The sequence below is a fragment of the Phacochoerus africanus genome, chromosome 9 (assembly GCF_016906955.1).
Source record: "Phacochoerus africanus isolate WHEZ1 chromosome 9, ROS_Pafr_v1, whole genome shotgun sequence".
NCBI classification, from domain to species: domain Eukaryota; kingdom Metazoa; phylum Chordata; class Mammalia; order Artiodactyla; family Suidae; genus Phacochoerus; species Phacochoerus africanus.
The window spans coordinates 31,648,217-31,777,850 of record NC_062552.1 but is presented as its reverse complement, the minus strand read 5'-3'; the positions used below and the strand labels follow the sequence as shown (position 1 = coordinate 31,777,850).

At 53.1% G+C, this 129,634-nt stretch overlaps 3 protein-coding genes across 7 annotated transcripts; 2 read left to right on the top strand and 1 right to left on the bottom strand.

Annotated features, from left to right (window-relative positions):
- The first annotated feature begins 17,526 nt into the window (after window positions 1–17,526).
- On the top strand, window positions 17,527–36,060 carry SPDEF (SAM pointed domain containing ETS transcription factor). 2 transcript variants are annotated; one of them, XM_047794953.1, is made up of 6 exons: window positions 17,527–17,948; window positions 28,495–28,959; window positions 30,978–31,175; window positions 33,153–33,200; window positions 33,322–33,468; window positions 35,428–36,060. In XM_047794953.1, the coding sequence occupies exons 2-6, from the start codon at window positions 28,524–28,526 to the stop codon at window positions 35,604–35,606; spliced, it is 1,008 nt and encodes a 335-aa protein (XP_047650909.1). In that variant the 5' UTR covers window positions 17,527–17,948; window positions 28,495–28,523; the 3' UTR covers window positions 35,607–36,060. The 2 variants fall into 2 exon arrangements, with proteins under 2 accessions (XP_047650909.1, XP_047650908.1); XM_047794952.1 differs by lacking the exon at window positions 17,527–17,948 and having other exon boundaries at window positions 26,388–28,959.
- Window positions 36,061–39,487: 3,427 nt separating this feature from the next.
- Window positions 39,488–92,504, bottom strand: PACSIN1 (protein kinase C and casein kinase substrate in neurons 1). 3 transcript variants are annotated; one of them, XM_047794951.1, is made up of 10 exons: window positions 92,331–92,504; window positions 47,611–47,734; window positions 46,465–46,621; window positions 45,310–45,545; window positions 44,753–44,908; window positions 44,476–44,651; window positions 43,968–44,088; window positions 43,739–43,866; window positions 42,612–42,799; window positions 39,488–42,149 (listed from the first exon to the last, which is right to left on the bottom strand). In XM_047794951.1, the coding sequence occupies exons 2-10, from the start codon at window positions 47,671–47,673 to the stop codon at window positions 42,040–42,042; spliced, it is 1,335 nt and encodes a 444-aa protein (XP_047650907.1). In that variant the 5' UTR covers window positions 47,674–47,734; window positions 92,331–92,504; the 3' UTR covers window positions 39,488–42,039. The 3 variants fall into 3 exon arrangements, with proteins under 3 accessions (XP_047650907.1, XP_047650905.1, XP_047650906.1); XM_047794949.1 differs by having other exon boundaries at window positions 43,968–44,651; window positions 92,331–92,497; XM_047794950.1 differs by lacking the exon at window positions 92,331–92,504 and adding an exon at window positions 59,329–59,520 and having other exon boundaries at window positions 43,968–44,651.
- A 16,984-nt stretch (window positions 92,505–109,488) lies between these two features.
- On the top strand, window positions 109,489–116,858 carry RPS10 (ribosomal protein S10). Of its 2 annotated transcripts, none has more exons than XM_047797016.1 (6): window positions 109,489–109,571; window positions 110,623–110,772; window positions 110,988–111,159; window positions 113,885–113,962; window positions 115,878–115,933; window positions 116,763–116,858. In XM_047797016.1, the coding sequence occupies exons 2-6, from the start codon at window positions 110,623–110,625 to the stop codon at window positions 116,802–116,804; spliced, it is 498 nt and encodes a 165-aa protein (XP_047652972.1). In that variant the 5' UTR covers window positions 109,489–109,571; the 3' UTR covers window positions 116,805–116,858. The 2 variants fall into 2 exon arrangements, with proteins under 2 accessions (XP_047652972.1, XP_047652973.1); XM_047797017.1 differs by having other exon boundaries at window positions 109,514–109,898.
- Window positions 116,859–129,634: the final 12,776 nt, after the last annotated feature.

Below are 129,634 nucleotides of genomic sequence, written 5' to 3'. Positions count from 1 at the left end.
CCCTCCACCTGTGAAGCCCTCTACCCTCCCCCCAGTCATGTCTTCTCTTAAGGAGCCCACAGCACACTTTCCGAAGCTATTGGGGTTATCATAACAGAAACCCCGCAGGGTGACTCAAGTGAAAGGGGAGGGTGGAGTTAAATCGTAAGAACACAGAACACCAGCCTATGGTGTCCATCACAGGGAGGGCAAGGCCTCCCTACCCCTCTGCTCGGTGGGGATCAGAGCTGGAAACACAGTCGTGGACAAGCCAGGCCAGCCCCTGCCTCCAAGGGGCTGACATTCTGGTGAGAAGAGACAGTCATCGTACAGACCAAAGCCAGAAGATCGTTTCAGTCTGTACTAAGTACCAAGGAGATAAATCAGGGAAAGGCCACAGATGGAGATGAACCCAGCGGTCAGGGAGTACCGGGCACACAGTCGGCTCTCCGCAGTGTGCGTGGAGCGTAGCCTCGTGTAGACCCTGGAGGTGGAGGGGTCGGAGCCCTGCTCCAGGCGGAACACCCAGAGCAGGTTCAGGTGCTAGGGCGGGGCGTGAGCCCAGGGGCTGGCCAAGCCTGCCCCCCAATCTCAGGGGAGTCGGGGGTGGGGATCTGTGTCAGTGCTGAAGCTGTTGAGGAAAGCTGCTGGATCCAGGCCCTAGTGAAGGCGAAGGGTCCAGGACTGGGTCCCCATGGGCACCAGAGAGTGGGCCTCTCTAGCCCACCCAGAAGTGTGGTCGAACGGACTCTGAGAAGCCACACGAAGGAGGCAGGGCCTCCTCTTGCCCCAGACCCTCACGGCCCAGACAGACCTTCCTGGCAACACCTGGGCCTGGAGGGGCGCCAGCCCTATCCCCAGGCAGCCATGTGAGAAAAGGGACTTTCAGCACTGGGGGCACAGACTCTGTGCCCTGAGCACCCTTCTCCTGGGGAGTGGCCTTGGGTCCTGGCAAGGAAGGAGAATCGGGGGGCTCCCCAAGCCGTCCCTTCCTGCAAGTCCTGCTTCCCCAAACCAAGTCTTTCACTGTGACATCTCCTAGGCCCTTGGGAAGAGCAAGTAAAACTCTCACCAAGGAGCTAAGGCCTGATGCTGTGTCAGGGGGCTGTTACGGAGTAGCAATACCTTCCATGCAGACATGATGCCCTTTCTCACATAGGGGCTCCCTGGAGCCTCCACAGACCCTCTGCAGTGTGTGGTCTGCCCTTGTACCTGACCCATGACGAGCTGAGGCTCAGAGAGGTGAACTTGCTCAGATTCCCCCGAGGGAAAGGGACAATGCCAAGGGGAGGGGGCCAGAACTGGATCCTGTGGCCGCTGTGAGCACTGTGGGATCATCAGCTGTAAACGGGAGTTCCTGTGGGGCTCAGTGGATTAAGAACCTGATGAGTATCCATGAGGATGCAGGTTCAATCCCTGGCCTTGCTCAGTGGGTTAAGGATCCAGCACAGGTGCAGTCCAGATCCTGCACTGCTGTGGCTGTGGCGTAGGTCAGCAGCTACAGCTCCGGTTCAACCCCTAGCCTGGGAACCTCCATATGCTGCAGGTGCGGCCCTAAAAAGACAAAAAAGACACATACACACACACACACAACCAAAAAAAAAAAAAAAACGTGGTTTGGAATTAGCGTATGTGCACAGGTATATGGGATGACTGGCCAACTGGGACCTGCTGTACAGCACAGAAAATTCAACCCAGTATTCAGTGATCGTCTATGTGAGAGAGAATAGATGGGTGTATATGTATGACTGGGTCCCTTTGTTGTACAGCAGAAATTACCACAGCCTTGTACATTAACTATCCTTCAATAAAACAAAAAAAAGCACACCTCACACCCGTCCTGGGACTGCTGTCCTCATGTCCCTCCCGTCCTCATTGTTCACTACCCCAGCTCTTTCTCCCACGCATTGGCCCGGGTGTATGTCATCCCCATCTTACAGGCACCTGACACTAGAGGTGGAGCCCCTTGCCCTGAGCTAGGCCCTCTGGTTCCAGGCCTGCCCTTGGTGCCCAGCACTGAGAGGCAGGGAGATGGGTCACTCATACCTGGCCTGCTGTCACTCTGATCTCTGGGCCTCAGTGTACCCTCCCATGAAATGAGGCTAGTTCATGCCTCACAGGGTCTTGGTCAGACTGTGCTTGGCTCATGCCCACCTGAGGCCCCCGCCCTTCTCTCGTGGCCAGGCGACAGCTGGGGGGCAGCTCCACACCGTGCCCCCTTCCCCGCCCTGACCCTGTGCCAGCTAGGCCCGCCCACGCCTCATCTTCCAGATGGCACCATAAAGCCATCCCTGACTGGGCCGCCCGGGAACAAACAACCCCTCCCGAGCCCTCCCAGGAGGCTACACCCCACTGGAGCCCTCATGCCTGGCTTTGTGCCTGGTGCCAGGGGTGCAGGGCCAGTGCTGTGATCTGTCCTTTCTGAGCCTGGGGAGGGAGCTGAGGCCAGGGTAACAGAGAATAGGCTTGGGTCACCTGGGACGCCCCCCTTTCTCTCCTCGCCGCCCCCTTCTCTGCTCTTCCTCCCCCCTCTCAGTCTGCTGTGGGAACTTGGACAAGTCACTGAAGCTCCCTAAGCTCTAGTTTTTCCATCTGTGAAGTGGCCACCTTGCTGGGCTGGCTGTGGAGGCTGAAGGATGCTTTAGGAGGCCTTAGGGGAAGGGTAGCCTCCTGGTCTCTCACCCACTACCCCTCCTGTGGAGGAGGGATAGGCCTTCCCCGGGTGGCAGGGACACAGAGCCTGGAGAGCTGAGGTCCCAGGCCAGGCAAGCAGGCCCACGGCCCCTCCTTCTGGCCCCCCAGGAACGCCTCCCTTCAGCTCGCCCCCCCCCTTCTCAGAAGGCCCTGCTGGACAGAGCTCAGGCCTCAGATTTCCCAACTGTGTGATGGGAGGGGCAGGGTTGGCGTGGGGGTAAGGAGGTGGGCTGGGTAAAGACTGGTACCTACAGGGTGGCTTGATCAAACACCTCTACCAGGAGACCGGCCTCGACCCTGATCCACCCCTTCCAACACCTTTGTCACCAAGACTTTGCTCTGCTCTGTCTGGCACAGAAAGCTTCTGTCCTGGAGTTCCCATTGTGGTGCATTGGTTAATGAATCCGACTAGGAACCATGAAGTTGCGGGTTCGATCCCTGCCCTTGCTCAGTGGGTTAAGGATCTGGCGTTGCCGTGAGCTGTGGTGTAGGTCGCAAATGCAGCTCGGATCCAGCATTGCTGTGGCTCTGGCGTAGGCTGGCAGCTGTGGCTCCTATTGGACCCATAGCCTGGGAACCTCCATATGCCGCGGGAGCGGCCCAAGAAATGGCAAAAAGACAAAAAAGAAAAAAAGCTTCTGTCCTGCGCAGCTCAGTTCCTAACTACAGACTGCCTGTCTGCTGTTGTTCTCCTTTGTTTCCTGTGTGTTGGGCTCTCAGGCCAAGGAGCCAGGGTTCAAGCCTCATCCTGTACTTGCTGTGTTACCTGGGAGGTGATGAAGCCTCTCCTTGGCCTCAGTTTCCTTATCTGTAAGATGGAATTGACAGTAGAGTGCCCACCTCAGAGGGCCACTGTGCAACTGAAACATTAAGACATGTAACATGCCAGGAGCCACGAAGGTCTGTGCCTGGTCTCATGGTCTCTCTCCTTGTCCACCTTGTCCCAGGGGGCTCACGGCGACAGGCGCCAGCCCCTGTGTGCAGAAAGGCTGAGCCATGGGTAGGTAGCCCCAGGTGGTGTTGGAGCACCTGTCTTGGCACCTCCCTCCAGGTGTGGTAGCTGGAAGTCAGCCCAGTGGTGGACTCCACTGGGCCAGGTGGCTGCCCACCCTGGGAGGGGAGGCAGGGGCCTGAGATTTGGGCTTCTCCTTCTGCCCGCCCACCTACTCTCTATGGCACCTTTGTTGCCCGCTTACCTTCCCTGGGTGTTAGCTTCTTCATCTGTAAATGGGAAATGAGGAGTTCTGTCATGGTGCAGCGGAAACAAATCTGACTAGGAACCATGAGGTTGAGGGTTCAATCCCTGGCCTCGCTCAGTGGGTTAAGGATCTGGCACTGCCATAAGCTGCGGTGTAGGTCACAGACATGGCTTGGATCTGGCCTGGCTGTGGCTGTGGTGTCGGCCAGCGGCTACAGCTCTGATTCGACCCCTAGCCTGGGAACCTCTATATGCCGTGGGAGCGGCCCTGAGACAAAAGACAGAAAAAAGAAAAAGGAAATGAGAGCTTCCTCACAAGGGTGTGTGGAGATGAAACAAGACAAGGTGTGCAAAGGAAAGCAGCCCAGTGAGGGCCAGGTGGGGGTCCTGCCCCACAGAGGCGGGGCTTGTGAGCATGTGCTAGGAGGGCCCACAGGGACCTAGTGACAGGCATGATCCAACCTCAGCTTTCAGAAGACCAGGCTGAGGCCAGAGAAGGAAAGGAACTGTGGAGGTTGCATAGCAAGTCAGAGGCAGAGCTGGGGTTGGAGCAAGTCCTGAGCCCCCTGGCCCAGGCCCTCAGCCTCCCCACCTTTAGGGGTACAGAAAGGGTCTCCAACCTCAGCTCCCACTGGCCCCCAAACTTCCTGCCCACTCCTGCTCAGATGCGCTAGGATAGGAATTCCTGTTGTGGCTCAGCATGTTAAGAACCCCACTAGTATCCATGAGGTTGTGGGTTCGATCCCTGGCCTTGCTCAGTGGGTTAAGGATCCGGCATTGCCATGAGCTGTGGCGTAGGTTACAGATGTGGCTCAGACCTGGCGTTACTGTGGCTGTGGTGAAGGCCAGCAGCTACAGCTCCAATGCGACTCCTAGCCTGGGAAACTCCGCAGCCCTAAAAAGAAAAAAAGAAAAAAAATATATATATATATAGAACCCTGCAGAGGAAAGCCTTGAAGACCCAGCAGGTGATCACCCCCATACACAGTACTTGCCACCCTGCATGTGTCTGTGAGGCTGATCCTTGCCTCAACCCAAGATACTGGCATTGAGGCCCAGGGAGGTCACGTGAGTTGTCTATCCCCCACCCACTCAGGTATGTGCTTCACATGTGAGAGACCAGGCACAGGGCTGCCTCAGAATGTGTTCCCTCCCTTCCACACGCCTCCCCAAGTCCTAGGGGGTCCCTCAAGGCCGGACTCCCAGCCACCTCTGCATCAATGCCATCCCAGCCTCCTAACCCCCTCCTGCCCCAGAGTCCCTCCTGCCACACCAGGCAGCTGGCCCCGTCTCCCGGGGCACACAGCTGTTGCTGAAGAAGAGGCGGTGAGTGTGTGAGGTGGGGGGAGAGCCAGGGCAGAGGGTGAGGGTTTGAGTGACACCCGAGATACAGGGCAGGTCTGCTTCCTGTAGCAGCTGCCAACTGCGTCCCAGACTGGGCGCGGGGATCCTGGCTTCCCTGACGTGACGCAGAAGCAGCGTCAGGTGGCAGAAGGGGACAAGGGTCATCAATTGGGGGTAGGGCAGCTCCTGGGGGCCACCAAGCTGCTGAGCCCAGCAGCAAGATGTCCACTAAGGTGGAGGGAGGGGCTGGACTGAACATCCTTCCTGGGACTGGCAGGCTTTGCATCCTGGTTGTTGCCTGCTAGATGTATGTCCCTGGACAAGTTAAATACCCTCTCTGGGCCTCAGTTTTCTCATCTGCAAATAGAAGTATGATACCTTCTCCTTAGGGTTATCACAAGAATTTAATAACATGTAGAAATGGCATCTGTTCACAGTGCCTGTACCATGGAAAGGGTTCAACAATATTATTGAATGTATTAGTAAAGGCACAGAGACCATAAGAGACTGAATTGCCCCACAGCAGACAGAGCCCAATAGGGACCAAGACTCTCACTTAGTAACTAGAGCAAGAGGCCATAAAGCATGAGGTTGTGCATGAGGCCCTGGAGCCAGGCTGACTGCACTACCAGATCTGCTCTGCAGCTCACAGGCTGTGTGACCCTGGACAACTTCCTTAACCTGTCTGTCCCTCAATTTCTCCATCTATAAAATAAAGATTATAATAGTGCACCTGTCTCATAGGGTTGTTGGAAGGATTTAAGGAGTTCATTTGTGTAAAATGCATGGCAGAGTGCCTTGTACCAGAAAACACTGCATAAGCTCAGCAGTGATAGCGCTGTGTGACCTTGAGCAAGCCCCTTCCCTCTCTGGGCCTCTGCTTCATCCCTGGAAAACGAATCCTTAGACTAGTTGAGCTGGAGGCTCCTTCCTTCCGGCCCAGAGATCCATAGTTCCAGGGAGCGGAGGCGCGCTTCCCAGAAACTTCCTCCTGTTTTTACAGTCCTCACACACCTCTCACCCCTCCTCAGCCTGTTCTCCCCCCCGCCCTTCCCCCCCTCCAGGATGGCAGCCAAGGAAGAGGGGCCGCCTTGGTGGTGAGAGGGAAGGCGGTCACAAGGTGGGGATGGTGGGGTGGATGGGGGGTGATGCATCATCTCTGGTGCTCCTGCTGCCCACTGGTGCCCCAGGGATGGGCAGCTGACCATCAGGAGGGAGGACCCCCCCACACCCCCGAGAGAAGCCCCTTCCTGGGCTTGGCAGAGCAGGCAGGCCTCATCCAAGAATGAAGACAGCAGAGTCTTCGGGAATCCAGCCCTAACGGCTGTGTAACCTCAGGCAGACCCCTTTTTCTCTCTGAGCCTGTCTGAGCATGGGATAGACAATATCTTGGCCCCTCTTGGACCTGGTGACACAAAGGTCACAACCCAGGGATTAGAGCTCAAGGCACCCCTAGGGGCCTGACGTGGGTGGTCCGCCTTGCCCGCCTCTCCCGCAGCCCTCCGCACCTGGCAAGACTTGAGTCACCTCAGGGAGGGTGCCTCTGACTAGAGCCCCAGGGTGGAGTGGGAGCAGCTGGGAACCCCAGACCAGGAAGCAAATCCTATTCTCTGTCACCCTCCCCTGACCCTCCTTCTTCCCACACCTGCAGCCATTGTTGTCCAAGAAAATCAGGCCTTGCACGGGAACCAGGAGGAAGGAACCTGGCCCTGCACACCCCCCACGCCCTCTGCCCTCCCCAGGGACATTCCAAGGCGTACCTCAGCCCCAGTCCCCATTTCCTTCTGATGCCCCCAGCCCCAACAAATTCCATCCATCCATCCCTTTATACCATGCATAGCTATTTGCCAGGCACATACTGGATGCCAAGCAAATGAGACAAAGCTTCTGTCGCTATGGCCTCCCGGCCCAGGGCAGGAGACAGACAAGAAGGACTGTTCGATAAGGTGGGATACATGCTGATCCCAGGGTCCTGACACGGGCAGGATCGGGAAAGGCATCGTGGGGGAGATGAGGCCCAGGCTGGATTAGGTTCAAGGGCATGTAGAGAAGTCTGGAAGCAAGGGCTACTGTCAGCCCCACGAGGGCCACACCTGTTTTGTTCACTGTCATGTCCCTAGTGTCTAGAACAGCGTGACATGCAACAGATGCGCAGGAGATACTGGAATGAGCCAATGTTTGGAGACAGCTTCCAGCAGCTCCAAGACCTAAAGCAGCACCTGTGGTTGTAAGCCGAAGTGGGCAAACGGGGACGGAACCGCACGGAGCCTCCTGGGCCCCACAGACCCTGTGCGCTGGGTCCGAGGGCAGTGGGGAGCCAAGGGGGCCTGTAAGCAACCGAGTGACGGCTGCCTCCCTCTTCGTTCCCTTCCCCTGGCTCTGATTCTGTGCCACACATGGCCCAGGGCAGCTGCCTTTTCCCTCTTCCACCAAGTCTATATCTCTTGGTTTGTGGAAATAAGCACATATTAAGCACCCACTGCATGCCAGATGTTTTGCTGGGCGCTGGAGTTGAGTTGGATGATCCTGCCCACACATTCCCTATAATCCTAGACAGGGACTCTTGCTCTGAGATCGTGGCGGGGGGTGGTTACAGGGATGGGGCGTGGTCTGTGAGCCCCTGGAACTGCATGTGCACTCTGAGGGGAGAAGCCCATGGTTTTCAACAGGTTCTCAAAAGTGACCAGCTCCCTCCCCTATGCATAAGGAAGGAAGTTGCTTCCCCAGCATTGGATCTCAGAAAATTCAGGCCCCAGGACCTTCCACTGTTAGTCTAAGCCTGACTCTGCCCTGGACCCCAAACCCACCCAAACCTATGTCGGGAGCTGGCCATTCCTGGCAGCCAGCACTTCCTGCCTGGTACTGTGGCTGCCCGGCAGAGCTGTCCCGCCCACAGTCCCAGCCCCTGGACAGCTTCAGCTCTATCAGCTTAGGGTGGTTCTGGGAACTCTGTGGCTGCCACTGTATCTGGGAAGTCACAGTGGGGGAGGGGACAGGACTCAGGGTCAGGGCTCTGGACAATAGGGTCTGAGGGTCAGAGCCATACAACCAAAGGCCACAGAGGTTCCCTGAGGGTGGCAGCTGGCCAGGGGCATCTTTCAACACTAGTCCACCTGCCAGTCCGCCCCTCTGCCTCCAGCTCCCAGAAATGTTCTGTATTTTTTTTTGCTTTTCATATCCTTTTTAGCATCTTCATTCATTCATTCACTTATTTGCTTCTTTCACTTATCCTTGGGCACCACCTAGAAGGAGGATCGGAGAGTGGACAGCAGCACCAGGCTCTTGTGTCACTGGGAACAGCACTGGTGAGGGGTGGACTGAGGTGGGCAGGGAGCACAGGGCCAGGCAGACTGCTCCCTATGGTCCCCAGACACCAGGGAGTTGGGGGCTGAGCCCTTGGCTGTAATCCCCTCAGCTGAGCTACAGAACATAGCGGGGGAGGGGTCATGCGGGGACACCATCTTCCAGGACCCTGGAGCCCAAAACAGGAAGTCAGCTGGTAGAATGTCCCCAGTGAGTCTCCAGCATCATTCAGTGCAGAGGATGCCCTGAACCCTCATTTGTGCCTCAATCTCCTCATCTGTAAAATGGGGACAAGTTGGAGCTAAAGTTTAGGAGGATTAATGTGAGAAATAAGTGAGTTAATACATGTAATACATTGCTGGTAATAATGTTGACCCTGGGTTGGCAGCGAGTTCACTGTGTTCATTATATGATTAAAAATTGAAGAAAAAAAAAAGGAGGGGGAGTTCCCAATGTGGCTCAGCCATTTAAGAACTGATTGGTACCCATCAATGAGGATGTAGGTTCAATCCCTGGCCTCGCTCAGTGGGTTTAGGATCTGGCATTGCCATGAGCTGTGGTATAGGTCGAAGACAAGGCTCAGATCCCGCGTTGCTCTGGTGTAGACCGGCAGATGTAGCTCCAATTAGACCCCTAGCCTGGAAACTTTCATGCACCTTTTTTAGCGGCCCTAAAAAAATAAAAATAAAAATGAGAGGGCCATGTATGAACCCAGGGTGAGTGTGAATGAATCATGGTTAATCCAATTAACAAGGGTCCCTAAGAAAGCCTCTAACCTGCTCCACAGAGGTGGAGTGCTCCCTAAACTCTGGCCACAACCTAGATGAGAGAGACAGAGGTCCCCCTACAGGGAAGAAGCATCCACTGTCATCAGGGCCTGGCTGTGTGCCTGGCACTTGCACTTTCTCTCATTTGCTCCTTACAACATGTCTTTGAAGAAGGAATCCGTTTTCTTCTTTTCCAGAGAAGAGAAACAGAGCCTGAGAGAGGCAGGGACTTGCCCAGGGTTACACAGCGAGAATGCAACAGACCTGGGATGTGAACTAGGTTCCCACACTCACTGTTCTTTCCCAGCAGGCCTCAGGTGCTCCAGCTCAACAGAAGCAGTGTTACTCATGCTGTGTAACCTTGGGAGATTCACTGCCCACTCAGCCTCTCTGAGTACAAAGGGATCTTGGCAGACTTGATCTCCCTCCTCCTCCGGGCTGGCTCTGCCCTGGGTCTTTGCCTCCCTTAGAGGGAGAGAGTTAGAATCAGCTCACCCTGGGTGGGCTTGCCTGACCCCTCACCCCCCCTCACACACACTGAAAATTGTGCAACACTTCCTGTCCTCTCCCTGCTGCATTGCTGCCCCATTGAGCAGTCATCATTTTCTGACACAGTTGGGTTTTTGTTTTGTTTCATTTTGTTTTGCTTTTTTTAGGGCCACACCCATGACATATGGATCCAGGCTTGAGGTTGAACCAGAGCTACAGCTGCCAGCGTACGCCACAGCCACAGCAACACCAGATCCGAGCCACGTCTGCAACCTACACCACAGCTCACGGTTCCTGGCAACCCCAGATCCTTAACCCACTGAACAAGGCCAGGGATGGAAACTGTGTCCCCATGGATGCTAGTCAGATTCGTTAACCGCTGAGCCACGACGGGAACTCCACCTTCTGACACACTTTTATCCGACTTATTTGTGTTTATTTACTGTCTCCTCAGCTGCAGAGTGTCAGCTCCCCGGGGAGTGAGGTTGGCCCATCCCTTCACTGCCAGGCCCAGAGCCTGGCCTGGCGGGTAGCAGGTGCTCAATAAACATTTGCTGAGGGTGTGACGGGGGAGCCTGCGTGTGTAGCAGGCTGAGGAGCGGAGGGGGACTGGGCCCACCTCCAGCACCCAGTGGGAGAGGGGCTGAGAAGGGTCAGCACCAGGGTGTGGGGCGTGGGCTGTAGGCTGGGGGCAGGGGATGGTGTCCCAGGCTGAGAAGCAGAGCACCTGGGCCTGGGGGGTGCCCACCGGGCAGGGACGGGGCGGCCTGAGGCTGTGTATGCCAAGGCCCCCTGCCCACGCACGTGTCCCCCTCAGGTCCCCTCGTGGCGGGGCCAGCTGGGCGGGCGGAAGGAAGGCAGCCTCCCGCGGTGACAGTGGCGGCGGGGACCGAGGGCGAGTCGCCCTCCCTCTGAAAGCGCGCTCACCTGATAAGGTGGGTAAATTTCAAAGGGGCGAGTGGGGAAGGGGTGGGCAGGACGCTGATAGCGGATCGGGGCGCCGCCAGCCTCCCCCACGCCCCCCGGCCCGCGGCCCAGCCCCCGGGCAGCCTGCGAGCAAAACAGGTCCGATTGTGCTCTTATCTGGGCCTGCGGTTTGGAAAGCGCCGCTGCCCCGCGCTAATGGGGGAAAGGGACGCGGCCCCTCCGCCTCCGCCCCCGCCACGCGGCCGGGAAGGGTGACTGACGCACCGGCCAGGGGGCTGCAGGGCCGGGCCGGCCTGGCTGGGGCTCCTGGCCCCGCGCCTCGCCGCGCGGCCGGGCCAGCTGCCACCTTCTTCATGCCTCAGTTTCCTCCGTGAGGTTCAAACAGTGCAGGCGCTGCCTCAAAGGGCTGTTGGCGCAACAGAATGAGTCAAGGCCGGGGAGGCAGCTGGCCTGGCACCTGGCTCACAGCAAGGCCTGGGAGATGCGAACCAAGGCTTCCAGTCCCGCTGTTTGGCCTCATCTCTCCATTCCCCTCCTTACTGTCTGCTCCAGCCGCCGGGGGCACCCGCCCACCTCAGGGCCTTTGCTCAAGCTTTGCTTCTATTTGGAATGCTTACAGTAACTCTGGACTCATCCTTCATGTTTTCGCTCAGATCCTACCTTCTCAAGGAGGTCAGCCCTGCCACCTGTTTAATGCTGCTCCCCACGCCCCACCCAGCCCTCCTGATGTCATGTTTTTTCCTGGCCCTCCGTCATCTTCCAGTGTACTGTATAATTTACTCATTTATTACTCTGTCTGTTGTCTTTCTCCTCTAGAAGAAACCAACCAAAGTTCACTGCTGTATCCCAGGGAACCATGCCTGGCCCCCAGTAGGCCTTCAGCACATGCCTGTGGAGTGAATGGATTCAGAGGGCAGAGATCAGGCCAGGGTCAAAGTTGTATCTTGGAACAGCAGCCTGCTTTACCATCGTGGAGGCCTGGAGGGGTAGAGAGGATGCTGTGGGGGCGGGGGTACACTGTCAGACCCCCGCATCCACATAGGCCTGCAGGGTTCCCCAGGCTTCGAGCCCATCTCTGGCAGGAGCCCTGGGTGGTTCAGTCCACAGGGAAACTCTGGGCAGCCTGAAATGCTGGGTCCGGGGGTAGAATGCGGCCTCCTCATGGCACCCAAGTGTGAATCAGCGAAGGGGGTAGATGGGTGAGGGTGAGGCTGTAGGCAAGGTTGTGTGTATGTGGGGGCAGGGGTGTTACAGCCAGGCCTGGGACACAGGAAAGACTGGCCCATCTGCTCAGCCACCATTGGGGGGAGTGTCTGGGGAGAAGGAGGAGCCATTGGTGAGGAAGCCCAGGGCACCGGTCAGTTCTTCCCAGAATTCCGAGGGTTATGCCTACGGGGAGGGTTCATGACACCAATAAACCCCAGACAGCTAGCCTTGGGGAAGATGCTGGAGGTCATCTGTGCCCTCTGAGGCCACCATGCCATGAACTCGTCCAGGACAGATTGTGCCTGGCCACCCTGCCCCCAGTGCCCATACAAGGACTGGCACAGAGTAGGTGCTCAATGAATGCCTGCTGGCCTGAGCACAGCATCATGTCTCAGCCCAGGGAGCCCTACGTGTTCCGGGTGATGGAAATGCCTGGGTACAAGGGCCTGAGGACACAGCCCCACCCCCGGGCTATTCCTGCTCTCCTTGTCCACCATCCAGCTGCAGCACAGTGTCCCAGTGAGAGGACTGCAGATCCAGCCCGACTCCTGCCTCTGCCACTTTCTAGCCTTGACCTCGCAGCCTCTGTTCTGCATAAGAAGGTCAACAAACGTGTCAGATGCTGGACTTCCTGGGCTTAGATGAGGTAGTGCACCCCCGACACACACCCCAGAAGTATGATTGGGATCTGGACTCATATTCCTGCCCCACTGTGTGCCTGTGTGTCCTTAAGTCAGTTCCCTAAACTCTCTGGTCTCAAGAGCTTCCTCTGGACCATGAGTGTTGAGCAGTCTCTGGATCTCACAAAGCAGACTTCCTGCCCATCCTGCCCCATGGGCCCACCAGCCCCAGACTCTTCAGCAAGGGACCGACCCCTTTCCCAAGCTGTTCCCACCTTCTCTTAGCTGGAGCCTGGGGTGGGCCAGGGCCTGATGTCACCCCTGCAGGGGGAGAATGAGAACCAACTGGCAGCCCTGTCTCTCTGTGGCTGACATGGGTCCCAGCCTTGTCCCGCCATCACCTCCAGGCTACAGCTCCTAGGAGGGTGAGACCCAAGTGAGAGGAAGGGATGCTGGGAGATGGGGGCAGTGGTTAACGAACCCGACTAGGATCCATGAGGATGTGGGTTCGATCCCTGGCCTCACTCAGTGTTGATTAAGGATCTGGCATTGCCCTGAGCTGTGGTGTAGGTCTCGGACACAGCTTGGATCCCTTGTTGCTGTGGCTGTGGCTGTGGCATAGGCCGGCAGCGACAGCTCCGATTCAACCCCTAGCCCGAGGTCTTCCATATGACTTGGGTGCTGCCCTGAAAAGCAAAAAAAAGTGAAAGAAAGCTGGAAAGCAGCAGTCCGACTGACTGACTGACCAACAGACGAAGACAGACCACCTTTCCAAAGTTCATCTATTTGGAGATCTCTTGTGACACAGTGGGTTAGGGATCCAGCAGCGTCACTGCAGTGGCTCAGGTTGCTGCCATGGCATGGGTTCAGTCCCTGGCGTGGGAACATCTGCCTGCTGCCAGTGGGAGAAAAAGAAAAAGAAAAAAAAAACACTGGGGAATGATTGGTGCACAAAGAATTGGGATGGCCTGGAGAGGACCTGGGAAAGATTTCTGGAGGAGAAGCCTCTCGAGATGGGGTTCAAAGGATAAGGATCCTTTCCACTGAAGTAGAAGATCCTTGACTCCATTTAAACAACAGAAAAAGACTTTTCTGCTTCGCAGGTGTTCCCGGAACGATGGCTCTGCCGGCTGCCTCCTCTGGCTGTGGCAGCACACATTCCCCGCAGGGGAGGGGGGGCAGGTCCCAGTGTGTGCTCTCAAGTCTCAGAAACCCCAGTGGCCAGAGAGAATGTGTTATCTCAGTAGGTCGGAGAAAATGCCGGGGTGCAGTGGGCGGTGAGTTGGATCCCCAGTCTGGAGCGGGTAGATATGGAGAAGGCTTTGTCTGTAACAGACGGGTGGGGTCTGGATGAGGGAGAACAGGAGCCAGAGGAGGCTTGAAGAGGAGGCCAGCCTTGGGGAGCAGTGGGCAGGAGGCAGGGGGTCTATTAGACCGAGTGACCTGTGCCAGGGACCCGGGCCTTGACCCCAAAGAGACACGGTGGGTAGTAAGAGGGTCCTGTCAGGCACGAGGTGATCAAGGAAACTACAGATTGGAGTTTTTGTCTCCTTGCAGCTGTGACTTTGGGCAAAATATTTTAAACTTTTGGGTCTCAGGTTCTTTGCCTGAAAAATGGGCACAGTAATATCTACCTGGGGAGTTCCCATAGTAGCTCAGCAGAAGTGAATCTGACTAGTATCCATGAGGATGCAGGTTCGATCCCTGGCCTAACTCAGTTGGTTAAGAATCCAGCGTTGCTGTGAGCTGTGGTGTAGGCTGGCAGCTACAGCTCAGATTTGACCCCTAGCCTGGGAACCTCCATATGCTGTGGGTACAGCCCTAAAAAGCAAAAAAAAAAAAAAAATCTACCTGGCAGGGTTATGTGGGGAGTAAGATGACGTGGCATGGGGTTGGCGGTCTGCGAGGCCCTGGAACAGGGTGTCTAGGTTCGCAGAGCACTTTCACCACATTATCTCACCCCTCACACAGCTCTGGCAGGCAGGGAGGGGGTCCCACAGGTTCCCAGCCAAAGTCACAAAGCCGGAGGGCGGAGAACACATCCGTGTATTTGGATCAAATCCTGAGCTGGTGAAATCACACCATATGCTCGATGGATCAAGGTGCTGCGGTGGGGGTGGGGGGAGTGTCACCCAGTCTCCAAACCAGCCCTCTCTTCCCCTGGGGCCCACCGGAGTTGCCCCAAGTGGGCACCAAAACTGCCTTGAGCTCACCACTGACATCCACCCCAAGCAGCCTCTTAGCATCTTAGCCCATGTGAGCCACAGCTGAGCAGATGGGGAGTCCTCTCCTTGCTACCTCTTGGAGATTTATTTCCTTACTCCAGGCCTGGGTGGGTAGAATCACTGTCCACACTCAGCACAGTTTAGCCTGTTCCACAGATTCAGGCTCACCTATTCTTGGGGACACCTATGAAGTGCTCTTTTGGGCCCAAAACAAAGTTGTACCAGCATTCAAGGGGCAGCCTTCCCAAGGTCAAGATTTTCTGTGTAATGAGCAGGCCCTTTCCCAATGCCACCCAGCCTTGAAATATCCTCTCTGGCTGCAACAGTATTCTACTTCATCTATCTACCCATCTTCTGGTCTATTTCAGATAGAATTAGGCTTGGCTTTGAATAATAAAGACCCCACTTAACAAAAGCCAAAGGTCTGTTTCTCTCATAAAATCCTGAGGCAGAGAGTCCAAAGCCACTATGGAGGTTTTATGCAGTCCTCAGAGACCTATGCACTTTCCAGCTCACTGCTCCACCGTCTTGTCCTCATAATCCAAAATTGCAGCCAAAAATCCAGCTATCACAGCTGCATCCCAGGCAGTAAGACTGAGGAAGGATAAAGAAGAAGGAGGCAAATGATATATGCTAGTTTACTTTTTTTTGGCCATACCCGCAGCATATAGAAGTTCCCAGGCCAGGAGTTCCCGTCGTGGCGCAGTGGTTAACGAATCCGACTAGGAACCATGAGGTTGCGGGTTCGGTCCCTGCCCTTGCTCAGTGGGTTAAGGATCCGGCGTTGCCGTGAGCTGTGGTGTAGGTTGCAGACGCGGCTCGGATCCCGTGTTGCTGTGGCTCTGGCGTAGGCCGGTGGCTACAGCTCCGATTCAACCCCTAGCCTGGGAACCTCCATATGCCGCGGAAGCGGCCCAAAGAAATAGCAAAAAAAAAAAAAAAAAAAAAAGAAGTTCTCAGGCCAGGGATAGAACCCACACAACAGCAGCGACCCAAGCTACTCCAGTGACAATGTCAGATCCTTAACCCCTGCTGTGCCACAAGAGAACTCCACCGGTAGTTTACTTTTGAAAAAGATTCCCAGAAAATGGCACATCTATTTGGTCACATAGCCACATCTAACCTCAAGGGAGCCTGGAATAGTCTTAATTCCAGGTAGCCAGTTCCCAGGTAGAAATCAGGAGCTTGTTTGCTGAGGAAAAAAAGAGAACAGACAGTGGAAGTAACTATCTGACACCCCATCCATTCAATAAGCATTTATTGGATACTCCTTGCACTTACCTACAATACTTCTGTATTTTTTTAAAAGAATTTATTCTAGTTGATTTACAATGTTCTGCCAATTTCTGCTGTACAGCAAGGTGACCCAGTTATACATATACATACATTCTTCTTGTTATATTATCTTCCATCGTGGTCTATCTATCACAAGTGACTGGATATAGCTCCCTGTGCTGTACAGCAGGACCTCATAGCTTATCCAGTCTAAATGCAATCTTCTGCACCTACTAACCCCAAACTCCCCGTCCATCCCACTCTTTATGTACTTTTAATATGACTAATACTTTTCCATCTCATGAGCAATGAGCAGTGCCTGGCATATAGTGAGTGCTTAGTGGCCATTATTATTACTGCATCGAAGTGCTGATGAAACACAAGCTTCTGTGAGAGCAGAGAGGCGTCTCCCCTGGGAGGGCAGGAGCCTTTCTTTTTATTGATCCCGAAGGCCTTGGATGGTCGGCTGCAGCATGTTACAACCATGCATTACCTCCCGCCTCTATCCCATCCTACCTCGACCTTCTCTGGGGAACTGCTCACAGCTCATCCTTACCAAGGTGCCAGTGACAACAGTTGAGCACAAGGCTCCCCAGGGTGAAAAATGCAACTGTGTGTTGGAGAATTTGGGCATCAAATTTGGGCATCTTCCTGAAGCCCTAGAATACTCGTGCTGTAGACAGTCTGGAAATTACTTCTAAAATGAGAAAATAACCATTAACAGTACCTAAAACACCTCCGTGTGAAAGAATGGAGGTAGCAGGTGCTCAGTGCCCATCCATGGGGATCCAGAGGAGGGAGGAGCCAGTCCCTGCCCTCTGGGGCCATCCCTCAGGCCACCAGGCTAGATGAGGAAGAAGCTGAGGGCTCAGCTAGGTGGCCTCCGGTGGACTCATGAAGGTGGAAGAGCCTCAGCGTGGGTGCCTCCTGCCTCCACCCTTCAGAGAGAGCAAGCTGCTGCTGGCTGACCACCACTCTAGGCCTGGAAATCACGTGACCAGTCCTTCCTGAGCACCCCTGGATGACAGGTCTGTGCCTGGCCCTGTGGGGTGCAGAGAGCATGGGGTGGGGGGCCTGTGAGCCTCAGGTCCCTTTTCCCAGGGTTCTGAGAAAACTTCATCCCTGACCTGGGGAACCAGGCAGAACCTCCTCCAGGAAGCCCTCTCTGACTTCCCTTGCTGGTGCCCCCACCTCAGTGGTCTCCCACAGCCCTCTGTTGGGCTTTTTCCAATGCTGCCCACTCATCTGCCACACCCTTGGCTGATCCCTCTGGATCCCTGTGTCTTTGCACCTAAGATGAGCTCAGCAGCTATGCACCAACTAATGAATGAGCGGATGAGTGAATGAGTGAGTGAGTGAGTTCCCTGTCTGCAGGGTGTGGATCCCCAGCAAGAGAAGGGGAGGCCTGCAAGGGTTAACCAGGAGCCCGCCTGTGGTCTGAGGTAAGCAGGGAGGGTATTTGTTCAGGTAAATAAGGAAGGATTACTTATAATGGGAAATCAGGCCCCGGCCAACTCTTCATCTTGCACTGCCGCCTTCCTCCCAGCACATTCCTGCACTCTGCCTGCGTTCACACTGCGCCACAGACCCAGCCCCCTGAGCCCGCCTTGGCCTCCCTCGTAAGCCCCTCTGGCTGGGTCTTGCCGCCGTGCCAGCAGGTGGCCCTGGGCCGGGGACAGGGGGGCTCCCTATACGGGGCACGCAGCCCTGAGACCTCAGAGAGCTACCCCTAGAGGGTGGCCAGGCTCCCGGCGGCCCCCCCAAGTGCCACCTCTGCCCCCCACCCTGCTGGCTCCTGGTACCATTGGCCCCCCAGATGCCTGGCTGAGACCCAGCAGTGGCCCAAGTTGCCCACGCCTCCTCCTGGCCCCCAAGGTTGGCACCGCAGCAGACAACTCCTTGGGCACCAGGCAGCTAACAGGTAAGTCTGGCTGCCATGGGGGCTTTCCCCTGCCAGTTCCGGGGAAGTGGCTGGTTGAGGGTGCTTTTGAGGCCGGAACTGGTCCCTCGGGCATCAGTGTCCCCGATCCGGATCCTTCACCCTCAGAAGCTCCTGAGCCCTCTGCATGCTGCCTAGTCTCCTGCCTGGGCTGACCCCGGAACCTGGGCGAGCTCCCTGGCCTGGAGAGCCCTGGGGTGCCCCCAGATCTGTGATACCCCAGCCTCTCCAGCCTGAGGGAGGCAGCTGTGCAGGTGTGGAGTCTCGGCCCCTGAGGCCCGGCCAGTTCTGCTTGGCTAACGAAACACAAGCAGCCTTTCGGCTACTGCCAGCTGCAGCTGCTCTGCCCGGGGAAGTGTCTCCCAAGTTAGCAGGAGTTTGGGGGAGCCTGGAGACTCAGGGCCAGGGCCACAGTCCAGGAAAGCCCAGGGCTGGGCAGGGCAGTGGTGCGCGCAAGAACTGGGGGATCTGGGAAGCTTCAGAGTAAGCCACCTGGGTGCCTGGGGACCAGGAAGCGCAGGGCCTGTGGGCCGCGTCTGGACCCAGGAGAAAAGCCATGGGGGGCAGGGGTATAGGTGGGCTTGAAGGTGCTTGTTTCTGGGATTTGCAAGAGGTCTCCTGTGGGGGGAGATGGAAGTGGGTGGTGGGGAGACAGGGTGGAAAGCTGAAGGGCCTGGATGGCTGGGGCCCCCTTGAAGCCAGACAAGGTGTGTGTATGCGCGCCTGTACAGGTCGGAGAGGGCTCAGCACACTGAGCTATAGCCCTGGGTCCCCCTCACTGCCCCTTGCCAGCTGGGCGCCCCCAGCAGCCACACCTCCAGTGACTTGTCCCCTGGGTGATGATCATGGCCCTTCTGCTCCTCCTTGATGAGGACTTGGCCTCATTTCCTGCCCCCACCTCCCCCGTGAACAGCTTCAAGGCAACCCCCAGTAAAGCAGCATCCTCCTGGCTCCAGCTGCTCTGCTGAGTAACAAGGCAAACAGGCGTCCCGGCCACCCCAGGCCCAAGGTGGTTGGCAGGAGACTCCCCACCAGACAGGTGGGCCCCATGGCTCACTCCCTGCCCTCCTGCGAGTGGGGCCGGAGCCAGGCGCTCTCAGCTCAGGGCCTCCCCACCCTAAACTCACAGACTCCTCTGAGTGCCAGAGCTCCGGGAGGGTTAGGCATGTGGAGGGGGTGGTCTCTCGCAGGGTGGGGACCACCCCCCCACCCCCCCGTGAAAGCCTGACAGCGAATGGACAAAGATTTCCTCCGTGCCGGGCACCATCGGGGGCCTAGAGCTGCAAACGCAATCCCTGCCAGGCTAGGGTAGTGCGTGTTGCTGACTATGAGGCGCTTAAGCAGATGTGATGGCATTGGGTGGTCACAAGGACCCTCTGAATTAGACAGAACTTCAGGTCAATCAAGCCTGAGGGGACAGGGTGCCCAGTCAATGTTCAGAAAGTGTGATGCAGGCAGTAAGTACAGGAACCAGAAGGCCCTTTTTGCCAGAGTTCGCTGAAGTTATAAAGTTAAAAACCCTGAAACCTTTCAAGCACACCTCTGTGCTGAACGGCTTGGTGCTGCTCGAGTGTAACCTGGGGATGAGGCCCTCTGGTGGAGGGCAGAGAAGGGTGGGTTAGAACCCACACTGTGTGACCTTAAACGAGTCGTTTTTCCTCCCAGCACTTGCAGCTCCTTGTCTGTGAAATGAGAAGGTTAGACGAGGTGGCCTCCCCTGTGAAAGGAGGCTTCGTGGAAGAGGCAACCTGAAGCGGGGTTTTGAAGGCTGCGTAGGAGCTGGTTGGAGACAAGCTGGCCGGCTGGATGTGTGGGCTTTGCAAGACTTGTATGCTTTCCTGACCTTGTCTCCTAGGCTGAGGTCAAGGGGAGGTGGAGGGGTTCTGGTCTGCTCCTCCTAGAGGCCAGGGAGGGGTACGTGAAGCCAGCAGAGAGCAGGATGACCTCAGGGCAAGGTCCAGGCCTCTCCCACCACCATTTTAACTCTCCCCCAGATGCCACCCTTTGTCTGCGCCCCTCCCTCCACCGTCACCACCTGCTTCTTCCTTTGTTCCCCTCACTCCTCACCCTGTTACCTTTCCCTCCTCTCTTCTCCAGCCCCCTCCCCTCTCCTGCTCCCAGGTGACACCTTCACGCATGCGCATGCTCTGCCCTTGATAATTCACAGAGAGTTTCTGTCCACCCTCCCCCTCCACAACGCCTTGGAGAAGTGCTCTTTTTTTTTTTTTTTGCTTTTATTTTTTAATGAATTTTATTACATTTGTAGTTGTACAGTGATCATCACAACCCAATTTTATAGCATTTCCATCCCAAACCTGAGCGTATCCCCCATCCCCCAACCAGTCTCATTTGGAAACCCGAAAGTGTTTCGAAGTAAGACGCACTCTTGATGGCCCATTTGATCGATGGGACAGCTGAGTCTCTTGCCCAAGTGCTCAAGCTGGAGAGCAGGGAGTTGGGCTCCAAATGGCATGGGACCCTCCCCTGACCCCACCCCCACCCGCCTCCATTCCACGCCCCACCCTGCGCCCCCAGCCAAGAGAGTAACCTGTCAGGTGGAACGACTCTTCCCAAAGCAAACTTTGCACAAGCCGAGTTGCCCTGGGCTCTTCCTGACATTTAATGCCAGACTCCTTCCCCTGCCTCGTTTGCATGTTCCCAGCCAGGAGGTGCCCCCTGCCAGATTCTCATCTCCCACCTCTCAGGGACCTCCAGACTAGGGGCCCCCCTCCCTCCAGGTCACTCCTCCTGGGCCAAGAACCTGAGTGTGACTCTGCCGAGGCCTGAGGACCAGAGCCCACCTAGGGCCAAAGAAAGGGGTGATGAGGTCTCTCTGGGCACTGCCAGCATCGAAGGGACCCTTCTGTTCCCCTCCAGCTCTGGGGGCCAGGAGGGGGGTCTGGGGTGACTGCCTGGGTTAGGGTCCCAGCACCCAGGACTGGTGACAGGGGCGGGGCCCGGGCCTCTGCTCTTGGGCAGCAAGTTGGCAGCGCGAGGGCTGTGGCATCCTCTCTTCCTGCCTCTGACTTCCATGCTCTGCCCGCCTGGGCTCGCGGGCTGAAGGGCGTCTCTGCTGTCACTCCACGGTCCCCATAACCATCTCCAGTCTTCAGACATTTTTGGAAGCAATTTCTGTTCTTAGCCTCTTAGGCCAGTTCATTCTGGACTTGCATCATTTTCTGTCATGTGGGAGTGCCTTCACTCTGTCCCAACATCCTCTCGCCAAGCTCTGAAGTGGGCTCCCTGGCCCTAGGATTGGGGCTTATGGCGCATTTTCGCCCTTGGCCCCATCAAATTTTACAGATTCCCCAGGTGGTATTTACAGAGCACCTCTGCTTCTGTCGCGCCGAGCTGGGCCTGGAGGGGCCACAGGGACACGTCGGAATGGAAGCGAGGGTGACCCGTGTGTGCACACCCCTCTTGCAAGGTGGTAGTCCTCTCATAGTGCTGTCACGCCTTATCACCCCAGACCCCAGCTACATGGTGACTTGATGCATCCCCGCTTCACAGATGAGGAGACTGAGGCCAAGAGGAGACCAACGTGCTGCAGGCAGAAGCCGGGTGAAGTCCCTGTGTTCTCACACCATTGGGGACCCAGCTGCCCAAGGGGCAGGGCTGTGGGGGACAAACTGCCCGCGAAACCTTGCAGCCCCAACATGTGGCGAGTGCTGGAGGGGTGTGGGGAAGAGAGAAGGGGCTGCGGCCCTGCCCTTCCAGGAGGGCGTCGGGGGGGTTGGAGGAGACTGAGCTAGAGGGAGGAGGTGTGGACCCCCATGTGACGTGGTCAAAGGTGGAACATGCAGGTGGCCAGAGCATGGAGGTCCCGGTAGAGCCAAGGGGCTTAATTGGGGTGTTGAGAAACGAAATATATTTACACACTGTGCGTGCTCAATAATGAAAAAGTGATCTGCAGTTTCTGGAAAACCCTGAAATCCAGGCAGGATTTGCACTTGATATGGCAGGAAATTGGGGTTCTAGCCCAACCCCCTCATCGCTCAGCAGGGTTCTCCTGGGCTGGGTGCTGGGCTGACTGGGGGACATGGAGAGGATGCTGCTGGGGTGGGAGTTGGGCCTGACAAGCAGTTGTAAGGTGAGGGGCGGCCTGACCCTGCTCACTCAGTCAGGATTGTGGACCCACGAGGGGCAAGGAGACCCAGCCACACCCCCTTCTGCTGCCAAAAATGTCAGCCCTGAATTATGTCTGCTTAGAAGGGGAGCCCTGGAGTTCCTGCTGTAGCTCAGCGGTAATGAACCTGACTAGTATCTATGAGGACATGGGTTCGATCCCTGGCCTCACTCAGTGGGTTAAGGATCCTGCGTTGCTGTGGCTGTGGTGTAGGCCGGCAGCTGTACCTCTGATTTGACCCCTAGGTGCAGCTCTAAAAAAAAAGGAAAAGAAAAAAGAAAAAAATAGGTGGGGGGAGGCCCTGGTGTCCACCTCTGTCTCTCCACCATCCTCCTTCCGAGTCAGGCTAAAGGCAAGATGGAGGTCATGAGGTCATTAAATCCAGACAGTGTCTGGGACTGACCTGCTGCGGGGACAGTGGGGGACTGAGGCCCAGAGGGGACCAGGGCCTTACACATGCTGGGAACAGGGCCAGACATGAAACCACATCTCCAGATGCCGAGGCCAATCACCCCTTTGGAGCAAATTCAAATACAGGGGTGAGTGTGGGGCTGAGGTGAGCCCCTGTACCTCCCAGCTGCAGGCATCCATGCCACCCTCAACGCAACCCTGATGCCACCTCTGTGGGGCTGGAGTTTTCTGGGGCTGGGCCAGCAGGTGGACTGAGCGAGTCATCAGGGTTGACCCTAGAGGTCAGAAGGTGCCAAGGCACCATCTGGAAAGGGGCAGAGCTCAGCCTGGCATTGCAATCCCTGCCTGGCACCCTGGACGTGTGCCCCGAGGTAGCCACTCCCCAAACCGGTCATGTGGGAGTCATTCCGGCTGCCCCCAGAGAGAGTGGGCAAACCCAAGCAGTTTACTAGGCTGGCCTTCACCTTGTCCCTGGAAGGACTGGGAGCGATGTCCGTGAGGGGGCATGTGGATGCCCGGGGTCCCCACACTGCGGGAGCGAATGGGAGACGGCGCTGGGACAAACGTGCCTTCGGGGTCCTGGCTGCCCATGGAAACTGGGGGCAGAGCAGACAGGACCATGATTCCATGCTGTTCCCTGACTCCAGTGATTCCTGGCCCCCTGGCCCTGCCCCCAACTCCCTACTCCAAGTCTCCGCATGCACCATAGCTTCTGGGCCCGTGGGCTGGCTCCCAAGGTGAACTTTTTCTCCTGCAAAAGCGAGGTCAGTGGCCTGGACGGGTCTGGGATCTGAGGAGGTGGGAAACCCAAGGTCAAGGGGAAAGCTGCTGCCCCTACTCTCATGCGGAGCCCAGGGTAGGACAGGCCTCCATTCTCTCTGCCCGTGGAGACCCAGGGACCATGGGTGCTTGAAGACGCCACAGTGGGAGCTTGAGAGGGGGCCAGAGCCCCCCAGGGGCGGCCAGCCTGGGGCCCCTTCCTGGACAGGAGGGCTGTCTATCCAGTGGGAGAGGCCAGCACTCCGGGCAGTCAGGAGGAGCCCTGCTATTTCTCTTGGATCCAGCTAGTTTGAAGAGTGGGTGCAAAGGACAAGGGACTGGGGTTTTCCTGGGAGGGCAGGGGCTGTCTGAGGAGAAGGAGGAGATGGGGGAGGAGCACAAGCTGAAAGGGGAGTGTCTAGGGGGACAGGGAGTGTGGGGCCAGAGGCAGGGGGGCGTCAGGGAATCCAGACAGCCCCCCTGGGCAGGTCCTGGGCCCTGGCCTGGGCAGGCCCGGCTTCTCTCCAAGGTGCTGACTGGCTGACTGGAGGTTGGGGGAACAGGCCTGTGTGGCCCCTGCCTGTTCTGCACGGCTCCTGGCCAGGCCCTGGTCACACCCCTGAAGCTCCCCTGTTTCAGATCCGTTGATGGGGGCCTAGAGGTTTGGAGGGAGGGAGGGAGGGGCAGACGGCCGTGGGGAAGCTGGAGGAGGACCAGGGGAAGTGGGGCCGACTATGGGCTGAACAGGAGGCTCCATCACATCCTCGGCCCCCACTCCCCCAGCGCCCCTCTCCTCCCAGGGCCTGCAGGGGGGCCTGGCTCTGGGCGGACTAAGGCTGTCTCTCAGAACTGAGGTACATGGACACAAGTACCCCATCCACAACCCTCCTGGGGGTAAGATCTGCGCCCGGATCAGGCAGGTTGTGGGAGACAGCCTCCAACCCCATCACCGCCTGGGGCCTCCCTGAAGACCTACTGGCCACCCCATTTCCCTGAGGCTGTGGTTTCAGGAGCTCTTGGTGCGTCTTTTGCATATGGGGGTGAGAGGGAAAACCCAGAAGTGGGGAGCTGCAGGAGCACATTCCTGGCCCCGAGGGGCAGGGAAGCGCCGCTGTAAATCTCTAACTTTGGGTCCTTCTTCTCTCTCTCTCTCTGCCTTCCTGGGAGCATGCGAGGTGCTTAGAGCAGCAGCCCCAAGCGGCTAATCCCTCTGGCAGCTCTCCTGTGAATCCAGCCCCGTCTCTGGGCCTTGGCCTCCACCAGCTGTTACCAAATTTCTTTGTCTGTAGTCTGAACCAGTGCCTCTGGGGCAGGAGGTAGCCAGGACGCACTGAGCCTTAATCCAGACACGTGGCTTAATCCAGAAAAGATCAGCTCGAGGTTTGGGAGCTGGAGGCATCGCTCTGGAGACGGGCAGCCCCTCGGGCGCGCCACAGAGGCTGATGGGACAGGCCTGGACCTGGCTTGTCCCAGGACCCTAGGCCTATGGTGCAGTGGTCCTGGCTCTCCTGTGTAAATATGGGGACATCCCTGCTACTCTCTGAGCCTCATTTTCCCAGGCACACATGTCCCCAATGGGTGGACAACCCCCCATGGATTGTAATCATGGCACGGATGGGGAGCCCTGGAAAGTCAGGGGAGGAAGGTGGTGGGGAGGGCTCCCTGGAGGAGGAAGGCTTTGGGCTGAACTGCCATGAGAAGGAAAGGGCATCTGGGGCAGGGGGACAACAAAAGAGAAAACATGGAAAGAATGTTGTTCTCATTAGAGCCTGGCTATGTGGTCACACACTGATCTCAGGTTCTGGTTCAAACTCGGCCCCTAACCAGTGAGTAGGTCTGTTTCGTGCCCTGGGCTTCATTGTTCCCATATACGGAACAGTCACACAGTAGGCGGTTCTCTCCAGACCTGATTATCCAGCTCAGAGGTGGGCACCAGCCTTTGGGATCAGGCAGGGCAGCCACTGGGGAGCCATGGGAGGTTCTGGAACACAGGGGTGCCTTAATGAAAGGATTTTGGAGAGAAATGAGCCTGATGGAGAGATGGAGTGAGCCGCCAGGGAAAAACAACTTGGAGGATCAAGCTGCCCAATCAGGAGGCGGGCAGGACCCTGGGGAGATGGGACTGGCAGAGCAGGAGCCCCAGAGGGAATGCGGCACCGTGAGCAGAGCCCACACGCGGCCAGCTGGGGACCCCAGCCACTCTGAACCTGAGTGTCCATATCTATAAAACGAGACTCTCCAGTGCCCATCACACGGGCTGTGGGTAGTGCAGGGCTAAGGGCACGAATGCTCCGGGCACAGCAGGGGCTCACCGTGTGTTCTCTTCCTCTAGCCCTAGAGCCTTGTGCAGGTGCCAGAGCTGCAGGCTGGGACACCAGCCCCCTGGCTCCCTTGGCCAGTGAATCAAGAGCCCCCAGATGGGGCTGCCGGGTCCGAGCCTTCCGCACCACCTCCCACCTGCGGGCAGTCGGCTCCTTCCTCCTGCCGTGTGGTTAATCATTAACTTCCTTTTCACCAGGGTGTTGGAGTTGGGACCAAGCCTTGGTTGAGAGCGGGTTCCTTGGCATTTAGGTGCAAGGTGACGGGGAGCTGGAATGTGGGGTGTGTGGGGGGGGTGGGAATTCTCTGCCAGGGGAGGATCCCGGGGCTGAGAGGCAAAAGCCCTGGATCCCAGTCATTTCATGCTCCGCACCATAACTTCCCCACCACGGTATAGGGATAAGGCCCCAGCTGCCTCTCAGGGAGGGATGGAGGCAAGGGCTCCAAAGCTCACTTGACAAACAGGGCTGTGTCGTGGCATTTGCCCGGCCTGGCAAATGCGGCTACAGTCCCGCCACTTCATCCTCAGTGACCCCTCAGTACACTGTGCCCCGAAACACGGCAGCTGCTTCCCATCCTACCTGGAGCTGGGGCCAAGCAGACAGGAGGGCCACAAGGGAAGCAAGAGCTCCTGCTTCTTGGAAAAGCTTCCATCTCCCTGGCACACGGCCCGAGGTGTTGGCAGAGACTGTCCTAACGTGGCAGGCCGAGCAGCCCTGGGGACGTGGGTGGGGCGGGAGGCAGGCAGGGGGTGATGAGGGAGGGGTGGGGCCACCTAGGGGGTAGGGTGTGGGCACAGGCTGGAGTCGGGACCCGGGGGCAGAGTGGGCTGCTGGCTCTGCCTGGGTAAATAACGTGGGCCCACAGCACACACGTGTGTTTGCACAGAAGGACTTGAAAAGATTCCAGGCCTGCCCTCTGTCCCCCGCAACCCTGGCCCCCCCACCCCTGCCCACCCCACCCTGACCTTTCCTTCCTTGTTACTTAAAGGAGCCCTTGAAAGGGAGGCTTGAGATGAAAGGGAACACCCTCCTCTCACTGGCATTCTCTCTGCCACGAGAAACTGCAGGGTGGCTGTGTCAAGTTGGGAAGATTGGGCACTGCACAAGAGAGGGGACAAGGCAGAGCTGAAATTCCTCTTGGGCTCCATTCACCAAGCCATGCTATCCAGAGGGAAAGGGGCATCGTTTTCCGAGTTGTACGAAGTTGCACTAGTTGCAACCCTAGAGAAGCCAGAACCTTCCAAACGGGGTTCTCCCTCTGCCCGGCCTGCAGGAGCAAAGGACACTGCATGTTGAGGCTGAGCAGGTCAGTCTCACAGGATGACTCGAGAAGGGCCGGGGAGCCCCGCCCCCAGCGTCCCGGCCCAGTAAATTCTACCATCAGAGGCTACCCGTCCTTCCATTAAAGCTGGCCCCTCTTCCCGCAGAGGTCTTCCAAGGAGTGATTCTCAAACTTGAACATACATCAAAATCATCCAAAAGGCCTGTGGAAACGCATTGCTGGGCCTCCCTCCCCTCACTGCCCCCCGGCTTCTGATTCAGTAGATCTGAGGTGGGCCTGAGAACTCAAGCTCCTCACGAGCTTAGGTGCTGATGCTGCTGGTCTGGGCGCCATGTTTTGAGAACACTTTAAATTATAAACACCCCGGAGAAAGGACACACGTTAACTTGCCCTTCACGGGTTTATCTGCTCTTTCCTCCTTTCTGAATGGTCCCTATATTTTGAGGAGCGTATGTTTGTTGTTAATCTTCCACCTCTGTCCTGATTTCCTCTTGAGCCTTGAGCCCACAAATCATGGAAATCTCTGTGACCCCCGTGCTTGGTCCCTGCCTCACCTGAACCCCATACCCCTGCCATGAGGCTCGGGGGAAAGGGTTGGGGGGGCAGAGCAGGGGACCAATGGGGAGAAAGTCCTCTGCTTCCTCGTGTTGAGCCAAGTGGTGCCCCTTGGGAGGGCTTTGGGGGGGCGGGAAGGCGTGGAGTCTGTCTTGCTGGAGGCCTCATTTGTCCCCCAGGGCCTGGGCCTTCTCACCACCCCCTGCAGCTGTGGGGAAAGCTGGCCTGTAGGTCTGCAGGTGGGCACCTGGCACCTCCAGGGCCTCAAGAATTCCTCCAGGGCAGAGGGGAGAGGAGAGGGCCCCCGGAGCTGGGAGGGGCCGGGGGCTGCAGCTTTCACGGGAGGAGGGAGCAGGCTGGTACTGGGAACCCAGGCCTGAGTGGGGACGGAGCTGAGCGCACAGTGACCACCTCAGCAGCCTTAGGTGGGGATTTATTCACTCCCCGCAGTGGCCCTTCGGGAGAGAGGGGAGGGGGTTGACCCTGCACAGCCCTTAATTGCTCCTCTCCGTCTTCACCAGGCTGGTGAGGTGATGCTGCCCCTCCTCCCTTCCCTGCCCCTTCAAGGGCAGAACAAAGAGATTTAGGTGAGCTTGAGAGCTCACCTTCCTTCTGAGGAAGGAGTGGTCTCGGCAGGACTGTGGACTGAGACCTGGATGTGGACCTGCCCAGGGACAGAGGCCCGGACATTCAAGACTTCTTGTCCAGGCCTCAGTTTGCTCATCTGCTGAATGGCACGAATCACGCCTTCCGCTCTGAGGACTGGCTGAGGTCGAGAACCTCAGAAGATTGTCTCACACCCTCCGCCCGAGGACAGATTTCCTGCTCGCGGCCAGCCCGGCTTCCCCGGGGCCTGGGAGCTGTCCATTTGCCCCCACTCCCCCCTCGCTGTCTTTCCCGGCCGGGCTGCCCAGCCCTGGCCCGTCTGGCTGCCCAGTGACCCGGAAGCCCCAGGTCTCTCCCCGGCCCAGCCACTGCCCACTGGTCTCCTCATCTCTGTAACCAGCTTAGCGGCCCCCATGGGGATGGGGAAGAAGTCAGAACCTGAGCCTCCTTCCCTCTTTATTTCTGTAGACGCAGCCGCCAGCCCGCACAGCAGCAGCATGGGCAGCGCCAGCCCGGGCCTGAGCAGCGGGCCCCCCAGCCGCCTCCTGCTGCCCCCTGACGCCGTATTGCGGACTGGCCCGGAGAAGGGGGCAGCGGGGCCGGCGGGGCCGGAGAGACGGGACTGGAGCCCCAGCCCCCCTGCCACCCCCGAGCAGGGCCTGTCCGCCTTCTACCTCTCCTACTTCGACATGCTGTACCCCGAGGACGGCAGCTGGGCGGCCAAGGGCCCTGGGGCCAGCACTCGGGAGGAGCCACCTGATGAGCCTGAGCAGTGCCCTGTCATCGACAGCCAGGCCCCAGGGGGCAGCCTGGACTTGGCGCCCAGCGGGCTGACCCTGGAGGAGCACTCACTGGAGCAGGTGCAGTCCATGGTGGTGGGTGAGGTGCTCAAGGACATCGAGACGGCCTGCAAGCTGCTCAACATCACGGCGGGTAAGTGCCCCGGGGCCACCTCGCTGGGCGGGGGCACCAGCCTGCTGAGGTCCCTGGGGGGCGGGGGCACCGCCTGGAGCACTGGGGTCACCCCGGCGGTGCTGGTGCCTGTCCCTTATGGTCAGCCCCGAATGCAAGGCATTCCATGCTCCCCTGCTTGGGAGGTGAAGTGAATTCAAGCGCTTTACCGCCTACACTCGCCCCTCGCTCACTCAGCCTCAGCCCCTCCCGCCTCCCTGTCATCCCCACAACACTACCTCAGGGCCTTTGCACTTGCCGGTCCCTCAGCCCAGAACACCCTCCCCACAAAAGTCCACTTGGCTCGCCCCTCACCTCCTTCAGGTCTGGTCTCAAATGGCACCACCTCGGAGTTCCCTGGTGGCCTAGGGCTCCGGTTAAAGATCCAGTGTTTTCATGGCTGTAGCTCAGGCTGGATCCCTGCCCTGGGAACTTCCACATGCTGCAGGCGAGGCCAAAAAAAAAAAAAAATGGCCCATCTCAATGAGGCCTTTCCCATCCCCTCTAAATTGCTGGACAAACCCTCACCTCCTATTCCTCCAACCTGCTTTATTTCTCTCATAATTTGTGCTGTCTGATATGCCGCATATTTATCTTGACTAGCTGGCTCCCCCACCAGAATGGACATGTCCTGAGGGCAGGGGTTTCCAGTTGTTTTGTTCACCCCTGCACCCCCAGTTCCTAAAATGGTACCGTGTTCGTAGTAGATGTTCAGTGAACCCGAACATCTCCTGCCAGTCTCTGCTCTAGCGCTGGGGAACTGACCGTGAACACAGCACAATGGCCCTTCATTCATGAAGCTGACATTATGGTGACCAAACAGCTCATAAATACCTAGGTTAATGTGGCACTGGTCCAGTGGGGATGAGGGGGAGGAGGGGACATCAGGAGGCCAGGCACAGATGTGTCTGCCAGGGCCTGAAGGCTATGGAGCCAGTGCTGCTGGTTGGCGGGCTGCTGGGTCTCTCCAACCTGACCCATCTCCTCGGCCTCTGGATGCTGGCATTTGCGCGCCCCCCACAGGAAGGGTCTCCGGGCATTGCTCAGGCCCAGCTCCTCCTCCTCAGAGTCATCCGGCCCCCCTAGCCCCCGCAGCTCCCAGCTGGTGTCCCTCCCAGGCAGCTCCTGCCACGGCCCCTCCTCCAGTTGCCCCGTGCCCATGGCTTTCCCACGGTGCCTCCATCCCGCACCAGGCCTGGGAGGGCACAGCCCTCAGAACAATAGGGACAGAAACAAATTGCTTTGACCGAGGGGAAGAAAATGGGTTTATTAAGGCGAGCAGCCCAGGCTGCAGGTCACCCAGCTGGGGCCCCAGTTTAGGCCATGGTGCTCGGGTGAAGGCCCCATTGTATCTGTGCTGCCAGCCGGGCCCCCACCCACCCGCATGCAGAGCAGCTCCCCAGGGAGGCTCTAGGATCTAGCCCATGACGCCCCTCCGGGCCTCTGCTCTGCAACTTCCCTGGGCCCTGGCCCTCATCCATTCATGCACGTGCGCGGGGCAGCTACCAGGACCAAGCCCCTGTTAGGAATGACACAAGGGATGGGACTCTATGTGTCTCGTTTCCTCAGCTGTAATACACAGTGGCGGGGGTGGGCAGTTGAGGTACTTCCTGGTCGGGTTTTTCTCTGGTTCTCTGAGGGGTTTTGGGAAGGAGAAAATCTGGGTGTTTCTGGTTTAATGTTACTGTCCCTTCCAGGGCTGGGGCTCCCCAAAACACTTTGGAGGGATTGGAGGGGTCTGGGAGGACCTGAAATCCAGGTGAGATGAGGTGCAGAGGCCCTGGGCTCCCCTGCCCTGAACCATGCTTGCTTTTAGGGCCGTGGCTTCTTCCTCTCTTCTTGTCCACCCTCCAGAGCCCCAAGGCCCAGCCTGGCCCCATCCCAGGAGCGATGTTCCTGGGGCCACTGGTTCCCATGGGTGCCCCAGCTCAGCAGAGTGGGCCATGTCGGGGCAGTGCCCTCAAGCAGCCTCCAGGGCTGAAGGAGTGTCTCTTGACCAGACCCTGTGGACTGGAGCCCCAGCAACGTGCAGAAGTGGCTCCTGTGGACGGAGCACCAGTACCGGCTGCCCCCCGTGGGCAAGGCCTTCCAGGAGCTGGGGGGCAAGGAGCTGTGTGCCATGTCGGAGGAGCAGTTCCGCCAGCGCTCGCCCCTGGGCGGAGATGTGCTGCACGCCCACCTGGACATCTGGAAATCAGGTGGGACACAGCATGGGGGGGTGCAGCCTCTCCCAGCTGCAAGCCAGGGACACCCAGAGGAACAGTTAGGCCTGGACGCCTGCCCTGAGGCTACTCTCCCTGGGGAAGCAGCCCCTTGTCGCCATCTGGGTTCTGTTCTGAATCCCAGCCCTGGTTCCCACCCCCAGATCCGGGGTGAACTCACCAGTCAGGCCCATCCCTACCCTGGTCAAGGCCATGGATCTTGGACAGAGCACATGGGAGGCTAAAAGCTAGAAGTTAGGCCGTGAGGACACAGGACATCAGAGCTGATGGAACTGTGGATACTCTAAAGTCCTTCTTCTTTGTCTTTTTTACAATTTTGCATTTGTTTCATGTTGTTTCTCATTAAAGAATTAATGAGGTGTGTTGGAGTTCCCGTCGTGGTGCAGTGGTTAACGAATCCGACTAGGAACCATGAGGTTGCGGGTTCGATCCCTGGCTTTGCTCAGTGGGTTAAGGATCCGGCATTGCCGTGAGCTGTGATGTAGGTTGCAGACGCTGCTCGGATCCCACGTTGCTGTGGCTCTGGCATGGGCCGGTGGCTACAGCTCCGATTGGACCCCTAGCCTGGGAACCTCCATATGCCGCCAGAAGCGGCCCTAGAAATGGCAAAGAGACAAAAAAAAAAAAAAAGAATTAATGAGGTGTGGAATTCCCGTTGTGGTGCATTGGAAACAAATCCAACTAGGATGTGAGTTTGATCCCTGGCCTCGCTCAGTGGGTCAGGGGTCCTGCATTGCTGTGGCTGTGGCATAGGCTGGCAGCTGCAGCTCCGATTTGACCCCTAGCCTGGGAACCTCCATTTGCTGCAGGTGCAGCCCTGAGAAGCAAAAAAAAAAAAAAAAAGTATTAATGAGATAATAAATATGCAGGATTTTTTAGAAGAGCAAGGGGGCGTTCCCTGGTGGCTCTGCAGGCTAAGGATCTGGCGTTGTCACTGCTGGCCCTCGGATCACGGCACAGGTTTGATCTCTGGCTCGGGAACTTCTGCATGTCACGGGCACAGCCAAAAAAAAAAGCCCACAGTGAAAACCAGTAGAGTTTACCCTGAGGAGTCAGTTCCCTCCCACTGGCCCTGCCCTCCAGTCCCCCTCCCTAGGGGCAACCACTGATGCCAGTTTCTTGGGTAACTTTTGCCAAGGGAAGCCTGTGCACATACATACAGGCAAGTGTGTGACTTCTGCCCTCTTTCCCACGAATAGTACCAGAGCATCACACTGTCCTGTACTTAACGGTATATCTTGGATCTTGTCACCTATGTGTCTGTACACCTGCCCCGGCTTTGATGGCTGTATGCCAGCCCCTCACCTTTCCGTCCTCTCCATCTCATCTGGGGCCCGGCAAGCCTTGCACACAGCCACGCGCTCTGGGGCCGTCAGTCCTTGCTCCTTGATTCAAGGCCCCTGTGTCCCAGGGCCCTTGTGGGGACAGGTCCTGCTCTCATGGCCCAGGCAGAGACCAGGGTCCTGTCCCAGCCCAGGCCTCTGGGGACTGGCAAGAGCAGGGGACAGGGCCAGGCTGAGAGCTGGGTGGTCACGTGGGCAGAAGCTGACTGCCTCTGACTGCCCGTGTGTGTGACGGGGAGGGGCCACGTGGCAAGCGGCAAGGGGTGGAGGGGTTCAGGGAGTGTTGGGATTATGCTGGGCACTGTGCATCCTTGCAAACCTGTGAGGGGGTGTCCTGGCCTCATTTTACAGGCGGCAAAGGGAGCAAAGCAAGGCTCGACTTCCACTCTCCTCTCTGAACATGCGGGGCTGCATGCGGGGCTCTGAGGCCCTCCCAGCTCTAAAATCCTCAATTTCCTTCTGGGTAGCAGCTCTGTAAATAGCTTGTCTTCCTAGACTGGAGGGAGAGGGACCCACAGGGCAGCTTATGTGGTCCTGCCACCCCAGCCAGATGCCTCCTCCTTCCTTGGGGGTCTCTCTGGGTCCCCAGCTTCCTCTCCTTGTCCCACAGCGGCCTGGATGAAAGAGAGGGCGTCCCCAGGAGCCATTCACTACTGCGGTGAGCAGGGCAGGCAGGGAGGCGGCCGGGGCTCGGGGCTCCAGGGTCTGGGGGTGAGGAGGGGTGGCCGCCATGGAAGAGGGGGGGCCCCCACTCACCGCCACCCTCCCTGGCTGCCCAGCCTCAACCAGCGAGGAGAGCTGGGCCGACAGCGAGGTGGATTCATCCTGCTCCGGGCAGCCCATTCACCTGTGGCAGTTCCTGAAGGAGCTACTGCTGAAGCCCCACAGCTACGGCCGCTTCATCAGGTGGCTCAACAAGGAGAAAGGTGAGCGGGGCCAGGGGCAGTGGGGGAAGGAGGCTGGGGGGCCGAGGGCCTGCCAGGTGCTGGGCACAGGAGGGTTGGGGGCTGGCTGGGGAAGGGGGGCAGCCCCCGCCTTTGCCCTGAATGCCACATACATACCTTCATGGACCAGCCCAGGGTCTGTGTGCCACCTGCCTCCACTTCCATCCCCTGGCCAGGCTCTGCCTGTTGAGGGTCCCCAGCAGCACCCAGTGCTTGGGGGGACATAGCAGGGGCTTAAAACTCTGAGAACCAGACACAGTCTCTACCCTCAAAACTTTAGAGCTTCGCTGCCGAGACCAGTGGTGTCCAGTGAGAAACACAGCGCAAGACCCATAGGCCATATTAGCTTTTCGACAGCCACAATTTAAAAAAAATTAGCAAGTGAATTTAATTTTAATAATACTTCTATTTAATATTATAAATTCTTATGAGTTGAACAAATAATCAACATAAAAATTGTTAATGAGATATTTTACTAAATCTTCAAAAGCTGGTATAGAGTCTACACTTATAGTGCGTCTCAATTAGGACGGGCCAGGAGTTCCCTGGTGGCACACTGGGTTAAGGACCTGGCATTGTCACTACTGTGGCTCCGGTCACTGCTACAGCTAGAGTTTAATCCCTGGCCCTGGGGAACTTCTGCATGCCACCATCGCAGCCAAAAGCAAAAATTAGGACTGGCCCCATTTCAAGGGCTCAAGAGCCACCTGTGTCCAGCTGTTAGCCCCATGGAAGGCACAGGCTGAATGGAGTGTGGGTGTATGCTTTGGAAAAGGCTCAGAGCCAAGAAACCTGGGTTCTAGGCCCCATCCTGCCAATAGCAGCTGTGGGTGCCTGGGGCCCAGGCTTCCTAGTTGTGAAATGGACTAGATTTATTCATCTAACAAACCTTTGCCGAGCACCTCCTCTGGTCCCCACGCTTGCTCAGTGGACCCTTACGGGGAGTTAGAGCATCCGCAGGGGGCGGGGAGGACTGAGCACACACAGTCTTGTAGGAGAACCAGCAGTGAAATGAGCTGGTGTGCAAAGCGCATCAGGGCTATGTTCTGGGCCCAGGAGGAGTGACTCTGGGCTGATCGCGGAGCAGGAGAAGGGGGTGGCAGGGGTGAAGAAATTCCTGCGCAAGGTTCGATGAGCCTGGGTGTACGTTTGAGACCGAGAGCAAGCTGATTTGCTAGGGAAACGGAGGGAAGGGAGATGGGGAGGGCTGGGTGGTCTGGGAGACCTGCCTGGAGTGGGAGAGTTGACCGGGCTTTGCCAGGTAGTTTAGAATGAGAACTAGGGGTATTAATGAAGAATCGTTTATCCTAAAGGGTACATACACCCTTCGGGCTCTGCTCTAAGCACTTTCTGTAACCACTCAACCACGTGGTAGTCCCTGCAACCTCCCGACAGGAAAAAGGGGTCTCAGACAGCTTCTAAAGGTAGAAAATGGCAGAGCCAGGCAGGATTCCAACCCAGGCGGGCCTGGCTCCAAATCCACTCTCTTTCCACCGTCTCCTACAAACTAATCCTGCCAGAAAGCTCTGTGAGGGCTGATGGGTCTGAGACTAGCAGAGAACTCTTTCAGGAAGTGCCAGGGTGAAGGTGGGGGCGGGGATGGCCTTGCCACAGGAGCTGTGTCTGCAGCCCGGAGCCCCTCAGGGCTTCTGTGTAGTATGTGCAAACCCCATGCTTAGGAGTAGAGGCTGGCGAGGGCCCCAAGTAAATGCACCAATGTAGGCAGGCTCCCCATGCACCCAGGGGTTTGTGGGTCCATAGCAGGATTTGCCCACGTTTCTGGGAACCCTCACAAGTGGGGAGAAGGTCTGGTGGCCGCCAGGTGACGCTGGCCCCCTGGCTCTCCAAGAGACGGAGCTGTTGGTCTTGGTCTTCCTCCCACCTGCTGCCCGCCTTGCACCGCTGGCTCTCACTGGCCCCCTGCCTACCCCCCACCCCCAGGCATCTTCAAAATTGAGGACTCGGCGCAGGTGGCCCGGCTGTGGGGCATCCGCAAGAACCGTCCTGCCATGAACTACGACAAGCTGAGCCGCTCCATCCGCCAGTATTATAGGAAAGGCATCATCCGGAAGCCGGACATCTCCCAGCGCCTGGTCTACCAGTTCGTGCAGCCCATCTGAGGCTGCCGTCTGGCTCGGGCCCACACTCGCCCTCGCCAGGGCCCCCTCCTGCCTGCCCTGCCTTGGCCAGACCCTGAGCTGGGGGACAGGGTGGTCCACTGGCATCTGGAGTTCAGAGTCAGAGCGGGATGGTCCCCTGCACCCAGGGGGGCAAGTGAGCTTTCTGGGGCCTGAGGGACCCCAGGTGTGGGTGCTCCTGTGCAGTCCCCTGGAAGACAGAGGGGGCCAGGGCTGTCCTCGGTGTTCATGGTTCCCCAAGGAAGACCCTCCCTCCACCCCAGTCTCTGACCCAGAATTTCCAGAGCAGAGCCAACAGAATGGCGGTGACTTAGCCCAGTGCTCTTGGCCACCCATTCTGCCCCGTGCCTGGCATGGTGCTGGCGGACGTCTGCACCCCTGAGTTGGAAAGCCAGGGGCACTCTGGGAACGGATAATAAAGATACTAGAAAACTGACGTGGCCCTGGTGTCCTGCAGTGAGCAAGTGGCACAGCCTGGAGGCCGTCACTGCTCAAAGTCATTGTGGTCACAGGGGCCTGGGGTGGTCCAGGGAGGCTTCCTGGGGGAGGTGGTGTTGCACTGAGCCTAAAAGGAAAGGGCTGGGTGGATGGTAGAAGCTATGGGAGAGAGGTGGCGAGGCCTCAAGGCCAACGAGGGGCTGGAATAGCCCTCACCCCCCCCGACCCGTGTGGACTGAAAGGGTGGGGGAGGGGCTGGGGCTGCAGAAGGTCGGTGGTAGGACTGAGCGATGGTGGCCTCTTTCCCACCTCATGCCCTGCTGTAGGGGGGGCTGACCCTCCCGAGAGGGGGCCCAGAGCCCTTGTCCCGCTTGGCCGACCAAGGGGGCCCTGGGAGGGGGCAGCAGAGGGTTTCAGCCCTCCTTGTGGGGCACTGGCTCTTGCAGCAAACAGAGTGGAAACTTGGCTTCCTTGGCTTCCAGCTTGGCTTTGCTGGCACTTTCTCTTGCAAGAAGCCACAGGCCTCATCAGCGCCCCCTGCTGGTAGGCTCGGTCCTACCGCTGAGCCCCGAGAGTGAGGGGCTAGGGCAAGCCTGTGTGGGCTGGGGGGATGGAACCCACCACCCACTCTCCTGGGCAAAGCAACTCTGCTTCCTCACACACATTTGTTCATCTGGCTCGTGTGTCCTGAGGCCGACTAGGGGCCAGGTGCTGCCACTGCTTTGTGGTGAACCTTCCCGAGGTAGGGGTTACCTTCCACTTTCCTGTCTTGCAAATGATGAAACAGACTCAGAGCAGCTAAATGATCTTCTCGCAGTCACACAGCCAATCAGTGGCAGAACCAGGAGCTGAACTCACAGGGACAGGACTCTCAGCTCCTCCATGCCTCCTGCTCCGTCAGCATCCTTAGCCTCCCTCACATTTCACTTCTGGTGACGGGCTTCCGGGAGACAGGACAGGGAGCCAGCCAGTGCCACCTGACCACTAAGGGTTAAATGCTGCCCTGTACTGCACCTTCTGCCCTCAGCAATTTTATTGTCTCAAGAAGAAAGTTTACTCCTGGCAGTGAGCAAACAGCACGTTGGCATCTGTCAGCTGGGATTGCAAGGGGAGGAGGAGGGGGCCCTGCCCCAGGCCGGTGCCTTGCCGGGCCCCTGCTGTCTGCCCACCCCCAGGGAGGGGGCAGACTGGGACCCTAGCCAGAACCCAGCTCGGCTCTGCTGAACTGGTTTGGTCTGCAGCCTGCCCACCCTGCCCCCAGCCAAGTCCCTGGAGCCACCTGTTTGCAGGTCCCCAGCTGGGCCTGGGGCTGGAGGGAGGAGGGTGGGATTAGGGGCTAAGAGTGGGGAGCTGGAGCCACTCCAGAAAGGGGAGCTGTGGGGGTTGGGTGGGGTGGCTCCCTGCTGTGTGGCTCTGCCACGAGGCCCAGAAGCCCACACCCATCCAGTGACACCTCGTGTGCTGGCAGCAAACTCCGGATTGCTCTTCCTCATCCACACACCTGCCATCAGAACCCCCTCTGCCCTAGGTTCTCCCTGACCTTTTTCAGGGGACCCGCCTCCAGGGCTCCTCATGACTGCAGAGAACAGCCTGTTCATGTCAGACAAGGCGACTCTGTCTTCATTTAGAGCTGTTTGGCTCTGACCAGGGGACTGTCCCCAAAGGTGGATCTGGGGGATGGAGGACACAGAGGAGAGAAGAGAGTCAATCCCCAGATGACCTCATCTCCCTGCCCGAGCTCCCCCTGAGCATGGGGAAGCAGTGGGGGTGAGGGACTGGAGTGGCCTGGCCTTGAACAGTGTGTTTGGGTCAGGACCCTGCCAGGCTGTCAGGGCCTGAGAGAGACAGCTCTCTAGACTGGGGGAGGATGAGGCAGGACTGGGGCTGGGGACGCGGTGAACTGACGGCAGGACTAGATCTGGACCTTAGACTTCGGCCCTGCCCTGAGGAGATCTAGCCAGCGTCTAAGGGGAGGCTGGAGCTGGGCTGAGTCCCGAGCAAGGCCTGGGTCTAGCAGAACAGAGTGGGGAGCCCAGAGCCCCATCCTGCCCCCTGAGGGGTCTCACAGGGAAAGGCTGTCAGAGCTCAGGCAGGACGTAGGAGAGGGTGGCATGGCCCGATGTCACACCACAGGGAGCCTGGGGCTCTGAACAACCAGGAGCCACAGGCCTCAGCAGTCACTTTGAGCACGTCACTTTAGGGAGTTCCCTGGTGGCCTAGTGGTTAAGGGCTCAGTGTTGTCACTACTGTGGCTCAGGCTGCTGCTGTGGCGTGGGTTTGGTCCCTAGCCTGGAAACTTCCACATACCACAGGTACAGCCAAAGAGGAAAGAAAGAACTTTGCTTTAAAAATTGAAACCGGAGTTCCCATCATGGCTCAGTGGTTAACGAATCCGACTAGGAACCGTGAGTTTCCAGGTTTGATCCCTGGCCTCGCTTAGTGGATTAGGGATCCAGCGTTGCTGCGAGCTGTGGTGTAGGTTGCAGACGCGGCTCAGATCCCAAGTTGCTGTGGCTGTGGCATAGGCTGGGGGCTACAGCTGCAATTTGACCCCTGGCCTGGGAACCTCCATATGCTGCGCGTGTGGCCCTAGAAAAGACAAAAAAAAAATGAAACCTAGGAGTGCCCATCATGGCTCAGTGGTCAACGAATCTGACTAGGAACCATGAGGTTGCGGGTTCAATCCCTGGCCTCGCTCAGTGGGTTAAGGATCCAGAGTTGCCCTGAGCTGTGGTGTAGGTTGCAGATGCAGCTCAGATCCTGAGTTGCTGTGGCTCTGGCATAGGCTGGCAGCTACAGCTCTGATTAGACCCTTAGCCTGGGAACCTCCATGTGCTGCGGGAGCAGTCCCAGAAAAGGCAAAAAGACAAAAAATTAAAAAAAAAAAAATTGAAACCTATTTGGCGTCACATTCACCCTTGAACCACGAGTGTGGGACCCCTGAACACCCCAGCTCTCCTGGTCAGAGCTCATCACCAGGCACCCAGGACCCTAAAGGCCACAGCCTTGGAGCCTCGGAGAGCATCCTGTGTGAACTTCTCTGTGCAGAGAGGACCTGGGGCCTTGGACCAGCCCATGGTAGTCATACCTCCCCAGCAGATATTCAGCCAAGAAGAACCCTCAGAGGGCTCAAAAGACACACAAGACTGGGAGTTCCCGTCGTGGCTCCGCAGGTTAAGAACCTGGCCAGTATCCATGACGACTCGGGTTTGATCCCTGGCCTCGCCTGGTGGGTTAAGGATCCAGCATTGCTACAAGCTGTGCTGTAGACACAGCTCGGGTCTGGTGTTGCTGCGGTGGTGGCATAGGTTGGCAGCTATGGCTCTGATTCACCCCTAGCCTGGGAACTTCGATATGCGGCAGGCGCGGCCCTAAAAAGAAAGAAACAAAGAAACAAAAAAGACACACAAGATGACAACATCCAGCCAGGTTGACACAGTTCTGGTTTTTATCCACAGTCATACAATCACAACTTATATATATATATATTTGTATTTATATACCTTTAAATTACACAATCATATACAAAACAGGTGCATTGCTGAGACCACAGCACTTCTCGGAGTTTCACAAGTGTTGGACTAATGGAGTCAGGAAGCCTAGGGCGACAACGGCGGGCGGCAGGGCAGCCCTGGCTCGTTGCAGAGCTGGGCTGCAGAACGGTGCTTAACTGGGGACAAAACACAGTACTCGCCGAGCCCCGCAGGGCGGGCCGCGCAGCATCGAGGGGTCAGGCGGGCTACAGGAGGCAGTGGGCAGGCCCCGGGCACTGACAGGTGGGGCTGGGCCCCAGGGGCGGGAGGGAGCGCAGGGGAACTTCCGGCTGGGAGACCTCCCACCCACAGGTCCCGAGAGGGAGTGCTCCCAAGGTGGGGTATGGAGGTGGTTGCTCAGAAGGAATAGAATTTCGAGTCCCTGCCCCAGAGTGGGCAGCTGGAATGCTGAGGGGGACAGGCCTGGGGTCCAGCCAGGGCCATGGCCCCTCCCCAGGTGCTGAGAAGCCGCTGGTACAGAGAAAGGAGCCCAGGCCCCAAGGTGCAGCTGCTTCCTGCCTCCACAGGTACGTGGTAAGGGGAAGAAGCCTCCAGCCCGACTCTGGCCTGGAGGAGAGACGGAAGAGCCTTTCGTTCTGGAACTGGGAGGGCTGAGGGCTTCCGAAATCTTGCTGACAGCACATCTCAGGTTGCAGCAGAGGCCCGGAGAGCAGAAGGTGACAAGAAAAGGGGAGCTGGGAGGGGGCTTACCTGACGGGGGTGCCATCATCCCCATACCCCAAACTCCCTGGCCCCGAAGGAGGCCGGCCCCAGCTCAGGCCCCTGAACCCTGCCAGGAGCTTCTGCCCCCAGGTGAACAGGGTGAGGGCCTTGAGGCTGAGGTCTGCGACCTCAAAGCAGGGAGCAAATGAGGACTGAGACTGACAGAGGGGCTGGGACAAACCACTGTCTCTACCTAGAGCCCCAGGGGGCCTTGCGGGAGCAGGTGCGGTGCCTGCAGCCCTGAAGCTGAGAAGCAGCAGCAGCAGCCCTGAGCAAGCCTCACCCCTGCTGCTGCAGGAAGGCTGGTGCCTCACCCCAGAGGTCCCGAGAGACTCCCCTTCCCGCCATGCCCCTCCGCATGGGGTTTATGCCCTGCCCCCAGGTTGGCTTCCCAGGTACCCACTCCTGTGGGTGGGGCTGGTTGGCACCTGGTCCGAATACCTGGGTACCCAGCACCACTTCCTTTCACCAACCACAGGAAATCCTCCTGCTCTCGGGAGGCCCTCTGCCTCCTCCCACCCACAAAAGTCCTTTAATGGAGACTCAGGCTTGGAGGGGGTGCCAGCAGGAAGGGCTGTCAGAGGCTAGGGCTGGGGGTGGGGGGAGGGGACAAGGAAAAAAGACCTGGAGACTGTCCTGCTCCCAAGGGCCAGGGCTTCTCCCTCCTGCAAACCCTCACCTCTCCCATTGGCTGCAAGCTTTCCCTTGCCCTGTCCCAGGCTGGAGGCTCCCAGGGGCCCACAGTATCTCCCAGGCAGGTGGGAGAAGGGGACAGAGGGAGGGGAGGCCACCTTAGACTAGTGATTCTATGGTTCTAGATGGACATGGAGGGACAGGGCGGGTGGTGTGGGCAAGATGCCCTCCTTCCCAGGAAATGGGAGGCAGCGGCTACTGTTGCTGGCTTTGCCTTGGGCTGTGGGGCCCCTCCCCCTGCCTGATGGGGGCGGGGGGTCTCTGCAAGTGAGGCCAGGGGCTGGCTCAGAGGAAGAGCCTGTGCTGACGGATGGAAAGGGTCCCGGCAGGGTGTCGGACCCTCTGCCAAGAGCCTGGCTGGGCCTTGGGAGGGCCAAGGGTCTGCTCGCCATTCACTCGCCCTCTTATGCCCCAGTGACACCGTCACCAACTCCAGCTGACCCCTCTTCATGTCTTAGGGAGTCTAGGGACCCCAGGGAGAAGAAGGCAACCATGCCTCCTCCAGTCCCAGCAGGCTAGGAGAAGGGCTCTCCCCAGGGCAAAGTGGAAGACTAAAGGGGAGGCCCTCTTCTCCAGGCTCTGCAGGGCAGGCCTCTGAGTAGGAGGCAGGGAAGAGGGGGGGGCAGGAGGAAGAGGTCAGAAAACCAGGCCAGAGAAGTGGGGCAGGTGCTGGCAGCCTGGGGTGAGAGGGGCGGGCTGGGGCACAGAAGCAGGATAGAAGGGTCTGGAAGACACCCCTCGAGGCTCAGGAGACTCTTTGGTGGGATCTGAAGGTGTAGTGATGTGCGATGTCACTGTTGGGCTAAGTCCTAAGACCCTCACCTACCCTGGGGCCATCCCCCCCCGAGTCCCACCACCCTGGCCTCCAGGCGGCCCTGCAAATGCTCTGTCTCTTTGTATTTTTTGTTTTGTTCTGTTTTGACTTTTAAAAAAATAAAAGCTTGATCGGAAAATATGTCTGGAACTCTATGGTGAGGGCAGGAGGACGAGAGTGGGCAGGGAGGGGAGCCGGTGGGCGGGCAGGGCAGCTAGATGGCCTCCACGTAGTTGGCGGGATAGAGGCCCAGCTGCCCGCTGTCCAGCCGCCCGCGGCACCAACCCTGTTCATCCTCTTCGCCCAGCTTGGTGAGTTCATCTCCTAGGAAAGGGACACAGAGGAGCTGGTTGACAGGAGCTCAGAGAGGACTGACCCCCACCCCCACCTGCTGGATAAGACACTATTACGCTGGGCCGACCCTAATGCCCCCCATTATGGCCCGACCCGGCCCCAGCTGCACGGGGACCCGAGTGTGTCCCAGCCACGCACCTAATCTGGGTCTTGGCTGCGCCCCACGAAACCCAGACCCCGCCTCCAGCTTTACTTCCCGGGTCCTGCCCCTCCTCCTGGCAACCCCGGCCCTCAGGCTCCGCCCCCAGTCCAAGTTCTGCCCCTACCTTCACCCTATTCTAAGGTCCGGATTCCGCCCCTGGCACACTCCGCCCCTGGCACACTCCGCCCCTGGCGCACTCCGCCCCTGCCACACTCAGCCCCTGCGCTTGCTGTCTAATTCAAGTCTTGTCCCCCGGGGGCACGGTCACCCTCCAGGTCTCGCCCCCTTACCAGCCTTGAAGCTGAGCTCATCCTGCTCCTGGCCATCGTAGTCGTAGAGTGCCCGCACACGCACTCCCTTGGCGTCGTCATCAAAGGGGTTGGAGCCCCCGTTGGCCTCATTGCCCCCGAATGGGTTTCCGCTCTCGTCGTCTGACCACTCGGTGGCGTAGGGCTGGCCCCTGTCGTAGCTGCTAACACTGAGCCGCAGGGACGACTCAGCGTGAATGGCCTCTCACCTTCACCTCAGGGCCTCCCCTCCGCCCAGCCAGAGCCCGGACCCCCAACTCCACCAGGACTGGAGCGGGGCTGAGCCTTGTAAGACAGGGTCTGGAGCCCCAAGACCCTCACTGACAGCTCTTCTAACAGATGGAGGCGGGACTCTTAGCATCGCCCAACCCCTGATGGAGGAGGAGACCCAGGGGACCCAGGGAACATCTGAGCCCGCATCTGAGAGGGGCCATAGCGGCAAAGAGTGAGAATTCTAGCACCAGGGATGTGACACATAACATGGTAAATAGAACAAACACGGCTGAGTGTCCTCTGTGGAGGTTGAGGCCGTAAATCCTGAGCGTTCTTACCAGCAGGGGAAAAAATTATTGTCTAACTCTTTAACTTGGGATCTATCTGCGATGATGGCTGCTCAGTAACCGTATTGTGGTCATCATTTCATGATGTAGATAAGTCAAATCATTGCGCTGCACACCTTAAACTGATACAGAGCTGTGTGTCCACTATACCTCAAGGGAAAAATGAGAAAAGAAAGAAAGGAGGCCAAGGCAAATATATATTTAATGAGTGAGGATTCTGGAGCCAGACCTCTTGGCTTACTAACTAGCTGTGTGACCTTAGGCAAGTCCCTTAAGCTCTCTGGGTTTCAGTTTCTCCATCTGTGAAACGGGAATATATATTTGCACCCTCTTTAGAGTGTTGGGACCCCTCAGTGAGTTAATCCAGGGACAATGCTTACGGCAGCACCTGGCACACAGCAGGTGCTCTCACAGGATTAGCTACTGCTGTCTTTGAGAGGAGCATGGGTTGCTGTGATATAGACCGTTTCTTGTCTCCCTGGATAAAACTCAGCTGCCCCAGGGTGGGGACCCCTCCAGCCCCCAGGAGGCTCCAGAGAAGGCACCCACCTGCCGCGGTCTCCAGCCTGGGACGTGGACTCCACCACCCCGGAGGCGTTGGTCAGTGCTCCGCCCTCTGCCTTCTTGGGCTGTTTCTCCTTCTTGGTGGTGCTGTGGGGGAGGTCTGGGTTCCACTCCTGGTGGGGGGGGTGCCAGGGGAGCAGTCAGGCTAGGGGGAGGCCCCGAGGCCCCTTCCAGCCTTTTCAGATTCCCCCTCCCCATGTCCAAGGATCCTCACCTCAAACTGGGGCCAGTTCATGGGCATGCCAGGGCCGCTGGTGCTGCGGAACCATCTGAGGTCTTCCTGGGCGTCCGCCCCCCGGATGGCCTGCTCCAGCTCCCGGTACACATGGACATAGCTGTGCGCAGAGAGGGGGGAGGGAGAGGGAGAGGAGGGCAAGAGGCCCCACGGTCCCTTCTCAGCTTCGGCGGGGGCCAGAGCCCATTCAGGGGACCAGAGTGCTGGTATGCCCGCCCCCACTAGGAAGCAGAGGCTTCCCAAGCAGCAGACTCTTGGGGGGGGGCACCCTTCTCCATCCCCCCACTCTAGCCACTCACCCATCCTTCCAAGCATGGTTCTTGAGTAGCCAGTAGGCGTCAGCTCACACCCAGGCAGCCACTGCATTTGGCCCCCGCAGCTCAGCCCTCCCCTCCTGTCACTATGACACACGGCCTGGGATGCCTGCGTGCCGGTTTCAGCCTTGGCTGCCCCTGCCTGTGCCCACCGCGCTGCCACGCCCAGCCACCTGCTATTCTCAGCGAGGCTGAGGTGACGTTTGATGTCCAGCAGCACCTCCTTGAGGAAGACCAGCCGCTTCTCCTCAAACTGCTGGCACTGTTCAAACACCTGCTCCATGCCCTCCATATACTGGGGTGTGGTCTTGCCCACGTCGTCCAGCACCTTCTCATACTTCTCCTGTGTCTGCAGGCACCGGGGCAGAGGGAGGGTGAGACCCAGGCCTGCAGCTCCCAGCCACCACCTGCTCCCCTGGGCCCGCAGCTCCCAGCCTGGCCGGCTGGCACCTTCTGCACATCCTGCTTGCACTTGTCCACTTTGTCCTGCAGCTTCTTCTGCTGGTCGGGTGTGACCGACTGCTCCGTCTTGCTGTTCATCTCCCGGGTCACGGCCAGCTTCTCCTCTTTGCAGGCCAGATGGTAGGCCTTCTTGGCAGCCTCGAGCTGTGGGAGGCGGGCAGGGGACAGGGCTCCGGCTTGTAAGCAGGAGCAAACGTGGTCCCTCGCAAGCCCTCCCACTTGCTCACTCCACCGGGAGCTGTGAGCACACATTCGGAAAAGGCCCAAAGGATGAGCAGGCCTGGGTCCCAGGTACTCAGGAGCAGGGCCCACCGGTCTGAGGACGCTTCCCTGTGCTGCCCGCCCCAGGGACACCCTCCTGTCGGGCACCACAGGGCCCGCCTTGGGATATTTCTTCCCAGCAGGCAGGGCTGCTCCCCTGGAGGCACAATCCCAGCAGGTGGTGCCCTGCCCTCTGCCTGTGAGACACCCTCCCTCTGATCGGTCTGCCCCTCTGCCCCCAGCCCCCCAGCCTCGCCCCTTCCGTGGCAGCTGCCCCCAGGCACCTCCTTCATCTTCTTGGCCCAGGGCTTCTGGGCCTTGCGGAAGCCGTCTTCAGCCTCCTTGGTCTCCTTGAAGCCGCCCATGATCTGCTTGTGATAGGCATCCTTCTGCCAGTTCTTGACCTTCTCCAGGTCCTCGTTCAGCAGGTTGTTCTTCACCTCCTGGTGCAGTTCGCTCACCTTGTCTGCCTCTGTCATTATGGCGCCCCAGGCCCGCTCCAGGCTGCCATACTGTGGACCTGAGGAAACAGCCATAGGGTCACCAGGTCCTCGTCACCCCTTGCCCAGAGGCCTGCCGCACACCTCCTTTCTTTGAGACATCCCTCGTATGTCCCATGGCAGCAGAAGTGCCCTTCTCTGCTCTCCCTATAGATGTATTCATTCTCGAAGACCCAAGTACAGCCACCTCCTCCAGGAAGCCTTCCCTGAATACACTCTATCCTTACAGACCTCGGCCTGCAGCCCTCATGAATTCATAAGAGCATCTGCCTCTGGGCCCAGTCCCTGTCCCCTCCATCAGCTGATGAGCACTCCCCCCCAGGGGGCGGGGGGGCAGGCAACCTGGACCCTGTGAGCTCCCCCAAGCCAGCAGAGCACCAAGCACAAATTGTTGGTGCTCCAGGAAAGTTGACTGGATATAAAACTGACGAGCCAACTGGTGACAGATGATGCCAGGAAGCCACTGGGACCAGACATTCCACAGGATCTGGATCAGCACAAACAACTGCTGTAACACAATTTCCACGGGCCATATGAAACATCCCGAATTTGATAACTGAACTATGGTTATGTAAACAAATGTTCTTATTCTTTGGCAACACGAAGAATTTAGGGGGACAGGGCATGTCTCCAATTTAAATGGTTCAAGAAAGACATGCATATATATGGGGGCGAGAGAGAGAAAACAAACATGGGAAAATATGAGCGGGTCAATCTAGGTGAAAGGTTATGCCAGTCTCAACTTGAAGCTTAAATTATTTCGAAATAGAAAAAAATTGTTTAATCCAACCTAAAATTGCACAAAGTAGAGCTGAACAGGGAGGAGGAGGCCTGCCGGGTTTGGGAGGGGAAGAGTGCAGGCGAGGAGCCAGGTGACTGCAGGGAGCAGGTGCATCCAGGTGGCGGGGATGTGCGCGGGAGTGGGCAAGGGGGGGGCACCTTTCTCGATGAGCTGGCGCCAGCGCTTGGCCCAGTCCGTGAGCTGCTGCGCATACGCCTTCTCGATCTTGGCGCGCTCCTGCACGCAGTTCATCAGGTCGTTGCACAGGCGGTGCCCATCATCGATGCGCTTCACCGTCCGCTTGTAGTTCCCCACCTGGCGGCCGAGTACAGAGCAAGGCTCCCGCGGGCTCCCCGGCCGCCCGCCCGGCCGCCCGCCCAGGCCGCCGCGTCCTGCAGGGAGCGCCCGCCTCCGCCGCCTCCGCCGGCCCGCGGTAACACAAGGGGGGCTCCGGACCCTCTCCTCACACCCCACTGTCTACACACTCCTTCATCCCACTTTAAGCACAACTTCCTCGCTGCCACAAAGTGCAAAATTTGGGGGTTTGTGGGGTTTTTGCCACACGCGAGGCATGCGGAAATTCCCGCCAGGGATCAAATCCGGGGGCGACACAGCAGTGACCACCGGATCCTTAACCCACTAGGCCATCAGGAAACTCCCAGAAGGATTTTTATTATTTGGACTTGGACGCGAATGAATTATTCATTTTGTTCCTATGAGCTAAATCTATTATATTTACATAGAGCTATGCAAGCACTGAGTTGAGCTGCAGCTTCTTGACATAATATTATGTTTTGTAGACAGCTCATTAAACACTTATTAATTTGGGCTTGGCAGTTTTCGCTTTGGTTTTCAGAAGCCGATGGAAAATTTTTTTCTGGGTCTCAAATAATCTGGGAGGCTCCCGCGAGGCTGGCTGGTCTCTACCGCTTGGCCGCTGTGGGGCTCCCTGAACTTACGACCCTTCTCTGTGACCAGCACTCCACCCCCTGCCCGCTTCACAGCTGCCAAAGCTCACGGGAGCTGTAAAGTGTTACACCTGCCGGAGTGGAGTGTGAGGACCCCAGAGCAGAGGTAGGGCCTGGTCATGGCCTAAATCCACAGGATCTCTCCCCGGAGAGCAGCTGTGGGGCAGAGGGGCTCCGGGCTCCACTTCATGGCAACAGTTGACCTAGACGTGGGGGGCTCTGGAGGGGCCCGAGGGGCTGGGGAGCAAGGCCTGCGGTCTTGGGTGAGTGAGAGCCTGGGCCTCCATGCAGCCAGGCTGTCTGGTCCCCAGGATCCGGGAAGCCTCCAAGCCTCACCTCCCAGAAGCTGTCGGTGGTCTCCTCCGGAGCTAGCGAGGCCTCGTCGTAGGAGCTGGACATGGTGTGGCCGCGAGGGATGGGCGGGTGTAGAGCGGCAGTCAGCAGGGCGGCTGCTCATGCGCTGGGAGGGTGGAAGAGGGATCCCTAGAGGTGAGGGCAGTGTCCCCGGGGCCCCATTCCAGGCCTGGCCCCCAACCGGCTGTGGCTCACCATCCCGAGGGGAACCCCAAGAGCCGTCCTGTAGCACCGTCGTGCCCACCTCCCCAGAGCCCTGGTCGCAGCCCCCAGGACCTCTCTGAATCCCCCACCTGAAGCCTGGACCCAAGCCCCTTGGGAAGCCGTCCACACCGCATCCCCCCACACCACATCCATCCTCCAGCTCCCGCGTGGAACCTTCTCCTCAGAGGCCTGCCCCACCCACCAGAACCATGTGCCTGCAACTGCTTTCCAGCTCCTGGACTCTTAGCGGTAAAAGCTAGGGACACGTAATTGCATATTTGCTTTATAGAAACCTGCAGTTTGCTCCACAGACACACACAGAGCTCCTCAAAGCCAGCAATCAGGCTTGCCTTGTGTGAGTCCTGTACCCCCTCCCCAGGACCTGGTACCCCATAAACCCCCAATGAACCCCAGAAGTCTTCTCAATAGGCGCCCCCTCGGCACTGCCTGTCCTGACACAGCTGAATCCTTGCACCAGGCCCCAAAGAACCAACTCAGCTTCTCCACCCCACCCCCAGGGGATGCAAAGCCCTGGGCTCAGCCCCCAGGACCTCTCTGAACCCCCCCACCTGAAGCCTGGACCCAAGCCCCTTGGGAAGCTAGTAGCAGGCCCCCTCCTCCCTCCCTCCCAGGCCCAGCGCCTCCTCAGTTCTCTGAGCTAATGGGCTCCTATAAACGCTCTTTCGGCTGCTCCGGTGCCCAGCCTCAAAGCCTCCATTAGCTGCTTACATCTCTCCTAGGAGTCGCAGACATGTTGCTTCCTGGCTGACAGGTCAGACCCCTGCAATCTGGGTGAGCATGGCAGAAGCTGCGCGTGCCCTGGATCTGTCAGCAGCATCACGCCTGTCCAATCTAGGCCACGTGCTGCCCCAGGCCAGGGCAGGCGCTGCCCTGCTCCCATCCCCCACCCAGTCCTCACTGCTACCCTGGACAGGAAAGGCTCAGTAGTCAGGAGACAGGACACAGAGAGCCAGGGGCCTGGGCTTCACAGGGGCAGTGAGTCCAGGCCAGGCCTGACCCTACTAGGAGCTGTGAGCCTCGGCCAGGGGACACCTCCCTGCTTCTGCACTGCAGCCTCGGGCTCTGCGAACCTTGCCCAGCGAGGACGCTGGGGGAGCCCAGTCTCTGCAAGATTCCACCCAACCAGGGGGCCCAGGGACCCTCCACCCCTCACCAACAGCAGGCCCTCAGGCTTGGGGAGAGAAGGCACCTGCACCAAAGGATCCTTGGTCAAGGGTGTCCCTCCCGGTCCTGGCCTCGACTCCCCGTCGGCCCAGAGGCTCACACTCTTTCCCCAGGCAAAGCCCATTATCGCCTCCTTGTTCCTCTCAGGCACTAAATATATTTTGTTTCTCTCGCCTTAGCAAAACCTCAGACACTTTCTCCCACACCCGCATGCACAGCGGCGGTGGGTGGGAGGCAAAGCAGCTGAATTCATCAAGGGACAAAGAAGGGAGTCTGAATTTCTTTTCTTAATTTGGGACTTTCCACTTATAAAGCGGTCCTTGCTTCCTAAAGAACATTCTGATTTTCGGTTTGGAGAAGGAAAGGGCAGGGATCGTTAATGAAGGCCGATCAGCCAGGAAAGGCTAAGTACCCCTGGGGCCAGAGCCCGGGTCTAGAACCCTGGAGGCACAGATGTCCTCTCCTCGGGATCCCCAGCAGTGCAGCCAGACGGCTGGCGGGGATGCATCCTTCCCCCAGCGGCACTGCTCCTGGGAATTTACCTTCCAGTTGGGCCAGTGGATGCCGCCCAATTTTATTTACTGCAGCCCTGCTTGGAAAAGCCAAAGGCTGGAAACCACCCAGATGTCCGCCACAGGGGACTGGTTAAGTCAATTAGGGTGCAGGCTTGTATCAGGATGCTCTGGTCTTGAATGGAAGGAACCCTCCAACCTTCCCTGCTTTAGTCATTTGTCACTAAAGCAAAACGAGCCAGGTTCAGCACAGCCTGGCTGGCTGCTTCCATTTTTATGGGGGGAAATAGAGGAGCAGAGGATATTTTTGGAAAGCTGAGTAATGGTGGCTGCCTTCGGGGAACTGGGTGGCTGGGGAGGGAGGGATTTTTATTTATTTATTTATTTACTTATTTATTTATTACCATGGGTCCTTTTGTGCCTTTTAGATTTAGCCTTGCATAAACTGCATTTTTTGTTTGTTTTTTAAAGCCTCCAGCCTGTGCTGGGAGCCAGGACCGAGGGAACAAGGAAGGAGGGGATGGGAGCAGCACAGACCTGGCAAGTCAGGCTAGAAGGGGATGCCGGATGGCAGAGTGACCACTCTCCACCTTGCCCAGATCCAGGGAGGGCGGGGCTTGCTGTGGTCCCACCCTGTGTGTAGGCAGGGTCTCCCGCGCTCCCAGCTTGTAGTGGAAGGAACTCTAGCCCAGGGTCCCTGCTCTGTCACCAAATTGGTGTGTGATGCTGGGCAATTCACATGGCCTTGCTGCGCCTTGCTGTGAAGCGGGGGTGACGCGACTGGACTTAAGGATTAGATGAGACGGTGAGGGTGCAGCTTGCTCTAACAGGGGGGCAGACCCACACTGAAGTGGCTCAAGGAGGGGGATGCAAGAGTAGGCATGTGAGCCCCCAGCCCCACATGGCCAGACACACCATCCCACCCTGCCCCTGCATCTTCCAAATAAGCCTCATCCCCCAACACGCAGGGGGCAGAGGGGAGGCTTAACTCTGGCAAATTTCAGGTCCTTCCTGAATGGTGGTCACCAAAAGCCCTGCATCTCTCAGAGTCAGGAAGCTGCTGTGGCTGGAATCGCTGCTCCCAATGGACAAGCCAGATCCGCTCTTAGCTCTCAGCCTGTCCAACGGGCACAAAGCCCACCTGACTCTTCTCACCATGGCTGTAAAGCTATCATGGCCCTGAAAGCCCTCGATCGTTAATAACAACAGCTGGCATTTACTGGTGCCCCAACTCATCTAACCCCCACCGCAGCCCCTGAAGGCAGGAGCTCTTCCCAGCCGCACCGCTCAGGTGCGAGCCCAGACCGTAAGAGCCACTCAGCTCTCCCTGCTGATTGTCACCTCTGCGGCTGTAACGGGGGGTGGGGGGGGTCTCACTTCGGGGCAGCTCCCTCTGTGAAGGCGCCGGGCCTTTCTCACCCCAAGGATGGTGGAGCCCTTGGCAGGCAGCACCACCACCCACCAGTTAGATCTCAGCTCAGTTCCATCACCCAGGCTCTTGGTTTTCTAACTTGTATGAGGAGAAAACAATACTTGAGCCTTCGAAGATCAAATGACAAGAGTAGTAAGCTCTTTTTGAAAAACACAGACCACGATGGTAATGTGAAGGTTTTGTCTTGTTTTGTTTTCTTGGCTGTGCCCACAACATGTGGAAGTTCCCAGGCCGGGGAGTGAACCTGTGCCACAGCAGCAACCTGAACCGAAGCAGATCCTTAACCCACTGAGCCACCAGGGAACTCCATGGAAATCTGAAGTTTTACTGCTGGCCTTGACCTTTCCTTTAGGGAGAAAGGAGATTGCCAGCTGCCTCTATAAGACCTTGGAGGGCAGGGGCCTTGGTCATGTTCCGACCATGACCCCTGGCTTAGGGGATGGACAGAGGAATTAAAAGCATGAGCCCAGGGAGGGCAAGCCTGGTGTGGACCGCCCCGTGTGGATTCCTATGGCATTAGTCACTAACAACTACTCTTTCTCCTCCCACCTCGCACCCAACCCATCAGCAGATCCTGAGCACTGCTTTGAAACAACCCCCGCCCCATAGTAGCGTCTACACTGGTCTTCCTGCCTCTGACCTTGTTTGTCTCTTCCCCGCTCTAGTCTGTTCCCCAGGCAGCAACCAGAAGGAAACTGATAAAAGCCAAGCTGATCCCACCAGTGTGCTACTCAGATCCCTCCCAGGCTCCCCATTTCTCTGGGAAGGGTCCAGCTCCTGCCAGGAGGCCCTGCACGACCTGCTGCCCACCCTTCACCCCCTGGCCCTCCCCTCCCACCATGCTCACTTTCCTTGCCCTCCACTGACTTTCCTGCTCTTCTTACCCCAGGGCCTTTGCACCTGCTAGGAATGGTTCCCTACTCCCACCCCCAGATAACCAGTTCCACTCAAACGTCCTGACCTCTCTTCGTTTCAACTTGCCACTCTTTTTCACGCCCAGCCCTCCCTGCCTCTCAATTTTCCTCCCTTTCTCATTCTCCAGGGCACGTGTCACCGTATGACAGGCTCTCAACAGCACATCATTCATCATGCTTCCCCTCCCGCTGGAATGTCAGCTCTGAAAGGTCAGTGATTTTTGTCTGTCTGATTCTCTGCTGTATTTTCAGCATCCAGAGCAGTGGCTGGCACATAGTAAGTGCATCCTGAGTGAATGAATAAATGCCAAGGACCTTCTGGAACATTCATTCATAAACAGCAGAGACACTGAATTCTGTACCTTAGAGCCAGTCACCTGCACACAGTCGGTGTTCGATAAATGTTGACAATCATGGTGACACAACCAAGAGCCGGAAAACCACTTGTTCTGTTTCCCCTTCCTCTCCTCTTGGTCAGTCCCAGGCTCCAGTTCCAGGGTCTCTTCCTTCTTGACCCCCATGACGATTCTGCCCTGGAAATCTCTCCCTGCTGAGGGAGCTCGCAGCACAGACAGCACAGCCTGGGGCTGTCACGTCACCCATCTCTCCACGCTCCCTTCATATCAACTACAACCATTTTTTAATACCTACTATGTGCCAGCCTCTTCATACACTTTACTTCTAATCCTCGTAATGACCCATGGAGATGGACAGTGAGTTCCCTGCCTTTTCTGAGACTCAGAGAGGTTAAATAACATGTCCAAGGTCACACAGCAGTGAGGAGGTGAAGTCAGGCCCAGAGCCAGAGGTGAGTCCTTCCCTGGTCCCTCCCCACCTCCCGGGCACCCAGTTCAGAGCCAGCACTCCTTGGGTGTTGCCCCAGCCCTCCCAGCCTAAGGGACCAGCTTGGCTCAAACCTGGGCAGGGCCGTGAAAAGCCAGAGCTGCCGCCCCATCACTCTGGGCTTCAGATCCCACAGACATTCCCAGCAGCTCCCCGCACCCCCTCCCCCAGGCATGTTGGGTCTTCCCCCCACGGATGATGAGCTCACCCTCCCAGGGATGATGGGGCTCACCCCCACCCCACCCAGGGATGATGGACCGCATCGCTGGGGCTTCAGATGCAGCAAGCAGCATCCGGCTGAGCTGTGACAGGCTGTCCTTCCCCCGCTCCCTGCAACACAGACCCCAAGCTCACTCAGGCTCCGCTCCTTCACTCACAGCTTCCCTCCTGCCTGGGGGCGTGCTGTCCTCTCCTTTCAAGGGCCAGCTCAGCCCCCCTCCCTCCCGAAGCCTTCCTTGAGTTTCCCAGCCCTGCCTACCTCACCCCCGTGCCCTGGTGCCCTGTGGCAGCTCCTAGTCACACCCTGCCTTCAACCACCTCCCGCTGCTTCAGGATGCAGCCTGCTCTCCTGGCAGGCACAGCAGCTCCCACCAGATTAGCACTAAGAGCTGATGAGTGAAGAGCCCTATGTGGAGCTGGGCAGAGCAACTGGGTTCAAATCCCGACTGTGCCACACTACTGGCTGTGCGCCTCTGGTAAATGCCTAAACTCTCTGTTTTCTCATCTGCAAAACGGAGGTGAAATAAGTAGCCCAGGAAGCCCTGTGACTGTTACTGCTACCATAGGTGTCATCAGCCAACTCCCCACAGCTGCAGAACTTTCAAAACAGGAGATCGTTCTGGATCATCTTGAAGGATGACCTCACCGCTCCCTCTCCCCACTTTAGAGTAACAGCCTCGCAGACCTGCGCCAGGGACTGAACTGTGTCCCCCACAAATTTATAAATTTGTTTTATAATTTCTAAGTTGTAAAATAAAGTCCCCCAATGTGACTGCATTTGGAGACAGGGCTTTTAGGAAGCAATTGTGGTTAAATGAGTTCATAAGGGCGAGGCCCGAATCCAGTTGGATCGGTGTCCTTTTAAGGAGAGGAAAGATGGGAGTTCCCACTGTGGAGCAGCGGAAACGAACCCAATACTATCCCTGAGGACATGGGTTCCACCCCTGGCCTCGCTCAGTGGGTTAAGGATCTGGTGTTGCCATGAGCCGTGGTGTAGGTTGAAGATGCAGCTTGGATCTGGCGTGGCTGTGGCTGTGGTGTAGGCCGGGTGGCTACAGCTCCGATTCAACCCCTAGTGTGGAATCGTCCATGTGCCACAGGTGCGGCCCTAAAAAGACAAAAAAAACAAACAAAAAAAAAAAGGAAAGACAATTCTCTCCTTCTCCCCAGGCTCAAGCCCTGAGGGAACGCTGTGTGAAGACACAGCAGGAAGGCGGCTGTCTACAAGCCAGGAAAGAGGCCTCACGGGGACCCCAGAGGCTGACACCTTGATCTTGCAGCCTCAGACTGTGATGTCTGGCCTTTAAGCCGCCCAGGCTATGAGCTAAGACCATCTCCCTCCGTGACATGATGGCTGGGCCTCAGCTGGGACACCAGGTCTCCAGGCTCCCTGTGAAAAGAAGATTCCAGGCCTGGCTTTCTCTTACCTTCTCTTTGGGTCTAAAAACCAGGCACCCCAACTCCATCTCCTGTGAGGTAAGGCTCCCCAGCCAGTCCCCAAAGGCCCTGCCTTCAGAAATGCTAAATCCCCAGGTGTGGAGGTGGGAGAAGGACCCAAACACCAGGGGAGGCAGAGTCGGGTCTCGCTTGAAGTGGGAGGCGCAGAGCTGAGGGGACGGACGGCAGGCTGCTCCTGGCTGAGAAGTGGGGAGGGCCCCGCACCCCAGCTGCCCCCAGCCTCTCCTCCTCCCTGGCCACTCCCCAGACTCTGACCTTCTCCCCGCTTCCTCCAGCACCCCCAGGCCCTCCCCCCATGCTCCCCTGCTCCCAGGCTGAGCCGATGGGTGACACTGCTTTAGGCCCAACCTCCCTAGGCAGACCTCTCTGGGTACTGCAGGCTCAGCTGGGAAGGGAACCGGAGCTTCCCCCCCAGAGCCTACATCCCACCTCAGACAGAAAGCCCAGCGGTGAAGAAACATCACCTCCACCAGGTGATGGACATTTGACAACAGTTAAAAGAAAGTCAGGGAGGGAGTTCCTGCTGTGGCTTGGCAGTGACAAAACCAACTAGCATCATGAGGACACAGGTTTGATCCCTGGCCTCGCCCACTGGGTTGGGGATCCAGCGTTGCTGTGAGCTGTGGCATAGGTCGAAGACGTGGCTCGGACCCTGCACTGCTGTGGCTGTGGTAGAGGCCGGCAGCTGTAGCTCTGATTCGACCCCTAGCCTGGGAACCTCAGGTGCAGCCCTAAAAAGGAAAAAAAAGTCAGGGAGGGGAGGGAAGGGGATGGCAGGAGCAGCCTCAAGCAGTGACAGTGGCCTGATGGATACCCAGCCCGGATCCCCACCTTCCCGCAGCTAAGCTGGGCTGTGTCCTACACTGGCTCTCAGGGGCCCCCATGGGACTGAGCCCTAGATGCCCACCGTGGGAACTGCTCACTCAATCACTCTTCTCCCCCCCCACCGCCGTGTTTCCAGGGACCATCTCCCAGTGAACCAGTCTAATCTCACCCTTGTCACAGGCTCAGCTGCTGGTTCTGGGGGAGCCCACACCGAGACCCTACAGACCAGGAGCCCCGAGTGGGAGCGGGTGGAAGACAGATCCCCATCCTCTCTGCTCTGGGTGTCTTTCTCTCCTCGAGACCAGTCATCCCACACTTGGTCCCTCGGTCCTGACAGGGTGTGTCCTGTCCTGAGGCCTCCGCATCTGTGTTTCCCGGGAGGGCGGGAACTAGGCAATGCTCCTGTCTTTCTCGAAGGCACAGAACTCTGACCAGGACGAGGGGACCTCCATCTTCAGCAGCACTGTCGGGGAGGGATGCATGCGGCTCCCTCTCCCCGCCTTCCTCGCCAGGAAGAGCTGCCCTGGCCACGGCTGGAGCAGAAGAAGGCGGGAAGCATGCACCCGGGCCCTACAGAACATCCTGTCCCGCTCAGCGCCCCCCGGCACCTGCCTAACCAGGGGGTATTGCATCCCTTCCCCCGAGGGCCGAACGACAGGCCCCACATTACAGCCCAAATGCAGGGGCCCAGCCACTGAGCCAGAGGCTCCTGGCTTTAACCGTAGGCCTGATCGGACAGTAAGATCGCTGGGCTACAGAGTGAGCAAGACAGAAACCCCTTGCCTTGTGAAGCTGACATTCTAGAAGGGCTAGACAGACAAGCCGGAGGAAAAGGTAAGTGACCAAGTGTGTGAGAAGGTGACGGAGGCTCTGGAGGAGAACCAGGCAGGGGAGGGAGGGGTGGTGCGGGCTCAGGAGTGATGCTCTCAGGCTGGACAGAGAAGGCCATTCTCAGAAAGCGGCTCTGAGCAAAGACCTGAGCAGGGAGGGAGGGCGCCATGCAGATCTCTGGAGGAAGAGCATCCAGGCGGAAGGAACGGCCAGTGCCAAGGCCCCGAGGCGGAAGCATGGCTGCCACAGTTGAGGAACAAGAGGGCCGTGTGCCTGGAGCAGGGTGAGTGAGGACGAGAGGCAGAGAGTCAAAGAGATGGTTGGCAGGGAAGGGGCAGAGGACGCAGACACGTGGGGCCTCACAGGTCAGAGGGAGGCCTGTGACTTTCCCCATTAAGTGAGATGGGAGCCACGGCAGGGTTTGAGAAGAGGTGGCATGTGATCTGGCTTAGGTTTGGGGGGTGGGATTTTTGGCCGAGCTTGTGGCATGTGGAAGTTCCCTGGCCAGGGACTGATGGATGCTGGATCCTTAATCTGTTGTACCACAAGGGAACTCTGTGAGCTGGTTTAGGTTTTATTTGTCTTTTTTTTTTTTTCTTTTTCTTTTTAGGGGCCCACCTGAGGCATATGGAGGTTCCTAGGCTAGCGGTTGAATCAGAGCTGTAGCCACCGCCCTAAACCATAGCTACAGCAACACCAGATCTGAGCCAAATCTGTGACTTACACTGCAGCTCATGGCAACACCAGATCCTTAACCCACTGAGCTAGGCCAGGGATCAAACCGGCATCCTCATGGACACTAGTCGGATTCTTTATCGCTGAGCCACAACGGGAACTCCTGGTTTAAGGTTTTTTAAATTATTTATTTATTGTCTTTTTTAGGGCCACACCTGTGGCATATGGAGGTTCCCAGGCTAGGGGTCTAATCAGAGCTACAGCAGCCAGCCTATGTCACAGCCAAAGCAATGCCCAACACAGCACACGGCAACACCAGATCCTTAACCCACAGAGCAAAGCCAGGGATTGAACCCACAACCTCATGGTTCCTAGTCAGATTCATTTCTTTTTTTTTTTTTTTGTCTTTTTGCCATTTCTAGGGCCACTCCCGCGGCATATGGAGGTTCCAGGCTAGGGGTCTAATCGAAGCTGTAGCCGCCGGCCTACACCAGAGCCACAGCAATGCGGGATCCGAGCCGCGTCTGCAACCTACACCACAGCTCACGGCAACGCCAGATCCTTAACCCGCTGAGCAAGGCCAGGGATCAAACCTGCAATCTTATGGTTCCTAGTCAGATTCGTTAACCACTGCGCCAAGACGGGAACTCCATAGTCGGATTTGTTTCTGCTGCGCAACGACAGGAACTGGTTTAAGTTTTAAAGGATCTCTGGCTGCTAGAGGAAGAGCAGGCTACTGGGGGCAGGAGGGAGGGAGGGCAAGAAGGACAGGGAGCCTGCTGGCCGGTTCTTCTGGAAGCAGTGAGAAGTGGGTGGGGTCAGGAAGGTACTGGAAGGTTGGGGCCAATAGGATCTGCTGATGGTTTGGATGTGAGTGTGAGAGGGAGGAGGAGTCAAGAGGGGCTCCAGGGTTGGGGCCTGAGCCACTGGCAGGTGGGGTGCTGCTTCCTGAGATGGGGAGCACGGCAGGCGGAACAGTTAAAGGAGATGGGAGTTCTGGTGCCCCGAGGTCCCCTGAGCCAAGCGGAGCTGTTCCTCCCTCTTCCCACCTGCCCCCATGCTGGGGGCAGGTGAGGAGAGGCCAGCCTGGAGCCACACTGTTCTAGTCCTGGGGCCGCAGCCTCTGGGTGCTCCTGGGTTTCCCTTCAGCTCCCTCTGACATGGGGAGGCTGCTGGGAGTTGGAGGTGGGTCCCTGGGCTGTGGGCCCACTTGGTGTGATGGGATGGGGCTGGGAAATGTACCCCAGTAGGCCATTCTGGTGGCCTCACTGCCCCAGAGTCTGGACAGATGCCAGTGCTGGCCCCAGGCCCTGGCTGGAAGGAAGGGGTGGAGGGGGGGCTCAGAAAAGCAGGGGGGAGATGGTGACAGTGTACACGGGTTCTTGGCTGCCGGCTTCTGGGCAGAACTGCACCCCCACCCTGCTCCCGCCACCTGAGACCCACCCTCTTGCCTCCTGGGCCCTTAACGCCAGAGTCGGGGGGGGGCCCTTGTGCCTAATGCTCATGAGGTGCAACCAACATTTGCAGAAATGAATGGGGCCATGTCAGCTTCTCAGCACATGCCCCCTACCCCATCCCAGGCCTGGAACCCCTGCTTGGTCCCTGCACCGGGTCCTCTCACCCCCAAGTGCTCAGGGAAGGGAAAGCTCCAGGGTGGTGCTAGGCCCAACCAAGCTCACAAAGCAGGGCTGGGTGAGGAGGGCAGGCTGAAGGGGGCAGAGCCTTCAAGGCCCAGGGATCCTAGGCCACCTGAGGATGCACACAGCACCCCTGCCCCCACGTGGGCCAGGGCCCTTCAGCCATGTCCCACGGCCGACCCACCACCGAACTCCAGCAGGCCCTCCTGCCCTCTCTGGCCCAGAGCCGGGCAGTGCAGTCCAGGTCCTGCCCAGGCCCAGCCCCACCCGAGCCTGAGCGGCAGGCAGAGGCTGTCTGCAGTGCTCCAGCTCTCCCAGCAGCAGCAGAGTCTGTCCCCAGGAGCAATGCAGCAGAGGGACATCAGGAGGGGGAGGGAGGGCCACGGGCACCCTCACCCGATCAGGACCTGCTCTCCTATACCCCAGTATGGAGCCTGGGCTTGCCAGGGGTCCTTTGGGAGATCTGGAGGAACCAGGTCCTCAGGGAGAACAAGGGGGAGAAGGAGAAATGCCTCCCCCTCAAACCCCTCCCCACCAGGGCCTCTAAGCCCAGGGCCTGAGACCACCCAGGGGCCAGCAGAGGTGGGTCTGCTGGTTCCAAATGGCCAAGGCCCAGCAGTGCCCTGAGTCTGGGTGGGGGACACCCTCAGCCTGGGGAGGAGGGCACTGTGGGTCCCGAGGTTCCAGCCCCCCTTGGCCCACTCTGCCTGGGAAGGACCTGTGGCACTGGTGGCAAGAGGGCTGGAAGTGCAGGGGAGGAAAGGTGAGGGGGAGGGCCCCTGGTGGGGAGGACCCAGGTTCTGAAGAGGGCCTCTCAGGATGCTGGCTGCTCCCACCAGGTCCACTGGCCCTGGCCAATCGGACCCCTGCGCCTGCTGCCAGGTGCTGCTGGTAGGAAGGCAGGGGCGGCCGGACGCCCCACTCTCCACGCAGCCTCTTCCAGCTGTCCCCATCGGGGTGCCTACCTGGGCCCGTCAGGGCACCCAGCCAGGGGCACGTAGGAGTGCACAGCCCCCGCTGGGCCAGGCCAGGGCCGGAGGGGCTGGCCGTCCTCCTTCTCCGTGGTGGCGAGCGGGGAGAGGGCCTGGCGCCCGGGCCGGGGGCTCTGGCCTCTTGAGTTCCCTCCACCGCTCGCTCGGGAAGGCAGCAGCGCCAGAATCGCAGAAGCCAGCTCCCCGCCGCCGCCGCCGCCGCCGCCGCCACCGCCCCCTCCCTCCTCCGGACCCGCCTCCTTCTCCAGCCGCCCACCTCCTTCTGCTCGTTTCTATGGCAACAGGGCAATGCTCGTACAGCCGGCCTCCCTCCCGCGTACACCAGGGGACGCCCGTCTTCTTTGGCGCCTGCATCCCCGGTGGATGCGAGCACACGTCACCCTCCGGAGCCGCGGAGCCACCCCCCAGTGCGGCGCGGGGGGGGGGGGGGGGCGGTCTCCCTGCCCCAGCCGCGTCTTCTTTTTCTCCCCAGACCCTGCCTCCAACATCCCAGACGTTGTAAGCTGCACCTTTCCACGCACTTCCCTCAGGTCCTTAAAATCCGACCGGCGTGCTGCTCTGTAAAACATTTCTACTTGCTTAATCATTTATTTTCATTCCAACATTCCTCAATTCCAGACGTTTACTGTCAGATTTTTCCGAGTAGGCCGAGCGTGAGATGCATGCCAATGAGATTCTATACCCATTTTACAGATTGGAAAGTGAGGCCTAGGAGTTCCCGTCGTGGCTCAGTGGGTAGCGAATCTGACTAGAAACCATGAGGTTGCGGGTTCAATCCCTGGCCTCGCTCAGTGGCTTAAGGATCCAGTGTTGCCATGAGCTGTGGTGTAGGTCACAGACGCGTTGTTGTGGCTGTGGTGTAGGCGGGCGGCTACGGCTCCGATTAGACCCCTAACCTGGGAACCTCCATATGCCTCAGGTGCAGCCCTAAAAAGATAAAAAAAAACAACGAAAAAAAGGAAAGTGAGGCCCACAATAGTGAAACAACTTATCTGGGCATCAAAGACCCCTGGACTCTTACTGGCAGGGAGACCTGGTGATTCCAACTCTGGTGCGCCTCCCACAGGCCACAGCTGTCACGTGCCCACAGAGCTGTCACATGCTGCCTGCAGAGTAGACATCTCGGTTTGCGCTACACATGTACACATGTGCACCCACCCTTATATGCAAACACCCGTTACTCATATTTGCACGCATGCATTTCCACAAGTCTGTATCTACCTATACACGCACAGGTAACACACACACATACATACACATAACTGTAACATATCAGGGTAGACACACCCTTGACGTGTGTACACACTTACATGGATCTAGAACATGTAACACACAAACCTTCCTACGCAAAGTCACAGCTGTATACACAAGCCCCCAACCCTAGCCTCATGGGAGGGCATCAGTGACACAAGTAAGTGACCCCACCAGGGCACCGAACAATGAGCCACTTCTGCTCCTCTAGACACTAATCTGCCCACCTTTGTCTCAGCTCTGCTGCTGGAGGGGCTGGAGGTGGGGGGCGGGGAGACACTATCCACCCTGCCCCTCTCCCTCCCGCCCCCTCTGAAAGTCCTCTGCCCGGTCCAAGCCCCAGGGGCTCAGAGATTGCCCCCCCCACCCCTAGTTGCTGTCCAATTCTGATACTTGGAATTATGACCGGATTGAGTAAAATGGGCCCCCCCCCTCCTCAAAGGGAATTCCAGACTTCAGACAGTCCTGCCGCCCCCCGGGAGGGAACACCCAGTGGGGGTGAGGGGAGGGGGTATAGATCAAGCAAGGAACAGAGTCCAGGACACAGAGCGGGCCCCACAGGATATGCTGTCCCTGGCCCAGCACCTTCCCAGAAAGAATTCCAGCAGGGATCATTGTAGCCCTGTGCCCCAGGGTGATTTTCAGGGACCCCAGGCAGCCCAGAGACAGGACACACACTCAGAAAGAACCTCTTCCTTATTTCAGCCCATCTAAGACCCCTCTCAATCATAAGACTGCGGCCAGTTAAACCAAGACATGCTACAAATTGAATGAAGCATCCCAGTATCAATGACGTCAAATGCACGGAGAAAGCACCTTGGAAGAGATGAACTAGGGCATTTCATTCATTCAGCAGATGTTTCCTAGGCACCTACCACTCAGGCGCCAGGGACCCAGGGACCGTTCTAGGTGCTAGGAAGTGGCTGGGAGCAAAATGAAAGCCCCTGCCCTCAGGGTATGAGCTAGAGGATTTACTGAGCTCCATTCTCCTGCAGCGCCTCTGGCTGTGGAGGCAGCCCCTGCAGATGAGGCTGCTGGACTGATTAGGGAACAGAGGCTCCCAGAGATTGCGCAATTTGCCCAAGGGGACCAGGCTAGAAAATGCCTGGGCTGGGATCTGAGCCCTCTGCCTGCCAAGCTTTTCCCAGTGCTCCATGTTGGTTCCATTAAGAAAGATCTGATGCGGAAACAAGGTGACAGCCACGCATTTTCTAGGAGTTTCACAGCCAGGGTGCTCCTCATCCTTAGATCAAAGGCAGGGCAGGGTCACATGGACTGGAAATGTTCGGTGAAATAGTGAGGACCTCCCCAAACAACCTCAGAGGGGACTTCCAGCGGGGCCTCCTTGGGCCAGAAGCCTGACGCTGGCTGTCTTCAGGCCTGAAGGGTAGAGGGTGCCGTTGATACTCAGGCCGAGAAAGTGGGAAAGCCTGGCGCCTGAGAGGAGAGGCTCCCAGGAGAGTTCGGGGGCGGGGAGGGATTGAGTTCCCAGGTGCTGTAAGCAGAGCCCCCTGCCCGCCTGCCAGCCCCCTGCCCGCCTGCCATCTCCCAGCCCCAGATCATCTTTCTCCTAAAGAGCCGACTCTGTCCAGGGCACCAAACATAGCTGCCCCCTGCCCACCCCCGTTAGCCTGATCTGGCCCATCTGCTGCCTGGCAGACCCCTGAGTTCTGCCCTCCCACACTCAGCCTCTGTGGGAGAAGTAGACCCCTTGTCACCCCCTCCCTCCGCAGCCCAGAGAGCATCTGCCTCCGCCCGGGCTACTGTCAGCAGGATCAGCCCATCTGCTGCTGCAGCCCCGAGGGAGGCAGTAAAAGGAAAGAGTGGGATAACCTTAGTTGTTGTCAAAGTTGACACACCAGTAAGAGAAGCCCCCAAAACCAGCAAAAATATGGCAACAGGTTGTGCCATGTCCTAGCCCCTGTGCCTTTTTTTTTGCTTTCTTTTTAGGCCCACACCCACAGCATATGGAAGTTCCCAGACTAGGGTTCAAATTGGAGCCACAGCCATTGGCCTACGCCACAGCCACAGCAACGTGGGATCCAAGCCGCATCTGCAACCTACCCCATAGCTCACGGCAACGCCAGATCCTTAACCTACTGAGCGAGGCCAGGAATCAAACCCACATCCTCCTGGACACTAATGTCAGGTTCTTAACCTGCTGAGCTACAATGGAAACTCCAGCCTGTGTCCTTTAAAACTACTCTGCTTTAACCACCTCCTACCTCTCTTGTCTCCTTCTTCTTCCCAAGTGGAACCCCATTTAGGGGAAATTTGTCCTCTGCCACAGTTTTGTTACAGCTTCCTCTGCGTATGCTGATGGGCTAGAAAAGCATCAAGGAGTTGCCATCTGCAGACCCCCTACTCCCCATTTGCAGGCCCCAGACAGGCCCAGGGACACTGCCTACCCCCCCTTCCCCGCCCCCAACACACACACACACACACACACACACACACAAGACTGGACCTCAGCTCCTATTCTTGGACCTTAACCATGTCCCAGTCCCACAGCGGGGATCAGTCTACAAAGGAAGAAGGGGACTCACCCAGGCCGCAGAGCAGCTGCCCTCGTGCCCCCCAGGAGAAGCCAACCCCTTCTGTCACAGCCTCCTCGCTCACCTGCATCACGGTCCCTCCCCAGTCCCACAGTAATGCTACACATTCCCCAGTGCAATCAGAGCTCGTTAGCTGCTGCTTTGCATCTCATTTGCATAATGTCCCCACGATTGTGCCAGATGCCTCTCCAAACCCCCGCCCGTTACAGGTGGGGCTGGCCAGCAGGAGAGAAATAAAATGGACAAGGCTCTGCTGAGGGTCTGTGTAGGGACTAGGCACAGAGGGATGGGAGGAGCAAAGGGAGAAAAGTGGTGACTATTTTGACTTTCAGACCCTGAAAGCCTGCCAGAGAGGGGCAGTCAAAACTCACTGCGTGACACACTTTCCCCACTTGTTTTCCACGATGAACCATTTTACAGGTGTGGAAATGGAGGCTCGGAGAGGTTAAGACCTCCCTGCTCAAAGCCTGGGTCCCCGGACCCACAGCTTGGGCATCACCTGGGAGCTGATTGGAATCTCTGATGCAGAATCTCTGATCCCACCAAGATCTCCTGATCAGAGTCTGCATCGTCACAAGATCCCAGGAGGCTGGAGTGTGAGTGTGAGACGTACTAGGCAAGGGACGCGGCCTGTGATCCAGCTTGAAGAGAACACTGATGTCAGGGGTGAGGCATATGACCCCATCCCTTGCGTGGGTCCTTCCTGTTCTGTTTTGTTTGGTTTTGGCCTCGCCTGAGACACATGAAAGTTCCGTGGACCAAGGGTCGCACCCATGCCTCAGCAGCAACCAATCCAAGCCACAGCAGTGCCCACACTGGACACTTAACCCACAGAGCCACCAGGGAAATCCCCCCAGCTAGTGTCTTTAATACATTTTACAAACATTTCCTGAGCACCTACTATGTGCAGCACTGCTCTAGGCAGTGGGACACTGCCGATAGCCATGCTGAAGGGGAAGACAGAACGAATAAAGAACGAACATTCAAGTGGTACAAGAAAGAAAAATAATGTGGCTAAAGGGATAGAGAGGGTGAGAGGGGGCCGTTTTTAGAATCTCTCTTTGAAGAGATAATATTTGAATAAAGACCTATATAAAGGGGAGGGGGGGAGCGTGTGAGGATTTGGAGGAAACTGTGTTTCTGGTGGAGGGAACAGCAAGGGCACATATCCTGAAGTGGCAGTGAGCTTGGCACACTGAAGGCACCCCACGACCAAATGGGGGGTGGGTGGACAGGTGGGTGAGTGGATGAAGGGCCAGCAGAGGGGAGTAAACAAATGCGGACCATTGTGAGGACTCTGGGCTCTATTCTAAGCAGGAAGGGAGGCCGATGGTACTTTTGAGCCAGGGTGGGGAAGGGATCCAATTTATGTTTTCAAAAGATCACTGTGGCTTTGATATGGGAAAGTGACTTGAAGGAGGCAGCAGCTGCAGCAAAGAGGCCACTTAGGAGGGTTTTGCAATGTTTATTCCCAACAGAAAGGAGTGTCAGTGGCCACTAAAACACACGACCAGGAGCACTTATAGCAGCTTTACTCATAATAGCTTCAGACTGGAAGCAACGCAAATGCCCATCCACAGAAGGACTGATAAACAAACTGTGTGGTCTATTGCTTGCAGCTGAAGTAGTTTGCTTTTTCAGGGCTGTCTAGGACTCCGCTGCACAAGTTCTACCATGTGGTTTGCTCACACAGTTGAATACTATACAGCAATGAAAAGCATCAACTACATACAACCACATAGGAAAAAAAATCTCAGGACATCATGCTGAGCAAGAGAAGCCAAACTTAAAAGAACATACATAGTGGATTATATTTATATGAAGTTCAAGAACAGGCAGACCCAGATTTCTGATTTCTGGGTAAGAGGGAGTAGAGATACTTTTCTACCTTTACACTTTTCCTTCTTCAAAGTCTACCTAAAAACCCTGGACATTATACATTACATAATTGTTAGGAGACTCTAAAGGTGGAAAGAAGAAGGAAGACTGACTAGGGACCCAAGGAACAATAGGACAGTGAGCTCCCTGGGTTTTCTTTGTGCCTGATATTTCCAAGATTTGGTTGCTGAAAAGTTGGCAACCCAGAAATGCCCATAAGTATGGACAAAAACAGCCCCAAGAAAAGTCTCTTCTCTTTAGCCAAAGGACAAGGAAAGGTGCAATCTAGCAAGACAAAAACTTTTTTTTTTCTTGTGTTTTTAGGGCTGCACCCACGACATATGGAAGTTCCCAGGCCACGAGTGGAATATGGAGCTGCAGCCGCCAGCCCACGCCACAGCCACAGCAATGCCAGGTCCTTAACCCACTGAGCGAGGCCAGGGATGGAACTTAAGTCCTCATGGTTCCTAGTCAGGAGTCCCCTAGTCCTCATGGTTCCTAGTCTTGGGAGTACCCGTTGGCTCCCAAGACAAAAACCTTTAAACAATACATGCCCTACTCTAGCCAAACTGCAGCCCCATCCCCACCACCACTCCCATGAGCAGGGGTCAAGTGGAGAGCCTTGCCTGGTAGTACACAGTGCCCCATTCTCCACCACCAGGTGGTAACAGAGAAGAACCGGTGGGGAGCGGGACTCCCACCCCCACCTGGTGGAACAAGTGCCCCTCCCCTCCATGCTGGGTTGGTATCAAAGGAGACCTAATCAGGACTTTCCCTACCCCGCAGCACCAGGTCGGTGGAGACCACGGGAGGAGCAGCAATGAGTGTCCCCCCCTCCCCTCTAGTGGGAAGATGCAACTCCCACCCCTGCCCAGCAATAAGGAGGCACCCTTTTCCCCAAGCAGGGTGTTAACCAAGGCCAAGTGGGGCACCTGGACTTCCACCTCCACCTAGCATCAATATAGTGCAGGGTTGGAGGAGAGCAGCTAAGGCAGAAGAGTTAAATGAGAGCCAAGGTTTCATAACATAATACCCCAAATGTCTGGGACTTTTTTTTTTTGCTTTTTTTTTTTTTTAGGGCCACACCTGCCACACATGGAGGTTCCCAGACTAGGGGGTCTAATCGGAGCTACAGCTGCCGGCCTACAGCTCACGGCAATGCCAGATCCTCAAGCCACTGAGCGAGGCCAGGGATAGAATCCACAACCTCATGGTTCCTAGTCGGATTCGTTTCCACTGAGCCACGGCAGAAACTCCTGGGACATTTTTTTAAAAATCATCTGTCATACCAAGAACCAGGAAAATCTCAGCTTGAATGAGAAAAGGCAACCAACAGATGCCAACACCAAGATGACACAGATATTGGGAAATTATCTGACAAGGATGTTAAAGCTGATCTTAAAAAGGTTTCAATAAGCAATAATAAACATACTTGACACAAGCGAAAACGTAGAAATCCTTATAAAGAAACAGAAGGTATGAAGAAGAATCAAAGTGAAATTTTTAGAACTGAAAGCTCATTGGGTGGGCTCAATAGCAGAATGGAGACAAGAAAGGAACCATCAATGAATATGAAGATGGAAGAATAGAAATTACCCAATCTGAACAACAGAGAGAAGATAGATGGGGAAAAAATAAATAAATAAGTAAATAAATAAAGCCTCAGGAAAGTTAGGCCTGTAACAAAAGCTCCAACATTGCAATATAGTCTCAGGAGAAAGTGTTTGGGACTGACAAAGTTTACAAAGAAATAGTGGCTGAAAAACATCCTAATTTGACAAGAGCTACAAACCTACTGATTGAAGAAGTTTAATGAACTCCAAACAGGTAAACCCCAAGAAATCTACTCCAAGACACATCAGAAGCAAACTTCTGAAAACTAAAGACAAAGAAAAAAATCTTGAACGTGCAGAGAAATGACAGCTCACTTAACAGGAGAAAACAATTCAAATGACAGTGACTTTCTCATCAGAAACCAGAGGCCAAAAGTGGCAGAATATTTTCCAAACTTTGACAGAACTATCAGCTCAGAATACACACATATATTTGTTTTTTTAGGGCCACACCTGCAGCATATGGAAGTTCCCAGGCTAGGGGTCAAATCAGAGCTACAGCTGCCGGCCTTTGCCAGAGCCACAGCAACTCGGGATCCGAGCCGAATCTGCAACCTACACCACAGCTCACGGCAACACTGGATCCTTAACCCACTGAGCAAAGCCAAGGATCAAACCCGCATCCTCATGGATACTGGTTGGATTCATTTCTGCTGTACCACAACAGGAACTCCATAATTTGACTGTTTAAATAGAATTAAATGAAAATTGAATTCCCAAAAAAGAAAAATCAGAGTTCCCTGGTGGCTCGGTGGGTTAAGGACCTGACTGATGTGGCTTGGGTTCCATCCCTGGACCAGGAACTTCCAGAGGACTCAGGTACAGCCAAAAAAAAAAAAACTCTTCAGCTGCCCTGACCACGTTTCATGTGTTCAACAGCCACATGTGGCCACTGGCGATGCCACATAAATGCAGAAATAAGACATATCCATCCTTGCAGAAAATTTGAACAGACAGTACAAGAAGGTATGGTCAATACAAACGCAGGCATGCCCAGTGTCACACACTTGATGGGACCCAAAGGAAGAGTTCCATACACATCCCATTCTAGCTGCTCCCCTGCTTATATGACATGATGTGGCTGCATTTCTGGAACAAAAAAAAAATTGGCTCCAAAACAGTGCAAAAAATCACACTTAGGGATGCAGCCAATCTTTAAAATTATGTACTATGTTGAGAGAGATATGGTTAATCTCCTGACAAAGCTGCAGTACCCATAGCATTTGGAGTAAGCAACCAAGTATGACCCTCTCAACCCCTCCCCCACCACCAGGATTCACCCAGCCAAAGAGGAGAGAGCCATGAGCCATCTGTTTGTTCATCCTGACAACAGAAACCTCTTTGACCCTGATGGCCCCATACTTTGCATTCTATAGTATTTCTCTATTTCTAAAGAAAGAGCTTCTCTGCAAGGGGGCAGGGTGGGAAAGATGAGGCAGGTGGGGCGGGGGGAGATGCCTGGTTTATTGTGGAAGGAATTTCCAGGAGCAGACACTGTTGGTGGTCTAACCAACAGCCATTCCTCACTTGACCCAGAAAAAGGCTGATTGGCCCAAGGCAGGGTTTCTCAACTTCAGCAATATTCACATATGGGGCTGGATCATTCTTGTGGGGCTGTCCTAGGCACTATATGATGTTTGGCAGCAGCCCTGGCCTCTACCCACTAGATGCCAATAGCACCTGCCCCCCAGTTATAATAAGCAAAACCTCTACAGACATTGCTGAATGTCCCCAGGGCGGTGGCAGGGCAGAGGATCTAGTGTTGCCGTGAGCTGTGGTGTAGGTCACAGACTCGGCTCAGACCTGGTATTGCTGGGCTGTGGTGTAGGCCTACAGCTGCAGCTCCAATTGGACCCCTAGCCTAAACCTACCAGTGAGGACAGATTAAGAACACTGGTCCAAGACATAAACTCTAAGCCAGTGGTTTTCAAACTTGAACATTCATCAGAATCACCTGAAAGACTTGTTAAAACACAGATGGCTGGGTCTCACATCCAAAGTTTCTGATTCAATAGGTCTGTGGTGGAGCTTGAGAATCTGCCTTTCATTGAATGCTCAAGTGATGCTGATGCGCCTCGCCAGGGATGCTGCTTTGAGAACCACTGGTCTAAGTGATTTGCGGCACTCCTGTTCCCCTGGCCAGTAGACTAGAGAGTTGAAAGAGCTTCCAGGAGAGGATCCCTTATGGATCATAAGAGACACATGGGGAGCTATAGTCTCTTATGTTCCTGGACCTTGTGGAGTCTGCATGTGATGTCTGGAGCTGTGGCAGCCATTTTGTGACACACATCCACACCCGCCGCCCCCACATGGGAAGCTAGGTGGAGGGCAAAACCTACCAGTGAGGACAGAAAGAAGCTGGTTCCGAGAGGTTGAATTTCAGAACTAACCAAAGCTGGAGATCCTGGTGAACAAGATAATGAGCTTTCCTTTTTGTTTAAGTAAATAGTTACCAAACTTTGCTACCAAAGAGAATACCCAGGAAGCTTTAAAAATGAACCCCAGGGAGTTCCCACTGTGGCTCAGTGGTAACAAACGCAACTAGTATCCATGATGATGTGGGTTCCATCCCTGGCCTCGATCAGCAGGTTGAGGATCTAGTGTTGCCGTGAGCTGTGGTGTAGGTCACAGACTCGGCTCAGACCTGGTATTGCTGGGCTGTGGTGTAGGCCTACAGCTGCAGCTCCAATTGGACCCCTAGCCTAAGAACTTCCATATGCCACAGGTGTGGCCCTAAAAAGCAAAATAAATAAATAAAAATTTAAAAATAAAATAAAAATTCACCACATACCAATTAAGTCTCTGAGTGAACAACCCAAGAATCAGTATTTTTTAAAAGCTCCCCCAGGTGTTTCAATAGCAGTCAAGTCTAAGAACTCTTGCTATTGAACGTGGGGTTGGTAGACTTACTATTACCCGGAAACCTGTTAGAAATGGAGACTGTCAAACCCCATCCCACACTCTGAGACCTCCTGATTCAGAGTCTGCATTTTAATAGGTAACCTGTGACCTCTATACACAACAGAATTTGAGACACAATGGTTTAAACGATTTCAAGGTCATTTTCTGCTATTGGCTTCCCAAGTGTTGCTATCTGCTCACACATCTGAACAGAGTTCACATATTTAAATCATACTGAGATAATTCTTTCAAGAGAGACCTGGTAGTTTTGCGACCATGTCTCATAAAGTTGACCATGTCCAGGAGTTCTCTTGTGGTTCAATAGATTCAGGATTGGCATTGCTGGATCCTTAACCCACTGCTGTGGCCCAGGTTTGATCCCTGGCCTGGGAATTTCCATATGCCACAGACACAGCAAAAAAAAAAAAAAAAAAATTGACCATGTCCATACCAACAACTTAGGAATTCTACTTCTTGGCATACACTCGTGAGAAAATCTTACATGTGCTCAAGAAAACAAACACGGAAATGTCCTTTGCAATTTTGTTATATCAGAAAAGGGAGAAACCCTAAATGTCCATACTTGGGGAAACTGATAAATAAATTACGATATATGCATTACCATAACATTAGCTACCCTTTACCAAACAGATACTGTCCTAAATGCTTTACATGGATGACCTTGTATAACCTCACAGCTTCCCTGCAAGGCGGGTGTTATTATCACTCCCATTTTATAGATGAAGAAACTGAGATACAGAGTAGTAACCTGGGAGTTCCCGTCGGGGTGCAGAGGAAATGAACCCGACTAGGAACCATGAGGTTGCAGGTTCCATCCCTGGCCTTGCTCAGTGGGTTAAGGATCCAGCGTTGCCATGAGAGCTGTGGTGTAGGTCACAGATGTAGCTCGGATCTGGCATTGCTATGGCTGTGGAGTAGGCCGGCGGCTACAGCTCTGATTAGACTCTTGCCTGGGAACCTCCATATGCTGCGGGTGTGTCCCTTAAAAAAAAGACAAAAAGATAGAGCAGTAACTTGCCTAAGTTACTGCACAAAACTCACCGAGCAAGGTGGGATTTGCAACCAAGCAGTCTGGCTCTAAAACTGACCTCATCCTTACAGTAGCCCGCCTCATGGGGAAAAAGAATCTTCCCTGACCCCCTGACTTTTCTACACAGAAGTGCCTGTCTTTCCACAGGCGCATCCATGTCTATCCCAGCACCTGTAGTGCTTACCTGCAACTATTATTTTCATGCTGATCTGCTGGCCCTTCTCAGGCCCTTCTCAACCCAGATGCACCTGAGAATCACCTGGAATATATTTTTTTTAATTGTGGTGAAATATGTGTAACACAAAATTTACCATTTTAACCCTGTTTAATTGTACAATTAGGTATATTCACATTTATGCAACCATTACCATAATCTATCTCTAGAATTTTTCATCATCCCAAATTGAAACTCTGTACCTCTTAATTCCCCTCCCCTCCTTCCCTCTAGCCCTTGGCAACCACCATTCTACCTTCTGTGTCTACCAATTTCTCTCACCAGCTACCTTATATTGAATGGAACTGGAGTTCCTGTTGCAGCACAGTGGAAACAAATCTGATTAGGAACCACAAGGTTTCAGGTTCAATCCCTGGCCTCGCTCAGTGGGTTAAGGGTCTGGTGTTGCTGTGGCTGTGGTATAGGCCGGCAGCTGTAGCTCTGATTAGACCCCAGCCTGGGAACCTCCTAAAAAGCCAAAAAAAAAAAAAAAAAAGGAATCCCACAATACTTGTTCTTTTTTTTTTTTTGTCTTTTTGCTATTTCTTGGGCCACTCCTGTGGCATATGGAGGTTCCCAGGCTAGGGGTCTAATCGGAGCTGTAGCCACCGGCCTACGCCAGAGCCACAGCAACGCGGGATCCGAGCCGCATCTTCGACCTACACCACAGCTCACGGCAACGCCAGATCCTTAACCCACTGAGCAAGGGCAGGGACCGAACCCGCAACCTCATGGTTCCTAGTTGGATTCGTCAACCACTGCGCCACGACGGAAACTCCAATACTTGTTCTTTTGTGTCTGGCTTCTTTCACTTAGCAATTTTTTCAAGGTTTCAAATATTTTCAAGGTTTCACTTAGCAATGTTGCGGCATGCATCAGAATTCCATTCCTGGGAGTTCCCGTCGTGGCACAGTGGTTGACGAATCCGACTGGGAACCATGAGGTTGCGGGTTCGATCCCTGCCCTTGCTCAGTGGGTTAACGATCCGGCGTTGCCGTGAGCGTGGTGTAGGTTGCAGACTCGGCTCGGATCCCGAGTTGCTGTGGCTCTGGCGTAGGCCAGTGGCTACAGCTCCGATTGGACCCCTAGCCTGGGAACCTCTGTATGCCGCAGGAGCGGCCCAAAGAAATAGCAAAAAGACAAAAAAAAAAAAAAAAGAATTCCATTCCTTTTTAAGGCAGAACAATATCTCATGGTATGGATTTATCACATTTTGTTTATCTGATCATCCACAACGACACTGGGTTGTTTTCCCCTTTTGGCTACTGTTAATAATGCTGCTATGAACCCTGGTGTTTCAGTATCTGAATCCCTGCTTTCAGTTATCTTGTGTAGACATCTAGAAGTGGGATTTTGGATCATCTTCTGTGTTTAACACTTTGATGACCTGTCCAACTGCTTTCCACAGCAGCTGTACCATTTTACCTTCTCATCAGCAATGCAGAAGGGTTCCAATTTCTCCACATACTCACCAACACTTGTTATTTTCTGCTTTTTTTGATAATGACCACCCTAATGGGCACGAAGTGGTATCTCATTGCAGTTTTGAGCTGCGTTTCCCTAATGATTAATGATACTGAACATCTTTTCATGTGCTTATTAGCCATCTGTATATCTTTGGAGAAATGACTATTCAAGGCCTTTGCTTATTTTTTAAACCAATTGTTTGGTTCTTTGTTGTTGAGTGGTAGGAGCTCTTCATACATTCTGAATATCAATCCCTTATCAGATATATCATTTGCAAATATTTTCTCTCATTCTCTATGTTGTCTTTTCACTCTCTTGATAGAATTTTAAATTTTGCTGAAGCCCAATTTACTTAATTTTTTCTGTTTGATGCCTACACTTTGGGTGTCACATCCAAGAAATCACTGCCAAATCCAATGTCATGAAGATTCCCTGCTACGTTTTCTTCTAAGAGGGGTGTGTGTGTCTGTGCCTGTGTGTGTGTGGCCACACTTGCGGCATGCCAAATTCCCCAGGCCAGAGATCGAACCCCCCACCACAACAGCGACCTGAGCCATGGTAGGCACAACACCAGATCCTTAACCCACTGCACCTCCAGGGAACTCCCCTTCTAAGAGTTTTCTGGTTTTAGTTCTGATAGCTAGGTCTTTGATCCATTTTTGTAGATGGTGTAAGGGAAGGGTCCGACTTTATTCTTTGCCTGCAGAGATCTAATTTTCTTCCCTAGGCCACTTTCAGAATCCTCAAGTCCAGGCTGCACCCCGGGCATCAGCGATTTACAGCTTCTCACTCGGGGTGTCCCCAAGGACATCCCAGGCTGACAGCCACTGTCCTGCTGCCCTGAAACCTTCCCCGTCCCCGGTCCTCTAGTGTTAGTCTCTGTATTCCTGCTTTCTAGCACCGGGCATGGCCCATGGAGGTATTCGGTGGGGATTTCTGTTGGGTCTGGGGTGACTGTAGGAGACTCTAGTCCTGGAACTTCTCAAACACATGGACTCCCCAGCACCTTCCATGCCCCGGATCAGCCGGAGGCTCAGCCCCAGGAGAGCCTGGGTGGACTTGAGAAGAGTCAGAGTCAGACCTAACAGACCACTGGACAGTGTGGGGCAGGCTGTCCCTGCCATGGAGTCAGAGAGGTCCAGCGGCTGAGGGTCCGGGGGGTGGGGGGGGGGCAGGGCCAGGGGACACGGTGGGGGAGGGGCAGGGCTGGGGAACAGAGCCGGGGAGGGGGGACAGGGCCGGAGGGTCAGGGACGAAGGGGGACGGAGGGGCGGAGGAGCTTCAGCTGTGGTGTAGAGGTGACACAAGCAGAGCAAACGGGGACGCCTCCCTGGAGAAGCTTCCCAAGGAAAAGAGAAGGAGCCGTCTTAGAGGCAGCGGACATCTGTTGGAAACCTGTCTGCCATGCTTTCCACGTTCAGCTTCCCCATCTTTTTTTTTTTTTTTTCAGCTTCCCCATCTTAACAGGGATAACAGCAGCGCTCACATCACAAGGCAGCTGCAAGGACAGGAAAAGCCCCTGGAACCGTGCCTGGCACAGAGGAAGCCCTCAGTTATGCCAGCTACACAGTCCATTGCTATTATCTCCTTTAATCTCAAAACTACACTAAGAGATGTATACCACTATCTTTATTTTTTTAAAGAGGAAACAGGTCCAGGGAGGTGAAGTCGGTGACCCAATGTCACACAGCAGAAATGAGCCACCATTCAATTTCTACTCTGTCTGACTCCAAAGCCTAGGCACAAGTCTTCCACAAACCTTGTGGACCAGGGAGTTCCCTGGTGGCTCAGTTGGTTAAGTATCTGGCATTATCACTGCTGTGGCTCGGGTCCCTGCTGTGGCAGAGGGTTCGATACCTGGCCTGGGAACTTACGCGTGCTGTGGGCACAGCCAAAAACAAAACAAACAAAAAAACCTTGGGAAACAGAGGCTGGATTCCTGGGATCCAGATCCAGAAGAGGCTTCCCAAGGCCATAGTATGTGGCCCAACTCCTTCCCTTTACAGAGAAGGGAGGTGAAGGCGCAGGGCCCCATGGCATGTCAGACTAGGGGAATCTGGGGCCAAGGCTTCGAGACTGATGGGCAGGACAGGTCACTGCCTCTGCAAGCAGTCACCACATGCCCATTTCCAGCCAGATCAGCTGGGAGTGTGCGCGCGGGCCTCTGGAGCATCAACTGGGGGAGAAGGCAGCCTCTGTGCTGAAAGATCACCTACCCGGCTCCACCCTCAGGCTGGCAAAGATCACCCCAAGAGACTCCCAGCACCCCAACCCCCTTAGCTCAGGCCTGCAGCCCAGAACCCCTGAACCCCCGAAAGCCCCCCTCTGCGGCCTTGTACCCCCCCATAGGGAGGAAGTTGGGCAATTACAGACGACCTTTGCAGGGGAGCAGAATGTAAACTGGGATCCATTTGCTTGTGCAATCTTCATAATTACCACAGCAATTATTCACAATGAGCCACTGCAACAAGGCTTCAGCGCAGGTGCTGAGCCCCCAACACTAGCCCCTGCCTTCCCCCTCAAAGGCTGTCCTTCGTCCCATGGCATAATCTGCATCCGTGCAACCTGCTGCCTCTCCACTCTCCTGCTAACAACTGCAGGGTGGGCTATGGGTAAATCATCAACCCACGTTTGGGAAATGTTAGGGGGTACAGGACAGAATTCCTGAATATTTCCTGTTCTTCTCTCACTGTCAACTTTTCCAATAATGGAAAGCTCCTTTTTTTCCCCCATATCTAAATAAGCACTTGAGGGGTTAAGGGGCAAGATGCGAGTCATACACACTTTAGTATAAATAAGTTCTTTTACTCAGCCAGCTTTCTGCCTAATGCCTAGCTGAGATCCTGCCCTCCTGGAGGTGGGGGTGGGAATTAGGAGGGTTGCTAGAAGAGGAAAGAGAAGACAGCAGGAAGAGGGATGGAAGGGAGGTGCTCCTGAGAGAGGTGTTAAGAGTAAGGGACTTTTTTTTTTAGGGCCACACCTGTGGCATATGGAGGTTCCCAGGCTAGGGGTCGAATAGCAGCTATAGCTGCTGGCCTACGCCACAGCCACAGCAACATGGGATCCGAGTCACATCTGCGACCTACACCACAGCTCACTTCAACCCACTGAGTGAGGCCAGGGATCGAACCTGCATCCTCATAGATGCTAGTCAGATTCGATTCTGCTGCGCCACGAAGGGCCCTCCCCAAGTTGCTTTCTAAAGCAAGGGAGCAACAGGGGCCAATAAAACTAAGAAGGAAATTTGGAACCGTCAACCTGGAACCCACCACTGGCTCACGGTCACCTGGCCGCTGACTTGCCGTAGGACTTTGCACAGGTGACGGGCCTCAGTTTCCTCTTCCGCGATACGGAGTTGATACTATGTTCTCTTGCAGCCTTTGGGCACTGTCGTGAGGCCCAAAGGAGCTCAGATGAGAAAGTAGTTTGGCAACCGTGAAACCCTGGCCGGGGTGCCTCGCTGCCTCGCTGCAGCTGCTTCCTGGTGTCCTCCTGAGATCCCAGAGGCGGGGCCTGGCTGGCAGCAAAATCTGTAGCCTTTCACAGCCCTGCGGAGCTGGACTCTCAGGCTGAAAGGAGGCGGCCAAACCAAGTCACGTGAAGGTGTTACTACCCGACAACGTTTCAATGTCCCTGCCAGGATTTGGTTTTGAAAAAGACTCTTGTAAACGGACATCAGGTACAGTCAAGCGGCGGGGGGCAGGGCTCCCCAAATCTCACATCCACCCACTACCAGGAAGTAGTGGTCCCCCCAACCCCCCGCCCTGATTGCACAGAAGCATCACTGGTGTCTAGACCACCAGAATGGCTAAAATAAAAAAGCAGACAATATCAAGCGTTGGTGAGGATGCAGACAACCAGAACTCTGAAACCCTGCGGTGGGAGTACCAAATGGTACAGCCACTGTGGAAAACTCTTCAGCAATATTTACTAAAGTTCAGCCCACATACACCTGAAACCAACGCATCCACCCTTGAGTCGACACCCATCAGTAAGGAGAACACACAGCCACCAAAAGACAGGTTCACCAAAATCCCATAGTGGGATTCACAGAGATCCAATGACAGCTCACATCCAGTAGCACAGGCCTGGATCCCTGGATCCTGAATTCACGACAACACGGAAGTGCCATCCCAGCCTCCACACTCCTCATGGGATCAAGTGAAGCCTGTGTTAAAAACTTCTCCCTCAGGGAGTTCCCTCCACAGCACAGTGGGTTAATGATCTGGCTTGTCTCTTTGTGGCATTGCCTGTTCGATCCCCCGCCTGGCTCAGTGGGTTAAGGAGCCCGTGTTGCCACAGCTGTGGTGTAGGTCAAAAACAAGGCTCAGATTCAGTCCCTGAGCTGGAAACTTCTATATGCCCCGGATGCAGCCAAAAAGAAAAAAACAAAGAAAACATCCTCCCCAGTGCCTCAGCAGGTTAAGGATCTGGCATTGTCTCTGCTGTGGCTTGGGTCACTGCTGTGGCATGGGTTCGATCCCTGGCCCAGGAACTTCCACATGCCAGGAGCAGTTGAAAAAAAAAAAAAAAAAAAAAACTTCCTCTCTGCTCAGCCCGGCTTCTCTCACTTCTTACAATGAGAACAAGACCCCATGATCCTCCTGCGCACAAATCTCCATTTCCATGTCTGTTTCCCCAGGAAGCCAAACCAGCCAGTTGGCCTCTGGAGTGGCTCTAGGAAGCAGCCCCTGAACACTGGGATGGAGCTGGGTGACCCATGGTGGTGGCAGAACTAGCAGCCTGCAAGCAGCAGCGATGAAGCTCACTGTTGCGGGGGTGGCGGTGGGGGGGTCTATCTGGAAGTTTGAGGGGTTGGGGGAGTAGCTGTTAACTGCAAAGTGTGAGGGATGGGCTGGCTGTTGCTGGTGGCTTTGTGCACTGAAGACAGTTCTAAAAGGCTGAGAGTGACTAATCACTAACGTAAGGCCAAGTGTGGAAGCCAAGGGCCTCCTTGGCTGCGTATAAACTCTCCCTCCTACAGCTGGAGGGCGGGGGGAGCTGAGGAGCAGGCGCAGGGCTTAATTACACGCGGAGCAGAATGTCAGAGAAGGATGACTTCTCAGCCCACGGGGAGTCTGCAGCATCAAGGTCAGGCCCTGCTTGGGAAAGAGTGGGACTTGGAAGTGACCACTCTGAGCCCAGCCCCTGCTTGACAATGACCTTGAAAGGCTCCCTCAGAACCGCCCCCTCCTCCCCAGGCCAGCAGAGCAAAGGCCAGAGAAGGTCACAGCTCAGCCGGCTGCAGTGCTGGCAGCACCGGGGCTGGATCGGGCAGGGAGCTGGATATGGGAGAGTTAATCCCACGTACAAGGATTAACACCCCGAAAGACAGTGTTGGCCCCCAGCTTGGAGAAAGCGATGTCATAGCTCAAGAAGCAGAAATGCCAGGGCTGCTGCGACAGATTTCCACTGAAGGGGCCCAGAGAAGTGAATACGGCACATCAGGCTAGAAAAGCCACCAGGGGTCTATCTTCTGCAGGGCAGCCTGACGGACGGTCCTTTTGTCAAAGCCACAGGGAAGCACTGGGTTGTGGGGGCAGCCTGCCAAACTCAGGGGTGACTGTCCTTTGAGGACCTAAGAGCAGGAGCCTCTGTTACAGAACTGGGCTCCCTGACAGCAATGATGACAGAGTCCCCAAATAAGAGGCCGGGTGGCAGCACTTACTGGTCAGAAGCAAGGTGGGAGCAATTATCATAACAATGGGCAAGGTCAGAGGGCAGCTGGGGGGGGCGGGGACCTGGCCCACAGAGCTATGGAAATGGTTACTAGCACCCAGCGCCCCTGGGGGTAAGCCAGCCAGGCAGCCACCCAGGACCCTGCCTGCTCTCTGTAACCAAAAGAGACCAAGGCCTGACCATCGGGGGGCCAAGGGGTGCACCCCAATAAAAAGTCGTGAGCCCCTGCCCAGTTTCCAGACCTGAGCAAGGTGTCAGGTCCAGGTGACTGAAGGAGAGGCCATACATAGGCCAGGTGCCCCGGGTGAGGGCCCCGCGGCCCCGGAACAAATAAGTAAAGTAACGATTCCCCAGGCCGGCCCAGGGGGACGTGGCTCTTTGTAAGGGAAGACTCACTGGATAAAGAGGAGGACCCGGGCACTTGAGGGACTGTTAAACAGAGGGTCCCAACAGACATCGGCCCCAGGGACCCTAAAAGTCATGGTCCTCCCCTTAGGGTGGGAGCATATGGGGACCAGGTGATAAATGGGTTTTTTTGGGGGGGGCACACCCGTGGCATATGGGGGTTCCCAGGCTAGGGGTCCAATTGGAGCTATAGCTGCCAGCCTACACCACAGCCACAGCAACGCAGGATCTGAGCCCTGTCTGTGATCTACGCCACAGCTCACGGCAACGCCAGATCCTTCACCCACTGAACGAGGCCAGGGATCGAACGCACAACCTCATGGATGCTAGTCGGGTTCATTAACCGCTGGGCCATGACGGAACTCCCCAGGTGATAAATGGATTCTTGGCCCAGGAGTGGCTCCCAGGGAGTCCATTGGGCCCACCCTGTGTCCCTCTGCATGACAGAGGGGGGCAGTCACGGCCCCTGTCTGGGCCTGGTGTCTGCCCTGCAGGTGAAGGGCCCTGGGGGGGAGGCTGGAAGAGCAGGATGTAGACTCACATCCTGATATCCATGCTCCTCTGCCTGCGGAATCCGCCAGACCCTGTTCAAAACCCCACTCCCGTCCCTTCCTGACAAGTCACCCTTGGGCCCACTTTCTCATGTGCAAAGCGGGAACGATGGTGCCTGTGTCCCACAGCGGCCGTGGGAACAGCAGTGAGGACCCGTGTTGCACAGCACCTCTGCCTGCCGGCTCTCGGCTCTCGGCCCTGCTGCATGTTCTGAGAAAAGGATGCAGGGCTACAGTGGAGCCGCTCTCGTGCCCGCCTGCCGCTCCCCACCCTGGGCTCTGCCTCCCTCCCACTGGGCACCAGCCGCTGCCCTCCTGGCTTCCCTTGGAGGAGAGGTGCTGAGAGCCTCAGAGCAGGGTGGGGGTACCCAGGGTGGGGGGATACCCAAGGGGGTCCTTGAGTTTGGGGGTTTGGAGGATGTTGGTTGGGCTGGAGTGAGAACCCCAAGGGAAGCTATGGGAACTAAACTGGGGACCCAACTCTGGTGTCCCATAGCCACGTGGCACCTGAGTGCCCGGCCCTTCCCTCCTCTGCCACCGTACCACGAGGCCCTACTGCCCAGAACTGCTGAGGCTATAAGTGGATCATTAGGTTGGTTTCTAAAATGGAAAAAGCCCAATGCCTGTAACACCCAGACTGAGTCTCTGAAGACTATTCTCCATGAACTGGGAAAAGACAACACACAGAAGGAGGGAAAAAATATTCACAAAGCATCTATCTGATAAGGGGGCTAGTATCTAAAATACAGAAAGAACTCAAACAATAGGAGTTCCTGCTATGGTGCAACGGGATTGGCTGCATCTTGGGAGCGCTGGGGGATGCAGGTTCAATCCTGGGCGGGCATAGTAGGTTAAGAATCCGGTGTTGCTGCAGCTACAGCTTAGGCCGCAACTGTGGCTCTGATCTGATCCCTGGCCCGGGAACTCCATATACCAAAGGGCAGCCAAAAAACAAACAAACAAAACTCAACAATAACTGGGAGTGCCCATGGTGGCTCAGTGGTAATGAAACCAACTAGTATCTATGAGGACACTGGTTTAGTACCTGGCCTTCTCAGTGGGTTAAGGATCCAGTGTTGCCGTGAGCTGTGGTGTAGGTTGCAGACTCGCTCAGATCCCGAGTTGCTGTGGCTGTGGTGTAGGGTGGTAGCTACAGCTCTGATTTGACCCCTAGCCTGAGAACTTCCATATGCCACGGGTGCGGCCCTAAAAAGACCAAAAAAAAAAAAAAAAAAGACAAATTACCCCCCAAAAAGGGGGCAGGAGTTCTGGCTGTGGCTCAGCAGAAACAAACCCAACTGATATCCATGAGAATGTGGGTTCGATCCCTGGCCCCACTCAGTGGGTTAAGGATCTGGCATTGCTGCGGCTGTGGTATAGGTTGGCAGCTGCAGCTCGGATTTGACCCCTAGCCTGGGAACTTCCATATACCCCAGGTATGGCCCTAAAGAGAAAAAAAATTTAAGAAAAAAAAATTTTTAATTAAAAAACCCAAAAGTTTGCTAATAACTAAATATCTGCAAGAATGTAGAGTACACATTTCTTGTGAACTGATGCAACCACTTTAGAAAACAGTATTATCTAGTAAGTTTGCTGATGCACCTGTCCCATGACCCAGCAATTCCACTCCTAAGATACATCCTGCGGAACTGTATGCACATGGATGAGAACATCCTGAGTAGCACTTTTTCATGACAGCTAGTCAGAAACAACCTTGATGTCTGTAAACAAATAAACTGAGTAAGTAAATCAGAGTAAATTCACAAAAAGGAACACTATGCAATGCAAAAAAAAAAAAAAAAAACGAGAAAGGACTACTGCTACAAAGAACAATCTAGATGCAAGGTAAAAAGAATGTTTTTTGTTTGTTTGCCTGTTTGTTTGTTTAGGGCAGAATCCATGGCATATGGAGATTCTCAGGCTAGGGGTCGAATCAAGCTGCAGCTGAAGGCCTACACCACAGGCACAGCAACTCGGGATCCAAGCCATGTCTGTGACCTACACCACAGCTCATGGCAACACCAGATCCTTAACCCACTGAACGAGGCCAGGGATTGAACCAGAGTCCTCACAGATACTAGTAGGGTTCATTAACCAGTGAGCCACAAAGGGAACTCCAAGAGTATGTTGAATGAAAAAAAAAAAAAAAGGCAGACATAAAAGAATACATAATTCTATTAATTAAAATTCAAAGAGACAATTATTTAGTTTTGGATGCACACCTATGTCGTAAAACCCAAAACAAAGTAGCCAATAATCCCAAATATTTAGAATGGTGGGTCCCTCCAGGGAAAGAGAGGGGCTTATAGTGCGGGGGGGGGGGTGCCTGCAGCTGCAACAACTTTCTGTTGTGACCTAGATGGTAGCAATTTGGGTGCTGGCTTTCTATTAGTTTGTTTCTATTTTATGCATTCTTATATTTTAAAACTGGGGGAAATACTCACTGGTCCCCTTTGGAGGTTGTTAGAGCACCAACTCATTTCTCTAAAAACTGATAAAGGGAAAGAGTCAAGCCTTTCTCCTACTGTATATACCATAATGCAGGATCACAAAACAGGTGCAGAGAGGAAGTTCTTTCTAGAGGTCCAGCAAACAAAAGGATCAAATTAGAAAACTCTCCATCGGGCAGGGAGAAAAATGTGATAGAAACCTGACTTGCCGCAAAGGTGGGAGGCATCCCCCTCCCAAACACCCTACCCCCCCAACCCGGGCCACTGCTAGCAACAAGCATTTCCCTGACGACCACAGCCAACTCCAGCCATCCCAGCCAGGCTGTGAGCAGACGGACCACTCTATGGCCATGCCAACAGGGACATGGGCTTATCTTCAGGTGCTGTACATGTTACTTTGTTTCCAGAATTTGTACAAAATTGTGCAGAGTTCTGGGGGCGGGGGCAGGCACCTCCTGAGCATGGCCCGTGGAGGAGGCGTCCAGGCCTCAGGCTCAGGGCAGAGGCCCAGCCTCACGGCCCTGGTCCAGAGCAGCCTCGGGGTGAGGCAGCCAAGGGGTCCTAGGAGGAGCAGGGGGGCTCAGGGTCTGGTGCTGATGCAGGCTGGGGTCTACTGCTTCATGGATCCCCAACACCAAGGCAGCCTGGAGGCCGCTCCCTACCCGTACGGCCCTCAGATGGAAATGTTGGGACTTGATTTCTCCCGGGGGGGCTTCTCTTGGTCCCACTTGGGAGTGGTGGGGAGGGAAGGAAGCAGACTGTGACTTGCCACCCCGCCTGTGGCCGGGTCCGGGATCACCTGAGCCAGCTCTGTCGCTTACCTGGCCAGCTGGTGTGAGGGGGATGGGTCCCAATGCCCACCCAGGGCCAGTGACAAAGTGCTAGGAAAGGGGGCAGAGGCAGGAATCTTGGGCCCTGTGGCGTGGGGAGGCCTTCCATCAGAGGCACCCTGTCTGGGACAGGGCCAAGTGGGGCAGGTGAGATGGCAGCCAGTCACCCAACACTAGGAGAGCAGGCGGCAGTGGCCGCCTGGTGCCCGATGAAGCTGCTGATAAGAGGTGACACCCGATATCCTGCTGCAGGTGGGGAGGGAGGAGGGGAGGCAGGAGTGGAGACAGCCGTGTTCAAAGGGTGAGGTTTCTGTTTTTGTTTTTGTTTTAGGGCTGCCCCTGCTGCTTATGGACGTTGCCAGGCTAGGGGTCAAATTGGAGCCATAGCCCCTGGCCTATACCACAGCCACAGCCACTCCAGATCCAAACCACATCTGCGACCCACGCCACAGCTTGCAGCCATGCGACACCCTTAACCCACTGAGCGAGGCCAGGGATCAAACCCACATCCTCCATGGATACTAGTCAGGTTCTTAACCCGATGAGCCACGATGGGAACTCCCAGAGGGCGTTTTGAATCCCAGCTATATAACAACACAAGCAGGGACCAGGAGCTTTAAGCCCCTCTGCCTCCTCAGCTCACCCATCTGAAAACAGGGTGCTGGGAAGGTGACACGAGCCCTGACACAAGCAGCCTTGCATGGTGCCCAGCACATCGGAAATGTTCAACAAACACCACATGCTGCTGTTATGGAAGTTGGGGCTGCTGCTGAGGGCTCAGCAGGGGGAAGCAGGGTGGGGTCAGCTCAATGAAACACAGATCCACAGAGGGAAAGCCCCAGGGGACAAGGACCAAGAGGGTTTCATCACCATGGTCGGTGCCCGGTTCAGTCTGGGCACACAGCGATCAACATATATTTGTTGAATGAATGCATGAGAGTAAAACTATGAACCCGTATCCACTAACACAATGTATTAACAAATTAGAGCATCCCGTGTAAGAATCCGAACTCTAATCCCAGGTCTGCCCCCTTTCTGGCTGTGCAACCCCAGGCAAGTCATCCCTGCCCCCAACCTCAGCTTCCTCATGGACCAAATAGGAATACTGGTAATTAATAAATACCTTTCTCACAGTGTCAAAGCAGAAATTGGACATGAGGGTGGACTTGATGCTGTCAGCACCCCTTTCTCAGATGGGGTACCATCCCCAAGTCTCTGCACGTGTGGGTTGCTAATGGCTCATAGATGCTCCCTTCTCTTGGGAGTTCTTGTTGGTTGGTTGGTTGGTTGAGTTTTTTATCAAAGTATAGTTAATTTACAATATTACTTTCAGGTGCACAGTATAGTTTTTTTTTGTTTGTTTGTTTGTTTTTGTCTATTTAGGGCCGCGCCAGCAGCATCTGGAGGGTCCCAGGATAGGGGTCGAATCGGAGCTACAGCTGCCAGCCTACACCACAGCCACAGCAAAGCCAGATCAGAGCCACGTCTGCACCCTACAGCGCGGCTCACGGTAATGCCGAATCCTTAACCCACTGAGTGAGGGAAGGGATCGAACCTGCATCCTCATGGATGCTAGTCGGATTCATTTCCAATGAATTATGGCAGGAACTCCGTGATTCAGTATTTTTACACTGTATACGCCATTAAAAGTTTTTATGAGATAATGGCTATAACTCCTTGTGCAATACAATATATCCTTGTTGCTTATCTATTTTATACATAGTAGTTTATATCTCTTAATCCTATACCCCTATCTTGCTCCTCCTACCTCCTCTCTGGTAACTACTGTTAGTCTGTGTTTTCTATACACATTCATTGTTTGTTTGTTTTGTGTTTTGTTTTTTGTCTTTTTAGGGCTCCACCTGAGGCATATGGAGGTTCCCAGGCTAGGGGTCTACTCAGAGCTGTAGCTGCCAGCCTACACCACAGCCACAGCAACTCAGGATCAGAGCCAGGTCTGCAACCTACACTACAGCTCACAAGAAGGCCAGATCCTTAACCCACTGAGCAGGGCCAGGGATGGAACCCATGCCCTCGTGGATACTAGTCAGGTTCATTACCACTGAGCCATATTACCACTGTATTATTTTTTAGATTCCATATATAATGGTATTATAGGAGTTCCTGTTGCGGCTCAGCGGTAACAAACCCAACAAGTATCCATGAGTATGTGGGTTCAATCCCTGGCCTGGCTCAGTGAGTTAAGGATCCAGTGTTACTGTGTGGCTGTAAAAAAAAAAAAAAAAAAAAAAGGAAAAAATGATGTTATACAGTATTTGTCTTTCTCTCTGACTTTATTTCAGGCATAATATACTCTATGTCCATCCACATGGCTGCAAATGGACAAATTTCATTCTTTTTACAGTTGAGTAATATTCCATTGTAAATATGTACCTAATCTTCATTATCCAGTCATCTGTTTTGTTTTTGTTTTTAGAGCCGCACCTGCAGCATTTGGAGGTTCCCCTCTGCTAGGGGCTGAACTGGTGCTGCAGCTGCTGGCCTACACCACAGCCACAGCAACAGCAGATCAAAGCCACATCTGTGACCTACACCACAGCTCATGGCAACGCCAGATCCGTAACCCACTGAGCAAGGCCAGGGATCAAACCCGCATCCTCATAGTTGGGTTCTTTACCTCTGTGCCGCCACTGGAACTCCCTATAATAAAAAGTTTAAAAACAAAAGAGAAGAAAACCAAGTCCAAGGGCAGGCGTTGCATGGCCCAAGGCCCCTCCGTATGTCAGCATCAGGGCCAGGACTTCACCTGGGCCACCTGTCCCAGCCAGGCCCATGAGGCCGACTATCTAAACTACTTAGCACCTGCCCCCCCAGCTCTTCTCCCGATTCTTCCTTCAGGTTCCTGAGCTGATCTCCTGCTCTGCCCCTATGCCCACCTCTCACATTCCAACCTCTGCCCCGTTGTCCCTGACGTTGCTTTTCCTGGAAGGCACCTTCGCCCTCTCCGAATCTTCCATCCCTTCCTCCAAATCAGCTCCTGCAGATCCTCCCATAATCGGTCACTCCCAGTTTGGGGAGCACACCTCGCCCTGAGAGAAGTGGTCCTCCCACACCCTGAGAGAGGGGCTGTGGCATCCAGGCTAAGAGCCTCTGGATGCAGACTGCATGGCTGTGCATCCTGCCTCAGCCACGTATTCACCGGTGTGACCTCGGGCAAGTCATTTTGCCTCAGTTTCCACCCCTGTAAGATGGGTGAACCTTACAAAGTCCCTGAGAAGACGAAATGAGTTAATCAGTATGGGTAAACAGAACAGTGCCTGGCATATGTCAGAGGACCTCAGCCCGGCCCCCATGCTGTCCATGGCCTGCCTCCCTCATCTGTGCCCCCAACAGGACACCCCAGTGCCATGTGTGCCATGGTGCTCAATCACCACTTTATGGATACTTGGCTTCTCCAGTGTTTCTTCTGCAGCCCCCTGATGCCCACACTCCCCCACCTCCTCTCCCATCCCAGCAGGTTTCATCCACCCCCAGACTGGGAGGAGGACAGAGAGGAGAAACAAGCCCATGAGGGGACCAGTGAGAAACCAGCGACAAATAAAGACTCTTCCGACCCCAGTGGCAGCATCTGACTCAAATGGCATCACATTTGCATTTGAGGGGGATGCAATTTAAATGCTCATCTTTTAGGAGTTGCTGTCTTGGCACAGTGGAAACAAATCCGATGAGGAACCATGAGGTTGCAGGTTCGATCCCTGGCCTCATTCAGTGGGTAAAGGATCTGGCGTTGCTTTGAGCTGTGGTGTAGGTCGCAGACGCGACTCAGATCCTGCGTGGCTGTGGCTGTGGTGTAGGCCAGCAGCTGTAGCTCCCATTTGACCCCTAGCCTGGGAACCTCCTTATGCCGCAGGTGGGGCCCCAAAAAGCAAAAACAAAACAAAAAACAGATACAAATGCTCATCTTTTGGAAATATTCCCCATCTTGCCTGGCACTTGGCCTCCCAATACTTGCCCCAGGGATAAACTCTAAATAATCATCAGGAGCCTTCTGGCCATCTTCATGCAAACATGAACACCAGATCTATTTGTATATTTTTGTCTTTTTTTTTTTAAGACTGCACCAACAGCATAAAGATGGACAAAAGGCACCTGATGATTATTGGAATTTATCTCTGGGGCAAATATTGGGAGGCCAAGTGCCTGAGTGAGGCCAGGGATGAAATCCACAGTCTCGTGGGTACTAGTCTGGTTCATTATTGCTGAGCCATGACAGGAACTCCCACATTTGTGTATTTTTAAAATAGGATCATTCTAAACACATCGTTCTACAAATTCATGTGTTTTGACTTGCCGGTATTTCCTGGCCATCTTTCCACCCTAGTTATTAAGCTCTGATCCGTTCTTTTCTCCGTGTCTTCAGCACGTAAAACAGCTCCTCCTGCCACACAGAAGACAGTCAGTCACCACCATTCACTGACCAAACGAAAGAAGGAATGGCTGCCCAAAATCACAGCATCCTGAGAGGGCCTAATTATGTCACCAGCCTTCCTGATGAATGTCAGCCTAGCCATACAGCCCGTTCACCCAGCTCTTTGCACCGACTAGGAGGGCGCCCGAGGAGAAAGCCCTGGACGTGAACGTGCCAGGTTAAAACGTGGATGTGGCCACATTGCCTAAACCGCAGGCTGACCTGTGCTCTGGGCTGACGGGAGAGGTTCAATTTCCCACAGCCTCTGCCCCCTAAGAGCTTTATTATGATGATGACTTTGATTTCTCGAATGGATTAGCCTTCTTTAGTGACTCCACCCTTGATCATCAAATCTCCTTTTGCCCCTCATGAATAAATGAAAAGATAGATCTTTTTATTATTTCTGAGCAGCTCTAGGGAGCCAAAATTCACAAATGCGGAGTTACTTTCTAGACAAGGAACAGAAACAGTTTACAGATGCGAAATTTTAAAATCTTATTAATTTCTAAAAGCAGATATGTTAATTTTTTTAAAAAACCTGCCAACTTCCAACAAGTATCCGTTGACCCCCCTCCTCCCAATACAAAAGACAAGAAAATAACCCCTCCCATGTAGGGTGGCCAGACTGAGCAAATGAAAACCCAGGACACTCAGTTAAATTCGACTTTCAGGTACACGACATCTAAAATTTTTAGTAAATGTTTAGTACAAGTATGTCCCATGCAATATTTGAAACATACTTTAAAAAGCCCGCCAAATTTGTTGTTTATCTGAAGGTCAAAGTTAACTGGGCACCCTGGAGTTTACCTGGCAAGCCAACCACAGCCCCCACTCAGTGTTTAAATATCAAATGATTATTTATTTATTTATTTATTCATTAATGGTCACCCTCCCTCCCCCATGGCATGTGGAAGTTCCCAGGCCAGGGATCTACCTAGAGCTGCAGCAGTGACCACACTGAATCCTTAACCACTAGGCTACTAGGGAACTCCTCAAGTGATTTTTTTTTTTTTTAATGGCCTCGCCTGCAGCCTATGGCAGTTCCCAAGCCAGGGATTGAATCGGAGCCATAGCTGCAACTTCAGCAATGCCAGAACCTTTAACCAAGTGCACTGGGCTGGGGACTGAACCCACACCTCTACAGCAACCTGAGCTGCTGCAGTCAGATTCGTAACCCACTGCACCACAGTGGAACTCCTCTACAAGTGATTTTTAAATAGTTAGTGGAGGCCCCGTCCGCCCTAGGCATTAGGTATCCTGCCACCACTGCCACCCATGCTCCAGTCTCCACAGGCACCACCCCCCACAGACAGAACTATAACACCATCTTCCCTGGCATTAGAGTTCCTGTCCCCTCAGAGCCACCTGGGGCCAGGTTCCCTTTGGCCCATCTCCCACCTTCCCGCCCATCCTTCCCAGGGGTGAACACTATCTGTTAGGGGTGCGGTCAGCACATGGCCCTCAGCTGGCAGTTGTTTCAGCTGCAGAGCCACCAGCCTAAGAGCACGCCCTGGGCCATACCAGCACCAGAAGGATGGCGAAGTCCTAAGGCCCAACTATTCCAAAGCAACTCGGAAGGGCCCCTCCAGCACCAGAGCACCCTGGGGTCCCTGCTGGGCACAGCTCCACTTCTCTCTCCACCCGTCCTGCTTCCTTCTCCTGTCCACCTGCTAATCCCGAGCCCCTCACCTGTCCCACCAGTCACAGTCCCCACCTCCCCCCTCCAGTCCTCCGGCCCCTGGCTAGAAACCAGCCATAAAGAGCCCAGAGCAGGTGAGTCGGGTGCTGGCTGATAGCTTTTAAAATTTAGCTTAGCTTCCCAGTACATTCGAGATTTTCCACACAGGCACATATTAACCTTGGTAATAAAAACCTTTTTTGTCCTTTAAGAAAAATGTGAAACCGAACCAAGCAGCCCTCCTCCTAGCTGACATCACACCCCTCCTCCGGCTTCCCTGGGGGGGACACCCCCCAGATCTGCTGACTCCCACCCCCAGGGCACTCCCCAGTCCTGCCAGGCTCAGGGGCAGTTTCACTTCTCCACTGAAGGCTTTCCATCACCAGCTAGTCCTTGGGCGGAGGAGGGGGTGGGGGGATATGCAAATTCGGAAGGGGTCCTCATCTCTTTTGGGGAAGAGAAGGCTAAAAAGGGTCCTGAACATGGTGAGGAGAGAAAGTATATGATAGGGGAGTTCCCGTCATGGCTCAGCAGTTAGCGAACCTGACGAGCATCCATGAGGACATGGGTTCGGGCCCTGGCCTTGCTCAGTGGGTTAAGGGTCCAGCATTGCTGTGAGCTGTGGTGTAGGTAGCAGATGCGGCTTGGAACCCTCATTGCTGTGGCTGTGGTGTAGGCCAGCAGCTACAGCTCTGATTCGACCCCTAGCCTGGGAACCCCCAGCTGCAGGCGCGGCCCTAAAAAGACAAAAAGACCAAAAAAAAAAAAAAAAAAAGAAAGAAAATACACGATGGGGACACCTATTTGCTAACTCATTCCACAAGTAGGAGATAGGCTAGCCTGTGCCGGGCACTGGGGACCCTGGGAGAGGACATAGACCCTGCCCCAAAGGATTCCACAGCTGAAGTCGGGTGGGTGGGTGGGGAGCAATTATTAAAAGCCAGAGAGGATATGGTGTGAGGTGAGGTGAGCCAGGTATGGGGAGGAAGAATTTGTAGATGCTTCTGGAAGGAAGAAGGGTCTCAGCAGACCCCTGAGGGTGAGAAGGAATGGGGAGTTGGGGAGGGAGTGTATTCTAGGCAGGGGAACAGCTAGATGAGAGAAGTGTGATTTATTTGAGGAACTGAAAGCAGTTCAGGGCCACTGGGGGCAGAGGGAGGGTGAGAAGGGAGAGGAAGCCCAGGCTTGGGGAGGGCAGCAGGGCCACATTTGGGAGACTGCACTTTGCCTGCCCTCAGGGCAATGGGGAGCCACTGAAGGATGCAGAGCAGGGGTGGGGCAAACTCAGATGTGCGCCTTATAAAGACCACTCTGCCTGCCACACAGTAGGTCCTCAAGGAGCCTCGCTGAAATGGCTGTTGTTATTCTGTGCATCCACAATCATCAGAGGCACACTTATTAATCATGCACACACGACCCACGTGCATGGACTTTAGCCATGGAGCCCCCTCTGTCCCCACAGAGACACGCCCCCAGCAGCAAGGTCCACAGCCCTCTGCATTAGGGAATAGGGACTCTGGGGCCTAGGTTCAAATCCTAGCTCCTCCAGTTGCAAACTGTGTGACCTTGGACAGACAACCTCGCAGTGCCTCAGTCTCTTCATTTGTAAAATGGGGGTAATAACAGCACCATCCTCGCTGGGCTGCGGTGAAGACTGAATGGGTCAATATGTGAAAAGGGAGTTCCCTTCATGGCTCAAAGGTTAACTAACCCAACTAGGATCCATGAGGATGCTGGTTCGATCCCTGGCCTCTCTCGGTGGGTTAAGGATCTGGCGTTGTGGTGAGCTGTGATGTAGGTCGCAGATGCAGCTTGGATCCTGTGTTGCTGTGGCCGTGGCGCGTGGCTGTGGCTGTGGTATAGGCTGGCAGCTGAAGCTCCAATCTGACCCCTAACCTGGGAACTTCCGTGTGCTGCGAGTGCAGCCCTAAAAAGCCAAAACAAAACAAAAAAGCAGTCGGAGGACCTAGCCCGTGGCAGATGCTGTGCCCTGTTAGTTTTTCCTGTTTTTACTGCCTCCCTCCCTGCAAGGCCCCCTTGCAGGCACTAAGTAAGCCATCCTCCACTTCCTCCTCCGCAAGCATCGCTCCCTCACTCTCTCCATCACTAGGAACCTTTAAGTCTTGCCCCAGCTCCTTCAAGCCCAGCAGAGAGAGCACAGGACTTGGGACCGGGAACTGAGGGCCGGCCCTGGCGCTGCAGGTGGCCGTGTCTGGGCCTCCGTCTCCCCTCCATGAGATGAGGACAGATCCCCTTGCAGTCTTATCAGCATGGCTGTCAAAGGACAACAAGGCCTGGGACGGCTCTGGGAACGTCCATGTCACAGACATAGCCTTGTGGCCAGGCCAGATCCCTTGCTGGCCGCCTCCTCTTCTGCACACGATCCCAAGATCTGTTCCGAACTCACCATGAGGACCTCAGAGGCTGAGGGTGGCCTGGCTTGGGCAGTCTCTGACTCGCTGGGGGTGACAGCACTCTCCCCAGGGCTGGGCCAAAGGTAGAGACCCCCAGTGTGAGTTGGCACCCTTGGAGGAAAGGGCCAACCCTGGGGACTGAGCAGAGCCAGATCTTCCCCAGGGCCTTCCACCAAGCCTGGGGCAGCCAGGGATTGGAACCAGGAGGCCCCCAGGCTCTCCAGGGCCATTGGGACTACAGGGATGCCTCTAAACGCCACAGCTGCCCATCACTTCCAGGACCAGGAAGGGCCTAAAGGGGCCTGTCTGCTTTAGGTAGCACTTTGGTCCTGGTGGGTGGGAGTAACGTTCAGGAGGGGGCACACCCTCCTCCCTCAGGTTGCCTGCTATTTCCTGGAGTTCAAATTGACTCATTCACTTGTTCCACAAACATTTACTTGGTGCCAGACCCTGGTCAGGTGCAGGGACGATGACAGATGAATCAGACAGATTCCTACCCTAAAGCACTTCCAGTCTAGTGGGCAACAAGGCACAAATAACCAGGCCACAGGGCAGGCTAGGTAGGAGGACCCAGGGCAGGAGGCAAGGATCTCTCTCACCTGGGGAATCAGGAAGCAGCCTGGAGGGGGTGGCTTCTGCAAGGCTTATGGACATGTGATAGAAAAGCCAGGTGGTGAGGGATAGAACCTCCAAAATCAGGGACGGCTCTGTTTGCACCCCCGCTATGCCCAAGCCAGGGCAGTGTGAGTTATTTACGGTGGCGCCCAGAGAAAAGCGGCCACATGTGTCCCTGCACGTGGGGTGCAGAGCTGGATGGTGGAGGGTGGGGGCAGCTGGGGCTTGGAGCTAGGTCTAGCCAAGCTCTGTGGTTTGCCACTCTGTCCCTCCCGTCCTGACGACCTTTTAATCTTTTCGGGGCCTCCTGAAAGGCAAAAATAAGGAGGAGAGAGTTCTAACAGGCAGCAAGTGGCCTGGCGGGGGGGCGTGGGGGGGGGCAGTGCCAGACAGACCGTGGCTTCTGCTGTATTTGCAGGTCTTTTATCAGTCACCTCCTTTTCCTCTCCCCGCCCCATCCCAGCAATGGGGGAAGGGGTAGAGAAACAGAAAAAAATCTAAAAAAAAAATATATATATATATATAGCTTTAATTGTAAACCAGACAGGGCGCGCATCAGCTGCTGTGTTTCTCCCCAGCCCACTCTGGTCCAGAAATAGCCTACGCACCAGGCTGGCACCAGCCCACCTACCCTTCCCGTACCGGAACAAGCCAGGCCAGAGACAGACCCCCACCCCCTCTCCCCACTTCAGGCGTGGGTCCCACCTCCCCAAGGAACCTATTTCCTGCGTTTTCCCCAGGGGAAAGGCTGCCGCCAGCTCCCTCTCGCAGAGGGCCCAGCGCAGGGACATCCTGACACTGCCTGGGTGATGCCCGTGAAGCCGGCGCTTGAAAGCACCCCCCGGCCCAGGCGCTCACCTCTCCCCAGGTAACTGGTCGACGCTCCCTCGCGCTCTGGCGGGGAGAGATGCGCGTCTGTGCGCCCACCGCAAACACGCACTCGCGAAGGGGAGCCCTCCCTCCCCACCTCCTACCCAAGGGCCAGACCCCCTACCTGGGGGCAGGCGCGCCCCGCACCATCCGCGGCGCCCCGGGGCAAAGCGGGGTGTCGGGCCCGGCCTCAAGCCCGGACCTCTTCCCGGGGGAAAGAGGCTGCGCCGCCGCGTCCCTCCAGATCTCGCTGGGGCTGCGGGAAGGAGGAAGGTCAGAGCCAGGGAGGAGGGGGAGGCTGGCGGGAGGCGTGCACAGATGGGCGCAGATTAGAGAGGCATTTTTAGCGAACCAATGGCAGCGCGGCGCAGGGCGGCGCCGTGTCTGCGCAGGTGGAAGCGCCCCGGCTGCTGAGGCGGCAGCCGCCGGCTTAGGAGGTGCAGGGGGAGGGGGGTCTGGGGGCGGGTGTCGGCACCCCCCGCCCCGAGGCCCGCGCCCTCCTCCGAGGGGCTGCGCGGCGGGCGGGTGCCGAGAGCGCTGCCCCTGCACCCTCTTCCGCAGCCCTCCTGCGGGAGCGCTCGGGACGCGGAGGTGTCGCTCCTCTCCCCCTCTCTGCCCTTTCTCCACCTCTTAGGACATCCCTGCCGCCCTGTCTGTCTGCTTCTGACCTCTCATAATCTTGCGTCTTCGGCTCACACATACCCCAAACATACCCCCCAGGCACGGTGCGCAGGGGTGACGGCCCCTCCTCCACCCCACCCCCACCCCAATCCCTCGACTCCGCAGCAGCTTCGCCCAGAAGGGCCCCCTCGACCCCACGGGGCAGTCACTCACCCTCCTTCCCTGGTTCCAGGTGGACCTACTGTCACCACGACAGAGTCCGGACCGTCTCCTGGGGCTCTCTGGGGGGCTCCTTGTGACCGCCCCCCCCCCCAATGCCGTCACTCTGGCTGCCTTGAACCCTGAATGCTTCCGGGAGCCTGGACACTGCGGGAGTGCTGGGGCGGGGGCGCTCTCTTCCCTGCGGACGTGCAAGGGGCTCTCTTGGATTTATAAGAATGTATTCAATACTTATCTATTGAGAGCCTACTATGTGCTGGGCACTGATGAGGGGCCAGGCTGCAGAGCATATGATACAGACCAAATCTCTGCCCTCGGGTAGTTCACATTTGTGAGAGAAGACAGATGTTAAATATAACAAACAGTCTATAGAATATGCTTATTTTTAGGGCTGCACTTTGGGCATATGGAAGTTCCCAGGCTAGGAGTCCAGTCGGAGCTGCAGCTGCCACCCTACGCCACAGGCACAGCAACAGGGGATCCGGGCCACATCTGTGACCTACACCATAGCTCAGGGCAACACCAGATTCTAGCTTTCCTCTGTATTTTCTGATTGCAAAACTTAGGTTCATCAAAGCTGAACGACTCCTTTCCCCATCTCCCTCTCCCTCCATTAGTGTTTTGTGCCCGGATCCAGAAACTAAGACTTTCTCCCATTCTCCCAGTTCTTTTCACTTTTCTTCTTTTTAAAAAAAAAATATATATTTTATTTTTTTTCTTTTTAGCACCTGCAGCATATGGAAATTCCCAGGCTAGGGGTTGAATCAGAGCTCCCGCTACTGGCCTACACCACAGCCACAGCAACGCCAGATCCCAGGCATGTCTGCAACCTGTGCCAGATCCTTAACCCATTGAGTGCAGCCATGGATTGAACCTGCATCCTCATGGATATTAGTCGGGTTCTTAACCCTCTGAGCCACAACAGAAACTCCTCTTTTCACTTTTCAAAGTATTTTTCCTGGAAGTTCCCCTGTGCCACGGAGGGTTTGACTCCTGGCCCTGGAACTTCCATATGCCACACATGCAACAACAACAAAACAAAAACAACAGACAAACCCCAGCAAAGTACTTTTCTGATCTCATATCTCCCCAACAACTTACTTTTCTCAGTCCCATTAAGTTCTGACCCACCTGGGATTCCATGGGACCTTCACATCCCACCTAGAGCCCCAAGCTAGCCCTCGGTCAGAAGCCTCCTCTGCTAGACTCTCTGTGCCATTCAGAGCAAGGAGGCAGGCATGGCTCTCTCCAGAGGAGTTTCTTTGTGTGTATGTGTGTTTGCTTTTTTTTTTTTTTTGCTTTGCTTTTTTAGGGCCCCACCTGTGACATATGGAGGTTCCCAGGCTAGGGGTCCAATCAGAGCTGCAGCTGTTGGCCTATGCCACGGGCATGGTGACATCAGATCCAAGCCACGTCTTTGACCTACACCACAGCTCAAGGCAACATCAGATCCTTAACCCACTGAGGGAGGCCAGGGATGTAACCTGCAACCTAATGGTTCCTCGTTGGATTTGGTTCCACTGTGCCACAACGGGAACTCCCCCAGAGGAGTTTCAAATGCAGACAAAACAGAAAGGGCATGTAGACAGGAGGGGAGACCAGCACTGACCATGCATGTGGAATCAATCAATCAATCACTGAGCGAATAACGACTGGTGATTGGACTGCATCTTCAGCCTGGGAAAGCTGGAGGGAGGTGGGTTTGAATTCCCTTTTGTTCCCTCCAACATGGAAGGCTTCCAGGAGGAGGTGACATTTTGAGGAGCTTCTCTAGTCTCATCACATCTCTGGTTGGAAAGGAAAGGCAGGGAGCATGTCCCAGTTTTGGCAGAGCAGGATTCTGAAGCCCAGAGAGGAAAAGTGACTGGCTCAAGGTCACACAGTGCATCCGTGACAGGGCTGGGCTAAAAACGGATCTGACTTCTGGTCAGGTGCTGCCGTCACCAGATGCCTCTACCTCCCCCACAAACCTGCACTTGGAGGTGGGGCAGGACAGCGCGGGAAAGCCAATGGCCCAGTAGTCCCACAGTGTTTTATTTTCTGAGCTGCCTCCCAGCAATATGCAGAGAGGTGAGCAGGACACCCCCCAGGGACGAAAGTACTTAAAAAAGAGCCTTGCAGACCCCTCAGCCCTCTTCTTATCTTCCCATCAGCTGGCTTCACACTTGCAAATTGGTTTCCATCACCTGCCTGGTGGACGGAGGCTGTCGCCAGCTGTGCCTCGGATCTGGAGACCAGGGTGTCAGGAGACTTGGAGTTGTGGCTTTCTCTGTCCATGACTCATGGTGGGGGTGAGGGTGTGTGTGTGTTAAACACCCTGAAGACATACGATCTCGACAAGACACTCAATCTTAGGAGGTGCCAGTGTTAGGACCCAGACAATGCTTGAGAGTTTATCTAGCACATACATAGACAGTGGCAAACTCAGCACTTTTCTTGGATCAGGCCCTTCTGAGCACCTTACACATATAAGCTACTGGGGGTTGGCATGATTCCTAGCCCCATTTACCAAGAGGAAAATTAAGGCCCAGAGAGGTTAGGTAATTTGCCCAAGATCACACCTGGTAAGTAATGGAGGCAGAATTCAAATGGAGCTAGGAAAGAGGCAGACATTTACTGTGGGCCTTACCGTACGCAGGAGGATCTTAGATGATCCCATTTAGTACTATTATCCCCATTTTACAGATAAGGAAACAGGCTCCCTCCTTTGATGAAGCTGCTCAAAGGACATTTGAGTGATTCTTAAGGAATCTGCTCTGGAACAGACCTCTGGGCCTGTACACCATCGCCACCTAGTGGCATTATACCTTAAATGCAGGCAGAATACCTAAGCAGATCCTGAGTGCCAATAAAGATTTTGTGTTTGCGTTTCAGTTTTTAATTTCTGTGTCCTGAACAGCAAAGAGATGTGGTTTGTTCATAATAACACTTTATAATGAAGATGTGGTTGTGGTCAGAGTTTGGTACTGGTAATGTCAGCTTCAGAATTAATACATGGAAAGAGGGGAATCTGTGCATCTGCATGGGGTGTTGATTTTTAGTTTTCCGAGGGCTTCACGTATGTTGTTTATCAAACCTGGTGTTACTTTGACTTCTACTTTCTTTGAGGAGGAATGATACTTTTCAAGGGAGCTTGATTGCCTTGGCATTGGAATGTATTCTTGGTGATAAGAGAGGCCCCATTGGGTCAAAGCCCCCATTCAGAACCAGGGAGGATGGGGACTGGACCCCGTGAGTCAGTGGCAGACCTGCATCTCCATCCCAGGCCTCCTTAACTTTAGAGCTGAGTTCCTCTCCAAGCCTGGGCAGTGGTTCGGCTTTGACTCCCTCCAAAGCAAACCCAACCTGAATGAGGAAATGAAGCCAGTCCCAAGGTACCACCATGAAGCTCAATTCTGCAAAGTACCCTCTCCAGCCCAAGGTCTCTGTTTGGCTGCTTTTCAGTCAGAGAACCCAGAGTCTTCCTTTCAATCGTTTCTCCTTCTCCATGCAACCGAGTGATAGACCAAGGAGGAGAAAACCACAGCACTGGTACATTTGCTTACTCATCACCCTCGCCTCTGGCCACCTGTCCCCTTCCATGCCAGCTCCCCACATCCCAGAGCCCAGGTGAGATGGGAACATATGACGGGGTGTAGGGCCAGGGGCTGGCCATCTGGTCCTGGATCTGCCACCAACTCAGCATGTGGCCTGGGGTGAAACACCGCCTCTCAGACCTCAGTTTCCTTACCAAATCACTGGGAGTGGATCAGGCATCACGTGTTAGAGCTGGAGCCTACAAACCACCCGGTCAACATTTTCCCTACTCTTATGATAGAGCCCTTTGATGCGCAAAGTTTTTAAATTTTTTTTTTCATCTTTTTAGGGCCGCACTCACGGCATATGGAGGTTCCCAGGCTAGGGGTCAAATGGCAGCTACAGCCGCAGGCCTACACCACAGTCACAGCAGCACAGGATCCAAGCTGTGTCTGTGACCTACACCACAGCTCACGGCAACACCAGATCCTTAACCCACTGAGTGAGGCCAGGGATCGAACCTGTGTCCTCATGGATGCTAGTCAGATTTGTTTCCACTGAGCCACGACAGGCTCTCCCAAAGCTTTTAATTTTTTTTTTTTTGTCTTTTTGCTATTTCTTGGGCCGCTCCTGCGGCATATGGAGGTTCCCAGGCTAGGGGTCTAATCAGAGCTGTAGCCACTAGCCTACAACAGAGTCACAGCAACACGGGATCCGAGCCACGTCTGCAACCTACACCACAGCTCACGGCAACGCCGGGTCCTTAACCCACTGAGCAAGGGCAGGGACCGAACCCGCAACCTCATGGTTCCTAGTCGGATTCGTTAACCACTGCGCCACGACGGGAACTCCCCAAAGTTTTTAATTTTAATGAAGCCCAACTTATCTCTTTTTTTCTTTTATTGCTTGTGCTTTTGGTGTCATATCCAAGAAATGATTGCCAGATCCAGAATCCTGAAGATTTTCCCCTACGTTTTCTTCTAAGAGTTTTCTAGTTTTAGCTCTTATATTTAGGCCTTTGATGCATTTGGAGTTATTTTTGGTGTTAGGTAGAGGCCCAGCTTCACCCTTTGCCTTGTGGGTGTCCAGTTTCCGCAGTGCCATTTCTCAAAGAGACTGTCCTTTCCCCATTGTGTAGTCTTGGACCCCTTGGCAGAAATTTGGCCATACACACAGGTGTTCATTTCTGGGCTCTCTATCCTGCTGCATTTGTCTACATGTCTATCTTTATGCCAAAACTACACCATCTTTTTCCAAGTTTTATTGAAGAATAATTGATTTACAATGTTGTGATAATTGCTAATGTGCAAAGAGATTCAGTTATACATATACATGTATTCTTTTTCATATTCTTTTTCCATGTAGGGCCTCATCCATGGCATATGGAGGTTCCCAGGCTAAGGGTCAAATCCAAGCTACAGCTGCTGGTCTGCGCCACAGCCACAGCAACACAGGATCCGAGCCGTGTCTGCAACCTACACCACAGCTCACGGCCATGCCGGATCCTTAACCCACTGATCGAGGCCAGGGATCAAACCCGCAACCTCATGGTTCCCAGTTGGATTCATTTTCTCTGTGCCACAACGGAAATTCCAGAACCACACCATCTTGATTACTGCTGCTTCATAGTATGTTTTGAAATCCTGAAGGGTGAGATCTCCAACTTTGCTCTTTTTCAAGATGTCTAGGAGTTCCCTGGTGGTTCAGTAGGTTAAGGATCCAGTGTATATGTTACTGCTGTGGCTTGGGTCTCTGCTGTGGCACAGGTTCAGTCCCTGACCTGGGAACTTCCACATGCCTCAGATGCGGCCAAAAACAAAAATAAATGAACAAGCAAGATTGTTCTGTCTATTTGGGGTCACTTGAGATTCCAATTTTTGTTTGTTTGTTTTCGTTTTTGTTTTTTTAGAGCCGCACCTGAGGCATATGGAGGTTCCCAGGCCAGGGGTCAAATTGGAGCTGTAGATGCTGGCCTACGCCAAAGCCACAGCAACACCAGATCTGAGCCAAATCTTCGACCTACACCACAACTCACGGCAATGCCAGATCCTTAACCCACTGATCGAGGCCAGGGATCGAAACTGAAACCTCATGGTTATTAGCCATATTCATTTCTGCTGAGCCATGACAGGAACTCCCCAAATGAATTTTATAATGAGTTTCTCTATTTATGTAAAAAAAGCTATTGTGGAGTTCCCATTGTGGTTCAGCGGTAAACAAACCCAACTAGCATCCATGACGATGCAGGTTGGATCACTGGCCTTGCTCAGTGGGTTAAGGATCCGGTGTTGCCATGAGCTGTGGTGTAGGTTGAAGATGCAGCTCGGATCTGGCGTTGCTGTGGCTCTGGTGTAGGCCGGCAGCTACAGCTCCAATTGGACCCATAGCCTGGAAACCTCCCTATGCCTCAGGTACGGCCCTAAAAAGACAAAAAAAAAAAAAAAAAGGCTATTGGGCACTTAATAGAGATGATGCTGAATCTATTTATCATGAAGCCCATCTTCTTACCTCTTTTAGGCCCCCTAGCTTGGCCAGGTGAAGCCTGCCCAGCCTTGGACCCAGGCAGTACTGAGCCCTCAGCCGGGCTCAGCTTTCCCATCTGAAAAACGAGCAAACAGTGGTCATCAGAAGGACTAGCAATAATGTGAGGACAGGAGTTCCCATCATGGCTCAGTGGGTTAGGAACCCAACTAGTATCCATGAGGATGCAGGTTCAATTCCTGACCTCACTCGGTGGGTTAGGGATCTGGTGTTGCCGTGAGCTGTGGTATAGGTCACAGACGGTTGGATCTAGTGTTGCTGTGGCTGTGGTATAGGCCAGCAGCTGCAGCTTCAATTTGACCCCTAGCCTGGGAACATCCATATGCTATAGATGAGGCCCTAAAAAGCAAAATTAATAATAATAATATGTACATACATCAGGGAATTCCCATCATGGCTCAGTGGTAATAAACTAGTTAGAATGCATGAGGATGTGGGTTCAATCCCCAACCTCACCTCGTAGGTTAAGGATCTGGCGTTGCCATGAGCTATGGCGTAGGTTGCAGATGCAGCTTGGATCCCATATTGCTGTGGCTGTGGCGCAGGCCGGCAACTGCAGCTCCAATTCACCCCCTAGCCTGGGAACTTCATATGACAAGCCCTAAAAAACTTCCATATGTGCAGCCCTAAAAAGAAAAAAAAAAAAAGTACGTGGATCAAATGCTTTGTGATTGTTAAATAATTTATTCCTTACAACACTCCTTCTGTGAGTAGGTGCTATTTTATTTTTTTAAAATTTATTTTATTTTATTTTGTCTTTTTAGGGCCGCACCCGCCACATGTGGAAATTCCCAGGCCAGAGAATGAACCTGCTGCACTACAGCAGTGACAATACTGGATCCTTAACCCACTGAACCACCAGGGAACTCCAGGGCCTGTTAGTCATGACATCTACGGTAAGCAATATTACTTGGCTTTAGGATTTCTTGAGGACTGTTTCAAAGGCAGCTTCCTGAGCCTCTTCTGCAGGGATTGTGATTCTGGGGATCTGGCAAAGCTTAAGGATCTGTTTTTTTGTTTTTTTTTTTGTTTTTTTTTTTTTTCCCTAATGTTTGCTTTTCCAAATGGATATGAGCTTCCTTTTGTAAAAAAAAAAAAAAAAAAAGTTCCCTGGTGGGATTTCCTGTTGTTGCTCAGTGGGTTAAGAACCTGACTAGGAGCCATGAGGATGAATTGTTTGATCCCTGGCCTTGCTCAGTGGGTTAAGGATCCAGCGTTGCCATGAGCTGTGAGCTGTGGTGTAGGTCCTAGAAGAGGCTTAGATCCAGCATTGCTGTGGCTGTGGCGTAGGCTGGCAGCTGCAGCTCTGATTCAACCCCTAGCCTGGTGACTTCCATATGCCACAGGTACAGCCCTAAAAAGATTAAAAAAAAAAAAAAAGTTCCCTGCTGGATCAGTGGCTTAAGGATCCAGCATTGTAGCTTGGGTTACCACTGTGGTGCAGGTTCAGTCCCTGTCCCAGAAACTTCCCCAAGCTGTGGGTGCAGTCAAAAGAAAAAAAATTTTTTTAAATTTAAAAACACACACGTAATACTAATTTACCATCTTAACTATTCTTTTTTCTTCTCTCTCTTTTTTTTAAGGGCTACAGGTGCAGCATATGGAAGTTCCTGGGCCAGCGATCAAACCTGAGCCACAGCAGCGATCCCAAGCACTGCAGCAACAGTGCCAGATTGTATCCTTAACCTCATCTGTCACAACAGGAACTACAGAATTTCCTTCTTTTTAAGGCTGCATAATATTCCATCACATACATACATAGGTATCACTTTTTTCGGCCACATCCGTGACATTCATTAAGTTCCCAGGCCCGGGATCAAATTTGAGCTGCAGCTGCAACCTACGCTACTGCTGTGCAATGCCAGATCCTTAACCTACTGTGCCACAACAGGAACTCCAGAACCTATATCTTTTAAGGGCTCCTGGGTGATTCCCAGATGGTACCTGGGCTACACTGTGAGGATCAGAGCTGTTAGGATGTTTCCCAGTTCAAATCAATTCAGTGACAGAGTATTCCAGGAACAAGCACCCAGAGATGACAGGGACAGGGAGTGCTGAGCCCCCATGGTTCACAGGTCTTAACCCTCTGATCTTCCTGACAAGGCAGGCTCCTGGTGAGCCACCGGCATTTGCGGAGTTCTGGCAGCTGAAACTCCCTGTTTCTGCTTCTTAGGGAAGAAAGGCAGGGCCTGTGGAACTTGCCTGGAGGCATAAAGTCAAACCCTCACCTTGAAGGCACAAAAGAAACTGCTCTCCAATTTGCTAAAAACCGCTTCTACTGCTGAGGAAGTGGAACTGCCATATGGCATCAGCCTTGCCAGCACTCCCAGCCAGCGGCAGAAATAAAGCTGAGGCATCAGAGAGGAAAATGACCTGACTTTCGTCCATCAGAATGTCGGGGTTCTGGCTGACTTGTTCCCACACTCAGCCAGGAGGCTCGGCCCCCCGCGGGGAGGAGCAGCAAGGTAGGAAGAGAATCTTGACTTTTGGAGTGGCCCCCACACGTCATCGTCAAATTACCTGCCTTCCCCTTCAGCTGTCCTGGTGCTGCAGACTGCAGGGAGCCACTTGGCCAGGGGGCGTGAACAAGGGAGGGAGCCCGAACTGGGTGCTCTCGAGGCCAGTGATGTGGGCCTGCAGAGCTGCCCCACACGACCAGGAGCGTTATTTATGGCACCGGCCACGGGGGCCGATCTGTGCCTTCCTCCTGCTCCATCTGGCCCTCCCTGGCAGGGCTCCCGGCTTGATTTACCACCGCAGGGCCATATGTCCTGCCAGCCCTCGACGGACTTCAAGAGACAGGAGCGGAGAGGAAAGACGAAAGCTAATTCCAGGCCTTCCCCGCGCTGGCCCTGCGGGAGGAGGGCCCCGCCCACCCCGTGGCTGAGAGTGGAGCCCTGGCATTCCTTTCTGGAACCGGAGACCACCCTTCCGTTTCTCCCAGCCCCACCCCTCAGTGACTGGAGCCGGCTGGGGGAGGCCCCAGGCTCGAGTCTCCGAAAGGTATCAGCTTGGGCTCCGGTTCAGACCAGCCCGAGTTGGAATCTCCAAAGCCCCACCCCCTTCCCCTGGGTGCACCTGCTGCTCCTCCCATCAGGGGGTGGGGCCCGTTTCCCTCTCTGGAATCTGGGGCCTGTCTTGTGACTTGCTTTGACCCACTGAAAGGGATGGAGTGGCTCTTTTTGGTCTTTTGAGGGCCGCACCCAAGGCATACAGGCATATGGAAATTCCCAGGCTAGGGGTCAAATCGGAGCTATAGCCGCTGGTTTACACCACAGCCACAGCAATGTGGGATTCCAGCCACTTTTTTGATCTACACTGCAACTCACTGCTAGGCCTGATCCTTAACCCACTGAGTGAGGCGAGGGATCGAACCTGCATTCTCATGGATACTAGTCAGGTTCTTAATCTGCTGAGCCACAACAGGAACTTCCTGAAAGTGCTAAATCTTAGCCAGTAGGAGCTCCAGCCATTCTAAAAAAAATTTTGGCTGCATCTGTGGCATAGGGCAGGTCCCAGTCCAGGGACTGAATCCAGTTCACATCTGCGACATATGCCACAGCTGTGGCAATGCTGGGTCCTTAACCCACTACACTGGGCCAGCTATTGTACCCAAGTGACCTGAGCCACTGCAGTGGGATTCTTAATCTGCTGCACCACGGCAGGTACAATATTATTAATTAAACTACAGACCTTACTTTAATAATTTCATGATTTTCCCACTAATGTCTCTTTTTGCCTCCAGGATCTGATCCATAATCCCGCACTGCATTTTGTTGTTATTTCTCTGTAGTCTCCTTCAATCTGTAAGTCTCTCCTTGCCTTTTATGACACCGATCATAATATTTTCTCAATGAGCAAGCCAAAGCAATTTCTTTAAAGGAAGAATGAAGTCGGAAGACCTACACTATCTGATTTCAGGTCTATCTATAAAGAAAGAGTATTAAGGACGTGTGATAATTGTGTAAGGATATGGAGTTCCCGTTGTGACTCAGTGGAAACAAACCCAATTAGTACCCAGGAGGACTTGGGTTTGATCCCTAGCTTTGCTCAGGGTGGGCTAAGGATCCAGCATTGCCATGAGCTGTGGAGTTTCAGCAGCTTCTCTGCAGCACCAGGACATAGGTTCAATCCCCAGCCCAGCACAGTGGGTTAAAGGATCTTGCTGCCACAGTTGCTGTGTAGGTTGCAACTGTAGCTCAGATCAGTTCCCTAGCCCAGGAATTCCATATGCTGTGGAGCAGCCAAAAATGAAAATAGGAGTTCCCATTGTGGCTCAGGGATAACGAACCTGACTAGTATCTATGAAGACTCGGGTTCAATCTCTGGCTTTGTTCAGTGGGTTAAGGATCTGGCGTTGCCGAGAGCTGTGGCGTAGGTCGAAATCGCCGCTCAGATCCCAAGAAAGAAAGGAAGGAAGGAAGACAAAAAAATAAGCAAATAGAGGAGAAATCACACACTCTCGGCCCCATGGCAACAGATGTGGGTGAGGTGTGTGTGTGTGTGTCTGGGAACATATCAGCAGCCATCCTTCTGCGGATCACAAACTCACATGTTGCCGTGTGAGCTATAAATGAAAATTCACAGCACAGATGGCCCTTTTGAGGAGGTTTCTTCAGGAGGAGGGAGGTGACATGCTACAGGACTAGGAAGCTATTCTAGATAGTGTCTGCTGAGGATGTCTGGTTTAATGTTGTCACAGCCAGGGCCTCTCTGTTCCTGTACCTGGGCCCTGAGACGGTGCCCTCCACCCTTTCCCAGACCACAGGCATAGAGGGCACTGCTCCCCAGGACTCCTTCCACTCCCTCTATGACCAGGAGATTTTATTCAAGACTCTAGGACCTCAAAAGGAAAGGACCTGCAACTAGAACATCTCTGCAAGCCACAGTTAATTCGCTTCCAATCTGGGGGAACACCAAGGGGCCCCTGGGGACCTAGACCTTGACTTCCATCTTTAGCAGAAGCACTCCAGATCTTAGAGTTTCCTTAAAGTCGGTGGTTCTCAACATTGGTGGCTTTCAAACCGCTGTAGCCCTTACCCTTGTTCACCAGGAAACATGTATAAGAACATCCTTAGGACTTCCCATTGTGGCACAGTGGAAATGGATCCAACTAGGAACCATGAGGTTGCAGGTTCGATCCCTGGCCTCACTCAGTGGGTTAAGGATCTGGCGTTGCCGTGAGCTGAGGTGTAGGTCACAGACTCGGCTCAGATCTGGTGCTGCTGTGGCTGTGGTGTAGGGCGGCAGCTGTAGCTCTGATTAGACCTCTTTCCTGGGAACCTCCATATGCCTTGGGTGTGGCCCTAAAAAGGCAAAGACAAAAAAGAACATTCTTAGCAGCCTTACGTATAAATCCAGGAAACAACTTAGATGTCCACCAACTGGTAAGTGGATAAACAAATGCAGTTCAGCTTCACAGTGGAATACCACTCTGAGCAAAAAGGACAAACCATAGCTACGACATGGGTGCTCGTGGACCTAAGGATGGAGACGGGAGGGGAGCCAGACTCAAATGAATACGTACCATGGTGACATCAAATGCTTTCACTGGCATGTGGAATCTGAAAAAAGGACAGAATGAACTTCTTTGCAGAACAAATACTGACTCACAGACTTTGAAAAACTTAAGGTCTCCAAAGGAGACAGTTTGGGGGTTGGGGGGATGCGCTGGGGCTGTGGGATGGAAATCCTATAAAATTGGATTGTGATGATCATTGTACAACTGTAAATGTAATAAATTCATTGAGTAATAAAAAAAGAAAGAAGGAAGGAAGGAAGAAAAGAAAAGAAAAGAGAAAAGAACCCAACTAGTATCCATGAGGATGCGGATTCGATCCCTGGCCTCACTCAGTGGGCTAAGGATCCAGTGTTGCTTCGAGCTGCAGCATAAGTCACAGATGTGGCTCAAATCTGGCATTGCTGAGCCACAATGAGAACTCCACTCCCTCCTAATCTAACCCAGCTCTCTCCATTAGGACAAATTCTGAGCTCTTCATCTAAAATTATCCTGGGGTTTTTTTTCACCAGCGTGTCTCAGGCGCAAATGCAACGAAATCTAAAACTGAATTCATCTCTCATAAACAATTTAGCAGTGTTTCAGATAAATCAAAGCATAGCTTATCGAGGAAATGATGTTGAGATATCAGCTAACTCTTTGGAAGGAATATTTTTACATCAGGAGAGATACTCCAGGAGGATAAGAGATCAAAACATAAACAATTTAGTTACATAAAGACTTTGAGGGAGTTCCTGTTATGGCTCAGCAGGTTAAGAACCCAACTAATTTCCATGAGGATGAGGGTTCGATCCCTGGCCTGGCTGAGTAGGTTAAGGATCCAGCATTGCTCTGGGCTGTGGCATAGGGTGAAGATGGGGCTTGGATCCCATGTTTTTGTGGCTGTGGTACAAACCAGTAGGTGCAGCTCTGACTCAACCCCCAGCCTGGGAACTTTCATATGTCTCAAGCGCGGCCCTAAAAAGAAACAACAACAAAAAAAGACTGAATATTTTTGTAGGTGAACTGGGGGGTCATTGGAGGGTTTTAGGCAGAGGAGCAACGTGGTGAGGAGCAAGCAGGCTCACTCTAGCTACTGTCAGGAAAGAGACCTGGAGGCTCGCATCTCAGGACGCTGCATTCCTATGTTGCTGCTGGCAAGTGGAGCAGTCACCCCTGCTTTCAAGATCTTCTGTGTGTCTTTGATGTTCTGCAACTTCATTCTCCTATGTTTAGGCATGGATCTGTTTTTATCTATCCAACTTGGGATCTGATGATCTCAGTGAATCTGAAGTGTCTTGTCTTCCAAGAATTCTGGGGGCTACCCTGACAGAGCCTCTGTCACACATTGTCTATTATTTCCTTAGGAGACTTCTCATAGACGTGGACTAGACTTTCCTCCTCTGTCCTTCAAACTGCAAATCCTTTCTTTCAACTATCCCATCTCTTTTCATCTCCGGCCTACACTGTAAACATTTTTTTCCACGTCTATCTTCCATTTCATGACTTTTCTCTTCAAGAGTGTCAAATCTATTGCTTATTCTTTTTTTAAATTGTTTTAAATTTTAATCATTTTAGTTTACATTACCAGGAATTTTACTGCATTCTTTTCCAAATCTTCTTGACCAGTCCATAGATTAAGTTGTTCCTTGTCCACATGTTAAAGCTTTTATTTTTATTTTTATTTATTTTTAAAGTTTTTTTTAAATGTCTGAAAACATGTTGAGCTTTTTTATTTATTTTATTTATTTATTTTTATTTTTTATTTTTTTTAATTTTTTTTGTCTTTTTTGTTGTTGTTGTTATTGTTGTTGTTGTTGCTATTTCTTGGGCCGCTCCCGTGGCATATGGAGGTTCCCAGGCTAGGGGTTGAATCGGAGCTGTAGCCACCGGCCTACGCCAGAGCCACAGCAACGCAGGATCCGAGCCGCGTCTGCAACCTACACCACAGCTCACGGCAACGCCGGATCGTTAACCCACTGAGCAAGGCCAGGGACCGAACCCGCAACCTCATGGTTCCTAGTCGGATTCGTTAACCACTGCGCCACGACGGGAACTCCTGTTGAGCTTTTTTAATTTTAATTTTATTTATTTTGCTTTTTAGGGCCACACACACGGCATATGGAAGTTCCCAGGCTAGGGTCATATCAGAACTGTAGCTACCAGCTTACACCACAGCCACAGCAATACCAGATCCGAGCCATGTCTGCGACCTACACCACAACTAATGGCAACACCGGATCCTTAACCCACTGAGCGAGGCCAGGGATCAAAACTGCAACCTCATGGTTACTAGTAGGATTCGTTTCTGCTGCACCACAATGGGAACTCCTAAAATTTATTTTTTTAAATTGTGGCAAAATATATATAACATAAAATTTACTATCTTAAACTTTATGGAGTTCCCACTGCAGCTTGGTGGGTTAAGAGCCCGACTAGTATCCATGAGGATGTGGGTTTGATCCCTGGCCTCACTCAGTGGGTCAAGGATCCAGTATTGCTGTAAGCTGTGGCGTACATAGGTCGAAGATGCTGCTCAGATCCCTCATTGCCATGGCTATGGTGTAGGATGGCAGCCACAGCTCCAATCCAACCTCTAGCCTGGGAATTTCCATATGCTGCAAAAGTGGCCATAAAAAGAAAAAAAAATTCAGTAGTGTTAAGTAATTCACATTGTTTTGTGATCAACCTCCGGAGGAACACTTTTCATCCTGCAAAACTGACAAACACTTGTTTTTAAACAGTGAAATCACAAAAACACTTGAAGAAATTATAGGTGAATATTTATATAATGTTGAGACGTGGAATGACTTTTTAAGCATTGTGTCAAAGCCTGAAACCAAAAACTGATGTTGCGGTGAGGATTCCATTCCTGATCCAGGGAGCTTCCACATGCCGAGAGCTCAGTTTAAGAAAAAAAAAAAAAAAGAGGAGTTCCCACCGTGGCTCAGTGGTTAACGAATCCAACTAGGAACCATGAGGTTTCCGGTTCAATCCCTGGCCTTGCTCAGTGGGTTAAGGATCCGGCAATGCCGTGAGCTATGGTGTAGTTTGCAGATGTGGCTGTGATCCCCTGTTACTGTAGCTCTGGTGTAGGCCGACGGTTACAGCTCTGATTAGATCCCTAGCCTGGGAACCTCCATGTGCTGCAGGTGGGGCCCTAGAAAAAGACAAAAAAAAAAGTGAAACTTCTTCAAAATGCCATAAAATTTTTAAAAACTAGGAGAAATCCTTAAAAACATGTGACAAAGAGCTTAATATGGTTTTAAAGGGTGATTATGTAAATAGGAATTTCATATTAATAAGAAAAAAAACTCAATAAAAAAGCAGGTAATGGAAATGAATTTTTTTAAGGGCCACACCTATAGCATATGGAAGTTCTCAGATTAGGCATGGAATCAGAGCTTAAGCTGCCAGCCTACACCACAGCCACAGCCACACCAGATCTGAGCAAATGATTTTTTTTTTTCATTTTAGGGCCATACCTGCAGTATATGGAGATTCCCAGGCTAGGGACTGAATCAGAGCTACAGCTGCCAGCCACAGCCACAGCAACACCAGATCCGAGCCACGTCTGTGACCTACACCACAGCTCAAGGCAACACTGGATTGAAGACCCACTGAGCAATGCCAGGGATCGAACCCTCATCCTCATAAATCTTAGGTTCATTAACTGCTGTGCCATGAAGGGAACTCCTTGGAAATGAATTTTTAAAGAACAAAAATGCCTAAAAAGAAAAGAAAAAAAAATGTTTAACCACAGAAGTAATCAAGAAAAGCAAATCAAAAGAACTATGAGATTAATATTTACGTATCATACTGACAGGAATGAATATCCAATGTCAGCAGGGTTAATAGGGAGTGAGCCTTGTTTTAACAACTGACCAAAATATAATTGATAATGCCTTCCAGAAGTCAATGTGGCATGTGTCAAAAACTTAAAAATGTGTGCTTTATTACTCAACAATTACACTCCAGGAATTTGTCACAAGGAAAATATTGGACAAGGGTGCAGATAAGTGCGTGGCATCGTTCATTATAATAGTGAAGGATTTTTAATATATATATATCCAACCATAGCATTGATTAAACCATTCATCAGCAGACTACTATGTAGTCATAACAATTGCAGGCAATGACATGAAAAATTCGTGGAAGTTCCCATCTGGCTCAGCAGGTTAAGAAGCCCACTAATCTCCATGAGGATGCAAGTTGCATCCCTGGCCTCACTCAGTGGGTTAAGGATCCAGTGTTGCTACAAACTGCTGTGTAAGTCCCAGACGCAGCTCTGATTTGGAATTGATGTGGCTGTGGTGCAGGCCGGCAGCTGCAGCTTCCATTCCACCACTAGCCTGGGAACTTGCATATGCTACAGGTGTGACGGTAAAAAGAAAAAAAAAATTCATGATGTATTATTGGGAAAGGAAAAAACAGGTTGTCAAACAGCGTATCATGATGTACACACAAAACATTCCATTTTTGTTAAAAAAATATATAGATTTCCTATGAGTTTGGAAGAATGTATACCAAATTGTTAATAGCGATTCTTTGGTCGATAGTATTCTACTTTTATTCTTTTATAATTGTTATTACTGTTGTTTATTTTTGTCTGAATGGTCTCTTTTTCCCGCTCAAAGAGCATATATTACTTACATAATAGTAAGTTAAATCACCGACAGGAAACAAAGAAAATAAATGAGTAGCGCACTTGCAAAGGGCCTGCCCAAGCATAAATGGCTATTTATCGACAAAACCCACAGGTTCAGAAGCCCGCCCCCAGCGGTTTCCACGTACGTGCTGTCAGGCTTCGCAGCGGCTGCCAGGAGCCGCCAGTCTCTCAGGCACTGCCGAGGCCACCCCAGGCCGCGCGCGGGTCCTGACAGGGGGCGGGGCGAGGCAGCCCGGAAGAGACGCTGCGCCGCGCATGCCCCTTCCTTTCTAGCTCCGGCCCCGTACGCAGTAGCCGCCGCGGTGAGTTCCTCTGGAGTCTGGGTTCCATCGGCCCCCATCCTGGCCCTCTGGCTGCGGTAGTCGCTGCGCTTCCCCAGGCGTGGGGCGGAGGAGGCTCTATCCCGATCCCCGCACGGCCATTTCCGAGCAGTGAGAGCGGCCAGGGGCGCATTTCGCAGGGCAGTGGGATTCTGGCTTGCGAAGATTGGCGTCCCATGGCGGGGGCGGAGGAAGGGAGGATCCGGCTTGGGAGGCTGTCGCTCCTGCACGCTTTTCCTTCGGGGCAGAACTCCGCACTCCGTGCTGCGTCCTTACCCGGCCCTGGAGCTCTAGCTCGGGAAGAGAACGGTAGGCTGAGAAGGCTCTATCCCGTTGGTTTGGGGTCAGTGGCCTGTTAAGGACCGAGGGCTTTCCTCTGGGTCCCTCGCGCCATTCCGCACTAGGTAACCGTGGTTGAAGGTGCCGAAATAGTCCGCGCGTGCAGGAGCTGCGCCCCCCTTTCCACCTTTGTTGTGAGAGCGAAAGTCCGGAGCGAGTATGCGCACAACTCCCCCCGCCCCCACGGGTTTATTTTTTAATGTTTTGGCAACTTCTCATCTGAATTGTTTTTCAAGGGTGGAGGAGGGAACGAGTAATTGTTAGGGTTCCCTTCTGTGGAGTTTGAATCCTTGTTTACTGTTTCCCACAGATTTCATTCCATTGAACAGTGGTTATTGTCGTTTCGGGATGATGGTTCCTGGCCTTTGGCCATATTGCTCAGAAGTAATCTTTTTTTTTTTTTTTTTTGTCTTTTGCCATTTGTTGGGCTGCTCCCGCGGCATATGAAGGTTCCCAGGCAAGGGGTTTAATCGGAGCTGTTGACACCAGCCTACGCCAGAGCCACAGCAACGCGGGATCCGAGCCGCGTCTTCGACCTACACCACAGCTCACGGCAACGCCGGATCGTTAACCCACTGAGCAAGGGCAGGGATGGAACCCACAACCTCATGGTTCCTAGTCGGATTCGTTAACCACTGCGCCACGACGGGAACTCCCCAGAAGTAATCTTGATCATATCGCTTCCTTCTTGCAGATGCTGATGCCCAAGAAGAACCGGATTGCCATTTATGAACTCCTTTTTAAGGAGGGAGTGATGGTGGCCAAAAAAGACGTGCACATGCCGAAGCACCCCGAGCTGGCGGACAAGAATGTGCCTAATCTTCACGTCATGAAGGCCATGCAGGTAGGCGTGGGTGCAGATGGAGGGATTTTTCCATGGTGTTCAAGGCAGATTCTAAGGAGAGGTCAGGACAGCCAGAGCGGCTTGATATCTTGAAGGGCTGTGAGGTAGACACACCCTGTAAACTTGTCTGTTGTGCAGTTTAGCCTCCCCTTTACACTGCATTTCTAGCTTCCAGCGTCTAGTTGGATCTTAAATGGTAGTTTTTTTTCTTACAGTCACTCAAGTCACGAGGCTACGTGAAGGAACAGTTTGCTTGGAGACATTTCTATTGGTACCTTACCAACGAGGGTATCCAGTATCTCCGTGATTACCTCCACCTCCCCCCTGAGATTGTGCCTGCTACCCTGCGCCGCAGCCGTCCTGAGACTGGCAGGCCACGGCCCAAAGGTATAGTGTAGTGTCCCCAGCGCCTCCGAGGACCTGCTCTGAAATTGCTCTTTCTGGGCCGAGGGGCATGTGAGAATCTGGGGGTTTTGCGAGATGGTCTTATAATATGTCATTGGAAACAGCTTTTGAGGGACTCTGGCATGCAAACCTCAGGTCAGGTCATGGAAACTTTGATGGAACTGGATGGACTCAGGTCTAAAGGCCATCTCTTGGAGTTCTGTCGTGGCACAGTGGAAACGAATCCGACTTGGAACTATGAGGTTTCGGGTTCGGTCCCTGGCCTCGTTCAGCAGGTTGGGGATCCAGCGTTGCTATGACTGGTGTATGCCAGCAGCTCCAGCTCCAGTTAGACTCCTAGCCTGGGAACCTCCATATGCCGTGGGTGTGGCTTTATAAAGACAAAAATATTAAGTAAAGGTCATCTCTTGATGGCATTAAGTGCAGAATATTAGTTTAAGAGGAATTTTGAGGAATTTTCCAGTAGAGCAAGGTTGTGCTCATTCCCAAGAAGTCCAGAGCAAAGCTGTTTACCACATGTGAAACATATGAAGGATTTTCCAGAGGTTCTTGGCAATAGGAACAAAAATAAAAGTCAAGTAGAGGAGAACAGGATGTAGAGAGAGTGTGTGTTTGTGGTGTGTGATAGGCTGTTTTGTGGGGGGATTACCTTCTGACTCAGGATCATTGCCGGCTCACAGATGGCACTTGTCAAGGTTATGATTTCCTTTCCTTAGGTTCTGAAAACTTGTTATAGAAACTTTGTAGGGAGGAGCAGTTTGTGGATTTGAGTGATGAGATGAAATGTAGAGATTCCTCAAAACAGATGGTCATCTGACTAGGTTCCCTGGGAAGAGACTTGGTGGAGCTTAGGAATCTTAGAGTTGGAGAAGCTCCCTAAGAGATTTGGTGGTCAGGTAGGATTACGTGCCTTTAGAGCAAAGGTTCTTCACTGCATCTTGACACCTTTGGGGGGGGCAGGTCGGTTCTGATGCCATTGTTTGTTCCCACACAAGCAGTGATTTGCCACAGGTAGGGCCTGGTTTTCATTTACTTTAGCTGCTTCACTACAGATTAAATTGTATCTTTCCTTCTTTTTTTTTTTTTTTTTTTTAAAAAGGTCCAGGGAGTTCCCACTGTGGCGCAACAGGGTCGGTGGTGCCTTAGGAGCACTGGGATGCAGACTTGGTCCCAGGTTCAGTCTCTGGCCCGGCACAGTGGGTCACAGATCCAGCATTGCTGCAGCTCGGGTCTGATTCCTGGCCTGGGAACTCCATATGCTGCAGGGTGGCTAAAAAAGAATAAAGAATTCGACTCCCCAGGAGAGGGTTCCATTCCCAACCTGGTGCAGTGGGTTAAAGGATCTGGCATTATTCCTTGGCCCAGGAACTTCGATAAGCCATGGGTGCAGCTGTTAGAGGGGGTTTCTTGCTGTGGCACAGTGAGATCTGCATCATGTCGGGAGCTCTAGGACATAGGTTTGATCCTCAGACTGTTACAGTGTGTTAAAGATCTAGCGTTGCCACAGCTGCGGCATTGGTCACACCTGCGGTTGAGATCTGAGCCCTGGCCTGGGAACTCCATGTGCTGTGGGGTGGCTAAAAAATGAATTTAAAAATTAAAAAAAGTCTGGGAGGTCTCTGGTGGTCTCATGGTTAGGACTTAGAACCCACTGTGGACCAGGTTCAACCCCTGCTCTGGGAACTGAGATCCGGCACGAAGACTCTGCAGCCATCCCCAAAAGTCCATACTTTAATCACGTGAACTCTCGATTAATTTTCCAGGGTAACAAAGTAAACTAGCCTAATCTTCCAGTTTATGAGAATGTTTTTAAGGTAGCTTTTAAAATCTGCCTTCATATACTTACATCCCACAGCCTTGCAGGGGACTAGGTAGGAGAAGCCCAGGGGGAGGGGACTAAAGGATTCTTGGTGGTCTCCGCGTTTCTGTGCTTACCTTGGGGATGTGGCTTGCAGCTTATGGTACTTGTTTCCTGTTTGCACAGAAAGTTTTCCTCTTCAAAGATGGGTTAAGTTCAAAATTTTGACCATTCAAATGTTTGTAGAAATGGCTGGATTTCTTAATTTGCCAAGTACTTGAGGTATGTGGGTATTTTTGTCGTTTTTTTTGTCTCTTAGGGCCACACTTGTGGCACATGGAGGTTCCCAAGCTAGGGGTTGAATTGGAGCTGTAGCTGCCAGCCTATGCCACAGCCACAGCAATGCCAGATTTGAGCCATGTCTGTGACCTACATAGCTCATGGCAATGCCAGATCCTTAACCCACTGAGCGAGGCCAGAGATCGAACCTACATCCTCATGGATGCTAGTCAGACTGTTTCTGCTGAGCCATGATGGGAACTCTGGAAATAATGTGTATTTATTTTGAGAAATACAATGGGAGAAAGCAATCCTTTTGCAGATATATGATATTTTTTTAGTTAGGGAGCAGGCCCACACATGCAGAAGTTCCCAGGCCACAGCAGGGACAATGGTGGATCTTTAACCTGCTTGGCCACCAGGAAACTCTACATATGACGTTTTAATTAAGATGTGAGTTTTTCTAGGCCTTTGAGGAGCCAGATGTCCATGATGACAACTTTCTAACGGGCTGTTTTGAGTGTAGACGTTCCTGTCCCCATTAACCATCATAACTAAGTTGCCCAGTGAGAATGGAGAACAGTTCTAGTTTTCTTGCCTTGTGTTCATTGTGTGGTTTAATTTTTGTAGGTCTGGAGGGAGAGCGACCTGCACGATTCACACGAGGGGAAGCTGACAGAGACACCTACAGACGAAGCGCTGTGCCCCGTGAGTATCTGGGTGTTGTGGTAGAATCTTTGGATTCTGCCCTGGCTGGGATTCAGCCCTTGAGGATCCCAAGGTGACCAGGAAAGATCTTTGGTTTCAGTCTCCGATCATCTCCAGCTGGAGTCCTTTGTGCTTCCTGCCTCATGCCAGGGATGGGGATTAGGAGGAAGGCCTCTGAGCAGGGGACACAGAAGACTTGAGGTGTGTTAACTAGAGCAAAACTGGAACCTCTCAGGAAAGCAGTATGTTTTCTTTGTTTTGTGGTTTTGTTCCTTGTGGTACGCCACTTGAAGGCAGGGCAAACTCATTACCTTTGTTGTTTTATTGCAAAAATAGTGCAACATCTTGTTTTTAAATAGCAGGCATTTGCATTTTCTTTTCTTTTTTTTTTTTTTTTTTTGGTCTTTTGTCTTTTTGTCTGTTGTTGTTGTTGTTGTTGCTATTTCTTGGGCCGCTCCCGCGGCATATGGAGATTCCCAGGCTAGGGGTTGAATTGGAGCTGTAGCCACTGGCCTACGCCAGAGCCACAGCAACGCAGGATCCGAGCCGCGTCTGCAACCTACACCACAGCTCATGGCAACGCCGGATCGTTAACCCACTGAGCAAGGCCAGGGACCAAACCCGCAACCTCATGGTTCCTAGTCGGATTCGTTAACCACTGCGCCACGACGGGAACTCCGCATTTGCATTTTCTTCCTGGAACAACAGGTGTTTGCTCATTCAATAGATACGTACTGAGTGTGGTATGCCAGATGTGATTCTACCTGTTGGGGGGCTAGTAATATACTTGAGGGACAAAAGGGCCTTCTCTTGTTGAACTTGTAGTTTAGGAGTAGGAGATAAGCAAAATCACATGTATGTTGTGTCCATGGTGTGGGTGCTACAGGGGAAATTTAAAGTGGGGGTATGGGTGTTGCAGTATTTGATGGGGTTTTCAGGGAAAGTTCTGTAAACGTGAGGTTGAGGTGAACATATGAGGTGGTGAGGCTGCTTATGGGAAGAGGCTTCCAGGTAAAGGTCCTATGGGGGAGGCACCTGACTTAGCAGAACAGAGGTTAGTGGGAGAGTCCCGTGAGGATGTGGATGTCATAGCTCTGGGTTGGACTTGAGGTTTTAATCTGGATAAAATGGGGATCCACTCAACTTGTTTTAAAGTGACTCTTTCCTTATATCGCAATTAAACAGTTACTTGTGACATAAAGGCAAGGTGTGAAAGAATTTTTACCAACTTGTACCACTCTTGCCACCTCCTCGTGCCTGATTGTTCATATGTGACGTAGAAGTGAGCACTTGAGTTAAATAAATACCTTACGGGATCGTAGGAAAGTTCTTCCACCAAACGCTCTCAGTTCAGAGAAAGTTCGTGGTTGCTCTTAGAAGTTGTTGCCCGGGGAATAGGTCAGAGAATGTGAGTCCCCAAGGTGGGGAGTGAGAGATTGGATTGAACAAAGGTTCTGAGATGGGAAAGGTAGAGTGGCTTGCTGGTTAGAAAGGGCGTAGCCTGAAGTGGGCTGAAAGGAGGCTTGGATTCGATAAGATTTACTGAAACTACTCACTCCTAGCCCTCCCACTGCTGCCCCTCAGGTGTGCATTTGTAAAAATTCCTAGTGGTCACACTTAAAGCAATTAGAGATGATTTATGTGGATGTTAACTTTTAAAAACCCACTGTATTTTATTAAAATGTTATTTTAACATATAACCTGTATAAACATTAATGAGATAGTTTACATAAGTCTCGAAATCTGATAGGAATCTTGCACATGTCTCAGTTTGGACTAGTGGCTGCCACTTGAGACAGAGCAGGACTAGTTCTTTCATCGTGTTTGCCACTTTCCTGCAAGATTGGGTTGGGTGACTTGTCTCCTTATTCTCTAGTCCATTGGATCATGACCATAAATCGATTTCTTGTTCCAGCTGGTGCTGACAAGAAAGCCGAGGCTGGAGCTGGGTCAGCAACAGAGTTCCAATTTGTGAGTATCCCCTTATGCTCTTCATAGCAGTTACCCCTCCGCTTGTAGCCCGTGGCATTTACACGTCCAGGAATGCCCAGTCCCAACCACAAAATCAAGTAGGTTGGAGTCACAGTATACAAGCTTCTGAAAATATATAATTACTGAAATGAGCCTCACAGATTAATACTGCATGAGGCATAGTGGTGATTTCTATTCATTAATGGCCGTCATCACCCCCATGAATTCGTTTTCATGAACTATAAAGTGCTCAGCACAGTCATGGCGGATCACTTCTGGGACAGCAGCTGTCCTGTGGCAGGTCTTGACAGCACGCGATTGTTCTCTGAGGTCTCCTTTGTAAAAAGGTGTGTGTGGGGGTTCCCGTTTTGGCACAGCGGAAACGAATCCGCTGGCCTTGCTCAGTGGCTTAAGGATTTTGCGTTGCTGTGAGTTTTGGTGTAGGTCTCAGACTTGGCTCGGATCTCACGTTGCTGGGGCTGTGGTGTAGGCCAGCAGCAACAGCTCCAATTAGACCCCTAACCTGGGAACCTCCATATGCCACAGGTGTGGCCCTAAAAAAGGCAGTAAAAAAAAAAAGTGTGTGCGGCAGACAAAATATCATGTCCTTTTACTGGGTGCTTCCGTGTGTGTGTATGGGCACACTGTTCATGTTCCCAGTTTACAAATGAGGAACCGGCCTAAGGTGTGAATGTGGCCCTGTAGCCTGTAAGAGCCATGGCTGGGGTTTATGGCCTAGATTCTCTGAGCCCTGATATTTGGGGGCCTCTCCAGCGAAACAGGTCTGTGGGATACCACTAACGCTGGCATCATGTGCTTTTTCTTGCAGAGAGGCGGCTTTGGTCGTGGACGTGGTCAGCCACCTCAGTAAAGTTGGAAGAGATTGTTTTGTGTTGAATAAACCTGTAGCCAGAAAAGACCGTTATCTCTTGTGCCCTGTTTTGTTTGCATTATGTATCCTGAACAGGAATGGTTTAAAGATCAGAATGTAAATGGGATAAGACTGGATTGGTTCAGGGAGTTGTCCTTAGGCAGGGTGACATCACTTGTTGCTCTCAGAGCTGCATTACATGACTTTACCTGGGCCCTCTTTGTTCCAGCACATGCCTAGAGTCAGCTCTAGTGCGGTTACGCTTCTGGGAGGTGGTTGGAAAGCTGGGCATCTTCACCACACTAGCCATGCAGGCTCATGCAGCTCTGCGTGGTGGGAAAGAAAATTGCTGTTATGGTGGTCCTGGAATTACTGATCTTCAAAGCTCAGGGTTTACAAGAATCGGGAGAAAACAATGCACAAAAACATAAGGGCTGCCCAGCCATCCCCTGGGATTTTCATCTTTGTAATCAAATAAACACAGGACAATGAGTTTAGCCTCCTTGAAAACAGAAAATGCACTATCTGGTTTTTCTGGAGTCTGTCATTGGTGACCCAGCTTATGACTTGAAGATGACACAGTCTTTGGGTGTGGCCAAGTGTCATCTTTTAAGTACCCACCCAAAGAGTTTCTTGAGACCATTTCTGCAATCCTGCACTGCCAACACCAGGTGCCTGGTATAGTGTTAAGCCTTGAAGGTGCAGTCGAATGAGAGTTGCAGGCCAGTTTGGTGGGTGAGGTGCCCACTTTGGTTTGCAGATCAAACTACCACTGCCTCTGGTTGCAGTGAACACACACTTACTTCGCGGGGGTCAAAGGTATTTGAGGCAGCAAGTCTGAGTCAACCAGCAGGCCCACCATGGTAAGGAAAGCTAACAAGACTGATAGCTAATAGAAGTGTATCTTCCTATGGGATTTGGGCATTTCGAAATCATTCGTGGGGTACTATGGGCCAAGCTTGGTATGGGAAGGGAGGAAGGGAAGCTGGTAACTGATAAACTGTAAGTGGTTCTGGGCTGGATAGCAACCATCTGTTTCAGTACTGAAAGGCAGTTCTAGTTTAGGCCACAAGATGGCAGCCCTCAGCAACCCTGAATGTGCACTTAGAGTCCTGGGGGGTGAGCTTTGTATTCTGAACCACCAATGAGTAGAAGCTTGCTTTGGCAGGAGGGGGTAGTGTTGGGGGAAGCTGTTTCAGAGCAGCCTTGGCTGCCTTGCCAAAGATTGCTTTTTATCCAATTTTTTTGCTGGCTCAAGCCATGTCAAGTGGTTTGCCCGTGTTCACACGCCTTGTGATTGTTTAACCTGGATTCTACTGTGAAATGTTAGCTCTCAGCTTTTCTGCTTCCCATCGAGGCCAGCAAGCAAGCAGATGGGTTTCCTCTATGGCCTTGGTGATTTTCCTGGCCCTAAAATGTCACTCTTTGCCAACCCTTCCCCTCGTGATTTGAATTGGTTACAGAGAGTGTTCTCTAAGATGCCCCATGGACTCTGGGAAAACGAAGAGGTCCACTAGGTAGAGTCAGATCCTGTGGATAAAAGTACACAGATGAAAGTGGTTCTTGCTGCCTGCCAGAACCTTGGCAGGTAAATTGAATGGCCCCTGGCATTGAATTGCTGTTTTAGGGATCAGTGTTGATAAGTGCTCTGGTAAACAGGTGGCTTGAAATCTGCCTTCAAGGACCTCATTGTCTAGTTAAGAAAGCAGAACTAAAGCTATACATTGAGTCCATAATGCCAAATACTGTGTACGTGGCCTGTTAGTGCAGACTGAAAGGCAATGCCAGGCTGGGGAGTGAATGGAGGCTGGAACGACCCAGAGGGTGGTCTGTGGAGCAGGGGAGTGGGGAGACCAGTCAGGGCGTCTTGAAGTTTGATTGGAAAATGATGTTGGATGGTGTCAGGTTATGAAACAGATGTGAAGAATTAAGGTTTTTTCAAAATTCTCTGTTGGCCTAGGGGGTTAAGAATCTGGCGTCACTACTGTGGCACGGGTTCTGTCCCTGGCCAGGGAACTTCAACATTCTGTGGGTGCGGCCAGGAAAAGAAAAAACCAAATGGGGAGTTCCCATCGTGGCTCAGCAGTAACAAACATGACTAGTATCCATAAGGACGTGTTTCCGATCCCTGGCCTCGTTCAGTGGGTTAAGGATCCAGTGTTGCTGTGAGCTATGGTGTAGGTCGCAGACACAGCTCGGATCCAGCATTACTGTGGCTGTGGTGTAAGCCGGCAACTACAACTCCAATTCAACCCCTAGCCCCAGAACTTACATATGCTGCTGGTGTGGCCCTAAAAAGACATTAAAAAAAAAAGGGAATATCACCTCTGAGTGATAGTTCCTGACAGATCCCACCGTACTTCAAAGTCCAGTAAGCTGTTCTTCTGTGAGTGCCCTTGCAGTCAGCTTTAGCAGGCTGTGTGGGAACTGCTCACACGTGTCCATTTTCTCTGACTTTGAGCCTAGCTCAGTGCCTCACACATGGTATCTCTGTCGTTCACTGCCTCACTCAGTGGTTTAAGGATCCAGTGTTGCCATGAACTGTGGTATAGGTCACAGACGAGGCTTGGATCCCGTGTGGCTGTGGCGTAGGCTGGCAGCTGTAGCTTTGATTCAACTCCTAGCCTGGGAACTTCCATATACCACAGGAGGTGAAGCAAAACAAAACAAAATTGCAGTATCTCTGAAGCGCTGTAAAATGAGATATGCCTGTATTTAGATCGGATCGATTTTTGATATAAGTATAAGCCCATGAAATCAAGATAATGAGTTGTAATCCCTTAGCCCACCCCAGGCTTTCTGACTGATGATCTGCTTTCAGTCGGTATAGGTTAGTTTGCAATTTCTAGTTTTATAAAAATGGAATTATACAATATGCACCTTTTAATGACCGACTTCTTAGCAACATTGTTTTGAGAGTCATCAGAGTCATTGTATGTATCAGTAGTTCCTTTTGTTGCTAAGTCGTATGCCATTGTGTGGATATAGCACGAGTTTTTTGGCCGCACCTGTGATGTATGAAAGTTCCAGGGCTATGGACCAAATTGGGGTTGCATCTGCTGCCTACACTACAGCTGACAGCAACGCTGGATCTGAAACACATTGAGCAAGGCCAGGGATTGAACCCACATCTCACATAGAGAACATCGGGTTCTTAAATCTGCTGAGCCACAATGGGAACGCCAACTTTTTTTTTTTTTTTTTGGCCACTCCATGGCATATGGAGTTCCTGGGCCAGGAATCAGATCAGAGCCATAGCTGCAACCTACATTGCAGCTGTGGCAAATCCAGATCCTTTAACCCACTGTGCTGGGCCACAGATTGAACCTGTGTCCTGGTGTTGCAGAGATGATGGCAATCCCATTGCACCACAGCAGGAGCTCTGATAAAGCACAATTTTTAGTCCATTTACCTCTTAGTGGGCATTGGGGTTGTTTCCAGTTCTGGCTATTGTGACTAATGAACATTCGTTTTCATTTGCGTGGACATATATTTTCACTTCTCTTGGGTATCTATCCCTAGGAATGGAGTTGCCAGGTCATATATTAATTCCGTAATATTTTGAGGAATGGCCAAACGGTTTTCTGAAGTAGCTGCACTATTTTTCATTTCCCACCAGTAGCATATGAATTGCAGTTGCTTTCATCTTCATCAATACTTGGTCTGTTCAGGTTGTTCTAACAGCTGTGAGAGTTGGGATTTTATCCTGTACATTGATGGTGAGCCAGTCAACAATAGAAAGGTGAAGACTGGTGCAGTCAGGAGTGCTGGATGCCTGGCAACTACTTGAAACCCCTCTGCAGGAAGCAGTGGAGTGAATCTGGGTCTGTGTGGTGACCACACTGGGGCACTGAGTGGTCATGGGTAAACCACTCAGTCAATAGTGCCCACAATACACATTCAGTCTGCTAACGGGAAGGGGAGGGGGGAAAATCCATCATTTGATTGCTCAGTTTTAGAAAGGGAAACTAGGACAGAATGAGGGCATTAAGGGGGGAGAAATGAAAGGAATTGTTTAAAAGTTACAGCCCATAGAAAGCCTGGAGCCCATTTCTATTAAAAGTGCTTTATTGGAAGCCCGTGATAAATGCATGGCACAAATCCAAAAGAACAGCCACTTGAAAAATAAGGCCTGCATGGTTTACTGACATATCAAAGAGGCCATTGTGAGGACAAGGGCATCTTTAAAAATAAATAAATATTAAATGGGAGAGGATACCCAGGCTGAGGGAAGAAAGAGACTTCAAAATAGAGCAAACTTGTGAAAGCTACAAATCAAATGGCATTAAAAAATTCTAAAGACTACCAGCAAGAATTGTCAAAGTAAATTGTTCTAGTTTCTTTAAGCACATGAAAAGCAGGAGGTCAGTTTGAGAATCTAGGGTCATCGGTTCATTAATGTGCAAAGGGCTGAGGGGTGGGGAGAGATGAACAGTCAAATGACCCAGTGACATCTTTGTCTCCATCACACAGAGACTTCCCCTTCTGTTAAAATAACAAAGAACTCATATATGATAAACATAAGCGTGTAACAAACCACCATATACCTGCCACCGAGTTTCAACAGGCATCGACGTCCTGCCAGTCTTGTTACACTGATACCTGTACGCACTCCCCTCTTACGCCTAACTTGATATTTTTTTTTCTGGATGCATCTGCAGCATGTGGAAGTTCCTGGGCCGCGGATCAAACTCTTACTGCAGCAGTGACCCAAGCCACAGCAGTGACAATGCTTGATCCTTAACTGCTAGGCCACCAGGGAACTGCTTGATTTTTTAAAAGCCAAGTTTATTGAGGTAAAATTTATGTAGCATAAAATTCACCCTTTTTAGGGGTATAGTTCTGAGTTTTAATAAACATATAGGCGTGCAAACACTGCCACAGCAAAGTCATGGAACCTTTCCATCACTCTAAAAAGCTCAGCCATGCTGCCCCTTTCTCATCAACACCCTGATAACCAGTGTTCTTGGCCTCCATAAATTTTGCCTTTTCCAAAATATCAGGAAATTGGAACCATACAGTTTGTCCTCTTTTGTGTCTGGCTTCTTTTGCTCAGTATTTTGAGATTTATCTGTGATGTTGCCTGTATAGTTTATTCCTTTCTGTTGTTGAGTGGAATTCCACTGCGTGGATATACTACAGTTTATTCATTTTGATTTTCTTTATTATAGGCATTTTTGGTACCACTGACATTGAAATATACAAATCCTAGAGTTCCCGCTATGGATCATCAGGCTAAGAACCCGACATAGTGTCTGTGGGGATGCGGGTATGGTCCCTGGCTTCTATAAGTTGGTTAAGGATCCAGCCTTGGAGTTCCCGTCGTGGCACAGCAGAAATGAATCTGACTAGGAACCATGAGGTTGCAGATTCAATCCCTGGCCTCGCTCAGTGGGTTAAGGATCTGGCATTGCTGTGAGCTGTGGTGTAGGTCTCAGACTCGGCTTGGATCTGGTGTTGCTGTGGCAGTGGCGTAGGCCGGCAGCTATATCTCCAATTAGACCCCTAGCCTGGGAACTTCCATACGCCGCGGGTGCAACCCCAAAAGCTCCAGCACTGCCTCAAGCTGCGGTGTAGGTCACAGATGCAGCTCAGATCTGGTGTGGCTGTGGCTTTGGCGTAGGCCCAGTAGCTGCAGCTGTGATTCGACCCCTACCCTGGGAACTTCCATATGTCTCAGGTGCAGCCGTAAAGAGGAAAAATAAAACACACACCCCAGAGTTCCTTGGTGGCCTGGCGGGTTAAGGATCTGGTATTGTCACTGCTGTGGTGCAGGTTCCATCCCTAGCCCAGCAATTTCTGCATGCTGCAGGCACGGCCAAAAAAAAAGGATATGCAATCCTAACAGTGAAGGATTACATAATAAAGATTTTTTTTTAATGTTAAAAAAAAAAAAAAAAAAAGGAGTTCCCGTTCTGGCTCAGTGGGTTATGAACCCAACTAGGATCCATAAAGTTTCGGGTAAGATCCCTGGCTTGGCTCAGTGGGCTAAAGAGCCCGTATTGCCGTGAGCCATGGTGTGAGCAGACGTGGCTCAGATTCTGCGTTGCTGTGGTTATAATGTAGGCTGGCAGCTACAGCTCCAATTCGACCCGTAGCCTGGGAACTTCCATATGCCTCGGGAGAGAACCTAAAAATACAAAATAAATAAGTAATAAATAAATAAGACACATCCTTCTCCCAGCTGATGTGAGTGACTGCTTCTCTACCAGTTATGGCTTTAGTCATGTTCATTCTGCCTTCCTTCTAGGAAACGTTTTTTAAGATATCTAATAGAATTACCCTGCTTCCTAACAGCATCTAATCCTGAAAAAAGCCCTGTTTTCTTAAAACCTCCCCCAAATCACCGAAGTTGTTTTTAACACCTTCTTCCTGAGACACTGTGTGTTTCTCTGTGGTGTGTTCTCCATCGTCGAAAGGAGCAGGAGTTCCTGTCATGGCACAGCAGAAACAAATCCGACTAGGAACCATGAAGGTTCGATCCCTGGCCTCACTCAGTGGGTTAAGGATCTGGCATTGCAGTGAGCTATGGTGTGGGTCGCAGACACTGTTGGTGTGACTGTGGTGTAGGCCAGCAGCTGTAGCTCCCATTAGACCCCTAGTCCGGGAACCTCCATATGCCAGGGGTGTGGCCCTAAAAAGCAAAAAACAAAAACAAAAACAAAAAACAAAAAAGGAAAAAAATCCCAACTTGTTCAACTACAGGTATGTGCTTGGGTTTAGGCTGGAGGGCACTGATGCCCCTATCAACACCAGAACATTTCACTTTCCTATAAAATTTCATTATGTCTCTTCCCAGTTAATCTGACCCCCATCACAGATGGACACTGTTATTTGGCCATTATGAAGAAAGCTGCTGTGAACTTTTTGGACAAGTCCTTTTGGGGACATATGTTTTCATTTTTGCTAGGTGTATTAGCTTCCTATTGCTGCTATAACATATTCACACTCATTGAGTGGCCTAAAACAACACAAGTTGATCATCTTACTGTTCTGGGAGTAAGAAGTCCTAACTGGGTCAGCAGGGCTGTGTTCCTCTGGCTGCTTTGGGAGAATCTGTTTTCTTGCCTTCTCCAGCTTCTGAAAGCCACCTGCATTCCATGGCTCCTTTCCAAAATCTTAATGCCAGCATCTTTATAAATTTAAAAAAGAATAAGTATAGTTGATTTACACTGTTGTGCTAATTTCTGATGTACAACTAAGTGATTCAGTTGTACACATTATCTTTTTTATATTCTTATCCATCATGGTTTATCCCAGGAAACTGAATACAGTTCCTTGTGCTGCACAGTAAGACCTTATTGTTTATCCATTCTAAAGGAAATAGTTTGCATCTACTAACCCCAAACTCCCTGTCCTTCCCTCCCCCTCGCCCCCTTGGCAACCACAAGTGTGTTGGCTGTCTGTGAGTCTGTTATAAATTTGTGCCTTATTTATTTATTTTTCTTTTTATTGTGAATCCTAACTTGATTTTTTTTTTCCCTGTCTTTTTGCCTTTTCTAGGGCCGCTCCCACGGCATATGGAGGTTGCCAGGCTAGGGGTCCAGTTGGAGCTGAAGCTGCCAGCCTACACCAGAGCCACAGCAATGCCAGATCCAAGCAAGTCTTCGACCTACACCACAGCTCACGGCAACACCAGATCCTTAAACCCACTGAGCAAGGCCAGGGATCAAACCGGCAACCTCATGGTTCCTAGTCCGATTCGTTAACCACTGAACCACAACAGGAAATCCTGTGCCATATTTTAGATTCCACATGTAAGTGATATATGGTATTTGTCTTTCTTTTTTTTTTGTCTTTTTTTTTTTGCTATTTCTTGGGCCGCTCCCGTGGCATATGGAGGTTCCCAGGCTAGGGGTCGAATCAGAGCTGTAGCCACCGGCCTACGCCAGAGCCACAGCAATGCGGGATCTGAGCCGTGTCTGCAACCTACACCACAGCTCACGGCAATGCCAGATAGTTAACCCACTGAGCAAGGGCAGGGACCGAACCCGCAACCTCATGGTTCCTAGTCGGATTCGTTAACCACTGCGCCACGACGGGAACTCCTATTCCTCATATCTTTTTTGTGAAGTCTCTATTAAATCTTTTGCCCAATTTTTTTTAAATTAAACTTTGTCAATTACATTTCCAGAAAGCTGGAAAAGACAAAATAAAATTGAGTACTCAAAAATTAAACTTTTAGGATTCTCGTTGTGGCTCAGCAGAAATGAACCCGACTCGTATCCATAAGGAGCCAGGTTTGAGCCCTAGCTTTGCCCAGTGGGTTAAGGATCTGGCATTGCTGTAAGCTGTGGTGCAGGCAGGTCACAGACGTGGCTCAGATGTGGCATTGCTGTGGCTGTGGCGTAGGCCAGCAGCTGCAGGTCTGATTTGACTCCTAACCTGGGAACCTCCATATGCCACAGGTGTGGCCCTAAAAAGAAAAAAAATATAAGTGGAATCACACAGTATGTAACCTTTTGGTATTGGCTTTTTTCATTCAGCATAATTCTCTGGAGATTCATCCAGATTGTTTCATGTTTCAGTAGTTTATTCCTTTTTATTGTTGAGTAGTACTCCGTGATATGAACATACCAGTTTGATTAACTATTCACTATTGAAAGACATCTGGATTGTTGCCAGGTTTTTATTTTTTGTTTTTCTTTCTGCAGCTGCACCTGTGGCATATGGAAGTTCCTGGGCCAGGAGTCGAATCAGAGTATGCCACATCTCTGACCTAGCAACATCTATGACCTACGCCGCAGCTTGTGGCAATGCCGGATCCTTAACCCACTGAGCGAGGCCAGGGATAGAACCCTCATCCTCACAAGGACAATGTTGGGTCCTTAGCCCACTGAGCCACAATAGGAACTCCTGTTGCCAATTTCTGGCTATTACAAGTAAAGCCTCTATAAACATATTTGTACAGGTTTTTGAGTAAACATAAATCTTCACTCTGCTAGGATAAATGCTCAGGGGTATAATTGCTGGGTTTTGTGGTTATTGCATGTTTAGTTTAAGAAACTGCCAGGCTGTTTTTCATGGTGACTGTACCATATTACATTCCCACCAGCAATGTATGAGTGATCTAGTTTTCCTTCATCTGTGCCAGCCAGCATTTAACTTCAGTCCCTGTTTCCATTCTCATAGGTCTGTGGTGATATCTCATTGAGGTTTTAATTTGCATTTCCCTAATGACCAATGACGTTGAACATCTTTTCATGTGCCATCGGTATATCCTCTTTGATGAAATATCTATTTACATCTTTTGCCCACTTTCCATTGGATTATTTTTGACAATTGTATTTTATTTTTGACCATTTTATTTTAGAGATTAGTTCTCTGTCATATATGTGGATTTTTTCTTTTTTTTTGGCTTTTCCAGGGCCGCACCCACGGCGTATGGGGGTTCCCAGGATAGGGGTCCAATCAGAGCTACAGCTGTGGGCCTACATCACAGCCACAGCAATGCCGGATCCTTAACCCACTGAGCAAGGCCAGGGATCCGACCCGCAACCTCATGGTTTCTAGTCGGATTCAGTAACCACTGAGCCACGACAGAAACTCCCATATATGTGATTTAAAACCTCTTCCTGGGAGTTCCCATCATGGTGCAGCAGAAGCAAATCCGACTAGGAACCGTGAGGTTGTGGGTTCGATCTCTGGCCTTGCTCAGGGGGTTAAGGATCTGGCGTGGCTGTGGCTGTGGCGTAGGCTGGCGGCTACAGCTACTATTCGACCCCTAGCCTGGGAACCTCCATATGCCACGGGTGCGGCCCTAAAAAGACAAAAAATTAAAATAAATAAATAAATAAAACAAACATCTTCCTGTCTGTATCTTGTCTTTTCATCTTTTTTTTTTTTTTTTTTTTTTTTTAGGGCTACACTCATAGCATATGGAGGTTCCTAGCTAGAGGTCCAATCAGAGCTACAGCTGTGGGCCTACACCACAGCCACAGCAATGCCAGATCCTTAACCCACTGAGCAAGACTAGGGATCCAACCTGCAACCTCATGGCTCCTAGTCGGATTCATTTCCGCTGTGCCACAACGGGAACTCCTTCATCTTCCTAACAGTGTCTTTCACAGTACAGAATACTTAAATTTTTATGAAGTCCAATTTATCAATTTTTTCTTTCATAGATCTTGTTTTTGCTGTCAAATCTAAGAAGTCTGTCTAGAAGTTCCTGTCATGGTTCAGCGAAAATGAATCCAACTAGTATTCATGAGGAGACAGGATTGATCCCTGGCCCTGCTCAGTGGATTAAGGATCCAGCATTGACATGAGCTGTGGTGTAGGTTGCAGATGTAGCTTGGACCCTGTGTTGCTGCGGCTGTGGCATAGGCTGGCATCTGTAGCTCCAATTTGACCCCTAGCCTGGGAACCTCCATATGCCACGGGTGCAGCCTTAAAAACAAAACAAAAAAAACCCCAAAAACCCAAAACCAAAAACATTACTGAGCTCTTATTTTGGACAAAACCCTGTGCTCGGAGTAGAGATATCAAGGTAAATGACACAGTGCTTCCCTCAAGGAGCTGACAATCTAACTTGCTTATTATCGTTACCTTGGTGTACTGAAATCTGGAATGTCATTTGCATTCTGCTCTCAACCTTATGAAAGTGGCAGATACTACAGTGGAGTTGTCTAACCACTGGGATAACGCATAATTGTACTCATATGACTTTTCTGGGAAGCTTTTGGCAAAAGGCAAAAAAAAAATAAGAGCCGTAAATATGTTCCTACCCACCTTGACCCACCTCTGGGAATTGATGTTGAGCAACTAAGTCAGGGACAAGGATTTATGTACAGGGATATTCATTGCTGTTCTAATAAAACAGAGGACACAATTTAAGCTTCTAACAGTAGGGAAATGGTACATCCCTATGATGGACTATTAGGTAGTAATTAGAAGTAGTATTAAAAAAATCTTGGAGTTCCCGTCAGAACAGTGGGAACGAATCCGACTAGGAACCTTGAGGTTGTGGGTTCGATCCCTAGCCTTCCACAGTGGGTTAAGGATTTGGCGTTGCTGTGAGCTGTGGTGTAGTTTGAAGACGCAGTTCGGGTCCAGCATTGCTGTGCCTGTGGCGTAGGCCAGCATATACAGCTCCGATTAGACCCCTAGCCTGGGAACCTTCACATGCATGTGGCCCTAAAAAAAAAAAAAAATCGGGAGTTCCCGTCGTGGCGCAGTGGTTAACGACTCCAACTAGGAACCATGAGGTTGCGGGTTCGGTCCCTGCCCTTGCTCAGTGGGTTAACGATCCGGTGTTGCCATGAGCTGTGGCGTAGGTTGCAGACGCGGCTCGGATCCCGTGTTGCTGTGGCTCTGGCGTAGGCCGGTGGCTACAGCTCTGATTAGACCCCTAGCCTGGGAACCTCCATATGCCGCAGGAGCGGCCCAAGAAATAGCAAAAAGACAAAAAAAAAAAAATCTTGATGACATGGAAAAGACCAGAGAAAAATCAGGATACAAATTTCCACAGAATGTGCTGAAAGAAGTCCATAATTTAATTTTTTAATAAAAACTACTGTATTTTTCAAATTTTTGACAAAGTGTATGTTAAAAGTAATTCTGGCATCAGACTTTCAGTTTTTCTTTCTTTTCTCTCTTTTTTTTTTTTTTAGGGCCGCACCTGCAGCATATGGAGGTTCCCAGGCTAGGGGATGCATCAGAGCTAGAGCCTCTGGTCTATGCCACAGCGATGCCAGATCCGAGCTGCATCTGCCACCTATACCTCAACTCATGGCAACACCGGATCCTTGACCTAGTCAAACCCATATTCTCATGGATACTAGTTGGGTTCATTACCCCTGAGCCACAACAGAAACGCCTGAAATTTCACATCTTATGTGTCAAGGGCTTAGTGAAATGTCAGTAATATTACAGGCATACTTCAGTGATATTGCTGATTCAGTTCCAGACCAGACAAAAAGCAAATATTGCAATGAAGGAAATCACGGGAATTTTTGGTTTCCTAGGGCATATATTTACACTACACTGTAGTCTATTAAGTGTGTCATAGCATTATGTGTGAAAAACAATGTATATACCTTAATTTAAAGGAGTTCTCTTTTGGTACAGCGGGTTAAGGATCTGGCGTTGTCACTGCAGTGGCATAAAAATACTTGATTACTAAAAAATGCTAACCATCATCTGAGCCCTCAGCAAGTTGCAGCAGGGACCTCAACGATCACTGATCATAGGATAATGAAAAAGTTTGAAATATTTTGAAAATTACCAAAATGTGACACAGAGACATGAAGTGAGCAAAATACTGTTGGAAAAAAAAAAGTTGCTCAATGCAGAGTTGCCACAGGCCTTCAATTTGTAAAAAATGCAGTATCTGTAAAACACAATAAAATCAGGTATTCCTGTCATTACAATGTATTGAGTGCCAGGTGCGAAATGCCTTTATTTTCTCTATTTTACAGGGGTAAATCAATTATGTAAATGAGAATCCAAGGTAGGTTTGCTAGGCTTCAATCCTGATCTTTTTTGATTATGCTAAATACAAGCAAATTCAAAAAAGAGTAATAAGCAATTCACAGACAAATCCTGCAGGGATTTTCAGCGCTTACAGGGCATGAGCATGATATAGGTTTGGTTTGGACTGCTGAGAACTTTCACCAGTTATACCCCGTTTCCTTGCTGGAGGGCGTCTGGCTATATGTCTTTCCCTGGAACATCTGTTTGACACCCACAATAAATATATCCTCCTCCTTTACTATCAAAAATGATGATGCCTCATGATTTGGATGATGTCTGTACACACGCACACCCTCACTCACTCCTTTCTGGCCCTCCTGTATATCTAAAGAGAAAGCATTTGTTTTTTTGCACCA

Bases quoted from the DNA above. Each gene is read 5' to 3' on its own strand.
- SPDEF (XM_047794952.1), top strand. From the start codon at position 28,440: ATGGGGATGGGGAAGAAGTCAGAACCTGAGCCTCCTTCCCTCTTTATT. The intron at 33,201-33,321 runs GTGAGCAGGGCA...CTGGCTGCCCAG, and splicing joins AGGAGCCATTCACTACTGCG to CCTCAACCAGCGAGGAGAGC. The intron at 33,469-35,427 runs GTGAGCGGGGCC...CCCCACCCCCAG, and splicing joins GTGGCTCAACAAGGAGAAAG to GCATCTTCAAAATTGAGGAC.
- PACSIN1 (XM_047794949.1), bottom strand. From the start codon at position 47,673: ATGTCCAGCTCCTACGACGAGGCCTCGCTAGCTCCGGAGGAGACCACC. The intron at 44,909-45,309 runs GTGCCTGGGGGC...CGCCTCCCACAG, and splicing joins GGGCCAAGAAGATGAAGGAG to CTCGAGGCTGCCAAGAAGGC. The intron at 42,800-43,738 runs GTGGGTGCCTTC...CCTGCGGCTCAG, and splicing joins CAGGCTGGAGACCGCGGCAG to TGTTAGCAGCTACGACAGGG.
- RPS10 (XM_047797016.1), top strand. From the start codon at position 110,623: ATGCTGATGCCCAAGAAGAACCGGATTGCCATTTATGAACTCCTTTTT. The intron at 111,160-113,884 runs GTATAGTGTAGT...TAATTTTTGTAG, and splicing joins TGGCAGGCCACGGCCCAAAG to GTCTGGAGGGAGAGCGACCT. The intron at 113,963-115,877 runs GTGAGTATCTGG...TTCTTGTTCCAG, and splicing joins CAGACGAAGCGCTGTGCCCC to CTGGTGCTGACAAGAAAGCC.